This window comes from Fistularia commersonii, chromosome 28, assembly GCF_037954325.1.
Source record: "Fistularia commersonii isolate RoL2024-O1a breed Wild chromosome 28, RoL_Fcom_v1.0, whole genome shotgun sequence".
Lineage (NCBI taxonomy): Eukaryota > Metazoa > Chordata > Actinopteri > Syngnathiformes > Fistulariidae > Fistularia > Fistularia commersonii.
Window position 1 is genome coordinate 11,581,774 of NC_141311.1, and position 144,179 is coordinate 11,725,952.

The window sequence follows — 144,179 nt, forward strand, 5'->3', positions numbered from 1 at the left end:
GCTGAAATTAGTGTCTTCTGCGGGGTGGCCGAACTCTCTCTTAGGGAGAATAGGGTGAGAAGTTCAGTCATTCGGGAGGAGCTCAGAGTAGAGCAGCTCCTCCTCTGCATAGAGAGGAGTCAGGTGAGGTGACTCGGGCATCAGGATTCCTCCTGGACACCTCCCGGGGGAGGTATTCCAGTCGTGTCCATCTGGGAGACCACAGGGAAGACCCAGGACACGCTGGAGAGACTATGTCTCCAGGCTGGCCCGGGAACGCCTTTGGCCCCCCCCAGAGGAGCTGGACCATGTGGTGGGTGGAGGTCTGGGCCTCACTGCTCAAATGACCCGACTCTGGATAAGCGGGGGAAGATGGATGGATGGATGGATGGATGGATGGATGGATGGATGGATGGTTAGCACATGTTATCACACAGTAAGATGGTTCCATGTTTTATTCGCACCAGGGCTTTCTATGATGAGTTTGCATATTCTCAAAGTGCATTTGTTTTTTTTTCTTAAAAACAATGCAAAAACATGCTGTAGGGTAATCTGACTCCAAATTATATGAATATGAGAGCAAATTACATGTCTCTAAATATGTTCTTGTGATTAACTGGGATGCTTCTTGTCTAGTGTGCAGCATGAACAGCATAGATAGCAAATTACTGAACTTAATTTAAGCAGAATGTCTACACCCATTACCACATTTACAAAGACCCAAATAAAGAAATTCCTACAGTGAGCAGGAAATCGATGAAATAAGGAAAAGATAAAAGGATTCTTTGACAAGAATTTTAAAAGGTAAAATACGCAATAGCATTCAGGTCTTCCGTTTCTTTGTTTTGCATTGTTCGATTTGAACATATGTACTTTGCTGCACTTTCTTCTATGACGGATGTGTATCAATGTACACTGATGAACGCAGTAACGGGACAATTGGCTTTTAATGAAACTGCAATCCCGGGACTCGTCACACGAAGGACAAAGATCTACGGCCCCTCATTGGCCACAACCATATCGGTAAACCAATCGGAACCATTTGCGTCCAGTCCGTTACTTCCGGGTGGCTTGTAAGAAGCCATTCTTCCACATTTGAGTATTTTGTTTCTCATTCTTGATTGAAAGAAAACGGGCTTCGTTTTCCGTAAACCTCTATAAAATGAACAGAATATTCGGACGTAGCAAACCGAAAACGCCTCCTCCAAATTTGTCGGACTGTATCGGCAATGTGAGTCCTGTCAGCCTCGGTTGTTATTGTTTCCATTTTTTGTGTGAACTAACAATACCGTTAGCTGGTGAACTGTGACAATTATCTCTCATAAGAGAATTCAATGCAGCACGTCTCCCTTTTCCTTGTTACTTAACCAAATCGAAAGTAGCTTATTCATTAAACAAGCTTAAATTATATCAACATGAGTTAAACTCGCACAAAATGAAGAGTGTATTTTTTTTTTTAGCTTTGTTTACCTCTTTAACATGTTAGCTGTCGTTAACCATCTTTTTCTCCCTCAGGTGGACGCGAGGGCAGAGTCCATTGACAAAAAGATTAGCAGACTTGATAGTGAATTGATGAAGTACAAGGATCAGATGAAGAAGATGAGGGATGGGCCCTCAAAGGTGGGACACAGCTTAGCTTATCCACTAAAGTGCACCAAATAACGTGTAAAATACATTAATTTTATTCGATCCCTTTCAAATGCAGAACATGGTAAAACAGAAGGCAATGAGAGTCCTGAAACAGAAGAGAATGTGAGTAATTTAGTACAAATAAACCCATCTGAGCGTTACGACCCGCTTGTAAAACAGTTGTAATTGTACTGCTATATCGCTGTTATACTAAATGCATAATGCAGAGATCTGTTATGTATGCAACGGGTAATGCATTGTTTTTACACAGGTATGAAGGTCAAAGGGAGCAGCTTGCTCAGCAGTCCTTTAACATGGAACAGGCAAACTATACTATTCAAACATTAAAGGACACTAAGACAACTGTAAGGACCATCAGATACACTTGATGTTGTGTTATGTTGTTGTGATGTAATCAATACTAAAATGTTGTTTGAAAAAGCTACATTTTTGTTTTGATTCTTTGCAAGTTTATAGAGGATTTTATCGTCTGAAAGGAGTGTCTGAGGCTGCTGGAGTAGTATTTTTCATGTTATCACTTGTCTTGATTGCTTATTGCCTTGAATGTTTGAGGAAAACATGTTATCTATAATAATAACCTATAAAATGATTATGAGACAAAGAAAAGCGGATATTTATAATTGTTTCCTTTTGTGATCACATGATAAATTCTACATGAAAAAATATTAAAATGATACATTTGTGAAGTTGATCCATACAGCACTATAGGGCATTAAGAACAGTAATGTGTGTTGACGTCATGGTCAGACAAGTCTTCTATTAGCATATTTGTAATTATGATTGTAATGTCGCTTTTGTAAGACATGTTTCAAATAAATAATTGTTCTTTAAACTAATGTTAGACTCAGTCAGTTTATATCTTAGGGGAATCAGGAATATTTACTTTTCTTCTTCCTCAACTGTACAAGTAACATGTATTATCTTTCTTAGGTGGAGGCCATGAAGATTGGAGCAAAGGAAATGAAAAGGGCTTACAAGGATGTAAAGCTTGACCAGATTGATGTATGATACTCACAGCCCCTCACATATCTCTGTTATTTTTCAGTAAATTGACTTACCTGGCTTGGCTGACTCCAGGGTTGTGCCCTTGACAGGATGCTGTTTATTCTTAATTTTAATGTCTCTGTGTTCATCAGGTTTTTTGCAGTGTTGCTTCAGTGTCAAGAGCTCCCAAAGTTCTTTTCAGACATGCATTTGATAGCAGATGTAATTCAAATTGATCCCTTTTTTGCTCATTTTTATGAGCAATTTTATGAGTAATTTGATCTGGTTGAATCCAGCAGTAGTTAGTAGTTTCTAATCAAAGGGGAAATAAACTTTTAAAGCTTAAAAAGTACCCAAACCTTCATCCCACATTTCAACTGAAAGAACATATGTATTGGCCTTTGGTGATTTTGTTTATCCATGTTCAAGTGTTGCTTTCTCTACACTTGGAATTACAGCAACTTCAACTGTACCAAGTAATGTGTATGTAAGTGTAATGTACTGACAGTGATGTGTATATGATCTTACAGGATTTACAGGATCAACTGGAGGACATGATGGAAGATGCTAATGAGGTACAAGAGGCCCTGAGTCGCAGCTATGGCACCCCAGACATAGACGAGGAGGACCTTGAAGCAGGTCAGTTTATATTATCATTCGTCTTCTTAAAGGTCTCTACATAAAGGGAGACTTCAAATGCAATAATATTGCCAGTTTGCCAGGCTCCCATAGTTCTGTTTCTGGCCAGAGTCAGGTTTTTCGATTTTTGGAATCGTTTTCCTTGCAAACTTTGTTAGCACATCTTTTAAGGCTAATTTCCATTTTGCACTCTATTTAGAGACTCTTAAGTTGATACTTCGCCTTAAGTTCAGTTTCTTTGAGTTCTATGTTTGATGACCTTCTCCCCACTGAGATATTCTCCTATTACTTTATTAAAGATTGTTTATTTGTTTATAACAAACTAGCCATGGACAAGGGCTATATACGGTACATGAGGACAAGTCACATCTCCCTGGTATTTAGAGGTATTGAACAAGATGTGTGTGATGGTTGCATAACCTTGAATCGTGTTGACCCATAAATTTGAGGTGAAACTTTTATGATGATTTTACATATAAAATGGAGAAATTAGCATTCCCTACGATTATAAATAATTAAATTATAATCATATTATAAATAATTATAAATAAAACCATTGAAAGGTGAGATAGACGAAAACAGAAGACAGAAGATAAATAACAGCCATATGCCATATGTAACGTCACAATCTCAAAATAAGAAGTTATTGGGTGAATTAACAGCCAGACTGGATTGTCACTTTGTCTCTTCAGGCACTAGCAGGCATTCATTTCCACTGAAAACTTCCAGTGTTACAGCGGCTGTCTGATTGTGATTTCAGAGCTGGATGCCCTGGGTGATGAGCTGCTTCTAGATGATGACAGCTCTTACTTGGATGAGGCCTCAGCAGCGCCGTCTATTCCAGAGGGAATCCCCAGTGACAGCAAAACAAACAAGGTAACCATATGCAGAGTGGGCCTCCTTGATCAGTTTACAGACTCATTCATGGGGATCCATGCTCTTATTTACTGTATTAAATCTCATCCCTTTTAAAGTAAAAGTCTTGCTTGATAAGAAATTTTCTACAATTATTATTAAGAGAGCATTTTCAGAAATATTTATGTTACACCATGTGGGAATAAGAATAAATCCAATTTCTTTAAGGTCTGTACTATATACAGTAGAGTATGTGGAAACACCAAATTGTGAATGGAGTGAGTCGAAAAAAATGCTTGAGGACAACAGTGGGAAGATGATTTTTTATTTAGTTATTAAAGGATAATTGGATTTCAAAGATTAATTAGAATCACTTTAGAGAGAATCCAATTATCTGAATGCCAACCCTTATAAAACTTCTGTGAAGAAGAATCAACGCCAACTGCAACTGGGCTGGTTGATAAAGCCAACTACTATCAGGCAGTCATTATAATTTCTATATTATTGGTGTTATGCGTAATATTTACTTACCAAATAATTGGTAAATGTAACACTGCTGGCATGGTTATGCTAATAAATGTTTCTGTCTTTTGCTTGTAGGATGGAGTTTTAGTGGATGAGTTTGGTCTCCCTCAGATTCCTGCCTCCTAAACAATGAAAGGATTTCAACTACTGCTCTTCAAATGTAAACACTTTTCTATGTAGGTTGACATTGAAACGTACAAACCTGCTTGACCTGAGAACACTTTAAACATGGTGTTGGGTTTATACTAAGCGTACAAGCATGTGCCATGTAACATACTGAATCTTTTTGTAAACCTTTTTTGTCTCTCCCCTCCTGTCTTAGATGGTCAGTATTGTGAAACAATAGTGGAGTTAATTTATTCTCATTTGTTATTTGGTTTTTGTGTCTTTCGTTGTTTACCATGCCCATGTTCCCTGATCACAAATTCAGGGGACGATTCATTATTATTTATTTTAATTAGCAAATAAAACATTTTACTTTAATCTAGAATAAATGATTTATTAGCATGGCCACAAACTTGGTATTCATACATATATATCGAGGATTAGGTTTACTTCACACCTAATAGGGCAACCTGGACACATCATCACTGATGTAACCTGGGGTCATCGGGTATTTCGGGTCCTTAACATCAGATACCCTCACCCAGGCAAACCAGCCAACGGTGATCAGTCCCCAGCTTGCGTCTAGGTAGCTTGTGTGGCCCACGACTCTCCCCTCTTGGTTCACAGTCATCTTGATGCCTTAACAGCGGCATCTGTGATGTTTTTGATGGCTTCTTGATGTGTAGTCCCCTTATTCCCAACACTCTGAGAGCCCTACAGAGTAAATAGCCTGCAAATCCTCTGCATCCAACCTCAATGGGGTTGCATCAAGTCTTTGCGCCATCATTCACCTGCCACCTCCTCACACTTGGCCCTCTATCTCTCAAATGCCTCCTCTATCTGGTCTTTCTAGGGCCAAGTCAACTCTAGCAGTACCACCTGCCTTGTTGATTCTGATATGAGGACCATATCTGGGCCGAGGGTGGTTTCTGTGATTGTATCTGGAAACTTAAGCTGCCTGCCCAGTTCCATCTTCAGCTGCCAGTCACTACCTGTGGTCAGGAGTCCCCCTGCTTGGCTTGGGTGATGCTATTTCTTTTCTCCAGTTTTAACAAAGGTAGTGGCTTGCCTGGCTGGCTGTTGTCTCTTCCTTAGAGAGGTCCCTGAGCTGATGGTATCTGCTGTCACCTTCAGCACTTGGTCGTAGCACCACCGCTAGCGCCCCTCAAACAGGGCTTTTGGGCTAAAACTTAGGATGTGCTTCAGTGATCCTCTCCTCTGGTACAGAAGGCATGCTGTTGTCTCTGCCACACAACCACAAAAGGGGTTGGATGGGCAGGGGAGGGCATCATTGACTGACTGGATCAAAAACTTTATCTGGAGCAGCTCTGCCTTCAAAAGCTCAGGCCAAGAGATCTTCCGGTCCAGTGCCTGCTCCCATCTAGTCCACGCCCCCTTTTGCATCTCGACAATCCTGCTTAAGCGGGCCTCCTTCACTCCTGCTCGAACTTCTTCCTGGACAAGCTGATGACTTTCCTTCCCCTATGCCTTGCTGAACTGAGGTCTTAGGTTGCTCCCAAGACTTGCCCAGCCTGACACAACCACTCCCACCAGAACAGTGCACACAGCTGTGCTTCAGCTTGGTCAACCATCTCCTGGGCTCTCCACTCCTGACCAGTTGACACTTATTTCCCAGCTACAGAGAGTTTGGTGGCTCTTGAGTCCCCATACCTGTATTGCACAGGTAACTATGAACGCCTCTGACAGATTACTGGCACCCGTATTGCACGAGTAACTATGAACACCTCTGATAGATTGCTGAAGGGAAGTGACTATTTGTTCTTTTTCCCATACAAGGCTACCAGGGATGGATGGACTAACCACCGGCGCAGATAGCCACTTACTTTCTCTTGAGACCCTTAATGGTGGCGATTGGGACATTGTAGACCAACATTGGAAAGAGGAGGTGTGGCAGAAGGCCATGCTGGTACATCCAGGCTTTAAACTTACATGGTAGCCCTGACTTGTCCACTAGCCAGCTTCCCAGTTCTTTGTTAGATGCTTTGAGCGCCACTGTATCCCTCTGTGTGCCATCCAAGAGCTTTCCCAGACTCTTTAGTGCGTTCTCTTAGATTGCTCTAAGACCTTGAAGAACCCACCTGCAGCCTGGAACACAGCGTTGTGTTTGCAGATGATGACTGCCGGAAAAAAAGAAAAAGACTGAATAACATGCCATCGTAAGTTTGATTCGCATGAGGGGACATGAAGTTATAAATGGAGTGAAAGAGGATACGAAGTTAGTTGGTTTGTAGGTGTGAGAGAACATGATACAAAGGAGAGGTTATTTTGCCGTTATTACCAAAATAATATTTGGTTTCGAGATTTGAATTGTTGAAATGTAATGTCCAGATAATCACAAAGAAATTCACCAAGTTGTGCCATGAAAAGTCCGACTCTGGTGGGACTCGAACCCACAACCTTTGAATCGCCCCTCAAGTGCTTGACTAGAAGTCCAATGCGCTATCCATTGCGCCACAGAGCCAGTTGGATCGTCCGGGGGGCGCACACAATATTAACTGACATCCAGCGACATGGCGTCTACGGTAATGTTTCTCTTGTAAACAGAACATACATAAAATGTGAGAAGGGCAAAAGAAAAAAGAACTTCATCCTGGAAGGTTCTACGTAGTTGACTGATGCATATTCCAAATTGTTGGAGTGTTGTGCATTTTCTTCAACGCCAACAAGTGCTACTCGAAGTTTTAACCCTCAAATTCAGATTTCCACTACCAGTAGAGTGCAGCAACAAGCCGACACTACATATTGTCTCCGTGAAAGTACTTCCTGCGTGACCCGGAAGTTGTTCGCAATTAGCCAGAGCCGCTTTGTTATTTCCATTGTCATTACCTGGAAGCGACCTGGAAATACATAATGTCATCGCAAGCGATAACCGTGACAGTTGCAAACGGTAATATAATGACCTTTCAATAATCTATCCATTCTGGGGAGATAGTTAATGAAGCATTGCTGTGTTAGCTAGAGACGGCTACCTAACGTAGCCGTCGACAAGCATTTGTCAGTCTCCTATAATGTTGCTGTAAAGTTATTAATTTATTACGTGCATACAATTTTAAAATCGTATCGTGAGTATTTGATTGTGTTAATCGTGGCTCTAATTGTCTCTCTATTTTTTATAGTGTTATATTTTGTAAGATTGTATTTTAATTACACTGGAAAGGTACATGGGTGGAAGGCGAGATGTTTGATGATTTGAAATACACTTTAGGTCGTTCAAATTTAGTTTGTTTATTATAATCACTATTTTTTTCACGAAACACACTTTAATGAATAGTAAAGTGCCTAATTTTTTAGGTCTATGTGTGTGTCTTGGGTTTTTGGGGAGACACATGTAATGGACTGCAATTACATGAGCATATCAGAATTACTGTTCGACTTGAAAGTGTAGAATATTCCAAGGACACTAAAGGATTCATGATTCTAATAACAGTGTTTATTAGAACATTGCAAGTCTATACAAATGCATTTTATCACAAATTGTAATCCATATAGTATTTGATAAAAACTGGAATAACACATTCCCTCTTATTAAATGAAGCTAATAAAACACATAAGTTGTCACTGGAAGGACAAACCCTTTTAACAGTTTTAAAGTTGCATTCTTTTGCTGGGGGATTGATAGAGAATTCTAGATACATTCAAGATTCAAGATTAAAAGTGTTTGTTGTCACATGTACAGTGTAGAAACATGTTTCCCTGTACATTGAAATTCCTACTTTGCTGTCTGCAGTGCATTTTTATATGTGCTGTTAGGAAGTCTGTAAACATTATATAAATACGATAATAGATATGAATATGAACCATCATTCATGAACTGCATTCAAGAAAATGTGAGATTGACTTAAAGGGCCATGTTTGTCAAAATATTCATAGTAGTTTCAGCTGTAACACTTATCTCCAGGATCAAATAAACACAGCATCACAGTAACGGGCCAGGATGATGGCAAATCTCCGACTGTCAAAGACCTGGCTGATGCTCTCACTCAGGTTACTGGAGTCCCATCAGCCTCCCAGAAACTCATTTTTAAAGGTAGATTTGTTTTCCCTCCAGTCTTTTACAGTTTAGAATTGTTAACAGACTACATTGACTTAACTTTGATGCATCTTTTTTTGCATCTTAGGGAAATCATTGAAGGACATGGAGGAAAGTCTATCCAGCTGTGGGATAAAAGATGGCTGCAAACTCATGATGATTGGAAAACGGGTAAAACTGTACAATCTGCAATATTTTTTGTGTTTGTTATCAAATATTAAAACTAGGCTTCATACAGAACAGTCCTGAAGAAGAAGCCGAACTTAAAAAGCTGAAAGACATTGAAAAATCTGTGGAACTGACAGCGAAAAAACTGGAGAAGGTGGATGGGGAGCTGACTGGACTTAAAAATGTAGGCTATAATCCTAGTTCTTAAAAAGAGAAGGATTTTTCGATAAATGTTCATATAATACCCATTCGTCCGTTTTACTTTAGGGCTTTTTAGCCAAAGACCTCCAGGCTGATGCCCTGAGTAAACTGGATCACCGAGTGAAAGTGGCAGCTGAGCAGTTTATGAAGATCCTGGAGCAAATAGATGCTCTGGTAATGTATTTTTGTAAATGTTTTGCACAACATTTGCAATAGTTTTTTAACAACATGGTTTATCTAATTCTGTTTTAATAGACTGTCCCAGAAAATTTTAATGATTGCAGAATGAAGAAAAAAGGACTTGTGAAGACAGTGCAGGTTTGTTTTTTGTTTCTTGTGATTTGACCAACCGCTGCAAATAAAATACAACAGTGTTAAGTGTTTTCAATTTCTGTCTATAGGATTTCCTGGCTAAGTGTGACAAGATTGAGGCCTGCATATCAGACCACCTATCAAAGATTCAGACAAAAAACCTTGCCCTGGCAGACTGAGGATATCTCTTATACATCATTTACTACGCATTGCTCTGTGAGCAACTGCAGTTTACAGAAAGCTTCGTCTGTGGAGCAAATCCTTGTCTATTTATTATCAGAGTGGTGTTTATAAGATAACTATGTGAATAGAACGAGATAACAGTGACACTCGGTTAAAATGAAATGTGGGCATCAAGACTCATATGAGAACCTTTTCGTGATGGAATTACAGACACAGTGAATTGAATTTTAACATTTGCTAAGTAGAACAGCTACTCTCAGCATAAATAATGTACAAAATATATTTATCCTGTGTCAAAATCATCATGCTGCTACACAGAACCTGTTTTCCTCGTAAGGTTGCAACATCTGATTGTTTGAATGGACATGTGACAAACTGAATATTGTAATTATGAAACACACTTCTGCAAGTTTTACTCATAATCACCCAATGTAACAATTCAGAAATTTGCCTTTATTTAAACACAACAATAGAGGTCAGACGACCCTCTGGTTAGATAGGATTAAGATAAGAACTCTGTAGGCAAGTCACAGTCTTTTATGCCAGTCTCGGTATATAATTCTTTTACTGATGTCACATTTTGACATGATAATAAAGGATAGCATGTATCACATAACACTTGGTTACCATCATTACCTGACTGTTGAGTGGTGTGGCGTAGGGGGTTAGGGTGGTTGTCATGAGAAGTGAACATTCCTGATTCCGTTCCCAGTTCCTCCTATTCTGTTTAAGTGTTGTTGAGCAAGACACTGAGCCCCTAACTGCTCCTCTGGTGCAGTTTCGTAGCTGCCTTTTTCTCATGGTTCCTCCATGATGGGTTAAATGCAGTGGTCAAATTTCACTGATGTTGCGCTCTATGTATGAATGTATGTGACAATAAAGGCATTTCTTCTTCCTCTAGTGCTGTAGCACACCAGCTCTTAAAATAGGGGCCTCAAACATTAGCTGCCGTCCTCTCAGTTAAGTTCAAAGAGGCTACAATAATTATATAATCATAATTATAAGCACAATAGCTGTACTGTCCCAAACATCCACTTTCAAATTAAATCTGCATATCATTTACAATTTAAAGCTACATTTTTCTAAGGTAATTAGTAATCGATATAAAAAGGTTGATTAGTCAAAGAATACAAAGCCATTAGCTCCCTAGGGCACATGATAACATTTGAAATACACTTTTAATTTACATACCTAGAGAGCACATCAGTTACAAACTGAAAACTTCTCATGAATACTTTTAAAGGTAGCCCTATAAGTCATCAGAAAAGCAAAAGAACTAAAAATTAAATACGGGAAAATTGAAAAGGAATTACCTGAAAATGTAAAGAAAAATCAGTGAAGTATGAAGAAATGGCCCAGAAACCATGGGGTGGCGGGGGCGGATAATGGGGGGGCAGATAATTACCACAAAACCAAAACTGTTTTAATGTGAGGAAACCACCCATGGCAACATGGATTTTGCACTTCCGCATTGCAGCAAGAGGGTTCATGGTTCGTTTTGACAGGGGGCCTTTCTATGTGGAGTTTGCAGTTCTCTGTCTCTGCAGAGGTTTCCTGAGTTTCCTCTGTTACCCCCATGATACAAAAAACATGCGGTAGATGGATACCCAAAATACCTAGGTGTGTGAAGGAGAGTGAATGGTTATATGTCTATATTTGTGGCCCTGCTATCGACTGGAGACTGGTCTAAGGTGTATCCTACCTTTCGCCCAGTGACGGCTTGGATAGAGACCAGCCCTCATGTGCTATTTAACTTATTCATTTGAATATAAAACCAGGGATTTTGTGTCTTAATTGAATGCCCATTTTACTTTCTAACTGCAATGGGAGAAGGTTAATCTGTTTCTGAACCCCACATGAAGCTGTGATCTCTACTTTGGAAATACTATACATTACCAAAGTCATAAATAGTTTTAGGATATTAGGAGATACTTAAATAATTAACCAGAGCTCTTTTTAATTTAAAAATTGTAAACATATGAATACGAAATATTCTGGATTTTTTTTACAATGGATTTATTGAGCACATAATTCTTAAAAGTCGTCACAGTTAACAGAAAGAATATAAATCTGTAACATCGTGTGTAACAATCTTCAGTCTACAATAAGCCTTTATTGACTCCACGCAATGATCTTGTGATTGTCAGTGAAATATGAATACATATACTGGATTTGCATTGACTTCTTACCACGATTACGGATTTTCCTTTGTCTTGAGACAAAGCTTTGCTGACTTCTTTTTTGTTTATACTTTAATTTTTCATTATACACAAAAATTCACTTAAATTCAGAAACAGTCAGTCATACATTCCATATTACAGTTTATTTCCCAATAAATTCACCATGGTCTTCATACATCTACTAGTTTATACAGAACCTCAGTGATTTATCGCAGTTGTGCAAATGAGCTTTGAAAGTACAATTAAAGACTGATCCATAGACCAATGAGCAGCTTAAACAAATAACCGGGTGCTTCAGACCATATGGCATTACAAAACTGCGACAGTGAGGCCTCAATCACTAATCGTCCTTGTCCTTTGCACCGTGCTTTAGGATGCGTGTGAATGCTACATAGTTGAAGTTGCCTTTCTTGTCAATTGGAGCCTCACGGAAGAGTTCATCCACCTCCTCATCTGTAAACCTGTCACCCATTGTGGTGAGCAGCTCACGTAGGTACTCCTCCTGGATCACTCCTGAGGCAAGAAGAGAAGCAGCATGATGACAGGATTTCCTCTTTCTGATTTCTAGGTAATTTCTCAATATTTCAAAAGGTAATCAGTCCAAATTAGTTTTCTATTCTTAATTGTGTGGATGCCAATTTTCCCTCGGACACATTTCAAGGAATTCTTAAAAAAGGCCAGGTTAAAGAGTAATTTGTAGATTGGCAGAGGAAAAGATAATGGGAATAGGATAATTTTTTTTTTTTAATTAGAAGCTTCACATCTATCCAGTGAAGCAGTGAAACTCACCAGTCCCCTCCTCATCAAAGCAGGCGAATGCATTGCGGATTACATCTTCAGGATCTGTGCCGTTGAGCTTTTCCCCAAACATAGTCAAAAACATCGTGAAATTGATTGGCCCAGGGGCTTCATTCATCATCGCCTCCAGGTAATCATCGGTAGGGTTTTTACCTGGAGAGAGGAATATGTAAATACCAAGCTTTGTGCTGTTACTACTGCCACTGTCTTATGTAAATGTACCTAATGAAGCTAACATGTCATGAAGGTCTTCTTTGTCAATAAAACCATCCCTGTTCTGGTCAATCATGTTGAAGGCCTCCTTGAACTCCTGGATTTGAGACTGGTCAAACATGGCAAATACATTGGAGGTTGCGCGCTGTGGACGCTTCTTGGTGTTCTTTCCCTTGGCCCTTTTGCTTGACATCTTGGCAGCTAGGTGTTCCTTCCTCCTGTAAGACACGATGATTCAAATGTAATTACTCTTGTTTGTTCTGCAAAAGCAAGATAGAAAAACAAATATAAAGAAGTTTGACTGAAAGGAAAACATTTTTTTTCCCTCAAGTAGTCTCATTGACATTAACATCACAGTAAAAGCCCAGAGAAAAAGATCTTAACTTATGCTGAGTTTTATAGATAGTAGTAATGAGTATAGAAAGAACTGCACACAGCTGAAAATGCACACCAGTTTGTATGACCAAGACAAGAACATTAGTTTGTCTTACATAAAATTAAAAAAAACCACACCCTGGGCTAACTTTGAACTGATGTGCAGCGTTTATGTGTGCTGATCCTCCTTGCAAAGCTACAGCAAATGTTTCCATGAAATTCTTGCCTCAGTGTCTTCAGTTTTTCAGTGTGTTGAGAAACAATAATTCCAATCACTATAAAAATAAGATGAAATAAAATTTGAACTAGCTGAGGTATTGCCAGCTCCCTCTGGTAGAAAATATTTGCAATGACTAAGAAACAGGAAACCTGAAGAAAAATGGTTAATGCATGATTCATATATTTTTCTAATGAGTAATATAAGATAGATCAGGGCTTGATGTGAGGTTGGAGATTTGATTATGGTGAATTCATGAGGCATACTATAATACTAGTATTTCAGAATTAAGCAGGGGTATCACAGACAGAGCTGATAATTTGATTCAGCCTTTATATCCTCCTGATCACATTGGTATATGTAATTTGCTGTCAAAAACTCAGCCATCCCCTAAGGGTATTCAATGGATCTGACCGTTGTCTGAGCCTACCTTCCTTATGTAAAACATTGGTGGGATATAGGGAGAACTAAGGGCTGTATCTGACAATGGTCTGTTTATCACTTGTTTAAAGGCTTGACTGTAAGCAAACATATTCGCAGGTACAGAAAACATCAAACTGGTGACAGACAATGAAGAGCAAACAGGCCAGAAGCAGTAACTTGTGTACTTTTTCAGTATGTCCTGTAATGTGAATTCAGACTTCTTCTTCTCCTTCTTCTTCTTCTTTTCCACCTTTTGTCCATTCCCTTCAGGGGTCGCCACAGTAAATCAACCTTCTCCATCCAACCCTATTCTCTGTATCCTCCTCTCTCACACCAACTACCTTCATGACCTCTCTCACTACGTCCAGAAATCTTCTCTTTGGTCTTCCTCACGACCTCCTGCCTGGCTGCTCCAATTCCAGCATCCGTCTACTACTAGATTCACTATCCCTCCTCTGTACATGACCGAACCATCTCAGTCTGGTTTCTTAACCTTCTCTCCAAAACACCTAACATGTACTGTTCCTCTGATAGACTCATTCCTGCTCATCCATCCTCGTCACTCCCAAAGAGAACCTTAGCATCTTCATCTCTTTAATGAGAATTCAGACGAATGAGTGAAATTGGGTCTTGTCGGTCTCACATAGGCAGAAATGGTTTAGTTTAATAATTCAACACAAAACTAATTCTGTAAAGGCAGTGATATATATTACACCATTTACTGAAGACGAATCGAAACAAGGATCCGATGAACTATCGCTAGCCCTTCCTTGCATTGCCTCTACCTACCTTAGCATATTAGCATGGTGCTGACCCACATACCTAGTTTACCCGCTAACTCTTCCCAAGCCATGAGTTTACAAGACAGGCATTCAGGATCTTGTGGGTTATCCTAAGGTACCGATAATAACATGAGAAATGACCAACCTTGGAACTTCAGGTGTTACTTGAACACAGCCGCACAATCAAAGATATTAAATGCAACCTCAAGCTGATGTGGAACCATCGATGTTTTATTTCCTCTTTCCTGGACGAACCAATCAGAGCCGACAAGGACCGAGCCAAGTCTCTGGAATGATCTATGAGTGTGCTAAGTAGCTAATTTTTTTCCATAGAAACAATATCTATATATTTGAATATATATATGAATTGTGTTTTTCATTGTATTCATAATGTCAACTTCATATGTCAAGTTTAAGCGACTCAGCTCTCATTTTGCATTCTTTACTTAATGTACATGCATTTCAAGCACGGGCAAGACTCCGGTTTTAAGGACATATGTTGGCGGTTCCGTACTTTTACCAGCAGGTCGCAGCAAATACAAAGGAAGTTTAGATGGCGTTTTACGGCTGAAGGGTTCAATGGAGAGCGTTTTTCAATTCCCAAATGTTCTTTTTAGATACCGCTTTCGGGCGCATCACTGGAGTAATGCGCCCGAAAGCGGTATCTTAAAAGATATAGCATCTATGCAAGTAGAATCTAATTGTATTGTGATCACAATATGCACTGCATAACGAAACAGGGGGGTTCCAAAGATACGCATTGTCATGAGTGATGGCTGGTGATACGTGTAAATTACATTTATGTTCAATGACAACCTTCCACAAAGGTCGGGCTTCAGGAAACTATTATTGCGATCATGGAACTCTCAAAGAAAGCTCCCCCCTTTGTTCTACTGATAGTTTACATTCACCTTAAGGCCACAACCTACATTTCCAACACGTCTGCAAAGCCAGCAAGCAAGCCAGCAAGCAGAGGCTCCTCAACCATCCTCATGGTCTAAATTTAAAGTTGCCCCAGCCTTAAAAGGTCCTGACGGTGTCTTGCACATTCTGCCGAGTGGCAGCATTATTTTTGTTCCGTGGACTGCCATCTAGTCCACCGGCCCTCACCCTGCAGCTTTCCCTGGGACCCAAGACTTCCATTAGCTACTTTTGGAATAGTTTTTCCTCATATTCTTCACCTTTGGAGGATTATTATTTTTGGTGAGTGCTGTTTACATTTCATATACAAATATTTCATTCATTACAATTGCTAAATACAAAGGAATTTGCGTCTGTTTTTTGCATAGGGACCTACTTTTTAGTAGTGTGGTTGACTTGTTTGTATAACCGTGCTGCACCCTTCTACTATAACAACTTTGTTCGTCAGTTGTTTAAATATATCAATATCCTTGTAAATAGGATTGTTTGTGTCATCGGAGGGCAATGGTATTTTACATAGAGAGCTTATATTTTCTGCACATTTAAGTGATTTCAAACAAGTAGGGCCTTATGATTGAAATCTTTTTTTTTTATTTATTTTTTATAACGCGTATGTCTGCAAAGCTCTCTTACAGGGAGGGTTAACAGCTTCTGCGTGTGTGTGTGTGTGTGTGTGTGTGTGTGTGTGTGTGTGTGTGTGTGTGTGTGTGTGTGTGTGTGTGTGTGTGGCTGGGGGATGGCTGAAGATTTAGTATTAGGAAAAAAAAATCCGCACCCACTATATCATCTTGACATGTATGAAATGATGATGGACAATTTCTTTCATTTTTAAATTCAGAGTAATCAATCTTTCAAAATTATCCCTACCAGTTCTGATATCACACTTAAAGTTTATTGATACTGATGTTGTATTGCCTGAGCTTGATTTGAATAGGCTGTACAACCTGTTACACCCAGATGTCACAGGGACATCACTTTGTTGACAGAAAGATTATGATCATATCTATTATTAAGGAAATGTAAGTAACTTGAAATCCATATTAAAAAAAGAATCAAAATTCCATGCTTTGTGGGCCAGTGGATATTTAGACATGTAAGTTTTGGTCGGTGAACAAAATAACAAAAAAACACCATTGATTCTGAGTAAAATAATATAAAATCAACCAGATACATTGCATCCTTGATGGCCCATCTGGCCATCATTTTGACTTGAATATTGACATGTAAACCATCACTACTGGGCAATATGTAAGGTATGACTCATTGAGTCATTTGTGAAAGATATTGGCTGTTTAAAACAGCTGAGCAATATATTAAACTGCCACCAGTAATATTATCCAACAGTAACAACAGTATCCAGCAGTAACCGGTGTAATATACTGAGTAGTAAAAGTGTGCAAATTAATTGCAGTATACTTAGAAAAACTTCTCTCGTATCTAGAAATGGTATATAAGAAAAAAATCTTCATTAAGATGAACTTGATAGCTTTGAAGCCACAAAAACAAAATGAAGAGTATTGACATATTGCCACACCTGTCATCCATCCCCAATGCAGCATTGACGCGCTTGATTGACATACAGTACTGCCGATCCGAAATGTCGATCCGAATACCGTTCCAGCATGACTGACGGACATTTGGAATTGTGTTTGAGGCTTGGTTATCTTAGTTGACTGAGAGAAATGTTACATATTTTAGATATTAAGTATATTTGGTGTGTGTGTGTGTTTGTGTGTTTGTGTGTGTGCGTGTGTGTGCGCGCGCGTGTGTGTGTGTGTGTGTGTGTGTGTGTGTGTGCGCGCACACACATATAAACACAAGCACACATTTATGTGTACAAACAGACACACACACACAAATACATTTCTCACCCTGTCTTAACACTTAGAAGTACATGCTTCTAACAATATCCGGTAAGGTAATACGGTATCACAATAAATCCATTTATATAAACAATTTCTAGATCAGTAATCAATGTTCAATAATAACAACACTGATTTACAGAGTTGCTAAAGTAAAGGACAGTCTGGAATTGTAAGCTGGTGGAGTGGTCCTCAGGATGTCTGGATCATTACAAGTGTCCCTGAAGCAGCAGCATCATCAGAAGCAGCAGCATCATCAGGAGCAGCAACAGCAGCATCGCCATGAGAGCAGCCGTCACGTCAGAACCAAGTCATCGGTTAGCAAGCAGTCGTTCACGACTCACAAGACCACCAGCCATCGGTAAGAGGGTGGGAGTGTGGGAGTGTAACAGGATCTCTGTCTGAATTACTTATGAGAGGGATACTGTGTGAAAACAGTGATGGATGCCTTAATATATGACAGAAAAATATCTTTTTTGTGTGTGAATATGTACAAAAAATTTCAAGCAAGTGGGACAAAAGTGCAGAGTTTTAATTGAGATCCATTTCTTTTTCACACCTTCTCAAAGTTCTTCACTATGTTTTCGAAAAAAAAAAAAAATTAAGTCTGTTCAAGTACAGGTCTTTCAGATCTCAAAGTGCTGATTAATACCTTTCAAACATTTTCTTTTAAAAGTTTAAATTGTGTTAGGAAGCAGAATACAGTACAGTAACTCATATATATAAACATACACACATATATCTATATATATATCTTTATATATATAGATATAGATATCTATATATATAAAAATATATATGCCTCCCAATTGCCCCTCAGGGACAAATAAAGTTTTTCTGATACTGATTGAATCAGCACTTCAAGGAATTACATTTTCAAAGTAGTTCAATCCTCACCAAATCTTAATATTCTCTATAACTTTGGTCTAACTATAAGGTAAGTAATCTCTCTGCTGTTGTAATGCTTGGAACTATGAGCAATTCTATAACCTTGTCTTATACTCATGCTCTCTAGTTCAATAACTGTTGTATTCATTGTAACCTCTTAGAGGCCAAATAGCACAGCAATGAGGAACATTTTGTAGTATTGTAAGTCAAATGATTGACATTAACATAAAGACTATAGCAAACCAATGAGTTAAGCAACAAATCTTTGAATTAAAATGAAAATCTTTTTGAAAATGTTTTTGAACAAGTTTTTGTGCAACTATGTAACAAATATAACAAGCTCATAATCATAGATATATCCATTTTATTTTGCCCTTTTTGATCATGTTGACTCACAGATAAATAGATACATAAGCTGCTTTTGAAAAAGTGGGGAAAAATACAGGAATAGGCAAAATCCATGTTTCTGCCAATTATCACTGTTGATATGGCATATTTGAAATATCAGTATTTTCAGTAAGCCAATATTTTAACTGTCAGACTCCATTGATAACATTGTCATATTTGCCAACATTGATAAAACATTGAGTGTTAGAACCAAACACATTAACTGAAATATGCCAAAAAAGCATTTTATGTGTCTGAAATCAATAGCTCTCAGCCATTGTGGTTTTCAGTTTGTATATGTGTATAGAATATTGTTTTTTTAGAACAACAATATGTCGCCTGCACACGCGTCCTATGTCCTTCAAGTGTCAAGACTCAGTTATGGAACCCAGGCACCTTTCTAAATGGGGGAGGAGGAATTTCAGCTGTAGCGAATTGCTGCCAGATATATTCATGGACAGGCCTGCTATTTCCGTTGACAGGAGGGCAGACTTTGCTAGTAGGTCAATTTTAAAAGACATAGTCATGGGCCCAGATAAATGGTTGCTCCAGGGGTGTCACAGATGCACAAATCCTTGGTTCAGTACCTGCATTTCCGCATTGAAGCCTGTTATAGCAAATAACTTTTTTTTTTTTCAATTACGCCTACAATAAGAAAGCAATTATCCCACAATAAATATATTGAAAAATATAATGAATGAAGAAGTTAAAATTCTGAATTTTGGTGTTCTTTTAATCCTATAATTATGACTGTTTGTGACAAAATCAATTTTTATCATGCTTATGCATACATCATTGATTTTATTATCTTGTAATTGTGTCCTATCTCATGATCATGTCTTCTATTTTTTTATTCAATTTTTGTCTCTGAATATGTTTTTAATCTTAATATTTAGCCCAAGAATTTGTCTGCATGAGAATTGTTTTTGTTCTCATTTTTATCTTCTATTCATAATTTGAACTTTCTGATCCTTTTTTTACGACTTACAAATGATTGTCCAACCTTTAATTGTTTTATATTTTAACTGCCAGTATTGGACTTCAGTATAATTCAGTTTTGAAGTAGTGCAGTTTTTTTCTGTGTAAACAAATATTTGAAACAAACTTAATTTATTTCAGTGTAATGACTTGAAAGTTTTGTTTGGTCTGGAAAAGTTGCTCATTGTGGATCAGTGACTATTTTCAGGTTGATTTACTTCATGTGTGACAGACTTAAACTTAAAATGTTCTCAGGAAGTGTTAAGATGGTAAGAGTACCAGCTCTCAATGTCCTCAAGTCATAGCGAAGAAAATCAAGGCAAGACTGTTGTGAAACCAACCCTTGTGTATGGCTTTAAGATGGTGAATCTTGCCAACAGATAGGATGCAGTGCTGGTGGTCGCAGAGCTGAAGTTGTTAATATTTTCAAGATATTGCAAATCCTGTAACTGCTTTCTATTTCTTTTCAGTGTGATGACATCTGTGAAGACAGAGAAGGCGGAGGAGGTGGTTAAATTAAGCCCCTTACCCAAGAGAGCCAAACGCACCTACCTGGCAATGGACACTGATAAGGAAGTCATTGGATATGTCATTCCTGTGTTTAGAGCCAAGTGAGTGAGGAAGCAAAAGAATTATCTAATAATCTTCAATGAAAAGAAGAAATCAGTTTTCCAAATTTTTCAGTTTTCTGAATTAGTCTAATTAACCATTGCGCCAGTAATGCAAAACAACATAAAATTTTGTAAAAAAGCTGATACTATTTTTGTGAAAGGAATGTTTATTCTTATTTTAAATTGACAAGAGAATAACTGAAAGGGAATCTAACTGAAAATGAACAAAAAACACCAAGATAATTCCAAAGTGACCATAGAATTTTGCAACAATTAACCACTTGATTGTTCTAAAAGTACCAAGATAATCGCTAAAATCAATTTACAATCACATTAAATAAGCAATAAAGTGATTTGAAAATTATTACTCTAAATAAAAATATCTAAAATCTGTTCACATAAACATAATTTTAAAAATTGGGTAAGAGTTTGACATATGTTTGGAAATTAAATAAGAAGAAATGTAATGTAATTGCTAATTACATAAGCAAAATGGGAAAATTGGAGAGGCAAAGAATGACTCATAAGAAAGTAGAAGGGTATCAACTGACGGTTTACTTGAAAAAATCAAGTTGGGGTATTAAACACTGATGATATACATTTTGTCTCAGTCCTTTAACAGTTATTAAACTGCCTGGCCACGCTTACACTATGGAAATTTGATGTTTTGTAGTCATGATGTGGTTCGAGGTCTGATGGAGGCCCAGGAGGAAGAAGTGACTGAGGATTCAATTAACTATGTTGCCATGAGGAACCTGTTTGTGAGAGAGGCCAGGGAGGCCCTAAATGTTAGGGTAGAGAAGAAAACCAGGACAACACATATTCGTGAATCTGCTGAGCGCATGGAATTGAGCAAGACGGTAAGTCCTTTCCTGTTCCCCGAGATCTGCAGCACCTGTGTATTTGACCATTTTTCAATATGAGAATCTGATGCCACTGGTTTTCCACAGATGGAGGAGTGGTCTGAGTTTCGTAAGAAAATGAACCCTGACAGCCTGACACACCTTCCGGAGTTCATAGTCAAGCCCCGTGGGCAGACTGTTTGGGAGGGGAAAACCATCAAGTTGCACTGCACTGTGGCTGGGTGGCCTAAACCAAGGATTGCCTGGTAGTTGTTAAAGTACATCTCCTCTTTAGTACCAAGACAACAGTTGCTGACAACAGCTAGAGACAAGATAGTGTCCAAAGCTCTCATCATCGGCAGTAGATTATTCATTGTTCCACATGAACCCAAATTGATATGTGGTTACAGACTCACAAGACAATTGCAAACATTAACCAGCTGTCTATCTGTCTGTCTTCAAGGTACAAAAATAATGTGCTTATTGATGCCAAAGCCCACCCTGAAAAGTACATGACTGAGAGTAATTATAACATGCACTCCCTAGAGATCAAGAAGTAAGTGATCACTGACACTCACACTGTATGGACACAAAAATTAATTCAATCAGCTAAATACACATATTGCCTTAATTTCTATATTTTAGGATAACAATATCAGATGCCAGGAATTCATCATGTGGTAATGGTTATTTTTCAGCTGTGATTTCATCGACACTGCTCAGTATCGTGTCTCTGCCCTCAACATTAAGGGAGAAAGGTCATCAGTGGCTACTATTGTTGTCAAAAGTACGTAACTTTCCTAAGATACTTGATCACTTTTGCACTCTTGTTTTAGATTAGGCATTCAAGGGTTAGGTACCAAATGTAGAAGGTTAAGGGAAGAAATCATACCTAAAAAAGGACATTTTATGTGTGTGTTGTTTTCCTGGTTGAACAATATAGAAGAGTTTAATTGTTCCAACACAGTAACTGTCTATTTCACTTTGCAGGGTTCCAGGATGGTGAGGAAGGTGGTCCACTAGATCCAAAACCACGTAAGTCACGTCAAAGACTTCAATTTTAAGTTGACATACTGGTACTTGTCTGTTAAGACTTATGCACTGACATCGGCACTTGGTCTCCCTGACATCCAAGCCTTCCCTTTTTTCCAAATTTAAAGAAACTCTGAAGAAACTTAACTGGAAGTGTGGGGGGGCATTTAATTTTTTCTGTCTCTGAAGCATGAAAATAAATGAAATATTAAATGGCTTAAAAGGTCACACACAGAGACCTTTTCTCAAATCAGCAGTTCAGCAGCCTTCTATGCTGATTATAATATATGATTATAATGTAAAATTTATAACACAGGATAGCTAAAAATACCACTAATTTTTTGTTTTGTTTCCACAGATGGGTTCAGCCCTGAACATGGTGTTACCTTTGAAACCACCATCCTAGACAAATTTGAAGTGGCGTTTGGTCGTGAAGGCGAGACACTGAGTCTCGGCTGCACTGTTGTTGTTTATCCTACTGTGAAAAAATACCAGCCAGAAGTAGTATGGTACAGAGACTGTAAGGAGACTGATGTTTATAACAATATAATTTTACAAGGATTTCTACACGATAAATCTGCTATATTTGGCTAATAACAACATTGTTGCTATCAACCCACAGCGGTACCCTTGAAATCATCCAAATGGATACACACCCACTGGTCTGGGCAACGGGCCACACTTACCCTTGTCCACCTCAACAAAGAAGATGAGGGCATGTACACTCTGCGCATCAATACCAAATCTGGCTTTAACACCTACTCTGCCTATGTTTTTGTGCAAGGTAAATGGCCCTTTGTCTGTGAACAACTGAATATTACATTACATTACATTACATTTGGCAGACGCTTTTATCCAAAGCGACTTACAATAGAGTTTTATTCTTACTTACAATACCTTCTATTCAATGGTAAGAAAGTGTTTTTTTTATGACTTCCTTTTTTAGGTAAACATTTGCCAAAATGCTTCAAAATGAGGCACAAAAGTTGCCATTACTGAGTTAATGGTTTGGTTTATTGAGTAAACCAACATATTAATTATCTTCATTCACATGAAGCAGAGAGTTGATCAGACTTTCTAACTTTGTTAGATGAGTAACCACAAATTGAATTCTCTGCTTGAACTTGGAGTCTGCAGGTGCATGTTTTGTTACGAGAACTTTTTCAGTTGGATCTTTAAATGTTCACAGGAGATAAACTAATCTATCATATTTTAGCTGCCCAGTTTGTACTGTTCTGTGGAGCTGTAAGAATTTTCAGGAACCAGGAATATAATGGAGACCATCCTAATTTAGAAACAGTACTACTCACAAATGCATGTGTGTGCTGTTGCCAGATGCTGATTCCGAGGTCGAGGGGGTTCCTGTGGCACCCTTGGATGTGTGCTGTCATGATGCCAACAAAGACTATGTGGTTGTAACCTGGAAGCAGCCAGCTGTGGAGGGCAGCAGTCCCATTCTGGGCTACTATGTTGATAGGTAAGTCCTCTCATTTATACATGATTTGAATTTAAAATGAGACCTTTATACAAGTAAATATATACCCCTTCTTTATGTCTTTTTTTTTCAGTTGAATGGGTAAACAATGTTTAACCACGTATTAAGGTTCACAGCTTATCACACATGAATTTCATATTAAAAAATAAAGAAATATCAAAACATTATTGATTATATTATAACATTATATTCATTATTGAAGGTGGCTTGGCTACTGGATTATAATTCAATCACATTCTTTGACATCTGAAATTAGTCTGTTACAGGGCACCTATTGAGTAATCCAATTCTCATGACAATTCGCTATGTATTGTTTAGAAAAAAGTGCCAGTTAGGGCCTTTACCTTCTTATTTTGTATGAAGGTCACAATGCAGAGTCATGTGAAAGTGCAATGCTTTTCATTTTATGGTATTGATTTGTTGACTTAATGAACAAAAGTTCGCTTTGTTTTTGCTGTTTTGGTTTCTTGAGACAAACATAATGGATATGCTTTGTTGGTCAGGTGTGAGGTGGGAACCCACCACTGGGCCCAGTGTAACGACACTCCAGTCAAATACGCCCGCTTCCCTGTCACAGGGCTGGTGGAGGGCCGTTCTTATGTCTTCAGGGTGAGAGCCCTAAACAAAGCAGGTGTCAGCCGTCCCTCACGCATCTCTGAGGCAGTTGTTGCCATGGATCCCTTAGATAGAGCCCGTCTCCGTGGTAAGAAACACATCTATGCTCTGTTGGAAATCAGCAGCAAAGCTAATAACTAAAAATCTCTGTGAATTAATTTATTGTCATCCCTGCAGCAGGCCCCTCAGCCCCTTGGACTGGGGTGATCAAGTTCACAGAGGAGGATCACACTGGTATGACCACATAGCTAAATTAACTCATAGTCTGGACCCAATAATGTTAACCTCCTTTTGCATCTCTAGAAGGTGTGGTCCCTGGAGAACCCTCAGATGTTGTGGTTACTGAGGCAACAAAGAGCTATGTGGTTCTGGCCTGGAAGCCCCCAGTCCAAAGGGGCCATGAAGGAGTGATGTATTACATCGAGAAGGTGAGAAGTTCACTGAAATTTGAGTATATTGAATATTATATAATATAATATTATTGAATTGCACCATGCAGTAGATTGTATGCTCACCAATACTACATCCAGTTTTGCTTGAACCCACTGTTGTTTTTTAAGTCTTTATATTGACATTATTTTGTAAAATCAAAAAAAAAAGCTATGTTATTCGACTATACCTTTATGAAATGTAAAACCTATAATCCCCATCATTGCAGCTTCAGGGGGGCACAGGGCAGTGTCTGCCTGAGTTTATCGGGTCCTAAGCCTGAATAAATGCGGAGGGTTGTGTCAGGAAGGGCATACGTTGCAAAACTTGTGCCAAAACCAAATATGCAAAACAAAAATAAGAATCTCATAGTTGGGTTAACAATGACTGCCACTGGTGCAAATAACTAAAAGGATACCAGTGGAAATTGGACAAAAGTGGGTTGAAGAAGGACAGGAGGAAGGCATGTTGGGAAGCAGAGAGAGAAAATGAATGGCAAGAGTCTGGGACTGAGAGTTGGGCCTTTGAATATTGGGATGATGACAGGAAAAGTTAAAGTTGGTTTACATGATGCAGAGAAGGAAGGTGGATATACTATGTGTCCAGGAGACCAGGTGGCAAGGGAGTAAGACAGGAAGCTTAGGAGCAGGTTTTAAGCTGTACTGTAATGGTACTGACAAGAAGAGGAATGGAGTAGGAGTTATTTTGAAGGAGGAATTTGTGAGAAATGGTGTGGAGTCGAAAAGAATATCACAAGTTGAAAATTGTCTGAAATTGGAAATTGAAGGTGTGATGCTCAATGTCATTAGTGGCTATGCCCCACAGGTGAGATGTGATCTCAAGAGATGACACAGTGGTAACTGGTGCAGTCTTTAGTGGACTTGTTGGTGCAGGCAATAGAGGTGATGAAAAAGTGATGGGCAGGTTTGGTATCCAGGATGGGAATGCAGAGGGACAGATGGTGGTAGACTTTACAAAAAGGATTGAAATGGCTGTAGTGATACTTTTTTCCAGAAAAGATAGGAACATAGGGTACCTTATAAGAGTGGAGGTAGGAGTGTGCAGGTAGACTACATCTTGTATAGACAAGGCAATCTGAAGGTCAATGACTGCAAAGTAGTGGTAGGTGAGAGTGGAACCAGGCCGGGTAGGATGGTTGCTTGTAGGATGACTGGTGACAAGGAAGATCATAATGATAATATATACCTTATTAATTCCTCGTGGGGAACTTTGTTCTCTGCATTTAACTCATCATGGATGAACCTGTTTGCTGCCATTTGTCAGCACCAAGGGAGCAGTTAGGGGTTCAGTGTCTTGCTCAACAACACTTCGACACATGAGGAGGAACCTGGATTCAAACCAGTAATGCTTCCAAAGACAATTGCTCTACCTCCTGCATCATGCTGCCCCCTCAAGCAGAGAAAGGCAGAGCACACCACAAAGTGTTGGAAGCGGAGAAGGGAGGAGTGTTGTATGGTTCTCAGGGAAGAGTTGAGAAAGACCCTGGATGGTCAGGGAGAGCTTCCAGATGTCTTGTCAACTACAGCTGATGTGATCAGGGAGTCTGGTGGGAGAGTACTTGGTGTGTTGTCTGGAAAGAAAGTACATCAGGAGACTTGCTGATGGAATGAGGAAGTGCAGGAGTGCAGTGATGGAACTAAAGAGAACAGACAGAAGTACAGGGGGATATAGGGTAAGGAAAATATAGATGTAGCAAAGGCAAAACAAAGGGTGTGTGATGAATTGAATGCTCGGATGGACAGTAAGGAGGGAAAAAATTACTTCTACAGGTTGTCCCTTCTACAAGTTAAACTTAGATAGCCTTAGTTAGCCTTTTTGTTTCATTGTGGAATGTTAGATAATTTGTTCTTCTCATGTCTCCGTGGGTTTCCTGTGGGTACTCTGGTTTCCTAGGTTTATTGGAGATCCTAAATTGCCTAGGTGTGAGAGTGAGAGAGTGACTGGTTGTATGTCTCCATATTTGGCCCTGTGATTGACTGGCAGCCGGTGTACCAGGATAAGTGGGACAGATAGTGGATGGATGAATGTGAGATAATTCTTTAAAATTTGATAGTGCAGTACTACATCATCTAAAAACATGTCACCATAATAACACATGCTTTTCTTATACTACTTGTGAAAAATGATGCATCAGGCCCATTGACTTCTATCATATTTTGTTTGTCATTACATTTAACTGATTACAGTCATGTTACTTGCATTGCCATTACATTTGAACGTCTACCACAGTGTGTTTCGGGGATGGATTCCTGGCAGAGAGTGAACACTGGTATGCCAGTCAAATCTCCTCGTTTTGCCCTATTTGACCTGGCAGAGGGTAAATCCTACAGCTTCCGTGTGCGCTGCTGCAACTCGGCAGGCGTAGGTGAGGCCTCTGCAGCCACTGGAGAGATCACTGTTGGTGATAAGCTAGGTGAGCAAACAAGAGTTTGATGTTAGTGTACTCTACTGTAACTTTGTGGATTACTGGAACTGTATGTAGATGTTTTTTCTTCGACATTTAAATTTACTGCCAGCTGGTTTACCTCATATCTTCAATTGTTTTTCTGAACAGACTTACCCTCAGCCCCTGGCAATCCAGTCGCCTCAAGAAACACTGACACATCTGTTGTGGTTTTCTGGGCGGCCTCAAAGGATGTCAAACATCTGGCTGGGTACTATATTGAATATAGTGTGGCTGGAACAGATGTCTGGATTCCTTGCAACAACAAACCTGTCAAGCAGACCAGGTAGGCAGTCTCAAAGTTAACACGACAGTTAGCTGACATAATTGTTTGAAAACATATACTTCATTTTATGTAAAATAGATATGATATCGGTAGTAACAACAAACTACCCTTTGTATGACAAAATCAATATCAGTTGTTTCCATATTTGTATTATATTGGTTCTTTGTTGATGCTAAACTTTTTGCAAGGATATTTAGGCCTCTTCATCTTGAATGTGTTTAGGTTTGTGTGCCATGGCCTGGCTACTGGGACAAACTGTGTGTTCAAAGTGAAAGCAGTCAATGCTGCTGGATACAGCCAAAGCTCAGCCTGTTCTGATGCAGTGGTCGTGAAGGCTGCCATCTGTAAGTCTCAACATCTTTTTGCTTCAGTTTTTTTTGCCTGTTAGAGCTGCCCCCCCCTTGTTTTTCATCCATTTAGTTTTTATACACCCTCACAAAGAACACAAACTTTGGACCTAGCTTTCCTTTGCCCGGATGTAGATGACCGGGGCCCAACCTTAGAGCCAGGCCAAGGGGCAGGGTTCGATGATGAGCACCTGGTGGCCGGGCCTTCACCCATGGGGCTCAGCTGGGCACAGCCTGAAATATTGACATGGGTCCCTCTTCCCCTGGGCTCAACACCCACAGGAAGGGCCAAGGGGGTTGGGTGCAGTGTGAACTAGGTGGTTGGCAGTCCAATTGTCGACTGCAGAAGCTAGCTCTTGGGACATGGAATGTCACCTCTCTGGTGGGGAAGGAGCCCGAGCTGGGGGCTCGGCGTAAGGTTGAAAGATTCCTGTCAGATATAGTCAGACTCACCTTGATGCACAGCGTGGGAACCAGGCCTCTCGAGAGGGGCTGGACTCTTTTTTTACTCTGGAGTCACCCCTGGTGAGAGATGCCGGGCAGGTGTGTGCATATTGATTGCCGCCTGACTCGGCGTCTGTGCGTTGGGGTTCAACCTGGTGGACAAGAGGGTAGCTTCCCTCCGCCCTCAGGTGGGGGACGGGTTCTGACTGCTGTTTGTGGCTATTCACCCAACAATAGTTAAGTTTACACACCCTTGTTGGAGTCACTAGAGGGGCTGCTAGAGAGCGCTCCCACCGTGGGCTCCTTTGTTCTGTTGGCAGACTTCAACGCTTTTATGTGGGCAACAACAGTGCGACTTGGAAGGGCGTGATTGGGAGCAATGGCGCCCCCGACCTGAACCCAAGTGCTGTTTTGTTATTGGACTTCTGCGCTCATCACGCCTTGTTCATGACAAACACCATGTTCAGGCATAAAGGTGTTCGTATGTTCACTTGGCACCAACTCACCTAAGGCCACAGTTCTTTCAACAACCTTGTTGTCGTGTCGTAGGAGTGTCCTGGACACTCGGTTTAATAGAGGAGCGGAGCTGTCAACTTATCACCACCTGGTGGTGAGCTGACTACGATGTTGGGGGAAGATGCCCATCAGACCTGGCAGACCCAAATGTAACGTAAGGGGCTGCTGGGAATGTATGGCAGGATCCCCTGTCCGAAGGACTTTCAACTTCCACCTCCGGCAGAGCTACAACCACGTCCCGAGGGAGGCAGAGGACATTGAGTCCAAATGGGCCATGTTCCCTACCTCCATTGTCGAGGCAGCAGACCGGAGCTGTGGCCGTATGGCGGTCAGGGCAGGAACCCTCAAACCCGCTGGTGGACCCCAGCGGTGAGGGATGCTGTCAAACTGATGAAGGAGTCCAATTGGGCCTCTATGGCCTGTGGGGCTACAGAAGCAGCTAGCAGATACCACCAGGCCAAGCAGCATGTGGCTTCGGTGGTTTCCAAGGCAAAAACTCAAGCGTGGGAGGAGTTTGGGGAGACCATGGAAAACGACTTCTGGTGGGTGTCGAGGAGATTCTGGTGCACAATCCAGCAGCTCAGGAGGGGTAAGCAGTGCTCCATCATCACTCTGTACAGTGGGAGCGGGGCGTGCTGACCTCAACTCGAGACATTGTAGATCGGTGGCAGGAATACTTCCAAGACCTCCTAAACCCTGTCAAAATGCCTTCCAAGTAGGAAGCAGAGCTGGGGGGACTCTGGAGCGGACACGCCTATTTCCGAGGCTCAAGTTGCTGAAGCAGTCAAGAAGCTCTTTAGTAGCAGGGCCCCGGGGGTAGATGAAGTCCGCCCTCAAGGGTCTGGATGCTGTAGGGCTGTCCTGGCTGACACGCCTCTGCAGCATTGCGTGGATGTCGAGAACGGTGCCGCTAACCGGGGTGGTGATCCTCCTTTTCCAAAAGGGGGAATCGGAGGGTGTGTGACATCTACAGGGGGGTCACAACCCTCAGCTTCCCTGTTAAGGTCTATACAGCGGTTCTGGAGAAGAGGCTCCACCTGGTCATTGAACCTCATATCCAGGAGAGCAGTGTGGTTTTCGTCCTGGCTGTGGAACAGTAGACCAGCTCTATACCCTCGGTAGGGTCCTTAAGGGGGCAAGGGAGTTTGCTAAACCAGTCTATATGTGTTTTGTGAACCAGGAGAAGGCCTTTGACCGTGTCCCACAGGCAATCCTGTAGCGGGTGCTCCGGGAGTATGGGGTACCGAACCGTTATATGGGCTGTTTGGTCCCTGTGTGATTGATGTCAGACCTTGGTCCACATTGCTGGCTGTAAGTCTGACCCGCTTGTAAGTTTGGTGGCCGCAGGATCAAGTTTCTGCTTTTTGCACATGATGTGGTTTTGTTGGCTCTCCAGCTCTCACTGGAGCAGTTCGCAGCTGAGTGCAAAGTGACCGGGATGAGGACCAGCACCTCCAAATCTGAGACCATAGTGCTCAACCGGAAATGGGTGGAATGCCCACTCCAGGTCGGGGAAGAGGTCCTGCCCCAAGTGGAGGAGTTCAAGTATCTTGGGGTCTTGTTCACGAGTGAGGCAAGGATGGAGCAGGATATTGACAGGCGGATCGGTGCGGCGTCTACAGTAATGCAGGCTCGATCATGGTGAAGAGGGAGCTGAGCCAAAAGGTGAAACTCTCAATTTACTGGTTGATCTGTTACCCTACGGTAACGAGCTGTGAGTAGTGACCGAAAGAATGAGATTGCGGATACAAGCGGCTGAAATAAGTTTCTTCTGCAGGGTGGCCGGACTCTCCCTTAGAGATAGGATGAGAAGTTTGGTCACCCGAGAAGATCTCGGAGTAGAGCCGCTGCTCCTCCACATGGAGGGGAGTCAGATGAGGTGGCTTGGGCATCTGGTCAGGATGCCTCTTGGATGCCTCCCGGGGGAGGTATTCTGGGCAGGTCCATCAGGGAGGAGACCACGAGGAAGACCCAGGACAAGCTGGAGAGACTATGTCTCCAGGCTGGCCTGGGAACGCTTTTGCATCCCCCCCAGAGGAGCCGGAACATGGGGGAGAGGGAGGTCTGGCCCTCACTGCTCCGGCTGCTGCCCCTGCGACCTGACTCCAGATAAGCTGGGGAAGATAGATAGATGGCTGGTTAGTTTCAAACATTTAAACACCAAGGACTCATTCTTACAGTAAACAAACCTATATTATCTGAAGGTACTTGTTTAAATGTAACACAATTTTACTTTTGGCATAAAGGACTCTGCTCCTTGTCCCTGGGCTCATCCTTTTTTAAAAAAAAACCTTGTTGTTATTGAACTCAATATTATTTAATTCTATTTCAGTGTCAGTTTTTCTTTTATGGTCTGAAAAATATTGTCCAAATTCAAATTGCCTGTGAACCATTTATTTTACTACACAGTTAATATGCCTTGAAATTATTAAAGATTTATAAGCTGTTACAGCAAGATCAGTATACTGTATTAGTGTGCACACTATGTTGGCTGATACATATTGATATGAAATCCTAAAAAAACAGCTGGAGAACATTAACATCTGCTAAAATTAGCTCTTTTAGGATACTTAATACAAATGTTGAGGGGCTTGTTATGATAAAAAATAAAATAATTTTTTTTTACATTGTAATTTAAATTTGGCACAGTAGAATTATGCACTATCCTCATCCTTTTTCTTTAATGTTGGCTCAGTGCAAGAACTATATAGGCATGACTGAGGTAAGAAATATATATATTTGACAAAACAAATTCATCCATTTACATGATTAGTAAATGTAATTTTGATACTTCTGAAATTTTTGCCAGGAATATAAAGAATCTTAGCTAATACATTTGTCAGAATTTAAAAAATTCCTTATTGGCTAAAGTGACATCTACGATGAGTTTTCTTTTTCCTTTTGCTCTTACCTACGTCTTCATTTTATGTGTTGTTAATTGTAAACCCTTACATTGTTTTGCCTGAGTTATGTTTTGATGTTTAATAACTCTTCAGGCAATGCCTGCTGGTGCATGGCCAAACTGAGGGCTAAAACAATGTGTTCTGAAAGAGCATGTGCCTAATGAGAGTCTTGTCCAGCTGAGGAGATTTTCTTAGTCACAGTTATCCTGTGTCTGACCTTGACTGTAAGTACTTTATCCATTACAAGTAACCTTTAATTGTATTTAGCTTTTCAAAACATGTAAAAGGTGCAGCTGTAGCATTCATGATCTTTCGATTGACTCACTCAGATAACATCGCAGAAATGCGTCCCTATTTGATGTGCCAACTGATTAATGCTTCACTGTAATGAGATGATTCATGACCTTGTATTTTCAACTTTTCAAACTGTCCATAAATCACATCATGGTATTGATGGGAATAAAAATGAAGTTGGAGATATTTGAAGACGTTTGTTCTAATGGTGAAAAGACAGTCAGATTGATGAGTCTGAAGCTAGAAATTGAAGGTGTGATGCTCAATTTTGTTAGTGGTTAAGCCTCGCAGGTAGGATCTGAGTATCCTGAGTGGTGAGAGAGTGGTAACTGGTACAGACTTCAATTCAAGGACTCAAAGTATTTATTGTCATATGCGCAGTATGGAAATGTATCTTTCTGTGTACAGCTAAATTTCTACTTTGCTGTCTGCAGTGAGTGCCAGAAAATATCACAAAGTCTCAGTAACATAGAAGAGATATAACTAACTTAATGACTAACAGAGGTGATGAAGAAGTTATGGGCAGGAGTTTAGCCAGACAGCACATGATGGTGGTTTGTAGGATGACTTTAGTGGCAAGGAAGATGATGAGGACAAAGGCAAATTGTTGTGTGATTTTTCCGGAGGGGTTGAGATAGGCTCTGGATTGTCAGGAGGATAACTGGACATCTGCACATGTGATCAGGGATACAGATAGGAGAGTACTTGTGTCATCTGGAACAAAAGTAGACAAGAAGGCTTGGTCGTGTAATGAGAAAGTGCATGAATGTATACAGAGAAAGAGGTTAAATAAGAAGAAGTGGGACACTGCTTTCTTCAGTTCAATGAAGAAAGAGCAAGCTAGCAAAAGGTGAAGGTAGAGATGGCTTTAGCCGTGCAATGACTTGTATGTTAGGTTGGACAGTAAGGATGGAGAGACTGGTGTGTGCGGGCTAGGGATACAGAGAACTAGAGATGGGAAGGATGTGCAGCAGGGTAGTGATTAAGGATAGAGGGACATATACTCCAAGTACTGAAAGTGTAATGGGGAAGATGGAAAGAAAACTTTGAAGAGTTGGTGAATGAGGAAAAATGACAGAGAACGAAGTTGGTGAACCATGAATTTGCAAAGACTTGTGAAGATAAAGCGAGGGGGACATTGAAATGGATGACATATAGCATAGCAGAGGGTCATGATGATATGCCGTAATTTCAACAGGATCTTGTGAGGTGTACCATTGGTGTGACAGGTGGTGGTGGGACTGCATCAGGGAATCAGGTCCTTGTTTGCTATGGTGATGGACAGAATGAAACATGAGTTTTGAAATATGATCTGTGGTGAGAGCAGGTGGAGGAAAAACAAGAGAGGTGGATGTATACCTTGGAAAGGAGAAGAATAAAGGTTAGTCGCAGCAAGAGAGAGTACATGTGTGTGAATGAGAGGGAGAGGCCATGTACAGTTAATGGTTTGGATATGTACGGTGGAGGAATAGTGAATATTTGGGCAGAAGGATGCTGAGGTGAAACTGCCAGGCAGGAGGCATGAAGGAAGACAGAGGAGGAAATTTTTTAGAAGTCGTGAAAGAGGATGATTGGTGTGAGAGAAGAGGATGCAGAGAATAGGGTTAGATGGAGGCAGACGATTAGTTGTGAATCCATGAACGGAACAACTGAAAGGGGAAGAAGAAGAAACTGTCTAGCAACTGACATGCCCGCTTATCTATTACTTTTCTACTTACATTGCAGCCGTTCCCAACAAGCCAACAAGTGTGAGTCTGCTGGAAGCTGTCAAAGACTACATGATTCTGGGCTGGACTGAACCTGCTCATAATGGAGGAGCTGATATCAGGGGTTACTTTGTCGACTATAGGACCGTGAAGGGAGATGTTGTTGGCAAATGGCACGAAATGAACCACCAGGCACTGACTACAACTACCTATAAAGTATGTTCATTGAAAATTTCTTGACATCTTTCAGTGCATAGATTGTTCTGTTTGTCTGTCTGTATATAACTGCCATGCGGAATAAGAAAAAAAAATTGAGAGAGGATCACATATTTATCACATGCATAAGGACATGTTAAAATTACTGACCACAGTCCAATTATTCAGTGTATTTTTTCAACAGATTGTTTAATCTAAATAATTTGCATGTATGATTCAACCTTCGTATTAAAGATACTGATAGTGTCGTCTCTTTCCACTTTAGAATCCTTGATGAGATCAGATATGCCTTCTCATTATAGGATGCAGAAATCTTTATGCCTGCATAGATAAGATACATAAGATAATAAAACTTTACTAATCCCCATAGCAGAAATATGTTTGATTTTTGCTACATTCGTGATATTATGTTGATAATTGTATTGACATTTTATCTTGACTGCCAAAGAAGAATGTATGGGGCCAACAAATTGTTCAGAATGCAGTGGTGCGTATTCTGACCAGATCAAGTGAATATGAACGTACTACCACAGTGCCGGCCTCACTCCGCTTGATTATTTGGAAGAGGGCAGCCTTTAAGGTGTTGCTCCTCCCCTATGAAATATTCAATGCCATTCCACCATCGTACTTCTCTGACTAAACATACACTGCACTCTCAGATATCTAGACACTTGTGTGTCCTAAAGGGCCAAAAAAAAGACCGTTGGCGCAAGGGCATTCTGTTTCCTGTGATAGTGCTGGGAAACAGCTTGCTTCTTGGCATCAGGAAAGTCTGTTCTAGCGATGGCTTCAAAGCAAAGCTGGAGGCTCATTTTTATGCTATATTTTTGAGTCATGAGTTGATGTTGAGGTTTATTGGAATTTTAGGTTTAAAAGAATATTAGAATATGCAAACATGGAGTTTGCATATTCTTTGGTTTCCTCCCACAGTTCAAATACATGCAGGCGGTTTAGTGGAAATGTCTAGCCCTACCACATCCCTAACCATATGATGTGCAGATCAGACAGTAAATGAATGAACAAATGATTTGCTATTTCATTGTGTCATACTCATATAAATTTATTCTTGTTTGTATAGCACCTCAATGAGAAGCAGTTTATAAATGTATAAACTATTATTTTCATTAATTATCATCTTCTCTTTCCCTTTAGGCTGAGGACCTGAAAGAGAATGTTCACTACCAGTTCCAGGTACGGGCTATGAACATGGCAGGTGTGAGCAAAGCCTCACTGCCGAGTGCAGCTCTGGAGTGTAAGGAGTGGACCCTTACTGTGCCAGGTATGTGGGACAATATACTTAGAACAGCTATATTAAGTCTTTTTGGTGCATTACTACATTAAACTGTCCCAAACAAGTTAATCAAAGAAAAGGAAATAAAGCTAGAGATATTCAGCTATTTCCTGTGGTGAAGAAAGTATTCTGAGTGCTTACCTAAGTAATGATACTATACCGTAATTATAAGCATTTCATAAAGTGGAAATATCCTACGAAAGACGTAAGAAATTCCAACAGCCAAAAGTAGCCTTAGTATTGAAACAAAATCACAATAATACATTGATAGATATATATTGCTGGAGGTGACGAAGATTTGGAACTACCTGATCAAGACTAAGGCCTTACAAGCAGGAACATCAGATGAATATGAGGAATCCTAGTATTATCAATGGATAAAAAATAAAAAACAAACTCACAAATGAATAAAAATGTTATTAAATTATGTCATTATTGGCGCAGTGGTTAGCACTTCCTCCTGAAAGCACAAAGAATCCTTTCTCAATGCTCACAGGGGGGGTCTTTCAATGTAGTTCGCATGTTCTCACTGTGTCTGCGTAGGTTTTAGTCAAAAAAGATGCAGGAGGTTTATTGGAATACATTGATAAAAAACCCTAATTATTAACATTGTCTTGTTTTATACACTTTTTTTTTTAAAAAAGCGTTAGTCCAAAAGAGAAAAAAACAACAGATTTTAAGGCTCCTTTACTGTATTAGTGTAATTGTAATCATTTTACAACTCTAGTTCGGCAACTGTACTCTCACAATTTATTCAGGATGTACATTTTGTGCAACACCCAGATGTGCTACTGTTCATACCAGTGTGTAAAAATGCAAGTATATCAATGTTCAACATATGTATTTCTAAATCTGGGTTTGTTATTGACATGCTCATTGTACTGTATTTTCAATTCATAAAAATAAAATTCACTCATATTACATACATGTTGTAAATTTGTTTTAAGAACCATAACCACCTTCTAATTATTCAATGTGACTTGTAATTCTCTCAACCTCATTTTCAAAGGTGCTCCAGTTGGTCTCCATGTCTTGGAAGTCCGTGACTCCTCTGTGGTTGTCCTTTGGGAGCCTCCCCTCTTTGATGGCCGTACACCTATCAATGGCTACTACATGGATATCAAGGAGGCCTCAGCTGGAGAGGAAAGTTGGAGGGCTGTTCATGAGAGGGAAAACAAGAAAAAATATATGAAAGTGAGTATTTAAAAACTGGCAAGGTAAGATGCAGAGGCCAACCAATTGTGAACTCAAAGACAGTTATACACATAACCATACAAGGATAAATAAACAACATATTATGATCTGTGAATGTGACAGTTTTATGTCATAATCATTTCAAATGTTTATATCTGCACATCCATTTTATGAGTTTCTAACCTCCTCTTTCACTGGCTTATGTAGGTGACTGGGCTAAAAGCTAGTACATCCTACGTCTTCCGTGTGCGTGCACAAAATCTTGCTGGAGTTGGAGAACCCTCAGCAGCCTTAGGGCCAATACTGGCTGAAACTCATCCTGGTGAGTGGGACTGTTCATTTGCGCAATGTTCTCATTAAGGTTATGTACTCAAGGGTCAAATTAAAAAATCCTCTCTCTGTACCATGTCTTTTTTTCTGGATGCCTTAAACCTTATCAAGGACATAAGCTGTTTGTCCTCAATATTGCCTTTTTAATGTACTGGAAATTGATTTTAGAGCAACACACACACTTAGGTTAGACAATATGGCAGCACATGAGCACTTGAAATAAAATCCTGATTTTCAATATCAGGAACATATCTACAAAAGTTGTGGGAATGTCACATTTCTGATGAAACATTCAGTCAAAGTTCTTCCCGGCATCTGGTCTTAAATGTACAATTGTAATGTAATTTAATAAAATGTAATGTTTTGCTGATTTCAGGACACTGATTTCAGTAGAACAATATTACAAACACAATACATGATCAATACTACATATCGCCCAGTCTCAAAAGTCAATCTTTACTTTGCATCCCTCAGGCACCAAAGAAATTTACGTGGATGTTGATGACGATGGTGTGATCTCTATGATCTTTGAGTGTTCTGAGATGAGTGAGGAGTCTGAGTTTGTTTGGTCCAAGAATTATCAAACAATCACAGACACCTCTCGCCTGACTATTGTTAATGAAAAAGGACGGTAAGTGTTTTCAGCTCACTCAGTTTGTTATGCAGCACTTAGAGTGATGCTACAGTTTTAGGATCTAGGCAACAGTGCAAAGGCCATTCTTGCTATGTCTAAAAAAATCTATACCTAAAATCAATACATTCCTGTTATTATATCATTTCATCATCATGTGTTTTTACCTCTAGATCTAGAGCCATCTTTAACAATCCCAGCCTGGAGGATTTGGGCATTTTCTCCTGTGTGGTCACCAACACAGATGGTGTCTCTTCCAGTTACACTCTTACTGAGGAGGGTGAGTCAGCCCATAGGTCTCAGCATCGTGTGTACGCAGCAACAACCCCCCCTTCTTTTTCTTTGGGTGCTTTAGGTATAAGGAGGACAAGAAGGGCTGTATACGTCACTGTGTAATGTTTAAATTGCTACATCATGACCTTGGCTACAGTCTAAACTACACGTGTCCTCACCTCGAAGGATTCTTTCTTATTTTCTCTTGGTGCTGTTTTGTCTTTGAGCTGTTTCAGTGTTTTAAACTAAGAAAAACTGAGAAGCTTTATGATTTAATAATGTGTGTGTGTGGGGGGTGGGGGGGGTCATGCTAAGGGCAAGGTAGACATGTACCCATTTTGTTGCTGTTCTTTAACAGGTCTTATGCGTCTCCTGGACATTAGCCATGAACACAAGTTCCCAGGTGAATAGCCCACTGTATCACATATATTGTACTTTTAATTGCCCCTTTTACTTAAAAGGATGCTGGATTTTTACTTTATTTTATTTTCAATTGAATATGAAAGTAAAAACAACTGATTTGTCCTGAATACTGTATTTCCAAGTCATTACAATTTTTGGTATCGTGTCTCTGCAGTTATTCCCTTTAAGAATGAAATGGCCATGGAGTTGCTTGAGAAGGGCCGTGTACGATTCTGGACCCAGGTCGAGAAATTCTCATCGGCTTGCCAAGTGGAACATGTCTTTAACAATGTCATTATTACTCAGGGAGAGGTAAGAGTTTGAGTGTGTCTCTTTTCTTGTCCAGACTATTTATGTCCAATTTCATTTTTCACAAACTATTGCAGGGCTTGTAAATAACAATAGGAATGTCTACTTTTATTTTGCCTCCAGAAATACACAATGAACTTTGACAAGTCCACTGGTATAATTGAAATGTTCATGGACTCTCTGGAGTTGACAGATGAGGGAACTTTCACCTTCAACCTGGTGGATGGCAAAGCTAAGGGCACGACCAGTCTCGTGCTCATTGGAGATGGTAGGATGTCACATCTTTGTTTTACTTCCATGACTGTAATGCATTTACAATTTTTGAATGAATGGTAAGTAGAAATACATATGCTCATGTTAGAAAGGCACATGTGAAATGTTAAGTGCCTCGGTATATTTAAGGTATTGAGAAAGCACTATTAAACACTTATTAAGTTTAAAAAGTGAAATGTCATTATACACAATCTCCCAACCAAGGGAAAAATAAATTAAGGAAAATATTTTGGATGTATCCTTTGATATGATTCTGGAAGCAGGGTCCTGCTTGCTTCATGGCATTAGCTGTAGTTAAAGTGTGTGTCGATTGAAAGAAAGCAAAGGAAAACCCTTCATTATGGTCTAACCGATTGGTTTTGTGGTGCTTTTCAATGACAGAATTGTCTTTAATAAGCTTGAATTGGCTTAAACAGAAGATGTGAAACCCCTGTTAAACTGTATCTCCTGTCATGTAGAATTTAGGGCACTTCAAAAGAAATCTGAATTTGAGAGAGCAGAATGGGTCAGGAAACAAGGTAAGCAATCTTTCTTCTCTGCATTTGATTTTGTTTATAATTTTGTGCTTTTGTAACTCTTCTATTGGCTGCCTGCAGGTCCTCACTTTGTTGAGTACCTGAACTTCACAGTTACTTCAGCATGTGATGTCCTGTTGAAATGCAAGGTAAGAAAAAACAAACGAGAAAAAGCTGCGCTTAGATGAATATATTTGCGATGTTGGCATCATAAAATATTCTCCTCATTTGTCTCTACAGATAGGAAATATCCAACCGCAAACTGAGATCACCTGGTATAAAGACAGTATCGAGATCACAGAACACGATGAGGCAGCCAAGAAAATTGAGCACAAGGACGGCGTGTTGACCTTTAATATTGGAAAGGTCAGACCCTCAGAGAGAAGCCATTCATTGTCCGGAGTCGGATGCTTATGAGTATAGTACTGCTGCAAACCTATTGATGCCCCAAATGCAGCTATGCTTCCATTGTAGAGTTAAAGGTTGATGTTAGTCTGCTTACCATCCCTCTCTAACACACAGAATCATAAATGATGAACCACTTCTGAATAAATAGTCAAGTTCCAGCCTCCTGCTGACATGCTGACAGCGTGAACACGTCAGAATGCTGCCATGCTTTTGATCCCTATATATTTTTAGTCTTCCCATTTAAGAACCAAAATTTTATGTAACCAGTTTTGATACTTTGATTTCATGTCTTTTAAACACAAAATGGTTTGTGATCTGTGTGATTCATTTACCCAGTCCATTCCTAATGACATGTTCAGTTTAACCTCTCTGGTAACCTGGATTTTAAAATCTATCCTGTCCGAGGAGATTTCATTTGGCCAGTCTGGGTGCCAGTGAAGTTAGATTGAGGATTCATAGAACAATACAATGAAACCATGTAAACATTACTAATAAAGAGAGGGGTGGTGTCACTGCATGCAGGAGAGGGCGTCTGTTCTCCGCCACTGCTATTAATTGCTCTAACAGTAACTGGCTTATCTGTCTAATTTACAGTGGGTTATTAAGCAAGAGAAACAGACAGAAAAAGAAGTGAAAAAGCCATCTACTGAGGATGTTTCACCGCCACCAAGACCCAAAGTCAGGACATAAACTTTGCCGCATATATTGATGCCTAAAATTTGTCCATATGTTCCTGTGCTACTTATCATGTTTTCCATGTAACGCCTGCAGCATCCTAGGCTGTTCAGTTGTCTGGCTGTATACTGTCTTTTATCTGTTTCAAGTATGACAATGTGTTCCCATCTGTTTGCGATAGATACAATTACATTATATTTATAACCATAGGAATGTTTCTTTCACCAAATCCTAGATCTCCAAACATGATATGGGCATTTATGACGTTTTCCTGAAGGACGAGCGAGGCACAGATAAGAGCAGATTTGATTTGACGGATGCAGGTAAATTCTTTCATGAATTCTGTGTGTTTACTGTTTGAAAACACTGTTCCACAATAAATAGAATAAGGATTTTTCCCTTTTCCCAGGCTACCAAATAGTACTGAATGAGTTGTTCAGAGTTATTGGTGAGTCATCAAAGTGCACACAAGTAGGGAACGGAACATCACATGATGAAAGAACACAATTTTAAACAGGAGAATATATCCAATGAATATTTGCTAACTTAATATTTTATTAATTGTTGCATTTCACTGAATTTCATGGATCCATAGTGCCAAAATAACAGGAAGCCTCACCCTCACTTTTTAGCAAACTCCTCCTCTGAAATCCAAGTCAGCAGTACTGAACATGGAATCATCCTCTGCTCCACGGTTACATATTACAATGAGGAACAACGTGTTGGTTGGCTTCACAAGTAAGTAAAATCAATCAGCCTTATTTATGTTGGTATACATAACACTTTTGAAGAATTCAGTTAGATTCATACATCACCTATTGATGGATGATAAATTACACTTGCAAATAAGTGAGATAAATTTATCATTACTGCACCATTTTCAAATTCAAGGCATGTAAGAATTACTACATTGGTTTGCCGACATCTTGAACTTTCAGCTGTCTTTGAGGAAAATGCAAGGTATGAATAAAAACAATTGAGAATGAAGACAATGCAGATGATTACAAAACTAAAGGCTAGTTTTATTTGATGAATTTCTTACTGAAAACATCAAGCTCTTTTGTGGCTTTAATAATGACATGGAACTGCAAAGTTTGGGTGTAAGAAAAGTAACAGTGACAACGACGAAACCTGAAGCTATTATTTAGTAGCCAATTTTTGGTTACAAACACAATCTTTATTTTCCCCCACTCTTCAATAGAGATGCCAAGATTGCTAGCTCAGATAGAGTTAAGTGTGAAGTCAAAGGAGAGCAGCTGTTGCTCAAGATCAATGAACCCACTGAGAAGGACAAGGGCAAATACACCATGGACATCTTTGATGGCAAGGATGGTGTGAAGAGGGTATTTGATCTTACTGGCAAGGGTAAGTCAGTCTTTTTCAGTTCAAATGAGTATATTGGGGGGTACCTCTTAGTAAACTTACACTCAGAAATGTATTAATATTAATATCAGAATCAATCATCAGTCAAAATTCTTTATTGATACCCAAGGGGAAAACTGCTTATGTAATATGTTGTAATGTTGTAGTAATGTTGAATGACTCTTGTACAGCATGGGAAGAGGCGTTTGAAGAATTCCAGAGGCTGAAGTAAGTAGTTGCTTTTCTTGGCCTTTGTGTTGTGTAACGCTGTTTTTCACAACAGAAACATCCTGAGGATACAGTAGCAGTCATCCAACCTTAAAAAAGACTTGATGGGTTTTACAAATATTTTTAGAAGAACTCAGAATACACTTCCTGTCATTGTATAACTTTTTAAATTGTTGTTCTAATAGCTCTCAAAGTTGTTTCTGACAATGTCTATCTCTTTCCTTCCACAGGGCGGCAGCAATCGCTGAGAGAAGTAAGTGTTTTTTTTATTCTTTGGACCCCTAAGCGATTGTGCTTGAACTCCATGAAAATATACATTTATACAATTATACAGTCTAATAATATTTTCAGTTTATTTGGAAAGCGATCAAAAAGCACATCAATGCACAAACAATGCACAAAAAAGCACTAACAATGTGGTATCCTCAGTGGGGTAACCTGATAGTAATGATCCAAATAGACATGACAGAATATGCTTATGTAGGACAACACGTAACCCATCATGTCTTATATTAAGTGAGACAACACAGGTTTTTACAGGTGAAATATAGAATAAACCTTAGAAGTGAGATCATATATAATTTACTAAAATATACATAAGTTAAAAATATGGCTATTGTAATTGTGGCTTCAATTGATGCAAATCACTGTTGATTCATTTAGTTAAGGCAGGTTGTTCCCAATGTTTTTAATGCTGTTGGTCATTCCCAACAATGACTCAAGTGATATCAATATATGGAGTTTTATATTATACATTAAGATACTATAAATCAGATTCAAACCTCACTGTTTTGACCATAAAATACCATTGAAGGGTTTTTTTTTCTAGTTTTTGGTAACAATCTGGTTTTTCTTTGGAAATATTTAGTAATTTATTGCCAATTTGAGAATTGCCTTAATCTCACATGATAATTGTCTTCATTGGGTATTTAAAAAACACAATTAAAGAATTGTTGAAATGCTCATCCAACTCCATAGTAAATACCTTGAATATAATTCACACATAACTAAAACCCAGCCATCCAACTCTCAGTATATCAATTTTACTCACAATTGTGCTCATGTTCAAATTAATAAATAAAACAATTTCAGTTTTTATTGACAGACTTGTTGAAGGCTTCTCAATGAATCCAAAACAAGCATATTAGTTGAATTGTTCAGTAAAACCACAGGCATTCTGATAGAACGTCTCAGAATTTCTTTTAGAATTTCATGTTCAAGCCATTGACTGTAACTTACTAATCTAATGGGTCAGATGGAGGTTACAGTTGTTATGTTGTGTGCTTTTACTCATTTGCATCTTGGCTCATGCTTCTATCTCTTGTTTAGATCGGGCTCGTGTTATTGGAGGTCTTCCAGATGTGGTTGCAATACAAGAGGGCAAGGTAAACAAAATTTGTCTAGACATTAGACATTGTGTTCGGTTTTTCATCTCACCTTCCTCTTCTTTTTCTATGGTTTTATTGTTGTTTATTACGGTGTTCTTCAATGTAGTCCCTGAATTTGACTGGCAATGTCTGGGGTGAGCCTGTGCCTGAGGTGAGCTGGGTGAAGAATGAGAAGGAACTTGTACCTGATGATCACTACCAACTCAAGTTTGAGCATGGAAAGTTTGCCAGCATCACCATTGCTGCCGTCACCACTGCTGACTCTGGCAAATATGCCCTGCTGGTCAAGAACAAGTATGGCAAAGAGGCTGGTGAGTTCACCGTCAGTGTCTACAATCCAGAAGATGAAGAGAGCAAGGATGAGAAGAAAGACTAAAGGATACAGTGCAATGAAAATCAAGAACCATTTCTCCAAAGCAGAGTTCCCAGGCAGATGCCTGTGCACCAAAGCTGTTAAAATAAAGGGTAAACACAGCTGTTAACGTGTGTGTCTTTCATATGCTGTGCTTGCATGCTTTGGTCATTGTTTCAAAACGGTGATCAAAGAGGTGATGAAATGTGAAAAACTGTGTGCATGTTCTTAGATATGTTCTGTCCCTTCTGCACTTAAGAATGTATATTCATGAGAGCTGGTTGTCCTGTCATCTATCCTTGTCAGAACGAGAAAATGAAAAATGCAATGTTTTCTTATAGTAGGACATCTGGTTGACATTTGACCTATTAAACCAAGTCTGAAGGCTTCATTTTGTGTACAATTAAAAAAATAAATGAATAACTGATGTAATTTACTCTTTACACATTTCCTTTGTGTTGTAAAACACTGGAGACCTTAATTTAGAAAATCGCCCCATTGTGCTTAGTCGGGCTATTTGGATTTCTTCATAGAAACGATAGGTGTATCAATGATTACTATTTTGAAAACAATTGCATTACAAAGGAGAGGGACATTAGGACAAACAAGATAAAGTGCAGAGTTAGTGACTACTCAGATGGGTCAGTGCTGGTTTGTAGAAAATAACTGAATTCACCTGAGTTCAGGCATGCTGATGCTAATGAAGAGGTACTCGCAGAAGTAGACATTTGAATATCATACACTGGCAGCAAAAACATGTTGAAAGAGGAGGAATGTTGTTTTTCAGGTCCAATACAAACGAAAGCCTACTGATAAAGTGCCCCGTGGGCTTAGTTTTTTTCATTTAGTCAGGAACTACTAGTACATGAGCCTTTTTTCCTTCTTCAAAGCACTATTGGTAATAAAGCTGCATTGCTTTGGTGAGATTTCAATTCGTTTCATATCTCTGTTGATAATATTGGCATACCTGTCTGCTTTTATAATCTATGCAATTTATACAGATAAGGCACAGAAACTCCTCACATTGCTGTCAATATACTTGAGAATGATTGTCTGACACCAAAACAAGAGCATCTTTGTAATCGACAACTTAAACATGAAAAAACCATTACACGGGTGTTTTTCCATTGCGAGTGTCAAAGGATATGTAAACAGAATGAGCTATGACAGGTCAGACAGAGGGAAAATGACAGGCTTCAGCAATGACGCTGTTGCTGTTCCTCTTTTATACCCGCTATAAACAGGAGAAAACCAGTAGCTGTCAATAAAGACAACCATGTGATAAGCTACTCGTTGTTAGATCCAAATGCATAGATTTGCCTGCAGAGAAGTAGCTCAACCCAGACATCGATAAGTAAGTGTGTCGCCACTCTGCGGTTCACTGTCCCATCAACTGTTTCAGCCGCACCAGTCAGCAAGCCAGCAACCAAGGTGGTCCAGCCACTGACACGTAAGGAGGCTTTTGAAAGACTTTAATTGACAAAGATATGGGGACTCGCGAATAATAGACACCGTTATTCCTTGGCAGCACCCCGCTGAAGTCAACAAAGGGTACGTAGTTAGCGACCCCTTTTCACTCTTTGACCAGAAACATATCTGTTTGAATAAACAGCTAACGTTAGCTAGCATGTTGGCTAGCTGGCATCATTTAGCCACAAATGGTTCATTGAAGACAAGCATAGCGACCTGAAGGGAAGTTCCTCGATGGACTCAAGACTTTTACAACGTACCCGTGAATAATAGCAACATAGTAACTCTCGCAAGTATCTGTGTCACGGGTTGCAATTAACGGTAATCATAACGCTGTCGCAGATGCTAGCTGGGTATAAGCCAAGTGGCAAACGGTAGGGCTCCATTCATTTTTTCCCCTGACCAACTGTCTGTGTTTTTGACTTGAGAACATAAATTAACTAGCTCCAAAAAACAGAATTGCCACGTTTTCTTATTCCTTTTTTTTGTATAATTTTCACTTACATTTCACTTTTCCCATCTTTGTTCGCGTAATTTCAGTGGGGTTTTGAGATATTAATAGAGTGCTTAACAAGCGTCATGTTAGTCTCAGTCTCAGTTTCTGATTTAGCATTTTTAGGCACAAAAGCTCAGACACACGGAAAATGTATGCCATGTGAGTAGGGCATTTTGTTATTCAGTTCAGACGAACTGTGGAGAAAATTAAAAAAGTTTTGAGGCTTTTTTTGAGAAACTCAAGTATGTTTTACCTTCTTGAAAGTTAGGTTGTTGTCTCCATTTCAGGTATAAATATCAACAGTTTTAGACTATTTAAAGCCATGGCTAAACTACAAAAGCATAAGCAGTTTCCCTTGAAAGTCTCATTTTACATCTACACACACACACACACACACACACACACACACACACACACACACACTATGTTACAGTCATTTAGCAGACGCTTTTATCCAAAGCGACTTACAAAAATTGCTATTCAATAACCGAAGATTCAAAGTACCAGTAGTCGTTATGCAGAAGTCACCACTCTTCCAAATAGCCATTTCAAAACCATATACATACATATATACATTCATTTTTTAGGCTTTTTTTTGGGGTGGGGGGGCTAAGTGCGATTAGTGGGGTAATGCTTAGTGAAGAGGTACGTTTTCAGTGCACACACACACACACATACACACACTAGCCAAATCGTTTAGTCACTGAATCCAAATAGGACAGAAGATATTTTTGCCTTGGGTCATTTGAAATGTTTTGTAATTTTAATTAAAAGAATAATGCCATCGAAGGCAAGGGATTTGTAGATCTAAGCAACTACTGCCAGTTATTAAATGATTTGTGAGGATACATGTAATGCATTTGACATTGTTGTCATCAATTTTAACAGAATATATATTTCAAGCTGTCTCAAGGAAGGATTACTTAATGTAAATCTCAAGTTAGAATTTAAGATTTTTTTCTGGGGTGAAAAATTGCTTTAGGGGTTTTGTCCTTTTTGTCCACTTAAAATTTTCAACATAAAATATACATGATGTCAAAACTTTCAGGGTACTAGAAAAAAAATGAGTGAATAAGTTGTTGTTTTTCATCCAGTATTCAAGATATGTAAATGTGGACCATTTTTGATTAGTCATGCACAATAACAAGTAGACGCAGCAAGGATTTTATCATACATGTGACTGTGCAAGAATGTCACTCTGCTGCAATACCGCCACCCTGCTTGTACTCTTATCAAGAAGGAACTTACAGAGCTCTTCACATGGATTAGCTGTCCCTCTCCTTATCAGACTCAAAGCTAGTGGAGGAGATGGCCCTATTGGCTGAATTCTTCGTGTCCTTTCATAATAACTAGAAGAATATACGTGGACGGTGTGCAAGGAATTGCCTAAAAGTAAAAATGACAGTTTATGGCAATGTTGTGCAAGTGTGACTGCCTCCAGATAATGGTGTGCTACTACTTTAACCACAAGGAGGGTACTTCAAGGTAATAAGTAAGGTGTGTTGTATGTTGAATTTAGCATGGTAGGCAATCCCTATTATCTTAATTTGATGGATAGAAATTCTGGGCGTGGTGGAGCTTGATAATTAGGAAACGCTAGTACTCCGCTAACCACGATGAAGAGACGAAGATCCTCAGGGTACATGGATGGTTTGGGAAGCAGCACAGATGACACCAACCATAACAGTAAGCAGGATAACCCTTCATCACTGACGTCCTCTTGGTCATTGGTGAGTCAGTGTAGTGTTGATTGTCTTATTCAAAAGACAACTGAGGTCTGATGCAAAAGCTACATCTATAATGGTCATTTTATTTTATTGGCCTGTTTTCAAATCACAGAGAAACCGATTTGTGCTATTACATTCTACATCTGTACTTACAAAGAAGAAAAAATAAGCTGCCAGGTTGGTTGATTGGTTGGTTGGTCTTTTAGTGTATTTTGGAAACTTAACAGGTTATTCATGTAACTAATGGTCCTTGGAGGATGGGGCTAGCACCATCCCCACCGTAATGTTGCCACAAGAATTTCATTGTGAAATATTGCCTCAGTTTTCTAAGATCACTAGGTCAGCAATCATAGAATGAATTATGGGGAAATGTTGTGGAGACAATTAATATATCGAGGATGAATTATGATTTTCTTTTCCCCTGCTCTTATCTAAAACATCTTGATGTTTTACTATAAGCCCAGTAGCTCGTATATACGTTTGTCATTTTTCAGTTAAGAACAACCTCACAGTGTCACCAAGCCTTTATAGGGGCATTAACATGACCACCCACCATCTTTATGATAGTTATCATTTGTGACTGACATTTTCATCATCCTCTACGGAATTTACAATTAAATGTATACCCCAATCAAGTTTTAATGTTCAAGATGGTGTACCTTTGACTTTAATAAAGAATAATGAGATAATTTCTCAAGGTTTTTATAATTATATGATCATATTGTAGTACAAGGATGTTATACTGGGTCACTGTGAAAAACCTAATTTGTTGATTTTCAGGCAAATTTTTCATGTCATGTCAGCATTTACTATTTTTATTTATTTCTCTATTTTTACCCAGTGATTTATTTTCTGGTAAGATTATCTTGTCCTGCTATCGTCATATGATTCATGAGGGGAGATTAAGCATATTAAAAAAATGGAAATATAATTAATTCCAACTGTGTATCAAGCAAAAGCTTTAGCCAAAAACAATTCTGTAGTTTTCCGTCCCCGTATGAAATTTTGTTGTGAAATTCCTGGAAAAATTCCTGGAACAGCATGGCGCAGGAGGTAGAGCAATCGTCTTTGGAACTGAATATTCCTGTTTGGAATTCCGGCTCCTCCTAATGTGTTGAAGTGTTGCTGAGCAAGACACTGAACCCCTAACTGCTCCCCAGGCACTGGTGGACGGCAGCCTACTGCTCATCCATGATGGGTTAATTGCAGAGAATGAATTTCCCCACAGGGATCAATAAAGGATAAATTATAATTATTATTAGATTATAAAATGACTTTGTTGTGACCTTTTCCTTCTATCCTTTGAATAGTCAAACAGACTCTTTTTTTTACCATTTGCATATGGTTCTATGAAGGCCAGCTCCTCTTAATAGCCCACATTAATTGAATTACCCATTCAGCAGAAAGCTGTTATGAAAAATGTACCATTGAATAGTTTATGCATGCAATAGGGAAATGAGAGAAACCCTATATATATATATATATATATATATATATATATAAACCCTATACTCTGAACAAAACATCAGTGTGAGAGAGTGCAACCTAGGAAAGACTAACACAGTAAAGGCAATATGTTTACAAGCTGCACTGAACATGAACCAGACCTGTTGAAACCATATTGCTTAGTAAGAGGACTCAGGGTCGCCATAATCTTTGTACTACTGTATATGATTAGCCTCAACTTATTTTTAATTTTCTCACCGACTTAAAAGTATGGAAACATTCTGCTTTAAAAAAGAAAAAAAAGAAAGTAAAGTGACAGAGAAATTGAAAAAATATCAATCAATAAAAATTACTTTTGGTTTTGTAGCATTGTGCAAGCAAGTTATCTGCTACTTTTGCAGAATGGTATGGGGGTATTCTATGGATGTCTTCTGATTTTTTTCAGTCAGATGTTGTTTCAGTAAGAGACTGGTCAATAGCATTGTCCCTTTTGTAGTCAATCTTCAGGTCAGGAGATAACAGACTACAGGAGGCAATGGAGGACTAGATAGAAGAAAACAAACGACAAATGAGACAACAAACGGGACTGAATGCTGATATTTAAAAAAAGAAAAAGCAAGGTATAACTAGTATATGATAATGAAAAATAACTAAAAGAAGTGGAAAGACCTGCTAAACCGGTATGAGACATCATTTTCTTTTCCCCTAGAGCCTCTGTAAACAGTTGACCCTCATTTTCTCTTCTCTTTAACTTAGCTAGTACTGTGTTCTTATCCATTCTTCAGGTGGACACCATGAACTACGTGGGTCAGCTGGCAGGTCAGGTGCTGGTTACCGTCAAAGAACTTTATAAGGGCATTAATCAAGCCACATTGTCTGGATGCATTGATGTTGTGGTTGTGCGCCAGAGAGATGGCACCTACCAGTGCTCACCTTTCCATGTACGTTTTGGGAAACTGGGTGTGTTGCGGTCCAAAGAAAAAGTGGTGAGTCATCCATTTCTACACTATCACATCTATTTGTTTTTCTGACCCTGCATCAGTACCTGACCCTTTGATATGCATGCACATTTTTTGCCAGTTTAAATGCATGTATCAGTTATTGTGAGTCTTAGTAGTTGTAGTAGTAGAAGAAGCACTAGTTACATTCTTTACAGTGAGGGCAAGTCCACTCAGTTTAGTTGCTGTCTTACTAATAACATTTTCTGGAACACTTCGTGGAAACATTGTTAATATAGGTATGTCTTTGTCTTTCCTGCTTTGGCAAGTCAAAATGTGCTTTGTGTAAAGGAGCTATAGCATAGCATGTTCAGTGAATTATGTGTATTTACATGACTAAAACCATTTTCCTAATTCATGATGATGATTCTGTAGTTTAAAACATGAACATTTTATCCTTTAGGGATACTAATAGTCCCAGTTGTTTTGAATAAATTATCAAAATCAAATTACAGATACCTTAAATTTGCTCCTTACAGCATATAGTTTAGTATTACATTTATTAAATTCCATTCATACAAATTCATTAGAATCTGTTGTTTTTAAAGTTCGAGGAATTTAAGATGTTTTTGATATATTTATGTCCTCAGGTGAATGGATGATAACAAAGCTTTTCCATTTAGCTGCCACATACCGCGGAATTTCCGGACGATAAGCCGCGACTTTCTTTCACTTAAACAACGGTGCAGCTAATATTTGGATTTGGGGGGGGCTAATAAGCTTCACGCTAAAACATTTATCCTCATCACATTGGACTGATGAAATGACCGAGTCTGTTCAACTCCGACACCGAAGAAGACGACTATTTCGGTTTTAGTGCGCAGGAGGAAGCCCAACATAGCGATTGACTAGCTGGTGCAGCTTATATTGAGGTGCGCTCAATAGTCTAGAAATTACGGTAATTGTTTTCATAAGTCACGGCATTTGGTACATGACTTGGCTGTCATCCCTGCCCATCATGTTGATATCGGTTTCATTTGATGGACTGTACTTGGGTAGAAAACGAGCATCCCAGTTAAACAACAGATATTAGAAGAAACTTGAAATGCTTAGTTATGACAAAGTATTAATATCTCATTACCAGACTTGAAGAAAAAGAAAACAGATCCCAGCAACCCGTGCAGTTAATTGTAAAACCACGTTCTTAAACAAAGTAAATTAATTGGTATATCTTGCGCTATTTATGCCAAGTCATAAATGATGACATAGGTGTAATAAAGATTTGAGAGTATATCAACTTTGAGCTTGTAAAGCAGTCTTAAGTTATTCTGCGACTTTTTTTTTTTTTTTTGGAAATGAATGGAATATTGTAAGTATATTGTAATTTTTAATATGTTAAAACTTTGGTAGGTTCACTTCAACTGATGTTTATGTGGCGCCATTAAATGTTATATGTTAATTAAGTGGATCATTTATACCTCAATGAACATAAGTAACCGAATTACCATCTTGTTTACCTGTTTCACTATCTTTTGATGTTATACCCAGTCTCAGTAGAGCACATTTTGAATCCTTCATCAAAGGCGCTAGTTGGTGCTGAACATCCCAGCATACCTCAGACATGAGTTGTTAGTATATAAAATTTTACGGAAATAACATCCAATTGATTATTGCTCAGAAACACTGTGGATATAGTAAGGACTTGACGCCAATTTTGTGCACCCCTTTTTTGTAACACCCAATCTACATTAACTCTGAAAGATTGGTTATATTTGAATGAATACAAAGCAATTGTTTGATTTTAGGACTATTTTAGTCCAATCACTGGCCTTTAAAGCTCTGGCCTTGGTATTTGGTCACTTTCTTTTGGTCAGTGAACCTAGTGCTGTTGCCTTTGGATATTTGCTCTGTTCAGCAGCGGTTCAAAATTTGGCTTTTGCTTGCAAATGTAAATGACTGAAGGCCAGTGTTCAAGTTTTATAATAGAACATTTCAGATCCTGCACAGTGGGAGAGTAACTATAGTAACTGCATGATAAATGCTCTTGTTTTTAAACAGTATTCAAAGTTTAGGTTTGTTTATCACATTTTATAAGCAGATTAAACAATAAACATTTATTTGTAGAAAATAGCTGTTCATACTGGCGCACTTTAGCAGATCTCTGTTCACCCATACCACATCGTCTGATACAGCAGATCACAAATATTCTCTATTTTTTAGTTGTGTGTGTGTGTGTGTGTGTGTGTGTGTGTGTGTGTGTGTGTGTGTGTGTGTGTGTGTGTGTGTGTGTGTGTGTGTGTGTGTGTGTGTGTGTGTGTGTGTGTGTGTGTGTGTGTGTGTGTGTGTGTAATATATTTTATGTGAATGTTTGGCTATTTTCGTTTGTCACATCTTATGAATCTTTTGTGACATATTTACATGGTTGTGGATGTGTTTATTTGCGTAGGGCTAGGGCTGTGGGTTATTTTAACATTGTATAATTTTCATTGTTAATTATCCTGTTCTTACAGCAATATCCTCTGAACTCCATCTTAGAGTACTCTTCACTTGTATGTTGACCTTTGTCGGGGTTTATTTTCAAGGGATTCACACTTTCTCACCCACCTACCCATAGTGCTGATGTCCTTAGAGGGAAGAATGAATGAGTGGTTCCTATGGCAACAGTAGGACAACTGGAATGTGTGGGAGGGTGCGGATACATGAAGAAGGCACCCTCAAAAAGGGCTGTTGTTTAATATTTATGCATTTACCCATATATTACCATCACAATATTAGGTTATATCACTAAATATATTATGTTGCTAAAAAAGCAGATCTTTGTTTTTTTTTGTTAAATACTTCCTCCCAGGGGAGGAAATTATAGTCGACTAATTGTCGATTCCATTAACAATTAAAAGTTGGTGAGTGTGATCCCATTCACACGCAACTACAAGCAACTACTACTATTTGACTCAAAACGTCAAAATGAAGTCTCCTTTCCTCTCCTCCTTTCGGCTTTTCCCTTCAGGTATCCCCACAGCAAATCCACCTTCTCCATCGAATCTTATTCTCTGTATCCTCCTCCCTCACACCCACTAACTTCATATCCATGTCTTCCCTTTGGTCTTCCTCGAGACCTCTTGCCTGGCAGCTCCAATTCCAGCATCCATCTATCAATATATTCATTATCCCTCCCGTTTACATGACCAAACCATCTCAGTCTGGCTTCTCTAACCATCTCCCGAAACATTTAATGTGCTGTTCCGCTGATGGACTCATTCCTGATCCTATCCATCTTCGTCACTCCCAAAGAGAACCTCAGCGTCTTCATCTCTGTGACCTCTCGCTCTGCCTCTTGTCTTTTGCCAAAGTCACTGTTTGTAGGCCATACAGCATCGCTGGTCTCACCACTGTCTTTTACTCCTTTCCATTAATTCTGGCTGATTCTATCGCGTAGTACCCCTGACACTTTTCTCCACCCATTCCAAGCTGCTTGAACCCATTTTTTTGTTGCTCTGGACTGTTGACCCCAGTGGTTGAAATCCTACATCCTCTTGATCTCAGCTGCCTGGAGCCTCACCGTTCCACCTGTGTTCCTCTTAGTCAAACACATATATTCTGTCTTGCTGCGACTAAACCTTCATTCCATTCCTTTCCAGAGCATACCTCCCCCTCATTTTCCTCAACGTGTTCCCTGCTCTCACTACAGATGACAGTCATCTGCAAACATCATGGTCCATGGAGTTTCCCTTCTGACGTCATCTGTCAGCCTGTCCATCACAACTGCAAACAAGAAGGGGGTCAGAGCTGATCCCTGATGAAGTCCCACCTCCACCTTGAACTTCTCTGTTACACCCACAGAACACCTCACCACTATCTCACAGCTAGCACACATGTCCTGCACCAGTCTAATATTTCTCTGCCACTCCAGACTTCCTCATATAATACCAGAGTTCCTCTCTTGACATCCTTTCATATGCTTTTTGTAGGTCTACAAAAAGGTCTTTCATTTCCTCATTCATCAGCTCCTCAAAGTACTCTTTCCATCTTCTTATCACTCCTCCAGCATCTTTCAATACATTTCCATCTCTATCCTTAATCACCCAGAGCTGCTGTACACCCTATCTGACTCTGTCCCTCTGTTTCGCCAATCTGTATAGATCATTCTCTCCTTCGTTACTGTCCAACCAAGAATACAGGTCATTGTACGGCCATCGTTTTCCCTCTGTTATCCTTATCTTTACCTTATGCTGTATCTCGCTGCACTCTTGTCTGTTCTATTCAATCTCCCCAGTATCCCACTTCTTCTTTGTGAACCGCTTTCTCTGTATATATTCCTGCACTTCCTCATTTCACCACCAAGTCTCCTTATCTACTTACCTTCCAATCAACACAACAAGCAGTCTCCTACCTTTCTCCCTGATCACATTAGCTGTAGTCGTCAATTCATCTGGAAGCTCTCCCTGACCACCCAGATTCCTTCTCAACCCCTCCCTGAACACCATACAACATTCCTCACTTTTCAGCTTTCACCAATTTGTCCCCTGCTCTGCCTGTGTCCTCTTGATCTTCCTTGTTACCAGTCATCCTACAAACCACCACCCTTTGCTGTCTGGCTACACTCACCTACCACTACTTTGCTGTCACTGATCTCTTTCGGATTACCTCGTCTATACAAGATGCAGTCTACCTGCGTGTTCCGACCTCTGCTATTATTAGTTACCCAATATTCCGGTCTTTTCTGGAAAAAAAATGTTCCCTCCAGCCATCTCCATCCATTTTTGCAAAGTCTACCACCCTCTGTCCCTCTGTGTTCCTATCCTGGATACCAAACTTGCCCATCAGTGCTTCATCACATATCTTGTCTGCACCAACATGTCTATTGAAATCTGCACTAATTACCACTCTCTCATCTCTGGGGATATTCTGGATGGCTTCATCTGACTCACTACGAAACTACTTCTTCCCCTCTAGCTCACATCCCACCTGCGGGGCATAGCCACTAACATCACTGAGCATCACACCTTCAATTTCCAGTTTCAGACTAATGAGTCTATCTGAAATTCTTTTCACCTCCAGAACTTTCGTAGTACAAAAGTCACCTTTTCTAAGATAACTTACTGCCATAAAAGTAAATCCACCATTATGTCACTTTCTGGTTTATCTAGAACCACAAAATGCTGTTGTAATAAAGGCCAAATGTAGAAATCATGTTGCATATCCTATTACATGTACAACAGAATTTGCTTTCAGAGCTTCACTGCCATCAAAATAATACATTCATAGTATGCGGATAAATGTATTTCTGCTTTCATACCCCACCCCAACTTCAATATCCTTTTTGTAAATAAAGATAACATTAACAAAGGGAACCTATAGATAACAATAGAATTTCCATTTACAACTACCATAAATTCCGGACTATTGAGCGCACCCCAATGTAAGCCGCACCGGCTAGCTTATTGTTATCTTGGGCTTCTTCCTGCGCACTAAAACTGTCAAAGTAGTCTTCTTTGGTGTCGGAGTTGAACGGCCTCAGAATTTTCTCGTCATTTCATTGGTCCGATGTGACGAGGATAAATGTTTCAGTGGCATGAAGCTCGTAACCCCCCCCCCCCAAAAAAAAGAAACCCAACATAAATTAGCCGCATCGTTGTTTAAGCTGTAGTGTTTGAAGCGTGTCAAAAAAGTCAGGAGTTATTGTCCGAAATTTACGGTAATTATGTGTTTGGGATTCCTGTGGGTTTAAAGTTCAGTTAGTTATCTATGCTGGCATGCCCTGTTCTACTTGCAGGTTCAAAATAATTAAAGCTTAACAATTACTACCCATTTTAGAGCCTTAGGAGAAAGATGGATCTAAAGCAGCTGCCAATATTCCGAATCACCAGCTTGTTGTTAGAATAAAGGATGTACTAAAATAATGAAAAAACAGGAAAGTTAAATTTAAATTTACTGATGCTGGTTAGATATGAAAATTATTTTTGAGTCCTCTTTGTGTTATCCTTCTATCAAGGACCCATCCATGTTTACTTGGACTTAGTTGCCTTTATTTTTTGCAGATTGACATTGAAGTAAATGGAGAACCTGTGGAACTGCAAATGAAACTTGGAGACAATGGCGAGGCTTTTTTTGTCCAAGAGTCAGAACAGCAGAATGTAAGTGTCCACCATTAAATTAATGACCTGCATAAATAGCAAAATATAATGAATATGAAATTGTTTTGCTTAATTGATGTATTTTTTTATTTCTATTTTTTTATGGCTATAGGAACCTTAAAGATTGATAACTGCATTTACTTACACAGTATATTCCTTGAGTGTGCGTGTGTGGGCGGGCGTGCGTGTGAGCGAGTGTGTGTACTGTGCATACAAAGCAAAGAATTTCATGGTTTGCACCTTGCCAAAGTCTTTTTGTGGCAACTGGACTTGAATTTGTTTCCTTGAATTTCTTCTCTTAAGGAGTTGTCAAAGTCTTATTCTTGCAGTAACAGGACTTGATTTTCTTCCTTTGAAGACATTTCAGTTGCGTCTTCAAGGAAAGAATAGTTCAGCTGCTACTAGAAGAAGATTTTGAAAAGGATTAACCATGACCTGGTTGACTGTGAACCTCCACAGACATCTTCATGGTTTGTCACTTTTCTGGATGCTACCTGACTTTTCAGGAATTTGTCCCTGCCCACCTGGCTACATCACCGATCCCCACGGAGAGTCACCTGTTCTGGATTACAGAAGTAGGGCACAGGACACCAAAAGACTTACAGGATGAGCGCATAGACCAAGAAGATCCACCAGAGCCTCCTACTCCAAGCACAATGGCTACAAAAAAGAAGAAGAAACGAAGGAAGAAGCACAAAGGCGACCCCCGAAGAGAAGAGCTAACCCCACCCATGTCAGTAACTACTGCTAATCCTATTGCTGCTAATGCATCTGTTGCTACGACTGCTGCTATTCTGGGTCCTGGACAAAATGAGGAGATCTTTGAGATGGACCTGAGCTCTGATGAGGAAGCTGCTTTACATGTCTCAAGGTAGGTTTAGAGTAGATATTTGGCTCAGTCAAATCTAATCAAATTGCCTGTAATCATCCCCTTCATTTCACGCTTGATTTAGATCCCCATCAGTGTCAACAATACGAGACATAGACCCAAAACTACCTGCAGCAAGGCACAACCTTGATGGTTATGCAATGTCTGATGGGGACTGGCCTGCAGATGATAGGTATGTATTGATCTGAAGGTCAGTTCCCTTTTGATTATTATATGAATCCTTAAATAGTTAATGTTATTAATTGTTTACACCCTTTTCATCTGTCACTTTAGCCGTGGTTTATCTCAGGCCTTCTCCCCAAAAAGTGACTCTGAACTGGTGGTAAGGCCTTCAGAGAGTTTGCTCAGAGCGGAGTCCCACATGCAGTGGACCTGGGGAGAATTTCCAGAAACAACAAGGGTAAGGTCTTTTTGCTCTAAGTATTCACAAAGACAGTGTTGTCAGTGCTAATTTGACTCTGTAATTTCTTTTATATCCATCAACCAGGTTTCCAAAAAAGATAAATCAGAACTACTGAAAACCGTGACTATCACCCCTTCAGAGAGCACCCATTTCCGTGTCATCCTCAGTTCTGAGGCCATGGAGAATGAGAGCGAGGTTGAAAAAGAAAGAGCATCCTTAGTGTGCACCATTGTAAAACCACAGCCCCGCAGCCCTATCACCACTGTAGCATCTGTCACTCCCCTCCCAACTGCCAGTACATCTATCATTGAGAGCCCTGAAACCCCCACAGAACCTATGGAAGTCCTTCCATACAATATTGTCACCTCTACCCCTTCTAGCAACCAACAGAGTGATTCACCATCTAAGAAAAAAGGTACACGCACTGTCTGTTTCCCTTTACTTCTTATTGTTGAAGCATGATTGAATACTGATTCTTCTGTTGACTGTAGGTGTCCCAAAGAGGAGTCAGCATCAGGGTCCTGAGGATATCTATCTAGATGACCTGAATGTACTTGAACCTGATGTTGCTGCTCGATATTTTCCCAAGAGGTTAGATAATGAAAGAGGCACTCAATTGCGTGGTCTGTTCTTATTATCAATACTAAATGAAAGAATTGAGAATGACATCACCTCTCTTAAAAATAACATTTAAAGCCATAAAGTGGATATCTTGATGTATTTTAAGTCTTTGGTTATGACGTACTTTTCTTGTCCAAGTGATGCTGAAGCAGTCAATAAACACTGGATGGATACCGAGATACACTCTGGTTCACAGTCTCCCCAGTCTGTGGGCAGCGCAGCAGCTGACAGTGGGACAGAATGTCTTTCTGATGCTGCAAGTGACCTTCCTGATGTCACACTCTCACTATGTGGAGGTCTCACAGAAAATGCTGAAATTTCCAAAGGTACACTTAAAGGGGATTTGGACAATGTAGCATTAAGAGCACTTAAACCTTTTAAGCAAGATAGAGTTCATGTCTTTAAATACATAAGTCCTGCTTAGCTATCAAACTAAAAATTGTATGTAATGTATATAATTTTTAGTATGTAGGAAGTTGTCCAAAAGATATGCAATAATTGTTGATTGAGGCTCTTTATGTATGTTGTGCTATAATTTACATTGTAGATGTCATTGTACTGCAGCTTTCCTCTTTTGCTGTGGCTCTTTACAGAAATAATTCAGTAGTTTAGTTAAAAAAAGCTTCCTCAACTGCTTTGCCTTTTGCCAGGAGAAAGTCTAAATTTCTGTCAATTTGAATGCTAAGAATTATTGCAATAATAATTATAAGCAAAAAGATACAGGTATTTCCAATTAACTTTTGCACTACTGTCCTTCAAAATCCTCTGTACTCCTTTCCAGAAAGATTTATGGAGCATATCATCACATACCACGAATTTGCAGAAAGTCCAGCAATAATTGATAACCCCAATCTGGTGGTAAAGATAGGAAATAGGTAACTAAGCATTTTTAATGTTTACTCAGTGGTATGAAAATGTATTGTGATCGTAATGTTGTTCTGACATGGTTCTGGACATTTATTTATGCACAGATATTACAACTGGACTCTAGCTGCACCTTTGATTCTAAGTTTACAAGCATTTCAGAAAAATCTACCAAAGGTAATTTTACTTTTTTCATTTTTATTGGAGCAACTTCAATACTGCACATTGGCGTTAATAGTAAATTGATAAAGATAATAAATTGAAAGTTCCTAAACTAATAGCTCTACTTTTTCTTTTGTGTATTGTAGGCTACAGAGGAGGCCTGGGTGAAGGAGAAAATGCCAAAGAAGTCAGGTCGTTGGTGGTTTTGGCGAAAAAGGGCAGATAGTACAATCAAGCAGGTTTGGAAATGTGTTTGTTAAAACCTAATAAACATGTTGACGAAGATGTTGCTTTGGGTTATAGTTGTTGAAACAAATTTGACTGATGGCATAACTTTTTGTTTAATGTCTTCTAAATTCATCCAGTCAGAGACTAAGCTTGAAGCAAAGGAGGAGGCTCAGTTGGAGAGGGAAGGATCCTCTGTATCGCAGGAGAAGTTAATCTTATTGTAAGTAATGTTAGTTAATGTACCCATTCATTCGAGGTTCCAATCCATTTTTTGATGGATTTCATCTGTACTTTTTCTATAGTGTCTAATATGTCTCCACAGATTAGTGAAGACATATTTTTTTCAAAAGTTAACAAAATACTGTTAATAATCTTAATTATCAGAATATTTTTGGATATTTTCATTGTGAACTGGATAATCAGCTAAAAGCTGTAACCTTTTCACAGTCCCAAGTCAGTTTATCTGAACATGATTTAATTAAACTAATATTTGACCAAAGTTTTATAGCCTGACTAGATTGATGAAACACACAAAATTAATATGTTTAATTAAAGCTTAGAGCCAGAGATTACTAATCATTGGAAGACATGTCAGGACAAAACAACATTGATGACATAAAGACATTTGCTATGACGAGGGGGAATATTTGGCACCCAAAACCTAAAAAAGTCTAGTATTCTTTAATTCTAAGTTGGACCTTCACAACTGCTCTATTTTAATGAAATTGTTTTCTGAAGAACTAAAACAGGAGAGTCATCCAGTGATGAGGAGGCAAAGGAAGTTAGCGCTGCATCTTCCCAGGAGAGAATGCAGCCAATCGATGGTCAGCAACATCCTAGCCCACACACCTACCGGAAATCACTACGCCTCTCCTCTGATCAAATAGTGAGTTCCTTTATTCCACATTTTCCTTCCTTTAATCTTGTCTACCGTTTCCTATGAAGTGAAAAAAATCTGCTGTCTGTCTTTTTAAGTTAAAAAAGAAAAAAAAATCCACAATTTCATTTGTATTTGGAACTTGTCAGAGGGATCTTTTTTAACTCTCACTAATGTTGCCCTGATACAGCTCCCTCTGCTGGTGACTCATTTTTCCATCATATTATGTTGTTTGCTCCAAATATGTTTACATTTATATTGTACTCTGCCAAAAAAAAATCATGCCTTGGGACCAAGAAGGTAATAGACCCAGCCTTGTCCTCTACTGTTTTCCTTCTGTACAGGCTAGTCTTAAACTGAAGGAAGGACCCAATGATGTGATTTTTAGCATCACAACTCAATACCAGGGCACATGCCGCTGTGAAGGCACCATTTACCTGTGGAACTGGGATGATAAAGTCATTATCTCTGACATTGATGGCACCATCACCAAGTAAGCTCAGTAAATCACTCTGTGTTATAACACCAGCTAGTTGTTCAATGATATTGAACTACAATGGGGCTTCACATAACATTTCTGGCAGCAATCAGAATCTATGAGCCATGGGAACATTTTGACATGTAGCACATACCAATGAAACTATCTTAGATTGTTTAGGGTTCTTTGGTTGTCCATGACTATGTGGGATGTTTTTCTGCTTCATAATAATTAAGTGTCAGCAAATCACCCACTGTAAATTAAGATTGATATGTGTATTAGGAGTTGTAAGGTAATCTGTTTCTCCTTTATGGTTTTTCTCAAAGCATCCTTTGCTCAAAACAAGTCAGTTGATATTTATAGTGATTTAACCAACTCAAATACTTCTGTCCCAAAATGTAAGGGGGGCATAATCTTTAGAAACCTGTTTTATTCAGGTGATGAAAGCCCCATTAAAATGATAATACATCTTATTTTTCATACAATTTTTTGAATTAGAAATATTTTTTTACTGTTCCCAATTGCTACCTTAAATCCAATGAACGTGAATAGAACAAATGCTTTTACCAGATGTTGAATTAAGGAAGACTTCAACAGTACACTCAGTGTACTGGATATAGGTAAAAAGCTCACAGTCAGTTTTACATCTGTTGTTTTCTAAGATGTATATTCAAAGTCTTGATGCTCCATGTTGTCTGACCATTCCAGTAATATTCATTGTCTATCTGAGATGGGTGACTAAATAGCAAAAGATTGAATGCATTGATGCGGGTAATTCATTTTGGAGATCATTTTTGGCTGGTATTTTGTGTTATTTTTCAGTTCATGTTAATTTGCATGGACATTTTGAAGTACATCTGGATGTTATGCAGGTTCGTGTTGGTATCGCTCCAACTCTTTTGACAATTAATTTTAGCTTCCTCCCAGAAACATACTTGTTGAAGCTAAAACAATACCAACATCAAACGAATCTGACTGACCGGAGTTTATTATTTCTTTGACTCTTTTGGACTATCTGTGACATATGGCCCTTCAATTAACAGTGTGAAGAGTACATTTACCCATTGGTCTTTAAGCACAAACAGCAATTACTAAGGGGTGAGATGATATATTTTCTGTAGTAATGAAGAGGCCATAGTGACTAGTGTGTTACCGCTGGCATAGTCTGTTGTATGAATACAGTTTGGTTTCCTTTTCCCTTTACCCCGTCTGGTAAGTAGCATGTTACTCTCAGTGACACTGATAATTGAAAGTATTTGTTTAATGTTTCAGGTCAGATGTCTTTGGGCAGATCCTGCCACAGCTGGGGAAAGACTGGACCCATCAGGGCATTGCCAAGCTCTATCACTCTGTAGCTGAGTAAGTGTGGCAGATGTCTGTGGAGCTTCTCAGTCATCAAAGTCATGGTGAATTCTTGTTGAAATCTTCTTGTCATGGCAAGAGTCTTCATGTGAAGAAATTCAAGTCTAGTTGCCACGATAAGAACATTTCGACAAGAAGTGTGGAACAACAGTGATAAATATCTGAAGCTCATTTAAAGGTCTGTCATCAGTCAGAACTGCCTGACCGTGTTTTATACACTCTGAAACGATAAAAAAAAAAGCTGATCTGATCAGTTACCATTGCTCTACCCTCTGCCAGGAATGGGTACAAGTTCCTGTATTGCTCAGCGCGGGCTATTGGAATGGCAGACATGACAAGAGGTTACTTGCAGTGGGTTAATGATGGCGGCATCATCCTGCCTCGGGGGCCACTCATGTTGTCTCCCAGCAGCCTTTTCTCTGCATTCCACAGGTACATGTAGTTTATTCTATTATTAGCTTCCAGTTTCACTCTCTTAAAATCAAATATCAAAGTCATCACACACATTGAAACCACTGTACAATGGTATATAAGTACAAATCTTATTAAAACACCCCAAAGCATCCTTGGAAATAGAATTAGATTTGGTTTTACAGAATAGATTTCTCAAAGTTCCTCAGTGACTTATAATTCTACTCACTCCTCTAATCTTGATTCATTATAATATTTCTGAATTAAAATCTAAATCTCATGACTTTGTAACTTGGATAGATGATAGTGTAATACTCAATGTTGTTTATTTTTTAGGGACTAGAATTTTAGATGCCTGCTGGCATTTGTTGCATTTTTTATGTGCTCACATGGGTCAGACTGCAGATTTTGATATCTACCTCCATTTTATCCTATATACACTATTAGCAGCATTTTTTTTTTTTATCTCAGTTAAATGTGTTCATATATGAGTAGCAGCTACACCTTATTCGTGTAGCATAGATGTCAATTTTTTCCTAGTAGATGGACATGGTGAAATGACAACCTGTTGAATTTGAGTGGGCTGATATTTTGGCTAAGGTTTGTCACCATTTTGTCATACCGGTAATTCAAATTAACTTATAGATATCAAGTTGGAAAAAACATGTTCTTTTAGATCGAAGTCTAATACTTAGATGTTGTTTCTAATGAATACCAATACCAATACCAATCGTAAGTGTTGAACTGCCACATCAGTTTACCAAGTTCAAATATGCAAACGCACTAAAAACATTTGCAATTCTACATATAAATGAAGCATAGCCCAAGGCTTTTCATGCTCTGGTGACTTTAGGCACAACTGCACACACTTTCTTTCTGTTACTTGACAAGTTTAATACTGCTCTGATATATACTGCTCCAAAAAATAAAGGGAACACTAAAACAACACATCCTAAATCTGAATGAATGACATATTCTTACGAAATACTTTGTTCTTTCCATAGTTGAATGTGCTGATAAAATCCCGCAAAAATGATCACTGGAAAATCAAATTTATTAACCCATGGAGGTCTGGATTTGGAGTCACACTCAAAATTAAAGTAGGAAACAGAACAGGCCGATCCAACTTTGATGTAATGTTCTAGCTGTCCAAATGACAGTTTGATTTCACAGAAGGGTGATTGACTTGGAGTTATATTGTGTTGTTTAAGTGTTCCCTTTATTTTTTTTGAACAGTTTATTTTCAGTTTCATTGTACTGGAAGGCATTGATCTTTTTCTATTTACTTTTGTGTGACATTCAAAACACGCATCATAATATTTCCATGTATGCCATATGGATAAGACTATTTATAGAATTGTGTAAGATCTTAATCTTATTAAGAGTAAGTTTAACTTGTAACACATATCTGTTCACTTCAGGGAGGTCATTGAGAAGAAACCAGAGATCTTCAAGATTGAATGCCTTGCAGACATCAAGAACCTCTTTCAGCATAACAAACAGCCATTCTATGCTGCCTTTGGGAATAGAGCTAATGTGAGTTAATGGATGTTCGAAGATGTCAGTCTAACAGACTTTAAAGCAGCCACTTATACTTGTCTAGAGGGCTGTGTTTGCCAGAAGTCAATATAGTCTTGATGTAGTGTAAGATCAGCATTACACTTGGGCCATCAATTAGCAGACACAAACATGAAATCATTACTGAGCTAAACCTGAGGTGAGCTCACTTGTGTACTCTCCCATCTGACTGTCTGTGGAAGAGAGCACAAGCTGGGAACAGCATCCGTTCCTCAGCTGCATAAACACCAAAACCCAAATGAGGCACTGTTACGCCCATCAAACCAATCTGCCTGAGATGCTTGCAAAAAAAACAACCAATAATAAAGCATACACAGACAATCAGTTGGGGTTTAATTTTCTATCCAAGACCTTTTTTGTCTTCAACTTCAATGACCATCACTTAGCATACAACATAAAGAACATATTTTTGGTTAATGTTGTCAGATTGTATTAAAAGATGGCAAGAATACAGTATCTGTTGTGTCAGATGCTGTGTTCTTGCCATCTTTTCACCACCAAATAAAAGAAAATACTATGTGATTTAACTGACGATGCTACAAACATGTACATTTTGTGTATTAACACTGATTTTTCAAACTCTATACAGGATGTGTTTGCCTATAAAGAGGTTGGAGTTCCAGAATGCAGGATCTTTACAGTCAATCCAAAGGGAGAGCTGATTCAAGAGCAGACAAAGGGCAACAAGTCCTCGTATGTACCTGTTCCAGAGTTCTCAGAGTTGTGAAACAAAATTATCGTGTTGTTAGATGCTTACCAGAAATACATTTTTAATGAGAAAACATTTAAAAAACATTTTAGTATTTCTATGTTAATTGTTGCATTATTTACCCATGATTATAGGATAAAAATGAAGCCTTCTCTTAAATTTGAGAAATCCAAATTTTACTACATCTCAATATGGATGTTATGAGAACTATCAATTTGATATAAAAACTTTTGGAATTTCTCTCCATCGTCTCTCATGTAGTCAATCTCACTGTCAACAAGACACTTTCCTCTTGATTAATATCACACAAAAAAGAAACTGACCCACATTTCAGTATCTAAAAGTAAATAACCATGGTGTAATGACTGTTTTCCATCCCCCTCTCTTCCATAGTTATGGCAGACTCAGTGAGCTGGTAGAGCACGTATTCCCCCTTTTGAGTAAAGAGCAGAATGAGGCCTTCATTCTGCCGGAGTACAGCTCTTTCTGTTTCTGGAGACAACCCATTCTGGACATCAACCCTGATGAACTGCTATAGTTCACATCAGATATGGATGCACAGGTATACATGTGCTTGTGCACACAGATAAATATGGCACTTGAACGCATCCTAAGGAGGCAAATTATCTTAAACTGAATCATCCCAGATAATGCCACAAAGTAATGGACCCATAGATGCACACACTGCTTTACAACTGTTAAAGGGAATTATGCTGAAATGCAGAAGAACCTGTTAGAAATATGTTATCCTTCCAAAAATCAGTCCTGGTAGGTAGTCACTCAAGTTTTACCCATTGGTGACAAATATCATTAGGTCCTAAATTACAATATTCCCATTCCCTTTCTTCTGTGAAAGCACCCTTTCCAGCAGTGTCCATTAAACCTAACACCGTATTGGGATAAACAGTAGAATTATTTAGTTCTCCTCTGATTTGTAGCAAAGAGATTTGGTTTTACTTTTTGCCATCATGAGTGTAACTGAAGATCCACGTGTGGAAATACCCCTTATTACTAGAGGATGAATTGTTTGTCAGAATTCACTAGGATCATGACTTAAAACTAACAAGCGACAATACATATGAACCACACATATTAGTTTCCAGGGTCCTGGAAAGTTGTGTTAAGGTAACACCTGTCTCCGTACCCCCTGTAGCTCATTATTTCACTGCTGGTTCAGAGTTCAGAGGCCCACTTTTTCTCCATGGATACTGTTGTACTGAATGAGCCATGCCTGGTCTTTAATATTCAAAAGCATGTCTGGAATATGTTTTGCCAACAAGAATGTGAGCCTGCACACTTGGGTTTGACTCCGAAAAATATAAAAAAAATAGCAGCTTCATTATCTTTTGTTTTGTTAGCCAGCTAAGGGGGATCTATTAGGCTCAATACTGGTAAGATAACTGTTAAACTTGTGGCATTTCCCTTATATGCCACTTATTAGAAGTTTGCCTGAAATATAGCACCCTGTTCCTATGAACAATATCTCTCAACTTTTTCCCAAGATTCTGAACAACATTTTGAAACGTAGTCCCAAGGGTAGTTATTCTGAACAGAGTTAGTGAGGTTTTAGACAAAACAAAATATAGACTTCGGTGACATGTTAACATAAGCTCAACACACAAGCGAGGAAAAATTGGATATTACTCAAGATCTCATTTCCAGTAGTATGAATCTGAGGTTTTGCTCACAACTAATAACTGTTCTGCACTTTACTTTATTACTTGATACTTAGACCATGATGAAGTAAATTTCCACTATCAGAACATTAATATCCCCACATACAGAAAAGTATAATGGATCCCTTAAAAAAGTATTTTCAATTTAACTGTCAACAACTTAAGTAATTATTTATGATCATTGATATATTTAATTTACTGCTTTTTATCAAGATGCCTTTGCTTGTCTGAAAAAGTAATGCTATTACCAGTTATATCGTTATTTTTTTGAAGGTCACAGAATAACATGCACTAAAAAGTAATTGTTAAGCCTTGTATGGTTTTGTTTTAAGTCTGACTCTATTCTGTAATTAGCAGTGAATCTTCTCAACATATAAGGCACATACACATTACTCAGTTAACGTCAGACTCTGCAGCTTTGGTGTTAAAAGTAGATGTACTGTATCATTGTTGAGAAAATGCTTGGGTATGAAATGTGGAAAAATGATGTAAAACAGCAGTTCTCTTCAGAGAACTTATGGAATGATTATGTGCGTGTATCAATTGCTGCTTTGTGCTGACAGGGTCTTTCACCCCTTGCTCATGTTCAGTGGCTTTGCCAAGATTTATCCAACGCACTTTGCCATGCACTTCATGAAAGGTCTTGGTTTCAGGAGGCCATTATATGCAATTGGTGCAGCATGATGATTTTTTTACTTGCCTCTAGATCTGTGTGAGAGTTTGACATCAAGACAAATCTGCTAATTTATAGGTTAAATTGGTGCCTGAAAGGCAGAATGAGATGATTTAAAAAGAAACATTAATTTGGGTGACTGAACGAAGAAACGCATCTCCAATCCTTATTGTGTGCACATGCATGCATGTGAGAAGAGACCAACCTCTGGAGATCAGAGTAAAAACATCAAGTTTTGTTTGGTGGTCAAATTACATGTCTAAATTCGGGATTTTTTATAGATTGATTCTCTGTTAAGTGCATAATTTTAGGAGTGAGTTTTTGAAAGGTGTACCGGCCACATGAGCCATACCTCATGAATCATACCTCCAACAAAGTATGATAGTAAAATGATAAACCCTCACGATAGTGAGGACTGAACGCCAGAAAAGAGGAAGAGTGACATTTTGTTGAAGGAATCATTTAATGATGAAGCACAATTTATGATGACAGCTACAAGCAGTTTGTCAGTATTAATAGTCTTTATTTAAATAGATTGTTTCCTCATTTATGCATAGCTTAAAGGTTGTTTTTTGTGTTTGTTTTTTATAAATGATGAAGATGTCTGTTTGCTCTGATTTGTTGGCGTGTTATCTTTGAAGTCTGGTGAAGTCTGTTAAATATCTTAAAGTAAAAGTAATTCCATTCTTTCTATGAAAGTAAAGCAACTTGTGTGGAAAGCTCACACTTCATCCTTTATCATCCTGCAACTTGGTGGTTTCTAATATTTGTTCTCTCACAATTACTGTTGGAAATGATTGACTGTATGCTGGTCACTTTCCTCTCTGTGATGCCTTTTTGTTTTATAATGTCTTATAAATAGAATTAAATTTTGTGGGATGATTGTTTCTTTGTGTTCAGAGGTAATGCTTGCTCTGTGATTGTGTCTGACAAACAGAAAACCCTTCAGTGTATATTGTGTTGTATAGAAATGTGATTTAAAGTATGTTTAATGAAAAAAATCAACAAAGCTAACACAGTGGTAAATTTGTATTAAATAAAGTTTCTAACTGGATATACATTAGTGTGTGTGTTTGTCTTGCAAAATTCCAACAGCACAAATATTAACAACTCAGATATTCACTGATTTAGCCTTGACTTTGACCATAAAACCTAATTTCACTCCCTTTTCTCAGAAAAAAGACCATCTTAAAATGGCTTAAACTAAACAGACATTTTTCTCTCATTGAGTGCATGCAGATATTTTTATATCAACCTTTTCAACCCTGCATCTGTACTTCTCTTTCATTTCTGCTTCTAAAAAAGCTATGTTCTCTGAATTTATGCACACTTAACTGTGACAAGTTGATATAGGGGTCACCATTTGAACTGGTTAACCTGCAAACTGATTAAGAGCAATGGAGTTTGTAGCTTGTAAGAATGCATTGGAAGCACAACTGATTCAGGGGAACTGGTTTCTCTAACAAAACATTTCCCATCCTTTATTCTATTAAAGAGGAATTGCTCAGCCACTGCCATGACTGCTGTTACCCCTATGTCTTGTACCAATATGAGAAACAAGTTTGCAATGTATTAGAAGACTTTAGAAAATTGAGCTTCATTACAAAGGAAATTTACAACCCTTAAGTCATTAAAATCTGTTTTTACAATATGGAATAACAAACATTTAAAGGAATAGTATTGTTGGTTATTTTTATTTCATGTTTTGCAATTGTTGTGACCCATGTCACAATGCATATGCATGTGATATAGAGGATATATAACCTTTTTGTATGAGACAAAAGTATTCAAATAAAAAAAACTACTTTTTTTTCTTATTCTGAGATAAAGTCTAAACTGGTTCTCCATTTCAGCACTTCAGACATTCATGAACATGGTTCCAAAATGGAATATTTGCTAAGTCTTAGGAGTCAGAAAAGTTAACATTTGTTTCATCCAAACCCATTTTACGTCATTATGCAAAAGAGATTTTTTGTCCCCTCTAATTGTTCTTGTCTTTTTCATTAAATTATGGCAAGCCTAAAATATTAAAAGCTTGTGTTGCTTGGGCTCATACTTTTCTACATAAAACTCTACATACTTGTTTATTAATCACTACGCGCTCCTTTATAGATTACTCCATTGCAAGCTCACCCTTGAGGGCATTTTTTTCAAGGTTCATTGACACAAAACTTATCAACTACAGGTAAGGCAAGTGTCTCATTGCATTTTGTCTCTGGGATTTTTTTGGTAAAATAGAATTCAAGATTGAATTAATTAATAGAATCACACATTCACTATAGTTAGAAAAACATATGTTGATTATCAAATATATAAGGAAACATCTTGCTTCTTGTACCGAGCCGTCTTTGGAAAATGGCTTGTACATCACACAATGACTTTATCTTACTGAGTATTTTTACACTGCAAGGTAAATTAGCAGTGTCCCACGCAGTTGTTTGGAATAGGGTTTCCTACACATTTCTTCCAAGTTCATGTGGCAGGAAAAACATTTGTCCTCATTGTAAGTGGCCAGATGAGCTGGTACTATCTCTTGGTCTGTGGTGCATAAAGGAAGATGGCGCTGAAGGTTGAGAGGATCTCCCTCGCTTCAGTGGTGGCAAGCTGGCCTCCAGTCCTCACCAGTCCCACACGGTCTCCCTTTCTCAGGGGCAGAATCAGACTGAAGGACACTGTGCTTCCGCAGTCACACCTTCCACCACCTGAGTGTCTGTATGGAGCAGCTGCAGGCCCGGTTGCGCTCTGTAGCTTCTGGACACTGCGGTTGGACACAGACAGGACGGCCTCTATACGATCACCCTGCTTGGCAGTCAGGAGACCTGAAACCAGGTATCGTCCATCCAGCGGTACTGTAAAAGTCCCTGGGATGAGAAACAATTTGGATAAGATCACCTCCTCAACCAATCACAAATAAATAATATTGCACTTTGTATTGCACATAAACTTTGGAATTGGGAGCTGCCAGGCAGGAGGTCACAAGGAAGACTAAAGAGAAGATTTATAGTGAAGTGAGAGTGGATGTGAAGGTAGTTGTTGTGAGAGAGGAGGATACAGGGAATAGCGTTAGATGGAGAAGGTTGATTCTTTGTGGTGACCCCTGAAGGGAGTAGCCCAAAGGAGAAGAAGAAGATTGGCACATAAACTTATGCCATCACAAATTGATTCAAATATTATAAATTCTACATATTTTGGAGATGTTCTGCTCCATAATTAAATGTGAAATTATCAAAGCTAAGTACAAGTATGACAGAATCTTACCTGATACCAAAATATACTAATACTAGAGAAAATGTCTTACATTTACTGTAGTGTCTTATGTTCAACACTGATGTAATTTGACTTAACTAATTCATAAGAAAGATAGAAGTACCTGTTTGGGGACTGTAGTGTCCACCATCATTGACAAGAACCCTATTGAAGCGGATAGTTCCAAAGTCTCCTGACATGGACTGTTGTGTGAGGCCAGCAGAGAAGGAGAAAGGGTCTGCCAACGCGCTGTTGTCTACTGAAACTTGAGCCAAAACATTGTGTAATTCATGAATTTTTCATAAGATAAAATCATCATCAAAGACTAGCTTTCTTAACACTTTAATACAAACTGAAGTTTGTTTCAATTGTGCAGCGGATAACATATTTTCACACAATCTCAAACATCTTTATCAGTGTCTGTAAAATTTTTGATACACGGTATATCCTTAAATAATTACAACATTCTCTTATTGGCTTTACTTTCCAATTGAGCATACAAGTCATTGTGCGCCCTTTGTTTTGCCTTTGCTTCTGTTACTTCTATCTTTACCTTAGGCTGTATCTCCCTATACTCGTGTCTGTTCTCTTCAGTCCCCTCAGTGTTCCACTTCTTTCTTTGATAACCGCTTTCTCTGAATATACTCCTGCACTTCGTCATTTCCCCAAGTCTCCTTATCTGCTTTCCTTCAAGACGACACACCAAGTAATCTCCTACCTGTCTCCCCGATCACAATAGCTATAGTTGTCCAGTCATCTGGGAGCTCTCCCTGACCAGCCAGAGTCTTTCTCAACTCCTCCCTGAAAACCATACAATATTCCTCCTTTTTCAGCTTCTAGCACTTTTTCCTCTGCTATGCTGTTTAGCTACACTCTCACCTACCACTACTTTGCAGTCACTGATCTACTCTGACACCTTGTTTATACAGGATGTAGTCTACCTGCATGCTCCTACCGCTGCTCTTATGTTACTCTGTGCTCCTGTCTTATCTGGAAAAAAGTATGTCACTACAACCATTTCCATCCTTTTTGCAAAGTCTACCACCATCTGTCCCTCTGCATTCCTGTCCTGGATACCAAACCTGCCCATCACTTCTTCAACACCTATATTGCTCGCACCATGTCCATTTAGGTCTGCACCAATCACCACTCTCTCATCTCAAGGTATATTCTGCATCACTTCATCATTTCAGAACTAAGCAAGGATAGGATATACTTTATAATCCTTCCACTATGGTATGGATTGATTCTGCAGTTTTGTAAGTTTTGAACTGTCTTTTCATTTTTATTTACTTGCTTTTACTGTTCTGTCATATTATTTTTTCACCTTATTTTATTCAAATTATTTCTTATTGCTTTGTCATATTTTTTCTTCTATAAAGTACTTTGATGTGTATTAGTTTATATGTATACTGGATTTATACATAATGCAAATATCGTCATATAGTCAATTTTCTAAAAAAAAATCAATTTGCACTACCCTTTTTCATCATTCCCACGTGCAGCATTTGCCATGCAACTCAGGGTAAAACCCACACCTCCTTTAACGAAACAAATCCAGTTCCCGCTCCCTCAAACTCCCAGGCTACAAATAATTCACAGCATCTCTACTTTGTACACTGATGTAACAAAATAGCAAAGTCTTTAGATTAGTGCAAACTGATCCCATACCTTGGTGGGGCTCTGACTGTGACTTGAAAGATGCTTGCTGCAAAGGAGGATAGCCTGGAAAAGAAATAGATGACATTTGTTTTATTTTTCATTTGAAGGGAAGGTTTCAATAATTAGTGTTTTCTTTCCCCATCTGGGTGCCATTAAACAGTTATACATAGATTTACAAGACCGAAATAGGCTCAGAAATGTGTTTGCAAAGAGGCACTTTGAATCAGCGTCAGCCGGACTGAACTTTTTAGAAAAATGGAATCCATAGCTACCACAGATACTTGTGCTGTTTGACCTTTTAATAAAACCACTGAAAGTGATATAAGACTAATTGCAGGCGGTCATAGCCAGTTTAGAACCATGCTCTTGACAGAAGAGACAATTTAAACTATAAATGCCAAAGCTAGACAATACGTGTGTTTTGTTTCTCTATTTGTCCTCTGAAGTCACAGCAAGACTAGCATGGGCTGTTCCTCCAAGCTGCCAAAACATCCCCATGTGAAATCCAAAACAAAGTCTCTGTTTTTCTGTTTGTCCTCTCCTGTAATCAATTTTCATGCTGTCCAATTATAGTAATCCAGCACTGAACTGGCTAAATTGGTTGGCATACAATATGAGTTGTGTGTATGAGAAAAAGTGAAGAGCACAAAGATCTAACCAACCGCAAAGTGGGAATCTTGAAAGCACGTCATAACATTATATCCTCATGACAGTGATTACCAACTCCCATACAACACTTAACTAAAAGTTAATAGCAACAGAGACAAACCAACAGAAGGTATTTTTTGCTGTTTATACTCATAATAAAGATTCTATGAAGGAAACTCCAACCAAACTAACCCCGGATAGTTTCCTCAGCCCAGACGACCTCATATGTACAATATGATTTTGTGTTCTCTACATCTTAGAAATTGTTCAGCTTCATTTTGTCTTGCTTTCTAAATACCGCAGGATTTAAGGGCTCGATCATTATGGATCATAAACTTAATGGAAGTGGTACAACCAATCATTCCACAGCCATGGTCAGAGTACAAACCAATACCCTTAGTTTGATTCTAACAGTGTAGGTCTATTTTTTTAATAGTAAACCAACGTATGATGCTTATTATGTGGTAACCTTGTGATCATTGTTGGGACCAAATCACATTTGGCAGCCCCAGCAGAACACGTGTCAGTCTGTCAGGCTTTGGCTGCCCACACTCCTTGGTAAAGTTCAAATAAATCGTTTCTTCACTTGTTTTTTTTAGGTAGTATGATGGGGAAATATGCAGACATTTTAGATTTCTTAGATTTCTTTTTATACTTAATCAGGCCCCTTTTAGAACAAAAGGTGAAAAGACATATGAATATCAAACATGTACTTTGATGAGTTAAACTGGTTGTCTCGCTTCATCATCACTGCTACCTCTCACCTGGTGCTCCAGCGAACCCTTGGACGGGTATCCTTGAGGAGTCTTCAGAACCTCTCCGCACAGTCACCCTGCGAGTGTATCCTGGAGGTCCTGCTTCACCGGTCTCCACCACGGGCCTTATGGGAACAAGGGGGAGGGTGTGGTGTCCTGGCTGCTGTGGGTTGGCCTGCTTGCCTGGCTGACTAATCTTGATCGTGTGCGTGCTGGGTTGAGCTGGCTGGCTGGGGTTGTAAGGCTGTCCGTGTCTGGAAGCTGGTGGTTGGATGATGAGAGGGATATGGATTTGTTTTATTCTAGTTCTAGTCTGGGTTGAATCTGGCAAGGGAGAAGGCCCATCAGGTCTTGGGGTCATTCCTTGGAGAGCAAGTGAAATGAAAGACAAGGTATTATACATTAATTTATCTGCTGACCAACCATAAGACCAGAATAGCAAACATGTGAAATTCTCTGCTTTAAATTATAAAAATGCATACTCTCGTTTGGATTCAAAGCCCGTCCCCTCCTTCTCTTGTTCCTGTTTTCATCTTAAAACATTGTGATCTTTCAGAGGCAAAAAGCTATGCAGCTGGTTGGTTTGAGCTTTAAGCGAGGAGACAAACAGGTGGCTGTTTGCCTCATCTCCAATGGGCACAGACATCACTGCCATAACAAAAACAATTATGGTACCTGGTTCATGTTATCCACATCCACTACACCCATCCAGGTATTAAATATATTTGTTTAGGTCCACTGGAGGATTTAAATAACATCTTGGTGCTTCAGATACTCTAGGTGCTATGTCTCTATGTCTATCTGCTGTGGAATTTTCAGTTTGAGGTTTAACTGTGTAATGATTTACTGCGAGACACTTAGAGCATAAATTACTCCTGACTGCAAATGTTAACGATGATGGTTACATGGAAAAGCCCATAAACAAAACAAAGTGATTTTAGTTGAAACAATCCTCAGACATATCTATCTATCTATCTATCTATCTATCTATCTATCTATCTATCTATCTATCTATCTATCTATCTATCTATCTATCTATCTATCTATCTATCTATCTATCTATCTATCTGTAAAAATACATGAGTTAATAAATACCCACGTGCAAACATATGTTCATGAATTATAGCCTTTTTTACAACACTAGCCTTCCATTTGAAACCAATTTACAAGAAAAGTGTCAAAAATATTATTTGTACTAATTCTGACTATTGTGTTTTGGCACCAACTTGAACAATTACATTGTGCATCCATTCAGTGAACCAAAATGTATTAACAATGTGTCATAGAAGCACATTGTATGCAAATAAGCTCTAAGTTCTAATCAAATTTGTAAGCATTCAAAAGCACACACAAATAAATAACACCAGCAGTGTTCTATCTTGTCAAATGAAACTGTCAACTAAGTTCCTGTCTTTCACACCAGCCGATACCAGGAGCTACTTAAATAGCAAACTATAAACAATGAAGACAAATGAAAGCTAGCAATCATGTTTTACTTCGATAATCAGAAATCTCCTCCTCATTTCCTCCCCAAATCTCCTTCAGGATGGCGCTTGCCTGAGTGCATATTTCCCATGAGCTCTCAGCCTGTATCTCACTGAGGGGTAACCACAATGTTGAAAAATAAGTTATACACACACACACACACACACACACACACACACACACACACACACACACACACACACACACACACACACACACACAAACTGTTAGTGGAACTAAGAGCATCACTGAGACCAGATGTTACAAGACTGAGACACTGCATTAGCACATATGTTTTAGTCACTGTTATTTCCAGACTGGGGTCGCAGTGCATGAATGTTCAGAAAGTGTTTGGAGACGTCATGGAATATTGCATCAGAGAATCTGATCCAGAAAATGATCTAAAGGGAAACAATTAAACTTTAATACAAACTCTTAAAGACATGTCTCTCTCTCCTGTTCTTTCATGCACATGGACACAATTTCATTCTCCACCCATTTAGCCGCTGCAAATAATGGACCTCGGGAACCCCCATTGTAGATCTGGCTCTTTTTTTCCCCAGAAAACTTCTAGATAGTTCCCAGGTCTAGATAGAAGATAGAAATGGCTAACTTAGAAACTTGTTGCAAGCCCAAGTTAATCCTAGTTCTCACTAAATGTAAGCATTGTGAATGGCAGCCCTGACTACAGTTTTCTACTCTTTCCCATCTGACACCCTTTGACTTCAATAGACCTTAGATGCTTTTCTTCAGTTCAGCCTGTTAGGCCTGTCTATGAAGTCCAACTTTTCTTCTCACTATAAAGTCAGAATGATCAATTGCAATGCACTGATCAATGACATCAACGTACTGATTGTACGCCAACCCTTGTGCCATTGCTTCTCTAATTTGGAAAGACTTTGCTGCAGGAAAGGGGAGAGTAGTGGGAGGAAGAGGTGTCCTGTGGGGTACTTTGAAGGATAAATAATAAGTGTTTGATGGAAGGAAGGATAAAATGATCAGAGATGGACTGGGATCATTTCCAAAAAAGGGAGAGAGTTAAATTAAGAAATGCTTGAGAGCATACATTTTAAACATGTGTACAGGAAGATTGATTAGTCATCAGTTGAATGAACAGAAGCAGCTTCTATAATTTCCTTTTCTGTAAATGTCTTTTACAGCCTGTTGAAGCAAAGTCAATTGCCAGTATTTAAAGTTTTATGTAAAACTTTTAAAAGATGTATCATGAGTGCCTCCATCATCTAATAGGAGTAGCTGCCTTTTAGATTTAACAGAACAGTCAAATAGAATTAGCTCCAAACGTCTGTTGCCTCACCACAGCTCCCAATCAGAAGGAAAAGTCAGAAAAACACACACCCACTGGAGTGGGGAGTCATTGCTGCAGCAGCTGTTGTGGGCAAATTCGTGCCAACATTGTTCTGAGGTCACAGAATTCCATTCAGCAGTCAAATAGAGTAGAGTCACAGCTCTTAAACTTGATCATTATTTTTACAACACCTTGTTTGTCCAAGCTTCCTCTGGATCTTCATGACCATGCAGATAACACAGAAAAGAAAGATAAATACAGAAAGAAAACCTTTCACTTGGCTCACACCCATCACCACTACCACAAGTGCCACCACACCCAGAATGGGAATTTTCTTTAAAATGTATTTGGTTTTCACAGTGTTCATCAAAAAAACTAGATGCTTATGCCGTCTCAAACACAAAGCCCCAATCTCTAGATTTTTCACAATCTCACTAAAGTATAAAAAGAAGTGTTTGATTCAAGGCGGACCAAGATGCAGCATGTGCCAAATTTAGAGACAACAAGTGATACCAGGCAAAGAAATGAAATCGCAATCACGTTGATGCTTTCCAACTCTAACCACTACAATTAATTCAGCCAGGTTCTTTTTCACTTCCGGTCTTTAACATAGAATGTTTTGCATGATATATTAAGAAAATGAGGCGCCAGTGATGGGGCCCCAGTTATGACATCACAACTGAGGGTGATAAATACATATGGTCCTGGGTGTGGAGCAGTGCTTCTCCACTCTCAATCAAGACTGGCTCCAACAGTGAGTCAGGGCCCTTAATGAGGACCAGACTCCACTCATCAGGCTGAGGTCACTCTACGGGAATCTCTGGAGCTTGAGATTTGAACATGTGTGTGGGAAGAGGGAGGTGTACTGTGTAGAATCCTGTTTTTTTTTTGTGTGTGTGTGTACTAACTGACTCGGAACTGAGACTGAGGTCTGTTACTCTATGGTGTCAATAACAATTCAATATCAATTTGCCAGAAACCACTCAGCTTGTCATAAAGGGAGTAAGAAAGACAAAGGCCTAAATAGTGCAAATAAATCATTCCAGTAGCTCAAGGGGGAAGATACTGGTATACAAATAATCTCGGCATAAAAAATATTACATCTATTAAAGCAGGGAAACTCTTAAGACAACATGAATTCAGAGCACATTTCTGTTATGGGCCTCTGCCTATTGGTGCCCGGACATATTGAATGACACACTCAAGGCGAGCACGAGGGGCCCAGTGAACTCATGTCCACACACAGGGATTTCCCTGTGTGTGGACATGAGTTCTGTGGCCATTCATGGGATCTCATTGTCCCTTCAGAAAGCTTCCATGTAAACCAACCAAGCAGAACACATCATATTGTGGATTATTTTCAGGAAAGGTTTTTTGTTTACTCAGATGTTCATCGCATTTGAGAAACTCATGCTGGAATACAGGGAGGAACTTGAATGAGGGAATGTGTATTTGGTCAAACCTCTGTTGGTTGGTGTTGGCGAGTATGAATGTGTGTTCATAAAGTGTGTGTAACTGTAAAAATATGTTTTTGTTTTGGACAATACTTAGTACTATCTGCTCCAAACTGTCTACTGGAAATTATCAAAAATAAAAGCCAGAAATGATAAAAAATATTAGACTTCAAATGCAGTAGCAAATAAATTGACAACACAAACCTAATGATTGAAATGAAATATTTTCAAATTACAATATATTCTGCTTTTGTTTGTGAAGCCATATATCAAATGCTTAGTGTTTTTTTTCTTATGATTTGTTAAAGAAATGCTCTTAAGAGTCTATAACAAGCGTTTAATTGAACATTTCATTTTATTCAGGGCATTCTTGCTTTCATTCATTTAGGAAAACTAGAGAATATAATATTGGAATGCGGCCTCAGGGGGGCCCAGGCCAGTCTTTCCCCGAGCCAGTCTCAAGCCCAGATAAATGCAGAGAGTTGCCTTAGGAAGGGCATCCGGCGTAAAACTTCTGCCAGAACCAAACATGCAAATTCAGCATAAGGATCTCATACTGGATCGGTCGAGGCCCAGGTTAACAATGACCGCCATTGGAAATTGGGCTACTGTGGGTTGAAGAGGGAGAGGAGGAAGGCATGTTCGGATTATTCAACAGGATCTCAGGGAGTGAGAAGTGTGATGGTGCCCATTTATAAGAATAAGGGGGATATGCAATAATTATAGAGGGATAAAGTTAATGAGCCATACAATGGAGTTATTGGAAAGAGTAGTGGAAACTAGACTGAGAGAAGAAGTCAGCATTTGTGAACAACAGTATGGCTTCATGCCTAGAAAGAGTACTACAGGTCCAGCAATTGCTTTGAGAATGCTAACAGGGAAGTACAGAGAAGGTCAGAGGGAGGCTACCAAGAGAGGACCTCTGGTATTGTATGAGAAAGTCTGGATTGGCAGAGAAGTATGTTAGACTGGTGCAAGACATGTATGCTATGAGACAGTGGTGAGGTGTGCAACAGGTGTAACAGAGAAGTTCAAGGTGGAGGTGTGACTTCATCAGGGATCATCTCTTAACCCCTTATTGTTTGCAGTGGTGATGGACAAACTGACAGATGAGGTTAAACAGAAATCTCTATGGACCATGATTTGCAGATGAAATTGTGATCTGTAATGAGAGCAGACAACAGGTAGAGGAAAATCTAGAGAGGTGGAGGTATGCTCTGGAAAGGAAAGGAATGAAAGGAATTTCAAGTACTTAGGGTCAACAATCCAGCAACGGAGAGTGTGAAAAAGAGGAAAAGAAATGGTCCAAGCTGCTTGGAATGGATGGAGAAAAGTGTCCAGGGTACTATGCGATAGAAGACTATCAGCCAGAATGAAAGGAAAGGTGTACAGGATAGTGGTGAGACTTGCGACATTCAATGGCCTAGAAACAGTGACAATGACGAAAAGACAAGAGGCAGAGCTGGAGGTCGCAGAGATGAAGATGTTGAGGTTCTCTTTGGGAGTGAAGAGGATGAATAGGATATATCTGTTGACGGATGCTGGAATTGGAGCTGCCAGGCAGGAGGTCTCGAGGAAGACCAAAAAGAAGATTTATGGATGTAGTGAGAGAGGATATGAAGGTAGTTGGCGTGAGAGAGGAGGATACAGAGAATAGGGTTAGATGGAGAAGGTTGATTCTTTGTGGTGACCCCTGAAGGGAAAATATTGGGTATATATATAATATTGGGTTCTGTAACCTTACTTAAAATGTGAGTTCCACTCAAGGATTGCATTGTGTTCCAATTTTGAAACTAATTTGGTGTTGTATTCTGAACTTAATCTATCAGTGGGGTTGAGCTTTGTATCGTGTATTTTCTGAGCAGAGGTTAAGTGCTTGGTCCATCTCTGGTTCTGCAGTAACATTGCTATTATAAAGTCTAAAATTCAATAGCAAGGTTGCTGATTCTTTTCAGAAGAGGAATCTCACTACCCAAAATAAATCTACACATTTTTTGTAACCAAACAGACAGTCACTGAACATTAAATTGTGTATAATGTGCTCAAAAGATTGCCTTGCCTTTTATGCTAATACAGCTGCTACTCCTGCCACCATGATCTGAGATTCATCTGATGGCTCTTTGTCTAAATTACAAAAGGGGACATTATACAAAGTCCATATTCATGACCTCTAATCAATCCAGTTGGTTTTAGGGAGGCCCGTGATAATTCCTGTAATTCAATTTTCAAGACATTAACATTGCAAACAATGGTGTCATTAAATTGCAATCAACTCACCTGGTTCCTTCGCAGTCAAATCATTCAAGACATGTTTAGCCATCATAGACAGCTGTGTCTGGAGCTTTTGCAAGGAATTATGAAGTTTGATGATGTCATTGCCATGATTTCCAGACGTTATGTTTATCCTGTTGACAGAATCTCGTAGACTGCCAACTTGTTGCTCCAGTTCATCTCTCAGTCCTTCAGTGTTCACAGAAACCCCGTTTAACCTGCCACACACCCTTTCAAGCTGGCTCACACGTCCATCCACATCAGAAATGCCTTTAGAAACATCTTGAGTGTTGTATTTGCATAGAATAAGCTCAGCAGAAACCTGATCACTGAGGAGATCAAGTCTTTTCTTAAGTTCCTCAATTTGTTGATGGGTGTTGTCAGCCTGACTCTTTGGTTCTGCAATAACTGAACCCTGTGTTGAGTTTATTTTGAGGATATCCTGGTTATCTCTAGTCGTAGAGTCACTTAACCCAGTAACAGCGTCAGCCAAAGCGAGGACATTATCTTGGAGGGCAATCAGTCCCCTCTGGAAATCATCCATAACCTTGGAACTCCTGTCGTTTTCAGTGCCCTGCTTTTCAACACCATCTCCAAGCTGCCTTAGCTTGTCTGTGTTAGTTCTAACATCAGTGAGTAAACCATCCAAGTCGTTTCTATATTGATTCAGGTCTCTCCGCAAATTTTCTACACCCTTAAATAGAGCTGGTGAACTCTCTTTACTTGTATCTGAGCCAGAGCATCCTGTGGAGCACAACTCTCCTACAACATTGACTTTATCCTCTAAACCCTGGAGGAGGAACTTGTTGTTGTTGACTTCTGTCTGGATGGTATCCATGGAGTCACTGAACATCCCAGGGAAGGAGTTGTTGCTCATTTCTACCAGCATGTTCGTAAACTGGTCCTCAACATTGTTCAGCCGCTCGCCCAGAAGCAGCCGTAGTGCTGCCACTTCCTCTGTGATTAAGCGAGTCAGTTTATCCTCTACATAGAAACAGTGAGTTTCTGCATTTTGTTCTGTTACATTCATGCGTGCTTCCAACTCTTCAATTAATTGGTCAAAGTCTTTTTCTTCCTGAGGCGCAGACAAATGGGCAAGCTCATTGTCAATGCGAACGTTCAGGATTCGGTGAGCATCAGCGATACGATCGATTTCACGCCATAAATCTTTGTGGTCACTGTCTTCCTTTTTGACTGGTTCTGTCTGTCTCTGGGTCCGTACGGGTCCGTCTGCAGCAGCCATGTCAAGTCGTAGTGTTCGAATCTCCTTCCTTAGATCAGCCTCCTTCTTGTCTATAATTTGGGTTAGGGTTGCAACACTTTGTTTACGGTTTTCTTCACAGGTCTTCTGGAATATCTGGATATTGTCGTTGCATGAACCCTGTACCTTGGCCAACTGTTCGTTCATATTTTGCTCCATCTCCTTCTTCATCTTCTCGAACTTTATATCGATATAGTTTTGTAAAACATCAGGTTCTGTCATTGCTGGAGTCTGAGATTGTGAGGCATCCATCAGGACACGAATCTGCCCTTCATGACTTGTTATCGCTCCTTTTAGGTCTTCCAAAGTTTCTTCCTTCCCTTTGAGTACATTATTGATATCATCCAATCGAACCAGGATGTTTTCTATGGCTTTGTCTCCGGCACTACCACCTCTGGACGCCTGATGACCATCCAGCACTGCAGGGCTATCTTCAGTGCCCGTGGCCACACCAGTGTCAGGCGGGCGTATATTGTTGAGAAGTGTCACTAGCATCTGTTTTGTGTCTTCTTGCAGGTCAGTGCGGAGGTTGGTGGTGAATCCTGACAAAGCGGATTGGAGATCCAGAACTGTCTGAGATAAACGCTGGATTTCACCTTCAAGAAGAAGAACCTTATTGGTCTCGTCTTGCCTTGTCTCATGGTGCCCTGTCTCTCTCCGCTCTGGCCCTGGAGGAAAGATGGTGGGGCTGTTTAATATTGTGTATTAATGATACAGAAATTGAACTGAGTGCACATGGACAGTGATGAAAATTGGTATCCTACTCTGTGTGTGTCTGGCTGTATGTCCAGGATTTGATGTGTGGTAAGGCTGGGTTCCTTGCACTATTTGTCGATCTTGTGCCGGTTTTGAATCTTTACAGTCGAGACCCTGGTAACCTGGACAGCATCTCCATTCTAGCTCTGTGACTTTCCTGAAGGAAATCTTGTATGTAGGCCGAAGCCGGGTTTGGTATCTGTAAAACAAGACAGCCGGCGATGTATTTCACAAACATTTAAGACACATTTGAGGCTAGCCTACCTCGGTTTCAAGATTAAATCCAGACCAAAGAATTATCACTGCCATTCCTTTCTCTCGTGAAAATATGTTTGGCTCGTCCGTACTAGATTCCTCCATTTAAAAGAGAAGCAACCGCTCCAAAATTACATTTTTTTCTTTCATTTGTAATTGATGACTCTTGCAATCACTCCCATGTATGTGTTCCTGGAAACTTTTGAGCTTCCCTTGTCTTCTCTTCCATATAACACAACAATTTCCACTTTTTACCGCCTTCTTGCACACACAATATTCGAAAAAAACAGATGACATAATTTCCCGGAGGGCTCTCATGTCATACTGAACATCTGGAAAGGGTATGACGAAAGTTATCATTTTTTCTGAATGTGACACTGATAACACTGTTATCAGCACAAATTAAGAAAAATTGTGCCAAAATATGTATCTAAAAAGTGATCCAGTACTGATGTGACATAATACAAAGCCTCATAATATTTTTAACGTGCAACAAATAAGTAGAGCATTTCTCTTCTTGTATTTGTATGCGTAATAACTAGCCTTAGTCAAATCTGTAGTTTAACATTTAATTACTTTAAGTATTACTTTCAATATTTTGTTTTTCCAATTATTTGTTGCATTTGACTGTTTTAATTTGTAATGTAACACTAGGTTGTATGAAACGCATTATGTCAAATAAAATGTATTAAATTATAGACTTATTTAAAACATGCTGCTCTTTTTGATTCATGCAGTTACCGGTACTTAAAATTTCTTGAGAGCTGTAAATTCTGGATGGTTTCTTCTAACCTTTTCCACATTGTCTTTTGCCAATTTAAATTCTGAACCAAAATATAAAATGGAAAAAAAAGAAATGGGAAAAAAACAACAAATTCCACTACATCATAAATGACAACTGTTATTCATTAATTACAAGCAGAAATACTCCCCACTTACAACATTTAGTGCACACCCTGGGTGGAAACACACTGAATGGGTATCATGACTTTAAATATAGCATTATAGCAATTGATTTAATAACTTGGACATATTGTAATAAATTTACAGACGGAAGAAAATGCGTCATGAAAATCCTTTGCTGTGAGATATAAAATTAGGCGGATCCCTGCTCAAAATATGACTGAAGAAAAGCACATATTTCTCATTTCTAAAGGGAGATAAACACTATCTACAGTCTATCTACAGTCAATCAAAACAGAAGGGAGAGTAGCTCCTGAATACTACTGTACTTGATTGATACACATATATATAAAGACAGGGTTCTATGACAATTACAAGTGTATTATGTAATATGGTGGGACCCTCAGTGTATCCATGGCCTTATAATAAGCCATCTGGAAGTGCATAACAATAATTTTGACAATATAACCAAAAGCTCAAATATGACTATTGATAATTACAATTAAACAAAATTGGGAAACAAGACTCGCAAACCATGTATAAGCAAAGCGTTGATGCATATAACCTCCAGAAACACAATAGGGTTTAAAAAATATTAAATTAAGCAACTGATATCCCAGGCATATGAATAAGTTGCTCCTATTTAATTGACTTGATAACACTGGCTATTTTTGAATCTATTACAGACCATGGTCACATTCGCAATTTTGGAAAATTCAACATTGATCATCACATAGTTGGAGAGGGAAAGTTTGAATGGAAGATTTTGGGATGAAGTCATCAGTGGTGTCTCATGTTATGAGGGGACACGAGGTAAAGGTTAAATATGTGAAAAGGTTATCAATGGTTAATTATGGCATGAAAACTCATGTTAAATGTGGGAGGTCATTTTGGGGTGACCGAGCATTACTTTTATAAGGAACATTCCAGCAAAATCTCATTAGCTTTAGGCAAATTTCCTAGTCTAATCAGCTCAATCTGATGGCTCATTAACTTGCTATAAAACTTATGCTTTTTTTTGCCAATGCAGTTTTCTGGCAACTGTGAATGTTTTTTGCCTCCAGCTCCTTTTTAGAGCACATTTTGCTTCACTTCAGTCTGTCATACAGAACACCCAAATCTCCCCCCAGCCCTGGATCTGCTCACCATCCGCATTCCCACTCTTTAGATACTTACATCACTTGTTGCTGACAGTTGGGTTGGTAAGACGGGCATGGGGCCACAAAAGGCTGCTGAAAGCTCTCCACACCTCCCTGGACGGCACAGCTCACGTTTTTGTGCACCACATAAGCGCACCAGTTCCTGAGGACAGAGGTAAACATATGATTAACTTAGGTAGATTCAGACAATACAATGGCAAGTAGATTGATGTTTTTGGTTTTTGGTTTTGTTCGACAAGCCTTCAACACAGCGTGTTTTTTCAGTCGCGCTCATTTTGGCCTGTCGGTATGCTCATCTGGCTTATCTTGCCACATGTTAGTCAACACTGGCAAAAGAAAACCTAAGATGGCCCACAACTTGCTGAGATCTTGGCAAGAATAAAACTGTGAAGTACTTGATGCAGGAAAAATCTCCCCTGCCTGCAAATGACACATAATATCAACTGTATTTTGAACTGATAATTCTGATTATGAATTTTTAAAATCTGTCTAAATGACTTTGGCTGTACACTCTTGGGTGATGTAACATAATTTGCACTGTAAGTTCCTTGCATGTTTCCTGCAGGAACGATTTAATTCGTGGGAGAAAAAAAAAACATTTTACTGATTGCAGTGTTGCATTCAGGGAGGCAAAACATCAAATAACTCATGGCCAGCCATATCATTATTTTGAGCTCTGGTTAAGGGATGCAAAAACATCAGATATCAACAAAGACCTGTGTATATACTTTGACAAGTGACATCATTTATTTTAGATGTCTTTTTTTCTATCTTAAGGCGTATGTCAGCTGCACAATGGAGAGCAATGGAGAGCAGGGTTTATCTTTTTCCTCGACTGTTGGAGAGATAAGATATCATTTTGTCACCTGGCATACTCCAAATTTAGTCAGTACTTGCTGATAGTAAGCCTCTGCGAATGCTGTCAATCCAAATGAGCCTGTAAGGCGAAACAGTGGAAACCTCTTCACATTTTACTGGCAGATGCGTAACCTCTTCTAAACTCAAGCGCGCAAACTTGGATAAACTATCAAGAGGAATAGAGACGGATTTCCTCGAGTTACTTACCTATTTCTGTGTCTGTGCACAACTCCGGTGTATGCAGACTCGTGGAACAAGTCATGAGATAAGGGAGACCCGCAAGTGAATTGAAAGTTCATCGTCATCCAAAACAACAACAACGTGAGAACCGGCCACCACCAGTCCATGTTTTCACGCATAGGATCCACGCTAAACAAAAACCTTAAAAAGAAATAAATATTCCAAACAATGAAAAGAGGAAGCTTACAAAAAAAAAAAAAAAAACCCACTCAGGTCACTTTGTCCAGTGAACGCTTCAGCAGCGGCATTACTCAAGTTTGGGGAAGTCCACATTCACTCCCTTGGAATGACGTCCAGGGGCCCACACCCTCCTCCCTAAAAAGTCAGCCAAAAAGAAAAAAAAAGCTACTCAGTGTTAAGTTACAGCTGAAAGATCGGGCCATTGATTGCAGGTACTGATGTTTTTTAAGCTCTAAAAAGGATACTTGGAGATGAAGCTGATCAGTTCTTTGACAAACTTCACACCTCACTGATGAGCTTATAACGGCGTAATATGTGTAAAATAGAGCGTGGATTGCCGTGGTAACAGTGTTGGTGGCAAATAAAAATATATATATGCATTTATAAATATACACATCCGTATATGTATATGTATATGTGCTTGCTGCGTTTTTTGTTTGATCATGTGCGTGTGTGTGCGCGCAGGCGGGCGAGGCGGGAGAGGGTTTTTGCGCAGTTTCCTCTGGCCGCCCGCCGCGCTGCGGTGCGGGATCACTGCGTGGCTCGTCCCCCCGGGCAAACGTGTGTTTTAAAAACGATTAAGGGGCGGATACAGAGGGAAGAGGGGGTGAGTCAGATTGCGTGCAATCGTGGGGGATAAGTAGGGTTTCTGCAGTAACTAGGTTTGAACTAACCGATTAATATTCGTGGGTGACGCTGTGAAGGATCACTGCAGCCCCCCCACAACCTGGATATGTACATTTGCGTGGAATAAATTGCGTGATTTTTTTTTTTTTTTTTTGCACAAATATGTTCCCAGACCAGATATAGCCTTTCCAAAAATAAAACCGCACTGTTTCATCACGGGGTCGGACTAGTGAGATTATGCAGCAATCGGTTATATAAGTGAATGAGGGTCTGCAAGGACTTGACGGTCAACTAGGGTTAAAACAGACTTCCTCCTAATGGATTTCTTGTCTTTCTTTTTAATTTCTATTAAAAAAAGGCACCACCATAAAGCCTTGTCATTTTAAGTTGTTATGATCTGAACTAAAAGTCACATTACTGCACCTACGGAGGTTCAGCCTCCAGAAGAGGGCAGTACAGCAGCAGTAAAGAAAGAGTGAATGAAGGGGAAACGGTTTCATTAACAATGGAAATCTCTTAAAGGATGTGTTGGGGTGAGAAAAGAACATTCATTTCTTGGACAATATGTTTTTACTTGCCATTTAAATGTCAAGAATCTGACCAACACACACTTGGCATGTTCACAAAAATCATCTTGTCTCTCTTTAAATGATTCACCTCATTTCATTTAGATATATTTTATGTGTGTTATATCACGCTCTTACTTGATTTGTTATCCCATTCACCACCACCACCACACACACACACAAGAGGCTGTCCTCTGATTGAAAAGGCAGCGTTGCGCCTGACTGGGTATTGTCAAACATCATCAACCCACACCACACACCTTGGTACACTGCGTGAGCCAAAAACAGCAATTAACTCTGTATATTCCCTGACATTCATGCCGAATGGGATGTAAAATGAGTCTATCTATGGAAAATAACGGGGCACATTTCTAGTCTGAAAATGACGCCAAGCTTCCAAAGGACATTTTCTTTTTTTCACCTTGCCCAGATCGATTTCTTTTCTTTTTTTCTTTCTTTTTCTTTCTTTTTTTTTTTTTTTTTACTTTGGAGAAGTTTGGTGCACTGATTGGAATTGCAATAGCCTGCATTGAATCAGGGGAGTATCCAAGGTAGTTTTCAATGCATTTGTCATTGAGACATGTATTTTGCAAGGCCGGCCCTCACACGGATGAATCCTTTAAATTGCATATGTTCCCCCTGAAAATGTGACCTTGAATTGTTATGTTATCTTGTGCTGATCAACCCGGGGCTGGGGATGGTGAGGAGGGGGCGACACAAGACAGTTTATTCTTCTAAAGGACTAGTTTGGGGAGTGCACTACACTGCCAAGTATATGCTAAGGAAATCGCTGTTTCATTAAAATTCCCTGCTGTATGTGACTTGTTGAGGTATCGTTACCCGTCGCAAACCTACGAACCAAACCAGCCAGCGGCTTTTTGTTTCTTTAAGAAATTGATAAGTGCTGCAGAGTATATTTCACTTTAAGCAAAGAGTTACGACACCAGTGTTATAAAATGATTAATCAGATATAGATAATTCTGCTTCTTATTGATACTGCTGCATTTATTCTTAGCAGCTCAGTGGGAGCTGCAAGTTCTTTGAACACAGCTCACAGTGGTGCTTTTCAAAGTGAGTTGAAGGGCATACGAAGAGTTTCAGCGGTAGTATTGTTACTTAGATTTCATCTGTTGCTATTTGGCGCTGATATAATGTTTTGATCATCCATTTATCTCTTCACCGTGAGACTTTTTAAAGGGGTTATGAATTCTAAAATCTTTTCATCACAGTTGTTGCACCCAGTCGAATTTCCTTGAGATTTATGAAATGATTTATGAAATTCCCAACCCCTATTTTTGGCTTGTGAATTTCATTATGAACACACGCGCACACACACACACCGCACAGATTTTGTCGAATTTCACAGCAGCTGATGAGCCCCTGTCTCACTGCATGCAGCTCTGTAAGGTTTTTGATTATATGTTAGGTATAAGAGAAGCAGAAACAAGGATCCCTCAGTGAATGATCTAAACCAGATTGCCTTCCATCATTATTTTAAAATGTATTCCCCCCCTCTGCCTTTTTCCTTATTTCTTTTTTTAGTTCCACATTAAACAGGGTTGTGCAACTTTGTAGTAGGAAATAACTTGCTTATTAGTCAACCTTTATCCTGAGGCTGGCACTTCTGTACATGAGCTTTTAATCAGGTCATTTACCTTTTTGTGCAATTGATTGGCAATATGGTCACAAGGTCTTTAACATCCGCTTTGTCGGTTTCTTTGTCTTTGCTTTAATGAAGAAAAACTAAGTTCCTCAAAAGATTTATTGCAACATCACCTAATATCTCATAATATAAGGTTAAGATGGTCAAGCATATATCATGTTAAAAAAGGTAAATAGACTTCGACAAGAGATGCATATAATTGCCACCACACACACACACACACACACACACACACACAAACACACACACACACACACACACACACATACCACGCCCCAAAGGTGCTCACAGATGCACTTGCCAATGCTGACACGCAGGGTAGATTAGAAAAGCTGATTTATTGGTTGTAAAATGTTAATATAGCTGTAAGACGTGCTCATGAATTGTTAATTAAGACTGTGACAGACTCGTCACCTAAAATGTTAATGAGGTGAGATTGTGCGTCGAGGGCCAAGAGGTGTCTGTGAGCTGGTGAGCAAATACAACAGACGAGCTACATCCACAAGACCCTTACTTGCTATAAAAAGAAATGCTGGGGGCACCTGAGGTGGGTTGTTCTCCTCTACCCCAATTAAATTAATGAATGGTGGTAGTGTGTGAGGTAACCATTGTGGTAGTGAAAGGGAATGATGCATATAATAGATGTTTTTATTTTACTTTAGTCAAAACCAGCACTAGCGGAATCATTTGCATGTATAAAACTGTACAAGAGAATACAGGTTACAGAAATTGACTCACTATTTCTTGTGTTACAAATGCTAAGATGTTACAAAGCAAACATACACATTGAATGCATAATAGACATTACAACTTCCAAATAGTGAATAATTATGAGACTTACAACCAAGTTGCCACAATTCTATCATTCTGTTAATTGTAAAACACTGACTTAGGTTCTTTTGACGGGCCAGATTTTTCTGCTGATTTGTAGCTTAAATAAGAAATAATGGAATGGTTTTTGTAGCTCTTAAGCCAGAATAACGATTGATGACATTTATAATGCTTTATTTTGGGTTCACAAACAGTTCATTTTTCAATCACCAAATTTAACTGTGAATGATACTTGTTATGATTATCCAGTAAAGCAATGCATCCAGAAATAGTCAGATAGACTTTTTGCTGTTTTAACAAGGGGAAATGAGAAAAATGTTTAATGAGAATGCATTAACCAGTATTGCTAAAAGAGTTTATTAGAATGTTATCACCTATTAGAGAATGGAACCTGGAACAAAAGGTAAATTCAAGGATTTCTTAACTCCGACAGACAGCATTGTGAGATCCACAAAGACACTCAGACAAAGTTCTCTGGCACTGCTAACATTAGCAGATTAGTGACATTCAATGATTGACTGATGATTGAATGATTAAAATAAAAGAAACAAGAAAGGGACTAGATTACTATTTATCAGACATTTCATTGCCTATTGATCTCAGAACCATTTTTTTTAACCACTGAATGTGCTAAATCCTGAAAAGAATTGAATAATGACAAGTCGTGTGCGATTCATCTTCATGTCTGCTTTTTCCATAGCTTGTGTTGAAATGCTCTCTCTAGAAAAGCCACAGGTGTTCATTACCAGCATAATATGGCGCAGTGACTCCGTGGTCAACTGTGCGACCTCAGTACCGCAAGACCAACCTGATATAAAATCCTGGCAATCTCTTGTTTCTTTGAATAGATGTTGCATGTTGGTTTCTTCTGATTATACGGGGCCATGTTTAGAGTTAATACTCATCATGGTGTCATTGAAAATCCCCACAAATGACACAGGAACAGCGTATAAAAGTGCTGTAACAGAGGCTACTGGAAATGGGAATCAATAATTAAGCTGGATAAACCTTGGATGACTGAGAATTCACAAAGACAGTACTACCAGATCTCACTGTATTCTATAAAATAGAACTAAAGCACTTCCTTTTTTTGATTGTGGCTCTGCAATTCAAGTGTCCAAGTAAGCTGGTGTAAGATGATGTGACAACAAAACACTGTGCACAATACCAGGACAATTAATCCCTTCAGCCATCATCTTTGGTGACAAATCTTTGCAGCGGGGATATAAACTGAATGCAGTCTTTTTAATTGTTAATTTGATAAACCAGATTGCCAGGGTGTCCTCAGTTAAAAACATCGAACTGTCAAAGGATAAATGATGCTATAACTAGTTGTGTTAGATCTCATTTTTACAATTTCATCCAACATCAAGAAAGTGGAGCACATTACACTGGCCCATAAATCACCATACTGACTTTGTGTCAAATGATAGATGTTAAAATAATTTTACTGGCTCATAAAGCACTAAATGGTCTCTGGCCTAAATACATCTTTGATTTACTTATATGTGATAAAGCACCTGCTCCTTCGCTTCCTCAGGAAGGGATTGCCCTTAGTGTTGTTCAGATCAGAACGAAAACTCTCAACTCATTTAAAACGAGGCTTCAAGCTAAATGTTTTAATGTTTTGGAACTCTTAATACCAGAAACATCATCCAGGTTATGCTTTGGCCTTGTTAATCCTTCAATTGAAGCTGAGAGACGCCTTCAGTTGAAGAATCTTCTTGGATGAGAAGTGGAACAAAAGTTGCTTACTGTTAAACAATAACACTTAAGTAACTGAGGTACCTTTCATTTATCCATCATTAAAAAAGTAAAATGCGAACGTTAGTCAATGCAGTGTCTTCTGCTAGAACATACAGTACATTGTACATTGAACATTGGAAGATAAAGGAAAATCCTATCTATCTATCTATCTATCTATCTATCTATCTATCTATCTATCTATCTATCTATCTATCTATCTATCTATCCATCTATCTATCTATCTATCTATCTATCTATCTATCTATCTATCTATCTATCTATCTATCTATCTATCTATCTATCTATCTATCTATCTATCTATCTATCTATCTATCTATCTATCTATCTATCTATCTATCTATCTATCTATCTATCTCACAAGAAATGCTCGTTAAACGATCTTTGTTTGCTTAAAAACATAATGTATCAATGAACACTAAGGTTAAAGTCCCATAATGACAGCTTTGTGTTTACACTTAACATTCAGCTGGGAAAAAAAATTTGACGATCTCGAGTCAAATCAGTTGAATTATGGCAGCTTGCTGCTTCACATCACACAGACATCTAAAGTGTAAATGTTCACCCAGCTTCAAGCATTGGTTACATTAGGCTTGTACCATGTACTGATGGTCATCTGCTGCTTATTAAGGCTAGACATCCCTTGATAATAAGAGCTTTCTTCTCTGGGGCTTACATAGTTGATTTTATAACATACAGAGTGACGCAAGAAGGATTTTACTGGCTGCCTCTTACCAGGAAGACTTCAAAGTGTTGATTGACCCTGCTTGGACTTTGTGGGAGTATTTTATTTTATCCTGTCGTTGGAGGCTCGGTCACTGACAAGGTCTTAAGAAGCTGCTGAAGAACAACGACAGAAAGGTATACACCGATTTCTTGAATTGCGGCAGAACACCCTATGATGCATGGTGAGCAAAAAATGTACGAAAAAATGTCAAAGCCAGTTGTCAGAAAGGATAAATCGGAGCAGTGATGGCTTCGTATAGTGTAGTTATATATAACTGAAAAGTGATCATTTCAACGGTCACTACAAGTTTGGGAAGCAAAATGGAAAAAAATGTCAAATGAATTCTAAATAGTGCGACTTGATTACTGGTTGTATGTCTGTATGTGGCTTTGTGATCAAACAGCTTCGAGTCCAGGCTGTGTCCCATCTCCTGATGTCAGCTGGGGGAGGCGCCATCATCCTTGAAATCTGGTCTGCCATAAAAAGAGAATGAAAGAAATTTCCATGTCGGTGTTCTTTGCGTTTCCACAGATTATTCAGTCTTTTATGACCCCATTCCAACTTTTTCTTCATGTGAAAAATGTAAAGGAGCCTATAGTGTATTTCAAAATCATAAGAACTTTTTTTATGGAAACAGCTACATTCTTACAACAAACATTCTGTGTATCTTACACATCAAATGATCACTTTCTGTCTTGTATGCTTTTTGAATTTGCATTTAACCCATTATGGATGAACCATGAGCAGAAGGCAGCTGAGGAACAGCGCCGGGGATTCAGTGTTTTCCTGAACAATACTTCAACCGTCGGGAATCGGACCAGGAATGTTTGATTCCAAGGAATCAACCAAGCAAACATGTTTCCTCCACAATGAAGATTTACGGTAATTGTTTTTTCATTCAGCTATCAACATATAATGCATAAACCACCAAGGCTGTTAATTCACTTTGATGGTAACCATTGTTGTTGCCTGGTGAATGAGCGGTCCCCTTGTGAGACAATTTGTGTTATTAATTGAGAAGGAAGCGTTACAAATAGTTCTACATCTATAAATGAGAGGCCACAACGTTGAAAGCCTCAGCTTGAAGATGCTTTATGTAAAATTATCAGGTTCCATGTTTGAGTGGGTTGTCATTCTGTTCCTGCTCTTCTCTTTACATAGATGCTCACTTCAGGCTGACTACTTCTGGTGCTAAGTCAGCATTGGAACCATCAGTCATCAATCATCTATTCTTCTCATTGCACATTTATGTCTACTAGCAAGGTATAAACACGGAACCTGTTTCGGTAGATGGGAAATTGAAGGTGACTTAGGGCTAAGTCCAAAATCTAAAAAAATATTTTAAAGCTAATTCAGTAATATAAAAATTGACAGGCTACTTTTGGGTTTTGGGTCAATCTCGAATATATCGCAAACTGAATTCTTTCACTGTGAAATTTACCATTATGATTATGATTATTATTGTTAAGAGTGGAACGGTGGCACAGTGGTTAGCCTTTCGGCCTCACAGCACAAAGGACCCTGGTTTGAAGATGCACATTATTATCATCAGGGCTGGTGTAGTTCTAGTAACGCAAACATTAAAAGTTAAATACTGAATTACTACTAAAATAGCCATACTGCCACCACGGGATCACTATCAGCTGATGTTGAGATCACTATTGCCTTCTGCTGCTATGATTACCCACCATTACTGTGATGCTGACGATGAACTATGCATGTAATTGTTGATTTAATGTTCATGCATAATATATATTTTTCTGTGCAAAACCTTTTCTAGAGTGGCCTTTTTAAATCAGAATTTAATGTAATTAATAATAGTAATATTATTATCAGTAATAATAATAATAATAATAATAATAACAGTGATGGTTATTAAAATTATTATAATGGATTTTCATTTTTATCATTTGGCAGATTCACACACACGCACACACACACACACACGCACACATGCACAAACATACAGTATCTTATGGTGTATTGCACAGCAGTGTCTGGCTGCATGAAATGGCAAAACTGCTGCAGTAGTTGCAGACCGAGTTGGATATGCAAGTTGAGCAAAGACAGGATTGGATTTACTGCAGCTTAATTTTAGTAGAGAGTGAAGAATTCAAATATGCCTGCACTGGCCCTGGATGATCCTGAGGATTGAATGTGACTGTCAGTTCCACCAAATTGTGGGACCAGAGTGTCACTGAAGATTTCTCCATCTCATACAAGCTCATGTAGGTCAGAGGACATTCAGAAGTATAACGAATGGGCTCAAAGAGTTCAAGTGCTTATAGATCAATTAAAAAAAAAATTACACTTAAACTTTTTATACTTGGTCCTGTGGAAATGGACAGATTAGTAAGAAATTTCAGTTTCATGTCTTATTTTTGCACTAAAGTAACTTGTTAGCCCGCATGTCTCACTCAATGTCTTATAATGCAGATACATTTGTATTATTGTGTCCATGTTACTATATTTTCTAATTAAATAGTCCTCCAGTTGTGCAACAGAACAAATATACATTTATGTTTAAAAAAATACAATTTTTATGTTTGTGAACATACAGTTATTGAGTGAAAAAATAGAAACATATCATTGAACAACATGAAAAAAATTCAGCCATCATCACACGCAAATTGCATGTAAACTGATTTGCTGTGAGGCAGGTTAACTGGAGTAATCCTATAGAAGCTGAATTTTTGTATCACAAATGTTGGATTATGGTGTTTTTTTTTTAAATGTGGACCCAAGCTTCGAGATGAATACATTTCATCAGCTATTCATCATGAGATGTAACCCATAATGGGAAAAGAAACAACAAAATAATCATCAATCTAACCAAAAGGTCTTACAGTCATAGAGACATGAAGCCATGTATGAAGATTTTGTGTGTTATATGTTAACTGAAAGCATTAAATGTCAGTGAATTGAAGGAACATCTAAATAATTGGTTGACTGAAAAATAAGATAAATTGAAAATAAATTGTATTCAAAGACACAACAGCAGCTGTGAGTAACAAATGGGTGGTTTGACTGAATTCCCTCTTTCGTAATGACACCTTTGACTCCAAACCCTCAGCGGTGTTCAATGCTCGGTCCTCCACATGGATTTAAGAGGGCTCATTTATTCACACACAGTCATTCGATGAGAAAACAGCTGATCGTCACTGACAGACACGTTTTCTTTTCATTTTTTAATTCTATATTGAAATAGCACAAAGAACTCCATTAATCAACCTTAACCTTCAATCTTCCGTCTCTTTTATTTTCTCTTTTCAGTTTGTGTCTCGACACTCGTCAAAATTTGTCAAAGGGCCTTCTTACCTCCCTTTCAGTCAGAACTGTATCAAGGACTGTGATGAATATATTGTAGGTTTGACTTTTCTTTCCTTTTGTTGCTGAGAGGCGACAAAGACTCTCTTGCCTGCGTTATATGTAAAAGAGTGAAAAAAGAAGTCACACAAAGTGGAGTTTGTGAAAAAATGGCGTCCAAAAATCCAACAAACATTCTAAAGTGAAGTTTCACTTCTCCATGAATAATACTTGGGTTTGAATTGTTCATCACTCACCTTTTTTCTCATACAGTGGGGCAAAATAGTATTCAGTCAGCCATCAGTTGTGCAAGTTCTCGTACTTAAAGACATGGGAGGCCAGTAATTTTCATCATAGGTGCACTTCAACTATAAGAGACAGAATGGGGGGACAGAATCCAGGAAATCACATTGTTGGATTTTTAATGAATGAATTGGTAAATTCCTCAGTAAAATAAGTATTTGTTAACCTCCAAACAAGCAAGATTTCTGGCTCTCATTGAAGAGGCGGCTCAGTCCTCCACACGTAACCTGTATCAATGGCACCCGTTTGAACTGGTTATCAGAATAAAAGACGCCTGTCCACAACCTCAAACAGTCACACTACAAACTTCAATACGACCAAGTCCAAAGAGCTTTCAAAGGCCACCAGAAACAAAATTGTAGACCTGCACCAGGCTGGGAAGACTGAATCTGCAATAGGTAGAAATAAAACAGCGGTGGGAGCAATTACTAGAAAATGGAAGACATACAAGACCACTGATTATCTCTCTCGATCTGGGGCTCCACGAAGATCTCACCCCGTGGGGTCAAAATTATCACAAGAACGGTGAGCAAAAATCCCAGAAGCTCACAGGGGGGGACCTAGTGAATGACCTGCAGAGAACTGGGACCAAAGTAACAAAGGCTGCCATCAGGAACACACTGCACCGCCAGGGAGTCAAATCTTGCAGTGCCAGACGTGTCCCCCTGCTTAAGCCTGCACACGTCCAGGCCCATCTGAAGTTTGCTAGAGAGCATTTTGATGATCTAGAAGAGGATCGGGAGAATTTCCTATGGTCAGATGAAAACAAAACTTTTTGGTACAAACTTAACTTGTCATGTTTGGAGGAGAAAGAATGCTGAGTTGCATCCAAATGACACCATACGCACTGTGAAGCATGGGGGTGGAAACATCATGCTTTGGGGCTGTTTTTCTGCAAAGGGACCAGGACGACTGATCCGTGTGAGTGAAAGAATGAACGGGGCCATGTATCGTGAGAGTTTGAGTGAAAACCTCCTTCCATCACCAAGGGCAGTGAAGATGAATCATGGCTGGGTCTTTCAGCATGACAATGATCCCAAACCAATCGCCAAGTCAACGAAGGGGTGGCTTCTTAAGAAGCATTTCAAGGTCCTGGAGTGGCCTGGCCAGTCTCCAGATCTCAGTATTACTGAGATCCTTTGAGGGAGTTGAAAGTCCATGTTGCCAAAGCGACAGCCCCAAAACATCATTCCTCTAGAGAAGATCTGAATGGAGGAATGGGCCGAAATACCAGCAACAGCGTGTGAATACCTTGTGAAGACTGACAGAAAACATTTGACCTTTGTCATTGCCAACAAAGGGTATATAATAAAGTATTGAGATGAACTTTTGTTTTTGACCAAGTACATCTTTTACACCATAATTTATTATTTTGACAATAAAAGTTGACTAGATAATTTACAAATAAATTCTTTAAAACTAAGAGTATGTGATTTTCTGGTCCCCCCCCATTCTGCCTCTCATAGTTGAAGTGTACCTATGCTGAAAATTACAGGCCTCTCTCATCTTTAAGTGGGAGGATTTGCTTGATTGGTGGCTGACAAAATACATTTTTTGTGCATTAATCATAAATTTAGTCATTAAATGATCATAGCTACAATTTAATCTTCATTTTCACGATGACATCAGTTGAGTAGCTAGTGATCAGATATTGATGTGTTAAGAGTGAACAGGAGCCAAGGCTGGCAGTGTGACATCAGAAGTTATGCAATGGGTTAATTGACCCGCATTGTATCCTTATGTGCTTTGCAGTACAATATCTCCATAGTGTTTGTGTTCTTCCTCCCACATGTAGCACATCCCCATCTGCTGAGATTCACCAGTCAACAAGCATCAGACAGACATCCACATCTCTCCTTTCCAGCATGACTACTGTCCACAAACAGCCACGCCTAAATTGAGGGCAAGGGGAGGAAAAAGAATTGCAGGTCACCAACGATCCATATAGGTGTGAACTGTAATTATTTATGTGCTGAATTCATATCTTAGAATCACAGAATAATTTCTGTCTGAATTGATAAAAAGGGACTACAGTTTATTTTGAATAATGTTCACTGTGAAACAAAGTATGTGACCAATACAAATGAGGCATTGAGACAGATATTGCACTCTGAGTTTAGATCCCTTAAGTGAAATATATGGCTCATGCGGACTGGCGATAGGAAAAAAAGGAAGGGTGGCACAGAAATGGACAGAGTGAAGAAAAGCATGTGACTAAATTAGTCACAGAAGAGCATCTGAACCAATAACTCCATTCTCGGGTTCTGAGTGAAAAAGTGAAGCGGGGGGCGGGGGAGAGGAGCAAACTTGTGGAGAAGGAAAAAAAAAAGCAGTATAAGGGTATTAGTGATGGTAGTGACAGGCAAAAGTTGAAGGCAGAAGGAAGAGAAGGAAAGATAAGAAAAACAACTGCTTGGAAGGCGGATGGGGAGTCTGTTAGATAAGATAAAAGATACTGGTTTCCCCATAAAAGTAGAAAAGGACATTGCAACCAGTGGTTGACATCACACTTGTTTTGTCTACTTGCGGATATAGCGAATACGCCATGGGTGAGAGCCCTTGTATTCAGAGTCATTTGTGACTGTTCAAGATAGGTTCCACTGAAAAAGGAAAGAAGGACAAAGTTAAACTTAAATTATTCCAGACATGCCTAAACAGACCAAGCAAGTTGACGTGGTCATTAAATAGTAGCGTTTTCGATTCAGCCCATTACCTATATTCAAATTAAGTCCTCAGAATAGTTGGTCTTTCAATTCAATTCCATGCATTATTATGTTATATTTTTCTTTTGGATAGTAAAGGGAGCGCAAGCATTACTGTTCTGAAATGACACCTTGTCTTAATGCCAAGATATCAGAAGATAGGTGGTCCTCCATGTTGTCCATAGCTGATAATATTGCTGAGAAGAATTGATGGATTGTAACATTGCACTTTTGTGGAGCACCACGAACAATAAAGATGGAGAAAAATGTAAATATATTTGGATCATATTGTGACTTCTCTGTTGTGATGGGCAGCGAAGATTTATGTAAGCAATGAAATTTTCGAACTTTGCATCTCCCGATAGACACAGTTGCTGTTATAATGTTCTGTAATTTAATTGTACTGTTTTTATCCTTTGATATTTTCTTTTATTGAATATGTCACTTCTTGTAAGTTCCTGCTGAGGCCATTCACAGGCTGCAGTATCTTGAGGAGTTGCGCCTGAGCCAGAACTTTGGCTGCCACTAACTCCTTGGAGTGAAGGAGCTGTTGGCAGTCGAGGCTCATCCGTAACACTGGAGACAGTGATTAGAGAGAGGGAATCAATAATACATGGCAAGGGATGGTTAATGTACCACAGGGACTAACAGACAGACACTGACGTCTCTGATACCCAGCCTCCCATCTCATATCCGCTGGTTTCAATACACAAAGGCAGACAGAGCAAGCAGATTGAGTATGAAAAGCAACAGGGGAAATAAAAGCTGTGGAAGAAAAGTGTTTGGGACAAAATAGTTGTAGGGTAAATAGAGCCTGAACATACAGGTACCATAAAAGTCAAGCACACAGGAAAGAGCAAAGTACAAGGGAAAGAGGAGGCACCTAAATTCATCTTTTATGATTTGATCAATTATTTCCTGTATTCCCCAAATAACAGGATCAGGAAGGAATTTGTGTTATCGACCTGCGAGGAAGAAAATCAAACAATTGTGGACAAAGAAAACAAGCTTATTACACAATCCCACGTACGAATGAGCCCTTCATCCTCATACCTACATGACGTTTCAAAAATCAATACGGGGCTGTGAAACAGGACAAAATTAAATAAGTGTGCAAGATATCCGGGAAATAAGATTGGCAGGCAGACAGAAGCATGCCACTAGTCTCAGGGGACGGATGCTCGCCAAGCGGTCTCTCATCTAGAGAGATTGGGGTTAATGTGTCCTCTCCATTAGCACACCAGCAACTCACCAGCTGTCTTCGGCTGTGGAGGAAATAGATGGACGATGACCCCTCCATCACACACACACACACACACATACACACACGCTCTCCCAAATTAAGGATGAACAAGTGAAGTATGAAAGAATGAGGTTTTAATTATTAAAGAATGAGGATTTAATTAGTCTGTGTTTGGTACAACTGCACAATTCCTCTTTAACATGCCACCCACCTTCATACGAATACATCTTTCCCAGTTCCCTTTTGCTCTCTCTTCATTACAGCTTAACCTCTCCACATCAATTTCTGGACAGCTCATCATTAGAGTTTACATTTCTCCTCCGAAAAGATATTTGTCTGTTTGTCTAGCGTTTGTCTAAATAGGATCTCATTAACAAATCATCAATTCAGATGTAGACTCATTACTCTGAGACGCCACATGTTCCTTTTTATTGCCTGACTTTGTATTCACAGCTTGAACCTCAAGCAGACCAGGCACCATATTCTCCTACCATTCAACAAGGCTTTTCTGTGACCTTCTGCGTCTCGTGATAGAGTCCAAGAAAAGCACTGATATATCAAGCAAACACACTAATGTATTACTAATACTGTGTACATAAGGACATGATGCTTTCATTGTATTATTAAAGCAGGAATTGGAATCTACTTGCCTTAGAAGCAATGCATAGTGAGGTACTCACAAAAGTGTTTCCATGGAGACACAGGTAAAAGAACCTGAAACGCTTTCACTCTTAACCTTAACCCAGATGCCACTAGGAGACGCAAAAAGCCAATTTTTAAGAGAGCGAGTGCGTCAAGACGACATTTTTATTATGTCTTCAAAGAAATTATTTCTCTTCAAACGTTCAATGCCACAAAGTGACGAGGGAGTCACACATGTTGCTGCAAACTTACAAAATTATCACATTTTACCGAACATATCCACTCGTCATCTATAATCAAGTTACGTATGATACATGAAATTCACATGGTATTCTTTTGATAAAGGTAATCTGAATTGAATAATTTATTATATCATCACTCCAAGAATAAGAGCCAGTCCTCACATTCAACATGGCCAGTTATTTTTATTTGATGCGTGAAAATTTGTTTTCCAGTATCATGTAATTAACAAAAAAAAAAAAAAGCTAAAAAAATGTTAGTAAAAAATTACCACTATAATCCTGATTCAGCTCTGGAATTCCACTGTGGAATGTTATATTTACTAATAATTTCAACTATTCATTTATCCAAAGTTTTATCAATTTGAAAAAAATGGAATGCACTTATTTGAAAGGAACTTTATTGGATAAGCTGATATTTTGTTGTTTAGTAAATCTTTATGAAAAAACAAAAAAGCAAACAAATAAAAAAGTCAAAACAACCAGTGATGATAAAGACTTGTGATCTCCTTATTAAGAAACTTCAATCACTTTATCTTTTTTGTCATGATTGTATTTATATATTTTTTCTCATTATCTAATAAGTAGCTCAAAAGTATCTTTTAATTTATCTTGCTTTTGTGAGGCAAGATTTTTTTAAGGCATGTTAGGCTTGCTGCCATATTCCTACTAAACTGACTGATAATTAGTTGTAGGACTGCACTTTAATATTTTATATTTTTCCAGAATAGTGCTTCTGCTTCCTCTAATAATGGCCACCGGTGAGAAAAGCACCTCTGCAAATGTGATTTAAAAATGAACATGGCTCCTGAGTAACACCATAGGATGCATCTAAGATAGCCACAAACAGCTGTCTGGCACCTTGTCAAATACTTATTCACCATTAAATCACCATGAACTCATTCTGCTGGGTTCCATGATTCATCATGAACAAGATGAAGGAGATTTCACTGCAAGAGGACATTTGTCTGTGTCGACGAGACTCCTCCCTTGCAGCCTCTGCTGGACCTGTGAAGACACTTTCATTTGACCTGCAGTTAACATTCCTTTAATGAGGCACCATCAAAAAAGAATCCCTAAAGATAGAAACGGATCTAAATTTGAAGTCTCCTACAAAGATATGCAAAACAAATGGACAAAACAAAAGGAAAAAAGCATCCTGGACTGTTGGATCATTAAATATTCTCAAAGTCATAGGTGGCCTTTGTCCATGCAATGATGCTTCTGAGAAGTTTGACCAGTGTACACTGGGAGGAAATAGTGCTCATGGCTATAGATAGAAGAAACCTATCAATCTAACATTCAATATTGAAGATGTGTTTGAAATAGATTTGTTCCTCGGGCCATTTTGGGGAAATTTGAATAAATTAGATACCGTACTTTATATAATTGGTCCAGAAAGTATCCATCTTGCAGCTTTACTCAATTAATCTACGGTAGAGTAGATCGTTTATTTGACACAAGCACCTCACTGCTTTGATTTAAATGGACTTTTGTTCAGTATTAGTTCTCTTAAAAAGCAACAGTAGAATATAATTTCATTATTCCTTCAAGTGCACAACCACACTTCTTTTTGATCATTACTTTTATCAGTAACCATTCTCATAATTTTTTTTTTTTTTACATTTCAATGAAAAAAAGCATATATGATATACATACTATTCTAGAAGAAGAGCCGATGTCTTTAAACAGATGGAGGACACAATTGTGGTAATAGATAAGTAATACATGTGCAAAAGTGCAAAAAGTTGATGATAATCAGAGGGGAGGTCACTGGAATGGAAAAATACAAAATAAAATACAAAGCTTATTTGACCAAATATGTATGTCCATGATATGAACTGATAACATGGGCTTATGACTGAGTATGAAAAAAGCTGCTCAAAATATATTAGAGGAGAAAGTCAAAATGAAAATTACTTTCTTAATGGTCTCTCTTGATGGACACAAACACTTCTGAAATCAAATATATTGTTGGCTTTTCTGCATTGCAGATTCTGTCAATGTCTTTCATTGTCAATATTGGTTAACTTCAGCTAATACTACACGTGAAGTCACTAAATTGTCATGTTTTATTCTCATCTAACCATCTCATCTTTATTCTCGTCAGCTAATTTTGCAGATTAAAATGTCAATATTTGCTGGATTTCAAGGTCTCTTACTTTAAAATCTTGTGTATAGGTTTGGGTTTTAGATAAAAGCAAACATATATTTATTCAACACAAGCAAATTTATTGTGCTTTGTCAGACTGGGGATGAATGTGCAATTATGAATCAAAATCCCTTTTGCCTTTTCCAGGTATGCCATGCCATGCCTGCTGGCTTCAAGCCCATACACAGATGTATTCACTTTCATTATGGAACACAAATATTGGACTGGTCTGCACACAGACAGCATTTTGACAGTTCTAAGCAACACGTAGTTGTACTAGTGTATAATCATCAAAGGGGAACATCATTCTTTTTTACTGCTGCAAAGAAAACAATACTCACCAAGCCTGTTAAATGAGGAAAAAAAAAACATGTAACAGTAATTTATGTCTAATTTCCGTCCGTGGGTGGAACCAGATGAAAACATTACATGCTCTACTGTCATCTGAAGGTTTCATTTTCTCCAGAGCCTCAGATGAAATCTGCCTTATGTTGCTCTTCTCCTCCCCCACACCCGGTGTAATGAGAGACTATTTCCCCAGAGTGTGGAAGCAGATCCAAGCGGTACTTTTAGAAACTTTATTAAACCAACCTTACCAATAATTTTTTGTGTTTGCCTTTCTTCTGATGACTGACAATGCATTCACTAAATGTTAATGTAAAATCCTGTAGTATCATTGATTGGTGATTAATTTTCAGGTTGCAAGAAATACTTCAATTTCTTCCACACCAGGATTGCTTTAGCTTTTGGGCAGTGGAGATGTGGAGGGGGAACCAGATATTGCACCAGCAACAATACCGCGTACTCTGTGGGATTGGATTTTAATACAAAAGTCTGGCAAAAATCCAGCTGGCAAGACACCAGCTGGGGCAAAATATTTTATTGAATTGCCTGGTTAGAATGTGATCAAACAATTGGGTGGGGGATTGTGTTCCTCAACTGGCATTTATCTATTTATCTTTCCAAAGTGGGGGCGGGGTGTAGCTGGAATAAAAATCAATCAGGCTCAGGAATGAAAACAATTTGGCCGCTAAAAGATGTCTTGTCCCTTGATGTTGCCAAGAACCTGAACATTCTGCCTGATGAGATTCCCCAAGATTCTCTCTTAGATTAACTCATAAGCAGCGAGGATACACAAGGAGAAAACACAGATGATACTAAAAACTAGCCCCATTTAGCCATCAAGGGCAACATTATATTTAGTGGGTAGTTCCAGGTTTGCAGGCTCACACCTGGCCTCAATTCTGCCAGCACAATTTTTCAGTTTACCAGTAGGGAATTGGTTTACCAATAAGTACCTATATGATACATAACAATGTATAGATCAAGTTACTGATTTAATAATAGTAAAAACATTTTTTGGATCATTGTATTAATAATCCCGTTCAGCTCTGGCAATTCCATTCCTGAAAAAAGTCAAATAAAATACAAAGCTATACAAATATTTCATGCAGACAGTGAAACTTTAAATTTGATAATCTTATTTTTCTCACCTTCTCCATAAGCCTCTGGTTGAATAGTTCTAACACTGATGACTGTTAAAGTCACTCTAAAAAAAAGAGTGGGATAATAGTGGGAGGTAAATCTTGTACATGAAGATTTCAAGCAGACAGTGCGATTTCAAAACTTCAGGAAAAGGTCTTCTGAATTTTGAACGATGTCCTGTCTCCCATAAATTATAACTTAGCAAAATGACTTGGTTTAAGGTAAATTGCTATACTTTTCAGGACTAAGTCCAACTCATGATATACCTTGTGGAAATGATTGATGGCGACTTTAAGTGCTGCAACTAGTGCAGTATTCAGCGAAAATGGTACCTGTATCAAATAGTTTGTAATTTGAGCATTAGACCTGTGGCTCAGACACACACAGGCACGCACAAACACGCGTGCAGTAACGCATGCAAACACACACTGTCATACTTTCATGTGTACAGCTGTGCTAGTCAACACAGCAAACTAAAAATAACAGCTTACCTTCACTGTCAGGCAGTCATTATCTTTTGCTCTGGTGTGTGTATTATGTTTCCAAATATTTGCTGTGCTGCAATACAAACCTGTCCTGCAGTCTTAAGGTAAAATCTCACTGTTTCTCTTGTGCAGGTAGTCCAAATCTTCCGTGCACTATGCTGTGCCACATGGGGACGCTCAGACCGACACTGACACCGCGCCCAAGATTCGAACAAGGCTGCAGTTACATGCAACATTCTCAAATCTATCATGTGGTGTTGAAATAAAATGTAAAAATACAGAGACATGTTTCTTTAGATGTACTTAGCATCTGTTTTGTGTTTCATCCACTAAGTGTTGGTCCAATTGCTGGAATCTTGGTCCTAAACAGTCATTCCTACACTTTGACAATAAATGTGTACCATGCACCTCATTACAAATTATAGAGAACATACTGAACTACAGTATATTATTACATTTAATTACATTAAATGGCTTTGTTATGAAAACTTTATGAAATGTGGCATTATTTGTGTTGTTTAATGGAAATTGTAGGCTGTCCCCTATATTGTAACTCTATCCAAAAGAGAAAGAACCACAAAATAAACTATGTATTCAGGAACTTGAAAATATGCATAAATGGAATCAAAAATAAGTACATTTATTGTAATCAGATATGTGTGTAAATTATAAAATTTTGTTCAACCCTGATGACATTTAGCCCTGTTGGATCTAACAAAGGAAAGCAATACACACACTTATTTTTTATGAACAACAGTTTCATAAACAAACTTGATTCACACCTTTACTGGATGTACAGCACAATCTAGTGTTACCAAGGTAACTGTGGAAGACATCAAGAAGGGTAAACCAGACAGGGTACTTTAAGACCTTGAATTAATTACACAACTAACTCAGTTTTAGACATATACTTTCAACGAATGCTCAAATTTCAAGTGAGGAGGAGTGAATTGTTCTTTATATGAAATTGAAATTCTCAACAAGTATGCCTCCACCAAAATGAATATGTGAAATAATGCCCAAGAGCAATAGCGATGCATCCCCTAAGGGGAATGGAGGGAATGAAATACACGGAAGTAATTATTTCCTCCAAGCTCCTGGCCTGACCCTGATCCTCCGCGTCTATGACTGACCTCTTCTACCCAGAACCTCCTGTGTGTATGTGTAGGCATACATATGTCAGTGCTGGTCTAAATATTGATAGCCAGCAACAAATCATTACTGTGAGAATAACTGACAACAGTTCGAATTTTAATGTAGTAAAGTAATGTTTAATAGTAGATTGCCCGATAGTGCGTCAGTAATAATCTCATATTGTCCTCGGTGAAACAAAATGAGTCACGTTTAATGCTAGCAGCTCACAAACTGGTTAAAACCACCGCATATCCAACTCAGACTTCTCTGTAATTTAATCTAAACATGTCTTGAAGTCTCAAAAGGTGAGTGACATAAGGGTGAGGAATGATGATGGGCTTCTCATGACATGGCAGTACTGCGAATATTTCCGCTGGCGCGGGGTTGAAGGGTCATCCATCTCTCCGTGGAGACAGAAAGACAAATAGGCTGACACTCTCCTGTGAGTGGCTGTCATACGTCTATCTTATCACTATTGAGCCCCCTGGGGAATGACACCCCATCTGCCTGGGCCACATTGCCAGCATTTTCACTTGCAGGAGCAGACACATGACAAAAGATTAGAGCTTACGCCCAATGTGGTTGGAGTCCCAATGAAAAATATCCCTGGTGAGGATATGAGTTTTTAAAGGTGTGAGGACATCACATGGCAAGGATTTTTTTCCTGATCCTGCTCCACAAAATTTGGAAATTTTAATTTGGGTCACTGAGCCTCTTCTCAATATATTTGGGGTGCAGATAGGAGCATTCCACCAATACCAGTGTGTAATACTGAGCAGAGCAATTTAAAGAATGTAATTGACATGAAGAGGACATACATTTACATATGTTAAGTTTTCCAGATTTGTATCTTCTATAACAGGAGTTTGGATATGTGTTCCAGAGGGTCTTACCTGGATTTAGCAATACATAAATCAACACCAAAAGAGGAAATAAAACCTCTCGCTAAATTATAAACTAGGCTTTGCTATTTGTTTATACAGCACATTTAACATTTAACAGCTCATGCAGCTTATACAGCTTAAGATGCTTGACGCACCTAACAGCAAAAGTGTGGAAGTAATTACAGTCCACGTGGATGCTCCTGGTAATTTTTGACCAAGATGGAAATTCAGCGAATTCTACCCAGTACTGAGCATATGGCACAAAATTCTGAGCAGTTTTGGAAGTAGCTGATGATATCTATCTTTAATGGTCCAAAGATTTGTACGACTAGAGCAGTTGCTGGTCTTTATACTGAAGACAAATAAATGTAACCTTGGCATTTTAAATGGCATAAAACGTATGTTTCATGGAAGCGATCACATCAATGGAACATATAGGAAAGGGTAAAAAAGCGAATTGTCTCATTTGGTGGGAAATATTATAATCTTATATAATCTGAACATTCATTAAGGTATAAAATATATATGCTAAAATTGAATGCAATATGTTTAAGGGTAGCTTTTAGAGATGGACGGACTAAAATTCTTAAAAATCAAAGTCTCTTTCATTTCTGAATATTGAAATTTTTCGATAAATAAAATAAAGAAAATCCATATTTCTACTCCTTAATTCCCATGAAATTGATTCTGTTCACAGAGTTCATTGAAGGCTTCAAGGTTCGAAAAAATTTGTGTGCAGGATATTAGAATGTATTATCTTGAAAATGTGTTATTTTTCAAATCAAACTTGTTCGCATAGCTATTTCTAACACTGGGAATTCGAACAGCCTTCATGTGTCAAATTCGTCTGAAAAAGGGCTCGAATATCAAACTGTAGAAATAAAGGCGAAATCGGATTGACTGCAGGGCAACCATACAGAGCTTTTATGCCATCACCACAGTGTCTTTTTTTGATATTTGCTCAAAAAAATCTGCCATGGGAAATTATATTACATTCCAGACCCTCTGCTATAGTTAAATGTTTTTAGATGATTGGACTGATCAATCCCTCTGTCATGATCTTTATCAAATTCATGTCATAAATCAATATTTTAATTAGTGGCTGTGAAATATTACTTTGGACGACAGTTACTTTTGGAGGATGTTCATTCTACAGGTATTCAAGCAAAATAATCAACACTTCATTCAGTGAACTGGATGTTGATATTCAGACTTGCCAAATATATTATATGATATTTAATGGTTTAGTTTGATGAACATGAAATAAATTGTCTATACTTAAACATTTTCCTGTGTTTTATATTTGTCTGTGTGGGAGAGGTGTTATTTGGTGGATGTGGCACTGATGAAATCAGTTAATAAATGCAAACTCCCCCAAAATTTGACCTTGGAGAAAATGGCAGGTACAAGGTCGCTAACAATCTATCTGCTGCAAGGACTGATTTAAACAGTGGAGCCTTCAATTGATATATCCTGCTGTAGCGATCTGTTTTATTGCTGCTTGACTGCTCCGTGTAATCACGAGGTGCAAAGAAATCTCATTATCCTGGGTCATGATCTACTGTGCTGCATTGCAACTATGGTCGGATGTTGTATTAAAACATTGAATCTTGCATTAATTGGGGTTGACTTGTTGGGCTGCTGATTTGGGATGGATAACTAGTTTTCACTTTTCCCTTTGGTTGCTGGCTGACATTGTGGATTTTGTGCAATGTGACTGCGGGGTGAAAGGATTATAATTTGCGGCCCATGGGTCAAATGAGATTAGATCTTCTGTGTTGTGCTTTGAAAATCTGGTACGTGCAACCATAATGCCCAGCGAGGCTTGCTTTAATAGAGCACTAGCTGTGATTTAGGTATCATTTATTCTTCAACAAGGTTTATTGAACTGTGAAAGGCCAATAACATTCATCAAGTTAATCATGATTTAAAGGGATGAGCAAAATACTAAAATTACTGTACAATGGGCTCCTTGTGTTTGTGCCTGCGTGTACGTACGAATGTGGGTGCTTTTACGTATTTTGTGTGTTTATGTCTACAGCAAAGCCTAAGGAGCAGACATGGTCGCCCCTTGAGATTAGAGTGCAATAAAGGAGGATGAATGTGTCCGGAAAGCTCGAGAATGTGCTCCAGACACCGCCTTACTGGAAATCAATTCGCTCAGCCCGCCCCCTGCATACTGGGTTTAAGTGGTAGTGATGGCTGGAGAGAAAAAGCCAAGCAAAGGAATGGAAAAAAATAGAAGAAAAGGGTAGGGGTGAGAGCCAGGAGAAGGGGGGGGGGTCTGGCTGGCAGATTGAAGGCACTGTAGTCAACAGGACTAGTGGGTTACCTCACAGCTTTTGGGTCTGAGAGGTCAGTGTGAGCTGGAGGGACGGGGGGGCATAAATGCTTGTGCTAGTTTGTTTTTCAAACACTCAGAGACTCATCGAGCGGCAAAGCTCAAAATGCCAATGTCTCTGCTAGACTACTTGAATGGAGCCAAAGAAAAGCAAGAGTGAAAGGCACAGGATTCCATACAATGGGGATATGTAATCTTCTTGTAAAAGGAAATTGGTGAAATAATTCCATTATTGAAGTAATGGCTGAAGTGAAATCAAGCGAATAAAAAGAAAACAAATCCGATCTGGAGAGAATAGGATAAACCTGATAAAAAAGAAAAAAAAAAACAACAACTTATTTCCATCACAACAATAATGATCATTGTTCTTTGTTGTGAATGTGTCAGAGGTGTCAAATGTGCCTCTTTAGCACACTCTTACACACTGATCATGGCAACTGTTCCACTGTGAAGAGTAAAGTTCTCACGCCAAACACAAAATGATAGAACACCAAGGCGTTGTGGGTGCTCACACAAAAGAAGAAATCTGCTGTGGAGGTGTTGAATACACACAATGTACAAAGATGCTTTGGTAATTCGACAGCATCTTATTCCTTAGACTATTTTTCAAGTTTTAATGACTCGTACGGATCAAAGTACAGAATTCTAATAGTGGCATTAGTACAAAGACTTATAAGTAACTTGGAGCTTCAAGCTGGGAGAGACAATTTACAGTATAGTTGCACATACATGCGCAAGGACATCTGCCGTTTCTCTGAGTGTTTTTTAATGTTATGCACCGTTTGGCTGGTGTTATTGTAAATATTTAAAGCATATCATCACAGACTAGTTATTGATTTGTTCATGAACAAAGAATCAACACTTTACTAATGTTCCTGAGGTCTATATGTTCCTCAGAAACCCTCAAACTGTCCAATGTGCATATTCTTATCTGCTGAGAAATACCGCAACTCAAATGTAAGGAAACGTGACTCCAAAAGGAGTAAAGTGTAATGGCAAGAAATATCTTTTTATCTGCAACTAGTGATCCAAATGTTTAATCACCAACCGATGGTGTCTGATACTCTCCCCATATTTGAAATGTTTGTTTTTGACTTGTAATATTTGGCGTAACATAATATACAACCAAATCCAGGTAAATCGCTGCTTTTAAAATGTGCTTCAAGAGGAGGCTTAAAACAAATCACAAAGTAAACTTCCTGATGTCCTGCAATTTATGGCAGCACTTTGGGGATCTGAATGCAGTTGTGACTTGTTCTAATCTTCAGAAAGATTTTGGACATATTCTAATTATCTGCCTACTCATCTGCCAGTACCATTAAATCCAAATGATAGTAAGGAATAGGTCTACCAAGATCCAATAATGTAGAACAATAAGCACACCTGTTTTCAAAATAATAGACAAGGATTTGTGTTTTCTACAAGTTCAACAGTAGTATTGTCCATGCAGTAAGTTCTTTTATAGGATCTATACAAATCAACTCTGTGTTTTAATGACTCTGTCCGCCAAATACAGCAAGCTGCAGCTGAGCATATAGGATGTTGTTTTGCTGCCTTTGAAATTAAATTCCGTGAATGAGCTCCCCGGTGATATTATAGTCTCTCGAGGATGATGAAATGTCAATCTTGAAATTATGAAAAATCACTGCAATTAAATAAATTACCACACAGTAATATGTACTGTACATAAAAACTAAAGGAAATCTAGATACTATGAACATTTGGACTGTGTTGCTTATTGTAATACTTTCTTTACTAAACATGTATTTTGAAACAGTGTGGATTTTGTGTTGGGTTGGGCTCATCCTTTGTGGGTTGACTTCCCGAATTTTTTCTTGTTTTTACTGTAATGTTGGCAACATTGTTCAAAACATCATCTAAGCTGCTCCGCCTTATTAGACCATTTCATACATGCATAACTTAGTTTGAGATTATCAAGTAAAATACTGTAAATGAAAAATTAAATTCATGAAAGCGGGAGAACATCCATCCAAGACGGTCAAAGGTAAAGATTTTAAAGATGCAAAAAATGATGTTAAAAATGAAACGATCTAAGATTCTCTCATGCAGCATACTGGGGTTGATTCATATGCGGAGCTCTTGCTTGTCATTTGTCCAGGGCCACTGAGAGCTACTGAGACAGAAATGATCCATGCCTCCATCTGAATAAAGGACCACATGTTGTCAAGTCAATTCTCTGCTATTGAAATGGTGGACAAAGACTTCGCTATAATGCAAGAAAGCTTGACCTTCAACAAATCACAACTCATTCAGGATTCTGCGAGGAGCTTTGTCTGTGTGTCTGCACCTACGTTTCTCAGCCTGAAAGCACAGGGATTTTTTTTCTTTTCTTTTTTTTTAGATAACCAAGGTCTCCGTCTCTCAATCGTAAATTTAAATTCTCTGCTATGTCCTGATGATGCAAGTTTTACAATTCCATCAGAATTATGCTTCTTCATTGCTGATCTTACAGTAACCTTAAAATATTTAGCACCTCAAACAAGTATCCAATATTTGAGTTAAAATATTTGTGTTCAGAATTGCCGCAGTATGAAGATATAGGAGTTTTTCTTGTGGACATATAATCTGATACCCTGGTTGTTATTTAACTTTCTGCATTAGGTCTTGCATTTACTACAGAGGGCAAAGAAGGCACTAAAATGAAATTAAGATGGAAAAATAGTCTGATTGATAAACAGAATAAATTCAGACAAGATTTGCCTCTATTTATATTTTCACACCATCCTAAGTAAATCCCTTGCGCTCATCTGCCTTCAGCTGGTTTGAATGCATATTGACAAAGATAAAAGAAAATAATCTTGGTAGAGATTTGTTGACCCCCAACTCTTATGACAACACTTTCCAACTTTCCCATATGATTGTGAAGTCATCAAAAGTAGTTGGAAGTTCAATGTTGCTATAGAGCACTTCAGCATGACCTTTATTGGAGCAGTGGATCGAATCAGAATGAGTTGGATTCTAATGAACCCACTGCAGAAGACACAGCCACCCTAAGATAAAAATAAAGAACCAAAATAAAGAAGGCAGTGTTCTTTGTGGTCACGGGTGTGCAGTGTATGTTCTAAGATCTGGCTCTCCCATAGACTGAGTTAAGTCATCCTAGGTGAAGACTTGCTCCTAAAATTGCCTTGGGCAGAACTGATACATCAAACACTAATGCTCAAAAAGAGAGAGGCTTGGGAATCATCTCTCTCCTTCCTGCCGCAATCCACTGTATCAAAGATGGTTGTCATGACTACCCGATTACAAGCGGCTGGCGAAGATCATGGTCAGCGGCTGAATATGGCTCTAATATTCATCAGATTTTAATTATCGAGTTTAGTCTGATATTCTTTTTTTCTGGCAAAAATATGTAAAGGCCAAATGAATCCTTGCAGCATTCTTTCCTGGCATAAATGCCAAAGCTCTTAAGCTTTGACAATGCTCTAAATTGCACGCAGGTGTGAATGGGAGAATTGTGAATCTCTACATAAAGCTCTGGGAGTGACGAGGAACCATCCAGAATGAACCTCTCCTCTTGCTATTGATACCTGGGATATGCTCCATCCCCATCTTGACTGAATGCTGAAAGGCTGTATAGACAATTAATGAGTGAATGCAATGCATTTCCATATGTATCTGTGAAGCAACAAGACAACTGAAACTAGACAACTACCTATTTGTACATAATCTGCCCATAATAATTATCCACCATACTTCCACTAGGTGTAAAAAAAATAAAATTGCATTTATTCTTTAATACTGCATTTTTCTGTAAACATTGCACATTCTGTGCACTTCTGCTTTTCGCTCTTCTGATTAGCTGCTAACTGCATTTGTAGCCTTACATGTGTAATGACAATAAAGCAGAATCTCATCTAATCTGATCTAAAAAGTGGCCTCTTGACACTCCACCGTGGTGGAGAAAGGAAGCCAGAAATGAGTTCGTTTTTGTGCTGCTGTGGCAAGGCTTAAAGCCCGACAGCCTGCTCAAAGTCCGACAGCCTTATTACTTCAAAGTGCAATAAGATGCTACATTTTCAGAAAATTATTATTGCACAGAAAGACAAGTTTTTTCTCCAGCTAACACTATCTTGAAGTAATTGAACAGATGAGTATAAGCTTCACTGAATGACATGGCGTTTAGTTACACATTGTCTTAATGATCATAATCTAAGGCACCAAGAAAACAGCATGATAGGCATTTTTGAAGTTATGAGGCATATTCCAGTAAATGACCGGTGGATGTGGGTACATTCAAGTTTAAAGTTGAGGGTTCAAAAATCCTACAAATGAAATTTAAGAAAGTAATGACAAAATAATGACAAAGATTTCAAATAATTGATTTTAGCAATTTGATTTTTGCAAAAATAGGCAGGGGTTGGGGTCAAATGAGTGGGGGCTATAAGCCTGTCTTCTCTATTATTTTTTCAGATAATATTCGACATCCCCTTTCTCTAAAAGTATAGAGCTTTTCATTTTTTCTGTTTATGGCTGCAAAACGGACCTGTAACTAATAGGGAGGCTTTTTGACTGCCATGTGATTGCCACTATCCCACTATGTTGGTCCACTTTTCAGGATGCACAAATTTTCAGGATGCACAATGAACTCTGAAGACCTCCCCAAGCAAACGTATTCTCACACATACACAACACCAACAGAAAGAACAAGCAAACAACAAAAGTGAGTGCCATTGTGTCAGCCAAGTAAAACTAAGTAGGATATAACAAATCTGAATGACAAAAATCAAAACCTGAAAATGATACCTAAAAAGAAAGGTCAAACTGACAAGTCTAGGATAACACTAATACAGGAAGGAAGGAAAACGTAATACAAAGCCAATGTTAAGGGTCTGAACAGAGAATGACTTATCTTGTAGAGATTGTAAAGCCCTTTGAGGCAAAATCTGTTTTGTGATTTAAGGTCATATGGATAAAATCAAATTTAAAGGTGGTGAACATTGAACAAAGACGTGGGAGCAAACAACAGAATGCGGGACAATGAAAGAAAATGAGAAAAATACATCAACCACAGTTCACACAAGATATTATGATCCCTAGGCAATCAATATTATAACCTTCCTCAAATATATCCTGTTCACTAACTTATGAATTGATATTTCTCTAGTGACTGATCTGAGATTGAAAGTTCAGATTTTTTTTTTTACCAAAAAAGGAAAATGCATTTTTGTCTAATCTAATTTAGATCCAACCTTTTTTCTATGGCTATTTGACAAAGCAAATCCTAATCAATTTACCCAAGACAAGCAACCTCGCCTGTACTGTCACTTTGCAAAGTGTGAAGGAAATTTTACTCCCCTCTTTTTCCATGGTTGTCTACTTTCTAAAGAAACCACAAAGAATTGAATTATGAGCCTAATTAGAGTCGCAAAGTTCTGACTATTGCTTGTCTTTGAAAAACTAAGAGACTTTGGCATCCTTGGGGAAATGTATTTATTCAATTATATACTTTCAAAGCATTTATCCACACATTTTTTCAGGATATACCAACAAAGTTTTTTTTATACTAGAAAACGAACTTGAAACATGATGAAGTATTCCTTTGAGCAAGTTACTTATTAATGCAAGCAAAAGGTGACAAGGGTATCCAATTAAAAGTGGGGAATGATATGACATGGCTGGATGGAAAATAAACAAAAGGAAGCCTCATCTCTTGGTTTGCCAGCCCCGTGCGGAAACGTGCACTATCATTTCTCTATATCCTGATGTCAAACATCAGGATTCACAATTAGTCAAATCCAACTTTCTACCTATCCTCACTTCAGTGCACTTCATTGGACAAATTTCCCTCATTTTGACTGTTAAAACAAAAAATTGATGAAAGTATGTGGATAGTATAAATATATCACTAAATATCAGGGATGTTGCTGGGAGAAGGAACAATTCCTGAAAAAAAAAAAGTGTTTCATTACTGTGTTCGTTTGTGTGTTTGTGTGTGCGTGTGTGTGTGCGCGCGTGTGTGTGTGTGTGTGTGTGCATGTGACATTATGCTCCCCACTGACTGTGTGGGTGATGGATGGCAGTTGCTTGTACCGCCTGTTATCTCATGCTGCTGAACAATGACAGACACGGACACGGACACGGACACGGACACGGACACGGACACGGACACGGACACGGACACGGACACGGACACGGACACGGACACGGACACGGACACGGACAGACACACCCAAGAACACAAACACTGTATACAGACCAGGCAAACTGTTGCAGTAGAGAGCTTGACAGGGACGTTGCTAGGATGACAGTGTTCACTGATGGAACATGCTAAAGCGTTGTCACTTTCTTGCTCTGCACAGAAGCCTCCTCAAAACATTTAGATTTTTCACTATTCGATAAACAATGACAGTGTGGTGTAAGAAGGAAGGATTGTGGTGACGAAGGTGAGTTCTAACTTTATTCATCAAACACCAATAAGAACTGTGAACTACCGGGATCCATAATATATCCCCAGCTTAACCATGTCCCCAAGCCCGCCATGTCCAGCACAAAACTCTTAGTGCCTTTAGAGGTAGAAGTAGAGGTAGACCACCAGGTCAACATGAATGTGGTCGAAGTGCCTGGCCGTAATCGGAAACGGCTTGAGGGCTGCCCGAACATGCTGGTGTCAGGGCACTGGCATGCCACATATGCGGCTGCCTCCTCCTTGATGATGCTACTCCATGGCCACTAACCACCTGAAGCTCAACCTAGACAAGACTGAGCTGCTCTTTCTCCCGGGGAAAGGTTGTCCTTACAGAGACCTGGCCATCACCATCGTCAACACAGTGGTAAGGCCAACCACAACTGCGAGAAACCTGGGTGTGGTCCTAGACGACCAACTATCATTCTCAGGGAAGGTTGCAGCAGTTGCACGTTCCTGCAGATTCCTCCTCTACAACATCAGGAAGATTTGCAGATGCCTCATGGAGGATACAGCGAAGGTACTCATCCAGGCTCTAGTCATCTCTTGTCTGGACTACTGTAACTCCCTTCTTGCCGGTGGCCCAGCGGTGACCATCAGGCCTCTGGAGCTTCTTCAGAAAGCGGCAGCCCGTCTGGTGTTCAACTGTCCAAAATTCTCCCATACAAGTCCCCTTCTTATGACCCTACACTGGCTCCCGGTAGCCGCCCGCATCAAGTTTAAATCCCTGGTGCTCGCCTACCAGGCAGCGAATGGGACAGCCCTGTCATATCTTCAGGATTTGGTCAAGCCACAGTCCCTACCCGTCCCCTCCAATCTGCCAACTCTCGGCGACTGTTCACCACATCACTCGGAGCCCCTGGTTACCGATCGAACCGGTCTTGGCTCTTCTTGGTCTTGGCTCCTCAGTGATGAGCTCCCGAAAAATGAGCTCCGGAAAAAGGTCAGAACAGCGGGGTTGCTGCCCATCTTTCGCTGTGAGCTGAAAACATACCTCTTCACCAAGCACTACCCAACTAATCACACTAAGCCCCCAACCCCCACTGAAAAAAAAAAACAAGAAATGAATGTATGTATGAATATGGTTTTGAGATGGCTATTTGGTAGAATGGTCACTTCTGACTTCCGACTACTGGTACTTCGGATCTTTGGTAACTGAATTGCACTTTTTGTAAGTCGCTTTGGATAAAAGCGTCTGCCAAATGACTGTAATGTAATGTAAATGTAAAGTCCATGGTGGTCCCATCACACAAACTGAACAGTCTGTCTCTGCGGCAGATAGACTATACCTCCGGAGCAGAAGCTGTTTTAGGGCGATGTATTTACCGTGTCATGTTGGGTTGCGCAACAGCCGCAAAACTTGCCTTGTGGACCACTGGTCCAGCATAGTGACAATGAGGAAGTACCTGGCATTGTCCAAGACGATGTGGCTCGACATGCTGAAACCAGGAAGCCAGGTTGTACTCCCAGAACTCCGGGAGCTGAAGTGTGGTCGCACACTCAGTCCAAGTCAGACATGTCCAGAACAGGGTCACCAATGTGGTGTGAGAAGGAAGCAATGCGGAGACGAAGGCTAGTTCTAACTTTATTCATCAAACACCAACAACAGCTGACTGTTCCAGGATCGATAATATATCCCCGGCTTAACCATGTCCTCCCAGCCCCTAGTCCCGTGGGGTGAGAGGCCACGCCCCTTAGTGTCCGCCACACAAGCATGAAAAATAATCACAACAGGATGGATTTCCTCTCTTTGCAACAGGTTTATGACGTACAAGTTTAAAATTTAAACCATCTTCAGAATGGGAAATGGATGTTTGAGGCTTATGCTGAGACTGTCATTAATAAGCCTTAAAAGGAAATTGTAGATTTTATCAGTCACTTACTTCGAAATCAACTCATTCACAAGGTTTTACAAAAACATCTACATGGTTTAGAGGGTCTGGTGTCAGTCAAGTTAACATGGGATTGAACGTGTCGCCCTCTGTATGGAGGAAACCTATAGCTGCAGTCAGGCAATTCAGGGAGTTTACTTTTCAACATTAGACCAAGTTCTCTCTTGTTTTCCAAAGCACTGATGCATCATTTTAAAATCGTATTTCATGCCTCAATCTAACAGCCCTCGTAAACCACTCACCGTTATTTTAAATAAAGATGCTCTCTGGGAGGTAAACTATTTCAAGAATGTGAGTTATTTATAACTGGAATGTTTGGAATGTTAAATTTAGAGGGAATTGATGTATCATGATGGTAGGTGCTTAAAGAGACACTGCTGGCTTTCCTTGGTGAATACATTGTGTTTCAGTGCACTGGTAAATTGGTTGAATCAATGTAAGTAAATGTGCCCAAAACATGGTGACACAATTACCACAGATGATAGAATAAATTATGTGTGCATGTGTATTAATATGGTTGAAATACAACAAGCGGTATAGATAATGTTAATGATTGTTAATGAATTCAGTGAATGATTGTCTGTGTTATTTCTGTTTGTAACTGATTGTGTTCCGGTATGACTTTGTTTTGTAGGTTTAGCATTTTTGGGGAGGTGTACCTTACATGTACCAAAGCCATAAGTGGCTTTTGATAGGATGTCTGAAAATAGAAGCTGACCTTAAAAACATGATGGATGAGTGAGTTGAGAGCAGAATACTAAAGCTACCAGCACCATGGACAGGCCACTCTTGGCTTATAGCTTAAGGTCACAGCGTAGTGACAGACATTGGAATGTGGAGAAAAAACATGGCAGTTCATCTGAATGTGGCCTGAACCTCAAATCCTTCTTCATAACCCTGTCTCAGTCTCCCTCTGTTTTTTTGCAGCAAGACATGTCACGATGAATTAGTTGAACTTGCTTGCCAGTAATTGGTTTCTGGAGAGAGGTATTTAGGCTGACATTAGGAAAAGGGTACCTTCCTTCTCTTGTTAATTGAGTCAATGGTTAGAGTCAAACAACATGGCAGACATGTTCCTCCATATAGAAAAATGCCATAGAAGAAAACCCATAGTAAAAATGTATATTTATTTCTTCATTTTGTCAGGTCTTTTGAACCTGTCCAGCCTGCCACTGTGATCTTGTGAAGAATTGGATATATCATTACAAAGAATGATAACAGGATAATGGGTAGAATGGAAGCAACTCCTCCTCCTGTTGCAAGTTGCTATGTCATTGCTATGTCATTTTGCAGCGTATGCAACAGCTTTCAGCTGCTTAAACTTTCATCCGGGCAATGCATTTTTGATGTAGTGATGTTGTTTGCTGAGAAAAGAAAAGGGGATACTCTAACACATATGTTTTGAAAACTGTGCTCATTATGAATTCAATAAGACAGGCAAAATAACAGATGTAAGTTCACTAATTTTAATGATATTACTGTTATCACTAAAATTCTCATGCTGTATTCCAGCATAAGCTTTCCGTTGTTTCTCAAGAGCTCAGCACATATACAGTCAAGATATGAATACATACAATTTATCTATATTCACTCCACAACACAAAGACAAATCATCCAAGAATTATTGCTAAACACTTTTGACCAAAAGAGCCTCCTCTGGCCTCTAGGCTTCCTGCCATTCTATTCTATTCTATTCTATTCTATTCTATTCTATTCTATTCTATTCTATTCTATTCTATTCTATTCTATTCTACAGCTTTTTAAAAATCATTATTTAAATTTTACGTATTTTTTGTGGTCAGGAACACTACAGAATTCCAAACTTTGTCACTGAGGAAGTTTTGGAGAAAGCACACAGGGTTGGGTTTGTAAATGATTGATAGGTAGAATTTGTGTTCATGGTTCTTCATCTTTAGTTAATTACAATCCAGCTCTCTCACTTTTCTACCAACACTTCATTCACTGCTCGGTCAATTTTAAGGCACCATCGCCCTCATAATCTGGGAAATACTAAAACTACAATCACCATTGAGCTCATCAGCATAAAATAGAAATCAACCACATTCATCATAACACTATCTCATTTCCTGTCTGTTAAGGGCTGGAAAGTGGTTGAATCAAACACCCCTGTGCCAGGAGAGAGAACTTGGCAGCAGACCTAGACATGCTGCCGTAATGGTGTATAATAAACAGATAAAGATGATGGAAGAGATGAAGCTGACAAATGAATGACCAATGGATAGATAACTCATCAGAGTCAGAGGTTGACTAGTGAGGGACTTGCTTTTCAGGAGTTACAGGCTCTCATTTTTATATGGGTGGGCTAGTGTATTGTGAATCACAATGACAAGTAGAAATGTAGACCATGGACTCTGGCAATGTCAGGATTACCTGAGTGAAACATGCAGCGCATCATGAAAGAAACATTTCTGATGGAAAGTAAAATCCCTCCACATCAGGGGATCACTGCAGCCTGTTTCAGGAAAAGAGGTGTGGATTATGGATGTGCTCTGGAGCAAGCCATTGAACGACAACGGAATTTCTCAACAGTGCGAAAACATCCTTTCATACTGTGGCCATGACCTATGGTCGCATTTTTATTTTGCCACTCTATTATCTTCGAGAAAGGTATTTTCCTGACTGGATATTACCTTTACATCGGAAATAATCATTGACCAGCTACATATAGTTTGTCGGATATTTCACTCTCTCCATTGTAAGTAGGGTTTGAAAGAGATTGCATTATTATCAAATTGTGGTCCATATAAGGCCAAACTATTTACTCTAGTGATTCTGAGCTTAGGGGCTGCAGCTTGATCAAGTGTGCAGCATGGTCAAGTGTGGGTTAAAGGCACATTTACTGCTCTATCTTTGATGGGCCTATTTTGTTTTGAGAGGCATAATGCTGTTATCTCTTTTCATTCTCTATGAAGATAACAATGCTGATGCGATGGCAAGCGTCAAACTAAAACGCATTTTGTTTTGATGGATTGTTCTTCTGCCAGTATAAACATGAACAGCATGGTTTAAAAATCACAATGCTTTCTGAGTTGGCTTTGCAACATATTAAATCATTGCTCACCACAAAATCAGATTGAAATGTCATAGTTTCCAAAAATATGAGCAGCTTTTACGTCAAGCATGGCCATACGTCAATGACTTCTAACATTTATTCCTCATATACTTAACTTTAGAACTGAAAAGTTTGGAGCATCAGTTTACCAGTTAAAGATATTTTTTCTGCTTTTTCTGCTTCACTATGACATGAAATGCAATATAAGACAATAATGCCATGACTTGAGAAATGACAGCATTGCTTTTTCAGTTGGCTCATCAATTTGGTCTTCACTGGAATATCTTAAGATATATGTTGTACTGTTTTTGGATTCCTATCCTATCATAACCACTAGCCCCTGAAAATATTCATACTGAGATCATGTATATCTTCATCATGTGCTTCTTATTTATCTATTCATTTATTTTACTTTGCTTGGACCCCATTCATATGTTTGTAGGGCTGCTTGGTCCATAGTCTGTAATAACATTATTTAGAACTAAATAAGAAGTAACTGTTAAATGACATGGGCATTTCTTGTTTAGATAAAATTCACCCATGCAGACTACATAATCTTGTTGCTACATAATCTTGTTTTGGGATGAGTAGCATTTTCGAAGGCAATTTATAAGGATACTTGTGTTTTCATTACTAGGGTTGATTTTTAATCACAGACATCCAACCGGCAAACCCTATTAACATAGACACAAATACCCACAAAATGGCCCCAAAGTCCACCAGCTGAATATTTTCCTGTACAGTTATAACAGAAACAAATGATTATACAAATTCATTTATAAATATAAACCACCATCAGACTCATAAGCAGCATATAGTGGCTTAGCCTGTCAAGAAATGGCTGAGGCCTGGACACACAGGCCACAACTTTTAACTCAAGGGCGGATGAGACGTCAGGAAAAGAATTAAAAATGAAAGATGATCAAACTTTTGTCTGGAATTAATTGGGTGGGTGGCAATAGTTAATCTAATTGGACCATAAGTTCTCTTCTAATTATGCTTTACCATTAGCCTTTTCAATGTTTCTCCAATCCCCCAAATTTGCACTTCTAAATGTACCATTCAAATTCTATTCAAACGCTTTGAATTCTTGGCCTTCGGACCCAGATGCACCACTCAGCAGGTAGACAGGAAATTACAGCAGATAGGATTTAATGAGGATCCATGAAAAAACAAATAGAAACTGTCAGTACAGACAAGGTTGAACTTAAACTATTCAGCTTTACTCATGCAAGGAGCTGATTAGCAAGACACATAAAGTGGTTGGACTTAAAGCAAGGACTGCATTTCAATAATCCTTTTGACAAGCCTTGGTCACTTGCCTTAGACAACCCTCTTGGGGGTTTTACCCCTGCCTTCTTAAATGCGCTTCCAATACTCTAATAAGTGTGGTGAAATCCTGAAATAAGCCCCCAGAGGCCAGAGTGAATGAGCCAACATCGATGTTCACATCAGGGACATATCATCTGGAAAATGCATCGTCATTCTCTTTTCCCCACAATTTCTTAGTGGTTCACAATCCTCCTTATTCAAAAGGCCAATGAGAATGTGGAACATCATAACAATAAAAAACCCTAACCAGCTTTCCTCACCAGCAATTTCAATGTTTTTTGGTTGGACCTGCCAATCCTGACCTTTTGCTCAGTGTGTCTGAAAGTACAAAATATAATTCACTATGACATGCAGACTCTTGGACAAATGCAAAACAATATTTTTTGGCCTTATATATTCTTCCTGCGTGTATGCCATATAAGATCATCTGCATTTATGTTTATTTAATTGATGCATGCAGTCTCAGGAATGGCTTGTAGAATCACATGTCTTGCAACATGAGAATGCTGCAAGGATGCTGTAAGTGCTTTCACGGAAAGGTGTTGATTAGATAATTGGACCCTGAATGCTCTGCTGACAAAACACACATTGCCTTTCATTTTGGAATCTGAAGTCAGATGGAATTGCATATCAGAAAAAGATTCACCAGTACTCAAGGTATAATATCCGTGGTTAGAGCAAATTCATTTCAACTGCTCCTTTGCTCTTAGAGGTCACTTGTTCTTACTGCAAGCCAAGAGCAGGTGAACAAGAACCAACTAAATAATTCTGCTGCTGAATGCGTAGGAAGAAAAATCAGAGAGAACTCCAGTGTTTAAAGATATACAGCAAGATTAGTTTTTATGACTGGATTGGAGCACTCACTCTAATAAAGGTGGCTCAAGTGTGCTAATTAGGAAACTTGTACAGGAGTAGTTGGTGACCTATGAATCTTTTGGCTGTAGCTGTAGTCATTATTCTTAAAGGTGTCAGTTTTCGCTCATTTTGTGTCTGTTTTGTTCACCCTGTTTTCTGTGTTTCTTTTCTTGTAATTAGAAATTTATTTCCAATTTTATGGCCGTTTTGTGTCCTCTGTGCCATAAATTTCTTCATAGAAAACCTTTGGTGACTTTCCCAAATACCACAGTATTCAGGACTGACAGAAATTAATCCTCTGATTTTACATATATAACAATCCTCTGAAATTGCACATTCTGGATGAATTGCTCACAAATTTCACTGTTTCTATGGTAATCAATGTCAGGTTGATAGAGTTAGAGCCAAAAAATAAAGAACAGAAGAACAGAGAACATTGTTTAAAAATATTCATGGCCATAATATGATAGCAATTTTGGCTCAACTGCCTGAACTATCAAAACTAAAAGCCAACCAAAGTGACCAAAGCTACCCTTATGTGGTGGTAGTAGTTATAGTTCTAAAATAACTATCATAAAAGCTTTAATAAGTTAAAGAGTGCTTCTTAATTAGGAGTTAGCATGTAGTGCACATTTCAATGATATGTTCCTTGAATCTTCTTCTTCTTCCTTTGGCTTTTCCTTTCCAGGGTCACAACAGCGAGTCTACCTTCTCCATCTAACCCTATTTTCCGCCTCTCTCACCTCAACTACCTTCATATCCTCTCTCACTAAGTCCAACTGATGGACTCATTTCTGATGTTCCTTTCATTTATACTTTTTTGTACATCAATTACATACATGAGAAAAAAACATTCTCACTGAATGACCAATGACTTGGATCTGAGACTGGAGATTTCCCGCATATCTGCCTATATGTCTTTATCATTACTTTATGAGATCGATAAAACCCAAAGGAGAATGCGGCCCTTTTGTCTTAAGGGGATTATCAACCATTTAAATATATTTGAAACGCCTGCAGTTATCATTCTCTTCTCTCCTCCTTCCACAGCTTTTGAGAAGCTAAATTCATGGTGTTGAGACAACACTGGAAATCAAATCTGATAGGCATTTGCCAGAATTGATTTGTGTGTGTGTCTGTCAGTATGTGAATGTGTAGCGTGTGGGTGGTTGCTGTGGCACTTGGATTGGTGTGTGCGCGCATGTCTTTTAAGCTAATGTGCGTCAGGGTGGTTGTGTTAAACGAAGTGGGAACCGTTTTAATATTGACGGCCATTCTGTAGCAAGCCCAAATTGCTGCCAGCCCATTTATGAAGCAAGTAGCAAACATACAGACATTGTGTGATCATAAACATAAATAATAAACATGTTTTTTGCAGAGGCAGTGTTGAGAGAGAGACACACACACACAGAGCAAGAGAGTCTGTCACACACATGATTTGTATATGGGGAAGGACCAATCTCTAAAGATGGAGCTGTTATGGAGATAAAATTGCTTTGCTTCCACATTAAGCGGTGTGATGCTTTAACAAGAGACCTATCGCATAATTGCTCTCAATAAAGAGCAACCTTAAATATTATCAGGGCTGAGAATAAAAAAATACTGTTTTGACGTAAATGTATTGGGCCAACTACCCAAGTAGATCAAATACTGAGGCAGGAATGTTAATAAAACACATTAGCATGTATTTGTTTATGTAATAATATCTCAACATTTTCTGGAGGCAATATCATACGATCTACAGAATATCTTTTAATAATCATGTGAAAGCTGTTTTTCAGGATTTTCAGCTGCAACTATAATAGGCTAAAGGTTTATATCCATAGCTTTCCTCATTAGAGAAATCTCCAGGCTACCACGCATTACTTATTATTGTTTTGTTGTGAAAGACCGTTAACTTCAAAGCCCTTTGAGAAAGCCATTAAAACACCATTTCCTTTACCAAAATTCCTCCCAAAGTAATTTTCAACGAGTTTGTCCTCATCTACTGGATGTTTTTCATATCTATCTATCTATCTATCTATCTATCTATCTATCTATCTATCTATCTATCTATCTATCTATCTATCTATCTATCTATCTATCTATCTATCTATCTATCTATCTATCTATCTATCTATCTATCTATCTATCTATCTATCTATCTATCTATCTATCTATCCAGATGATGAAATGAAAGACCTTATGCTGTACACTCATTTGCCCTCTCTCTGTCTCTCTCCTTTTCTCTGTCACTCTCTATCACAAACACCTCATATCAGGGTCTGTGTGTGTGTGTGTGTATGTGTGTGTGTGTGTGTGTGTGTCATGTGTGTTACAAAATATGTACACTGCTTTTTTTTCACCAATTCACATCAAGAGAAATACCCACTTTATAGGTATTGCTTGAGATTAGAATCGGCAAGAAACAGAAAATGATCATGCGCCATTTGTATATTCTTTAATACCTTTAATATTAAGTACTCTTCAGCTTTTCAACATTTTGCACTGATGACTTAACTGCTTTAAGAAATGGATTGGATGATCCAGTTAGTTCTCGAATTTATTTTCTGGGGTTGAATCATATCTGTAGATTTACACAATGGCATTGTCTTGCAGTCATTTTGTTGTTCAGCATGTTGCCACTAGAGCTCACTCTAAAGCAGAACAATACCCTCAGTGTCATTTACATCTTTGCAGTCTCCAAGACGCCAGTATATCCTGTATCCTTTACATATGCACTAAGGTATGGAGATAATTAATTAATGATAAATCATTTTGACTAAATGATTCTTCCCTACATTTAGATCTAATGAATATCACCTCTGCCACTTACATACATTTTGTAGGTCTTTATTACTCCTTAGAGTCAGACGAGTGGCTACCTGATCTTTCTCATATGGATTTGGCTTAAAAGACGTTTCTGTTTTATTTGTTATCTTTGTAAATCCGTTCCAATGACCCAGAGTCACGGCTTTGCAAATGACTACAGAGCATCTTGAAGTTTTTCCGATACAGTTCAAGCCTAGACGATCTTGCTTTCTCACTCTGGTCATGCTGATGATGCAGCTCAGAAGCAATGAATTAAACATTGTAACACATTATTGATGCTCCCAATTAGGGGATGGGGAAGCAAATGATTCTATGTACGTCATGGATCAACACGTTTTTCGTGAAGCCATTTTTTGAAATCATATTTGCCAAAAATTTGAGGAGCCAGTCACACTGAGAAATCTATGGACCCAATAACTAATCTCTGAATAGAGAATCTTGCAACAGACAAGATTTTGGTCCATGCCTATTTGTTTTCTGTTTTATAATGAAGTCAAGTGCTGCAGCCTTGACTTGATGCACACTAAGCGGCCATCTGCACAGCAAGAGAGGCTGCATGTAATGACTGTGGACTATACACCTGGTTTCTCCAAGTATCTGCAATCACATGGCATCTGAAGCAGTACAATGCTTAATCTTTCACTTCTAAGTGGATTTTTGCATCTCTTCAAATTATACATACAAAAGAATAATCATAAATGAGAGTCCTAGCCTTGGTATCAGCTTGCCACACCCAAGTTGGGATTTGGCAACCTGCTTTGGGCGCACACATGGCTGTCCAGTTGCATAATATCATGCTTCTTTTCATGCATGGTGTGGGGTATATGAAAAACAATTCTTTATTATCCAACAGCATGATGGATGAGGAGCCTGAAGGATTTGATGTGAATGGTATTACAATGACATGGCTAAGAAGTCCAATATGAGCAACATTGTCAGGAAATGTTTGACTCCTATTGGACAAATAAGTCTATTTAATATATAAATGCTGCATGTTGATATCAAGCAGATACTCAGAAATGGTTTGAACAGTCTTACAATGTTTAATTTTGAGAGGTATCACAGGTTTCCCACAAAAAGATTACATTGAAAATGGAACGTAGCTTTCTCTTTGTGTCTATGGAATTGATGAGTGCATGACTTTCTGCCAAGACACCTGAGCAAAATTAAATTTGTTCTACCTTGGCATTAAAAATTGTACATTTCACTGATTACAAAATGAAAATTAAAATATTAAAACTGTTAAAGATGGTTTAAACATTTTGAGCAATGGTGACACATAGCATAGGCTTTCAGCTTCTGTAAAAAAAATGACAAGTCATAAATAAAACTAATTTTGTATATTTTTTTTTTGCATTTGGTGAATTGTAAAAATACAATAAAGCATCATCATACAAGTTCAAGACTCAAGATTCAAGAGTTTTTCTGATCATTATGCACAAGCATAATGAAATGTTGTTGAATCTCATGGCTAGAGGGATGCATTAAAAGAGGCACAAAATTTTGAACAGACATAGTATACATACAGTACAATACTTGATCTTGAACCTGTTTCTAGCCTGACTGGGACTTTGAGAATGGTGTAAAAAACTACATACTAAACTAAAAATTATCCATATATATTATTTATTCCTGAAGACAGGCGGCGATGGATTCCTAGCATTCTTACTTTGAGAATTAAGGGAGGAACTCTACAAAATGCCGCTATATGGCAGGAAGATATTCCCCAAAGTGCATTTCCGTTTTGTGAAGAAAGACCGTGCATTGTGTATTCAATAGACCCGCACATATTCTCGTTTTGAATTTGTAGATGCATGTGTGAGGGGAATTCAGGAATAGTCTTTAAAGATGAGGTGGGGACACACTCGGATAAAGAAAAAAAGACAGGCAAGCCGAAGCTTTTCTCTGCCAGAAAGAGCCACTCTTTCATGAAAGTAATATGACAAGTGTTCACTTTTGCTGTCACAGGAGCAGTGAAAATGATCCCTTGCTACTAGGCTTTGACAAGTTCAGACAGAATAGGACAGGTAAATGACAGGACAGTGGATGGAGAATGAGTTGGAACCAGTTTATAGAGTTAGACACCACCCAGGGGAGAGTGTGGGTAGTGAGTGGTGGGAAAGAAAGACAGAAGGATATAGAGACCTAGAAAAAGAGTAATAATGAAGAATGAGAGTGAGTGGGTGGGAGCTGTCATACCAGAAAGAAAGTGATCAAGTAGGTGTAAGTCTCTAAGGGGAGACAGGAAGTGGGAGAAAGGGACACGGTTGGTAAGTAAAATGCAGGAGGCGACCGTTTTAATAACGTCAACTTACCACAGGTCATTTGTAATGAGATCTCCCCAAACATAAAGCTGCTGGATAGACTTGTGTGCGACACATTATTTAAGTCTCCTTGAGGAACAAATGAAAATGCCAAGGCTTTGACAGACATTCCAAGCAGCGTGTGGCTCTACCTGCCTCTTTAGAGCACAATCTGATAGTCACCCAGGGGGACAAAAAAGAAATCAATACCAAACAATGTTGAAGGAACTTTATTAGGTCTTATTAGTTTTGGTTAATGATCTTCACACTTCCACATGGAAGTGTGAAGAGTGTGAAGTCAAATCGTGGATATTTTCCCCAATCAACCTTTCCATTATTTGATATCAGTGCTTTAAACTCATTATTAGCCGTTGCAAATACAGCCATCAATGTGTTTGTCACTCCCCAGTGAGACAGTCCAAGCTTGATAAAGATCTTTCCAATCTAATCTCTGAGTAAAGTGACATGGAATTATATCCAGAGACAATAATATCTGAGAATCTTCTAATGGCTCTATCAATAAAATAAGACATAAATATTGTTACAGAGACAGAATGCTAACTATGGAAATGGATGGCAGCTGGATTTACTTGTTTATGTGGACTTTTTGCCATTATGTGCTCAATAAAAACCCCATGATTGCTATCCATATAATTCCACACATGTACATATGCTCAACCGTGGATTATGCAATCCATCCTTGTCCTTCCAATCCGTCTTTCTAAGGAATCTGGGAAGATGTGTGCCAGACCTCCTGTGAACTGGGCCTGAGTATTAAGTTCTCTCTAAATATAACTTGAGTCCTTTATTATTGGTATAATGTTGGCTTTAAGGAATTTAAAAAAAGACGTGGATAGATGTAACTGCTGAATTTTTCTGAAAATTACCTTTGTGTAGAAGGAGTGTGATTTAAACCCTCTGTCTTGTCACTACTCGCCAGATGTGCGGCTCCTCTGCTGATTTGTAGCTGATGTGCCCATTATGCTTTGAATCCAGTCTTTCACAATATACTAAGAACTTCTATCAGAGAGGAAAAAATGGTATAGTGAGAAGTCAGCAGTTAGCACTACTAAGGCAAAATACTCCAAATTGTCTCAGTTCCTGCATAGTATATTTTTACAACACTGGAATTCATGAGTAATGTATGATAGTTTTATGGGAGTTTAAGAACATTTGGTACAATATAACAATTTTTTTGTCATTACTCATACAATGACATGGCCCAGGTAAAACAAAATGAATGCATTTGTAACACAATACTTTAGTCATGAAAAGTCGTTGTGATTACTATTTCAAATTCATGACAAGTTCTTGATGTGTTGTTTAACTCACACATGACAGTAAATAAAATAACAATCAAATCACATTCACAGGTGGTTGGGATTCATCTGTCTTCATTTTTTCATTATGTGGCCTCATCAAACAAGCCCACAGTTATCATATGGATCCACTTTCTGAGTCTACTTCAAAAGCTTTTATAGAATGATGACTGTTTCAAATAACTTACATTAATTTGGATAAGAGCAGACCAGGGGATAGACCAAAACAATATAATTTCCTTTTTTCTTTTACTCTATTTCTGATATGTACTGCCGTCTTCCACTCATCGTTGAGTGTTTTGATTAGGAAAACAGCAGTACAGCCTCTTCTCTTGACAGAAGGTGATATATGCTCGAAGCATCTGAAGCATTCTGATCTCTCTACCCTTGCCATCAAAAAGATTGCAATCCCACCTATTCATTCAGAAAATTATGATTCAAGTACTCAAAACAGTGCAATGTTTTTTGGATTTTGATTGTTCTTCTTTGCCAAATTATTATTATTATTATTATTATTATTATTATTATTGTTATCATGAGTAAACTCCTATCCACTTATGTGTGTCATACCATATACCCTGATATAGTTTAGCCAGTCTATATTTAACCAGTACTTGCTTTTAACTATGTAGAGATAATAAACAGTTATCATGCTGCTAAATAGTGGTAAAATGCTCCAAACCGGAATGTCCAATTGTATTAGTCAAACAAAAAATCCATGAGCAACTATAAATGAAACAGGCTCTCTTAAAATGTAATTCAATGTATATGTACAGCATGTTTGTATGTATTCACAATGGGGAAAACAAGTATTTGATACACTGCTGATTTTTGAGCTTTTCCCACTTACAAAGCACGTTGAGGTCTGTCATTTTTATAGGTACTCTTTGACTGAGAGCGACAGAATCTAAAACAAAAATCCAGAAAAACACATAGCATGATTTTTAGGTAATGAACTTGTATTTTATAGAATGACATACGTATTTGAGACATAAAAAATAGATAGCTTAATATTTGGTACAGAAACCTTTCTTGGCAATTACAGAGATCAGACATTTCCTGTAGTTCTTGACCAGGTTTGCACACACTGCAGCAGGGATTTTGGCCCACTCCTCCATACAGATCTTCTCCAGATCCTCCAGGTTTCGGGGCTGTCGCTGGGCAATATGGACTTTCAGCTTCCTCCAAAGATTTTCCATGGGGTTCCGGTCTGGAGACTGGCTAGGACCCATGAGGTGAGCTCTTGCATGGGCCCCAGACCGAGGGACATTAACCATCATCTTGAACTTCTGCTATTTTCTAATAATTATGCCAACAGTTGTTGCCTTCTCACCAAGCTGCTTGCCCATTGTCCTGTAGCCCAACCCAGCTTTGTGAAGGTCTACAATTTTACCCCTGATGTCCTTTACATTTATACAGTCTTTTATACAGGTAAGGAGTTCAAACTGCTGGAGAGGAGTGAACAGGAGGGATTTCTAAGGAGGAACTAATAGGTTGGTAGGGGATCAAATATTTATGTCATGCAATAAAATGCAAATGAATTACTTAAAAATCATGCAGTGTGTTTTTCTGGATTTTTGTTTTAGATTCCGTCTCTCACAGTTGAAGAGAACCCAAGATAAAAATGATAGACCTCTACATGCTTTGCAACTGGGAAACGTTGAAAAATAAGCAGTGTATCCAATACTTGTTCTTTTCTGCTGTATGTATTTTGTATAGTATTACAGAAGCTTAAAAATTTTTCATCTTGCACCCTGCCAGTGCGGTAGTGAACTCTATCACTGACACTGAATTATGATTTTGTTTACTTGAGTGGGTTTCACCGTACATTATTTTTTGTACTTTCCCAGTTCGTCCCTCGACAGAATGCTGTGGGTCCAGAGTGCCATGTTTTTACAAGCTGAATGTTGGCCTCATCCTCATGTCCAACTCATTGAAATTATCAATGTTTTTAATTAACAGCTTAAAATACTTTATCCCATTTTCTGGATTGCAGATAATGATCTGCTTATTGCTTGCATGATGGAGCAAAATCAGGAGAGAGGGGATATTCAAGGAACTGTGGAGGACGAAACAGACGCGAGAAACACGGTACTCTTCTGTTACTTGCATTAGAATGCGGTACTCTCTTCAAATTACATCATGATCGCACTAAGGTAGGAATGCACCGGCATCCTATATTTAACTGGCATTTGGCCAAACTAGATGCTGCATCTTTAAAAGTAAAATATGAAGGGAATCATTTACCCTGGAGCTGGTTTTGTCTCAGCATATTTTGTACCTCCAGAGCTCCCTGCAAGACACTGTAGCTCGAAACAGCTTTAGCTCTGGTATGGTCTTTCCAGAGATCGCCACCTGATGAAAGTGACTCACTGTAGCATGAGGGAGCTGTCTGGGATATTTATTTAGTAAAAAGTCAATGCTGAAGCAAAGCATGAAACATACACTCAGTAATAAAAATACAGTTTTTGGTCAAACTTTATCAAAAAAATACAACAAAAATATTCTTAAACTAGGCAAAAGTATATGAATAATACTTATGTGTGAGGGACTAGCCACACCTGCCATTTAAGAAATGTGCTGCAATGTAAACTGGCTGGCAATTAAAGTTCCAACCTAAGCTCATCTTTGCAATGTTAACATTTTCTTGTTCTATACAGTAATAGCAAACTCTCAAAGATTCTTTCAATCTACTTTCTTTTCGATGATAACACTGGAGGTCATCTTTGTTGCAGACAGTAATGATATTGTTCCCTCCCTCCAACACTTATTGTCATTTCCACTGTGTTTGGATGCCACCATGTTTACCATAAAGAGCTGGCTGATGTTGTTCAGATATGTTTCTTTTTCTGGCATCACCAGTTGAATGAGGGTGAAAAGTGTTGTTATTGTGTTCCATTAACATAATTACAATCATCCAAAGCTACGGCACAGAGCTGACCAAGTCAACATTAATCTAAATCAATAACAAAACCTCTAGTTTTGTGTTTTCTCCTACACTTACAACTACGACACCACTCCGCCTCCCACCTAGAAAACATAGACTCCTAAATCAGGATGCTCTTTAAGAACTACACCTCCACATTCCACACGGTCATACCGTATAAACTACCAAACAAAATGTCCACCCTTGGCCTGCTCCCCACTCTCTGTGACTGGATTCTGGAGATCCTGACTGACAACCCCCCTGTCTGTCAGGATAGGTAACAGGAACTCAGCCAGCATCATCATGAACATGGGCACTCCTCAGGGATGTGTCCTCAGCCCCGTCCTCTACACCCTGTTCAATGACAACTGTGTCGCCTCCCACGAGGAGAAGATCATCCTGAAGTTCACACACGACACCGCAGTGATAGGACGCATCACCGACGGAGATGAAACGGCCTACAGGATGGAGGCGGCCATTCTGGTGAAGTGGTGTGAGGACAACAAGACCAAGGAGATGATAGCGGACATAAGGAAGGAGATCTCAAAGGCCGCTGTTCCTCCAAGGTCTTGAGGTTGAGAGGGTGAGCAGCTTCCAATACCTGGGTGTCCACATAAGCGAGGACCTCGTCTGATCCCTCAACATCACGCAGACGGTCAGATGGGCTCAACAGCGGCTGTACTTCCTGAGGTGACTGAGGAGGTCTGGCATGTCGCCCAAGATACTCAGCAACTTCTACAGCTGCATTGTTGAGAGAGTCCTGACCAGCTGCATCACTGTGTGCTAAGGCAGCAACACCGCTTAGGATCTTAGACGCCTGCAGCGAGTGGAAAAGACTGCAGAGCGGATCACCAGAACCCCACTGGCTTCTCTGCAGAGCTTCTACCACCGCAAAGTCCCCAGGAGAGCTGTCTCCATCGCCAAGGATCACGCCCACCCCCAACATGGACCGTTCACACTCCTACCCTCTCCGTCAGACTCTTAAACAGTTGACACTCATTTTTCTTGTTATGTTAAGTCTACTGCCCACTTAAACTGCACTCGTCCTTGCACCTGCACTTTGTGAGTTGCACACCAAGCTGCACTCAAATGTCTTATCGCACCGCCACGGCTCTATTGCACTGTTCATATTCATATCTATAGTCGTATTTATAATAATGTTTACACTCTTCCTATCAGCACACATCCAAATGCATTGGGGACAGAAACGTTGGAATTTTTCTGTACTTTTCTACACTGTGCTTATGACAATAAATGCTTTGAATCTTGGCTCTTATATGTAGGTAACTGGCAGCCACGGACAAATCAAACAAAACAAATCTAGAATTGTGTTTGTGCTGTAAATTCAAACTATTAAATTTCAAACACTGGTAGATTAATAGTTGATTAATTAGTCAATTCACTTTAACAACTAATCGGCCAAAATTTACCATCAAATTGTTTACATTTAGCCTTGGTTTTTTGAAGTTGACAAAAAATGATTTGTTTGGTTTTGCCTCTTTGTTGCTCTCACTCTTAGTTGGTGCAATCTTGCCTAAACAATAACACATACAACCTGCAACAATACAAACAATAGAACCTACAAAATAAAGAATCAATAGATATTTTCATCCAGAATATTTAACTACAATTATTTTCATGTCATTCAGGTGTTTGAAGGCCATGGGTCGCATAAACACTTTGTCCCATAAAACATGGACGCACGCACACAGGCACTTACACACACATTTCTGTTCATTATGAGTAAAAATAATTATGAAATCATTTTGTGCCCATCTGAAATTGACAAAAAAGAAAGAGGCTACCATGAATAATATCCTGTCATTTCCCTGATTATGAAAAGTAAATACACAGGATTTGAAATCCTCTCCTCTGCCAACAAGGACCGTCTTCATGAGGTTTAAACAAGACGCACCAGGCCTGTTTTGTTTATTGTCTACAATAAATAAGCTTACCAGGTAATTTAATCCATTTAGGTTGGCTGATGCCGTCTTGTTTTTTGGAAAAATGCCTCCGGAAATGCTCAATGAACAGTCACGCATTCCCAGGGGATTTTTTATTTTTTCCGTAACTATTAGCCTGTTCCCATATCAGATCTTCCATGCTTGAGATAACTGATTTTGGTTGCCTGGAATTAATAAAATTGATAAAACGTACATTTAATGTGAAGGAGAGCTGTTGGATCTGCGGAATGATGTGCAACCTGGGCCAACGCATTTGACTAGTCTCAAAATTAAAAGAAAAGATAATGAGAAGCTAATAACTTGCATACTTGTTTACAATGTGATTATTCGTCCACAGAAAACAAATATTTCAAGGTGTATTATCTTCAATTAGAAATATGTACACCTAGAAAATATGCATGAGTATCTCACAACAAATTACTGTAGATTAATGAAACATGGCTTTTTTGCATCCCAAACTGTATATGTGAATATGTTTAAAAAACATTAAAAGTCTCACAAAATTTAGGTGACGTATGTATGTGTTGAAGTGGTTGAGTTGCCTCAAAATGTTGAGCCCTTGCTGTTGGCTTGGGCAACAGAGGTGGAACAGTCTGTGGAAACTAGTTTTTGTATTTTAAGTCTTGGTGCAGATGCTGTGATGTTATACGAGGGGTGTCTGATGTCATTCTCCTGTGCTTTTTGCTCATCTTGGGCAATATTGGATTGTCCAGGGACCGATGCAAGCTATGGTGTAGAGACACAGGAAGGCTGTTGTTTTCGTGCATTGACAATGTGGCAGGTGTCATTAAGTGCTGTGTTGACCAGTTTGGTCTGGTGAAATTGGCTTCAGCTTGAGCAGGCATACTCTGCAGTGGGGAGGCACATTGCGGCGGCAGTTGCACAGACTGTAAATGGGTAAGCATCCCACTTTGTATAAGCCAGTTTTGTTGTTTTTTGTGTTCTACAGGCGGAGCTTGTAAGAAAGTGTCCTATCAAATGTAACTTCAGGACATAGAGGGTGGAGATGGTTCTGGAGTTTGTCGTCATCTCATGTAACACTCAGTTCAATAGCATAATTTGCTGAGCATAATTGCTTTTTTGGCGGGGGTTAGTCTTAAGGTGGTTGTTGTTGAAGTACAGTCATGGCCAAAAGTTTTGAGAATTACACTTTCACAAAGTTTGTTCCTTCAGGGTTTTTAGGTGTTTGCCAGATGTGTCTATGGTTGTGTTGTTCTCAAAACTTGTGGCCATGACTGTATGTTCGCATCTCTTGCTGGGCTTGCAGAACTTTGAGACACTGTCCTAGCCATTTAATTGAGTTTGACTATTCCTTTTAAATCTTGTTTTTTGGTTTATGTTTAAGGATCAAAGTATTTTCATCATTATAGCTCCTCCCTTCCAGCAGTTTCGTTCATAGCAGCTCATCATATTTTCTGTGTTTGTCTATGTGTATGTGTATGAAACATGTAAAACCAGCTTTAGACTTATGAAAGGTCATTAATAGCATTTGTGGAAGTCGTTACCGAGATAGAAAGGTGTTTGAGCTGTAAGCCCTGACAATTTGTCTGTTCCATCAGAGGTTATTTGGATTATTGACTCCAACAATATAAAGTACATGGGGCTTTAACATGAAAACGTTGATAGGTTGCAAATGTGTCTCTCAAAAAGGAATTGCAATATTTCTCTGTAAAAATAAAAGGAAAAATAAAGACTGTGAAAGACAATATTATATTATATAGACATGGGTCATTGCATTTCATGTAACTTTAATTTGCATTGTAGCATTGTGTTTTAAGATGCTGTTTATAATATCATGAAAATTACTTTTTAAATGCTCTCAAAACAGAGTCAACTCAATGCTTAATATAATAGAATGTGTCCTTCATTGTCAATGAGGTAATGCTATTCAAACAGTCACATACTGAAAATTCATTTGACGGACTCACTCAAAACAAGACAAAAACAAGATGATGCTATTCAGCATAGCTCTATAAAATGTTTCAAACTGTCCTTGGCTATGATTTTTAATCAACCCATAGCAAATGAAAGGCATGTCCTTGATGTTGCTTGACAACCAGAGCTGTCTTATAATTGAATTGCTACTCTTTTCATTGGACAGATTCACAGTGTTTCTATCTCTGTTGACCAAAACTGCTTATATGTGAATGCTTAGCTCCTGTAGTATATGATACGGCTGATTCAATACATTTTAGTTTGAATATCAATCCTCTCTTCTTGGAATTTAACAGATTAAATGCATCAGAGGGACAGCACAGAGGTTGGATTGTGAATAAGATAAGATAAGATAAGATAAGATAAGATAAGATAAGATAAGATAAGATAAGATAAGATAAGATAAGATAAGATAAACTTTATTGATCCCCATAGGGGAAATGCTTTTGTCACAGCAGCAAAACAATGTCAATAAATATGAATATAAATACAAATAGAGACAATTAGAAGTCAAAGAGAACAACAACAATAACAACATCAAGGATAAGAATGTTAGAAAATATTGTATAAAATATATATTATAATATATATTAATATATCATAACGAATACATTGGTAGAAGGATTCTGAGTTTGCAACTGCCAGGCAGGAGGCCAAGAGGAAGACCAAAAAGAAGATTTATGGATGTAGTGAGAGGACTTGAAGTCAGTGGGTGTGAGAGAATAGGATTGGCCTACAGAGACTAGGGTTATTTGTAGGAGGTTGATTCGCTGTGGCGACCCCTGAAGGAAATGCCAAAAGAAAGGGAATAAAAAAGGAAGATGAGAGTCTGCCAGTTCTGTGATCATGATTCAAGATTTTTTGATTGTCACTGTGCAGACATGGTAAAATTTTGCAGTGAGAGCTCCAAGCTTGGAGTATGTGCAGGATGATGTGTATTGTTCCCCCCCGGTCCGTGTGACAGGTGGAGTATACTGTCCACTATAATAATGAGGAGATCATGGCAAACAAGATGAAAATAGCTCAGGTGTAAATGTTGCTTTGACACATTGTACAGGAAAATTCTTTAGACTCTCTCTGTCGCTCAATATTTCATTCAGTGGTGCAGCTAACAAATTTGTGTTCTTAATACCCCTGCAGGAATAATCTCTGCATTTAACCCATTATGGAAGAACCATGAGCAGTTGACTGCCATGGGACCAGTAAGAGGTCCAATGTCTTAGTCAGCAACACTTTGACAGGCTTGGAAGAGCGTGGGAATGGAACCAGGTATATTCAGTTTCAAGGATGACCAATCTAACCCCCTGAAGCACGATGCACCAAATACCAAATGGTTGCAATAACAAGGCCGATACAATGTGCATTTGGAAGAAGAAGCTTGTATATCTTCGGCCTATACTGTATTATTTCATCTTTAAAAAAAAAAATTAAAGTAAAATACAAAATACTGACACTTTTGAATTCCAAGGGACACAAAATAAATGTTATAATCCATTGATTTGAGTATTGGATTTCTCAGGGAGCATTTTGCCAGTTTTATACTTGTTCAAACAGACTGGCAAATTTATCTATAGAACACAGGTCAATCTATTGCAAACACAGGTCATCTTTCAAAACAACATGACGAACTTCAGAAGTCACCTTGATTCAAGGCTTTGTCAGTTTTCAAAGATATATGAGAAACAACTATACCGCCTTGACAGACTGTAGAGTGTTGCGATTATCAGCAATCTGACCTCCCCAAATAAACGTCTTTCTATTTTAAGCTTTATCCCACTCACAATGTTGACAATAAAGTTAAGCTGCAGCTATGACACATCGCATCACTCACGTCGGCTGTGACACCAACACACTGCTTCGTCATTCAGCAGTGTATCCAAGAGAATGGCCCAGAATAAATTAACCTGAAGAATCTAAGGAAATTAAGGCACAGTGGCACTGTGATTAGCGCGTTGGCCTCAAATGACCCCGGTTTGATTCCGATAGTCCAAAACTGTGCAGCAGATTAATTGGAAAAATTGGCCAGATGCGTGAATGACTGTGAATTGTTGTCTGTCTCTATATGTGGCCTTGCGACTGACTTGCGACCAGTCCAGGGTGTACTCAGTTGGGATGGGCTCGATCATCCCCTGGGATAAGCAGCAGACAATGGATGGATGGATGATTTCATGAAATTTCAATCAATTTAACTGTCTCTGATTGTCTTGCATTTTGGTATGCATTTGTAGATTGTGCTTCAATTACTACACATTTTGTTTGGATCTGTATAGATTCATTTTATTGTTGATGTCTGTCTCTGAATGAAAAGGGTGTTTTTTTGGGGGGGGGTGAAAAAGAATATTCAGCAAGCAGCTTTCGGGAGAATTCTCACCCAGCCTATTTGAAAGTTCTAAACACACCAGGAATCTACATGGCATCAAATGGATTTGTTTCCATGGTGTTCGATTGCCCCATGTGGATATGTTTCCATGTTATTTAGTTTCCTATTGTGAGACGCCCTGTATGGGTCTGAACTAGTGTCTTTTAAATTGTGTTCACTATCCTCAGTTGTATTGCAGAGTTTCTCAAGCAGTCAAGCATGAATCGTGGTAGCAAAAGGGGATATACATGACAGTTTAGTTGGCAGGTGGGCAAGTACACTTGGACCGGCAAGCTTATCTTCTTAGCTTAAAAAGTATTGAGGGTTCAACATTGATTCATATTGGGTTATTTAAACTGTCTGATGAAAATAAATGTTACCAATCTAATATTCAGTTATGAAATAAAGGTAATTGTGCTGTATTTATCATGGTTTATCCATCGAAACCTTTTTGGAATTAGTCTCTAATCCCTTACAATCAATATGGATCTAAAAAGTGTTTTCAGGAATGTGACAGATGTCAGCCTTTTGCATATACAGTGACAAAAAAAATCCTCCAGGTATAACCTTTGTATATGCATTTGATGTAACATTGAATTGTCTTAACAAACTGTTAGGGAAAGGTGCCTTGCTTTTGTTTTTTTCAAGATAGGGGACCTCACACAGCTATTGATTTCCTTTTGCCAAAAAATAAATAAATAAATAAATCAAATAAGGTGTTGGGTTCAGGAAATACAAATGGAAGCAGTGGGCTTTTTTACTTTATGTCTGGATTTCATGAGAGGCACCGCACGATTTCAGATATTTATTCTTCAATTACTAAATATCTCATTTGTCATGTCTTTTTTGTCGATATTTAAGCTTAACAGTATTTTCCTTTTTATTTGCATTTCTACTCTCATGTTCATCTACATGTTTATTGCCTTATTTCCTGGAGATCCCCACTTCCTGAACAGTAAGATCTGTCATTTTGAAAGCATGTACTGTTATTTTCAATTCATACTGTGTGACGCTCTCAGTCAAAACCCAGCCCTTGTGGTAAAATATCCACTTTTTGAATTTTTATCCTTTCTCTGCTTATTTTAACAACTTTGATATCAGTGGGATTAGTTTTAGTCCGCACACACTTACTGTCAGAGCTTCATCAAAGAGGTGCTGTGTCTTCTTGCAAAATCTGCCATCAGATTTCTTCAATTTTTGGTAATTTCTGTCAAATGACTGCTGCCTTGTTCAGTGGGGTTTAGCCTCACCTGTTAGTGTCTCATGTTCAGATGTATTTAGACTTGCATTTTGATTGTACACCATTGCACTGGCATGGTAGTGCAGTGGTAAGCGCTTCCACCTTGCAATAGGTAGGTCTTTTGTTTGGGCCTTTATGTGTGTAGTTTATACATGCTCCTCCAGGATCTACTGTTTTCGCTCATAGGCTGAAGTCCCCCCATTAGCACGAGTCCAAAATAGTCGGTATGGAAAGTGAATGCATGAATGAATGTACCTCATTGCCCCTGAGACTTTCAATATTTTTTTTATTTTTTTTATTTTCAGGGTACTATTTGTTAGACTATTTATTAACCAGTTTTCTGAACTGCACTGAGGGTCGCTGGGGTGCTGGAGTCCATTCCAACTGTTGTTGTGCAAGAGGCAGGGTTCACCCTGGCCTAGTCAGCAGTCGATCACAGGTCCACATACTGTATACACAAACAACTATTCGCTCTCCCATTCACATGTGGTGTTAGTATACACTTTTTGGCCAAATGTACTCGCTCACCTTCCTTGACTCTCATATGAACTTAAGTGACATCGCATTTGTAATCCATAGGCCTCAATATGATGCAACTATAATGTCCACAAAGTTCAGGAGTGTATTTAGGGGAATCTTTGACCATTCTTCCAGAGGCGCACTGTGAGGCTACACACTGATGTTGGATGAGAAGGCCTGGCTCTCAGTCTCCACTCTAATTCATCCCAAAGGGACTGTACAGGCCAGTCAAGTTCATCCATGTCTTTATGGACTTTGCTTTGTGAACTGGTGAACAGTCATGTTGGAAAAGGAAGGGGTTCAGCTGCAAACAGTTCTCACAAAGTTGGGAGCATGGAATCGTCCGAAATGTCTTGGTATGCTGAAGCCTTCAGAGTTCCTTTCACTGGAACTAAGGGGCCAAGCCCAGCGCCTGAAAAGCAACCCCACACCATACTCCCCTCTCCACCAAACTTCACAATTGGCACAATGCAGTCAGACAAGTACCATTCCCCTGGCAATCGCCAAACCCAGACTCTTCCATCAGATAGCCAGATGGAGAGGCGCGATTCTTCACTCCGGAGAGCGCATCTCCACTGCTCGAGAGTCCAGTTGTGGCGTGCTCTGCACCACTGCATATGATGCTTTGTATTGCAATTGTTGATGTGTGGCTTGGATGCAGCTGCTCGGTTGAGGAAACCCAGTCTATGAACATCTCTGTGCACTGTTCTTGAGCTAATCTGAAGGCAACATGAAGTTTGGAGGTCAGTAGCGTTTGACTATGCAGAAAGTTGGCGTCCTCTCCGCACTATGCGCCTCAACATCCGCTGACCCTGCTCCTTCACATTACATGGCCTACCACTTTGTGGCTGAGTTGCTGTCGTTCCCAAACACTTCCATGTTCTTATAATACAGCTGACAGTTGACTGTAAAATATTTAGGAGCTAGGAAATTTCACAACTGGATTTTTTGCACAGGGGGCATCCTATCACAGTTCCACGCTGGAATTCACTGAGCTCCTAACAGCTCTTTCTTTCTTTCACAAATCTTTTTAAAAACAGTTTCCATGCCTAGGTGCACTTGTGGCCATAGTAGTGCATAATCCAAAAGTACTGAATATTGCGTTACAAAGTAATTTTATCAAAAAAGTAATGGGGAAGCAGTTTAAGCATAAATGATAAAAACATGTAAGACCCCTGATGGTATTCCTGAAGAACAATGTGAATGTATCCTAAAATTGTCAGTCTACAGGTGACATTCTATAGGAGTTTTATACTGAAGCAAATTAAATCACAACAGATATCTGAGATCAAAAGCTCCATAACTGGAGAGGCAGCCTGAAACAGAGGAGGAAGGTGAAACCTCAAGCAGGAAATCAATGTTTCCAAATTGAGTTCAAAGTAACAGTATGAGTGCAAGAAGAAAAGTACAAGGCCACCAAAGGGGTGTTCAGACGTGTGGTTATGATTTCAAAAAGAGTGTTGTACAATCCGAATATTAAAAGATGTAGGCTATTTCTCAAATCTGAAAAAAAAAGTTGATAATTAACTGAAAAATAAATTGTTATAGAACATCTTTGGCATCTGAGGAAAAGGTCTTAGTAGTTTAGAAGTCTGTGTGTGTGTGCAAGCGTATGTGTGTGTGGTTTAATGTCTCTTCTCATGCCACGCTTTGCTTCTTTGTTTGTGTCGGATCACTGAACCCTCTGATTGTCTGCCTGCTGATCTTCTGTCTTTCTTACAAAACCAGCGCTTCCGCTTCTCCCTCATCACAAGTTGTTGGAAATCCATATGTTTCATGTCAGGACAGTTCCAAGCATCTGCACCGTTTGTTGAAATGCACTTATCCATCTCTGGGTCTGCTTTGCTCAAAAATCGGATGTGAATTAATCGATCACAAAGATGCAAAGTGTACACAAAATTTCAAAATCATCTCTGAGATCTAAGATATGAAAATTAGAAGCATGACGTTATACTCAAAATCCATGCCGTTGTTTTCAAATGTTTGAGTTTGCGTGTGTTTCTGCATGCTTGGTATGATTTGATTACATAAATCAAGTAACACCTTCCATCTTCAACCCCAGTCTAGATCAAATTTTACACCAACCTAGTTACATTAAAAAGAAACCTCTGTGTCCCTGGTTATTTCTGTCTAATGTTTTATTAATGCATGATTTGTTTTTTTCCTTGTCAGCTTCCTCTACTATTCCTGAATACACAATCCTGGCCTTTACGACACACAACATAAACAAAACAACTCATATAGGGAACAGATGAGGGACGGTAGTAACCACATTTTTCACTTATGTTTTTTTATCTGTACAAAGAAAACCAAATCAAATATGTATGATCTATTCTAACAATGTAAAGTGTTGAGTCTCAAGTGAAAAGTAATATCTTGATCACATGCTAGTGTGTTAATTCAGGAGATGAGAGTGAACAAACCTCCTCCTGCGAATCTCCTGAGACATGCTGAAGATCATGGTGTCGATGGGGGAGGTGAACAGTTGTGTAACAGATCAGTGCTATTTAAAGAGCAGCCAATTTTGTTTGTGGACCATGGATTTTTTTTTTAGGCTTTCTGGGGTTGATTCAGAGAAACAGTAGACTTACCTACAGTTTTCTTTCTTTTTATCAAATACATCCATAAAACTCCATCCATAAAAAACAGAGATGAGTTCAATTGAATATATCTCGCAAATATCAGTCAGTAAATGAGTGTGGGAAAATAAAATCCCCCAAATGAATACAGATGAAATTTATTCAAAGAGTGCGAATACATTGTCTAAGACAAGAAAACAGAGAACTATAAAATGTTGTGAAAAAAAAATTAAGCCAATTAGGAAATGGGTTTTCAGCTGTATCAAGGTACTTTTTAAACTTATTGATTGGTTTTAAATTGTTCCATTTGATACAGAGCAATAAAACCAAGTGATGTTTCCTCAAAAGGTTTGGTCTAGCACTTAAACGACATAAATTGCATTATGCCAGAGAACTGGGCATGAGCAAGATATAGCTCAAGTGCATTAAAGTCAAGTATAGAAGCAACTACTATTGGAAAACCACTGATGAAAAATTAATCTTTGGTCTTTGTGTGATCAAATTCCAACTCAAAGGATATGCAATAATAAAATGTAAGCCTTTGCATCAACACATCAAGTGTTGGCATTCTCAAAACCCGCAAGTGAATTTTGCCACGGGCTTGCCTGTCAGCAGGTGATGAGCTGTAGGCAGATTTTGTCATTCACAATGGCTGTCGTCTTCAATAAAGTATTTCCCTTGACCCAAATTTGTTGTCGTTATGTTCTAAACTTGAATCATTCCAAGTGCAGTTTGGCTTATTTTGTATAAAACTGGCTTATTTTGTCAGATTTTGACCCAAACCACATTTTATTTGAAGACACCTAGGGATATATTCTGCTGCCTTGTTTTAACAAAAGACTTCTGAATTACAATAAACTCAGCCAGCTTGTGACAGCGGAGTGGCAGAAATAGCTAATTAGTCCAACTGATATGGTAGCCCTGTGGTAGGCTCAACTGCGAAGGATCTACAAGAGAGACACTTTTGCCAGCATTTTACACCTACACTGCTGGACTGATAATGGGAACTGCAATATGTCAAATCTGTCCCAGGGATCCTCCGTGCGAAAATTAATCAATTCCAACGACTGACTTTTATGCTGTTTATAAAGTACATTTGCTTTCTTACTTTTCTTATCCTCATAAGCTGGATTTTGTTTCTATATTTTCATAAGAAGCTAGTCCCTGTCACTATTGATCAATATTGATATGACCATATAAACATACATACATAAGTATACACACACACATACATATATGTATATATATACATACATATATACACATGCAAAAAAAAATATTTATACACACACAGGTGGTGGTTAGATGCTGCATTACTGTACACCGGATTTTGCTGTGCTAGAGAGATTTCATGAAACAAATGAAATGAAACAAATGAAAACTCAAACTTTCGCATGATTTTCGAATCATTAAAAGGTATTTGTTGGTTCTCACAGCTACATACACCCCAGAGGAAGAATTATATATACTATTAAGGTCGGTTTGTCCAAGGTCATTTCCAATTAAATTTTAGTTTACTACAGTGATAGTAACTATCCTCTTCGGCGCAATGTTACTGCTCGTTGCAATACTGTGAAGTATACAAACAGAGAAACCATACCTAATAATAATAAGAAGATGAGTGTGATTTCCAATTGTCATTGGTGTTTCCAGATTGGTGTTGTGTTCTTTAAAAGTGCAGCAAAAAAAAAAAAAAAAATTGGCTTGAATCTCAGGGTTAAATGGAAATCTGATGCTTGTATTTTAAGATGTCTATGAAACATTCATGGTGAATTCTTGTCAAAATCTTCTTGTCTGGGCAGCGGAACTTGAATTTCGTCACTTGAAGATGTTTCACCCCTCGTCTGAGAGGCTTCTTCAGTTCTTCGAACAGTTCTTCAGTTCTGACTGAAGAAGCTTGGATTTCACCCCTCTGATGAGGGCTGAAACGTTTTCAAGTGAAAAAATTCAAGTCCAGTTACCAAGACAAGAAGATTTCAAAGAGTATACAGTATATGGATATTTTTAGATGCCACAAAGGGGTCAGGGGCATCGTGAGCCGGATGGAGGGTGGAGTAAGGGACCTTGACAGTCTGATCCTCAGCTACAGAAGCTGGCTAGTAGCCCAAGGTCTCTACTTTTTGCAGATGATGCGGTTCTGTTGTCCTCATCAGAATGTGATCTCTAACTCTCATTTGAGTGGTTCGCAGCCAAATGTGAACCTGGGTTTAGAATCAGCACCTCCGAATCCAAGACAATGGTTCTCAGCTAGAAATAGGCAGAGTGCCCACTCCGGGGCGAAGACAAGGTCCTGCCCCAAGAGGAGGAGTTCCTAGGTATCCTATGGTCTGTTCACGAGAAAGGGAAGGATGGAATGGGAGATCGACAGGTGGATCGGTGTGGCGGCGGTGGTGATGCAGGCCCTGCGCTGGTTTGTCGCGGCTAAGGAGGAGCTGAGCAAAAAGACAAAGCTCTCAATTTAC

General features: G+C 38.9%; 6 protein-coding genes, 1 non-coding gene and 1 pseudogene across 19 annotated transcripts; 5 read left to right on the forward strand and 3 right to left on the reverse strand.

Annotated features, from left to right (window-relative positions):
* Positions 1–1,045: 1,045 nt before the first annotated feature.
* On the forward strand, positions 1,046–5,115 carry chmp5a (charged multivesicular body protein 5a). Its single transcript, XM_086175753.1, has 8 exons — positions 1,046–1,210; positions 1,495–1,599; positions 1,685–1,731; positions 1,880–1,973; positions 2,560–2,631; positions 3,144–3,252; positions 4,013–4,128; positions 4,708–5,115. The coding sequence occupies exons 1-8, from the start codon at positions 1,142–1,144 to the stop codon at positions 4,756–4,758; spliced, it is 663 nt and encodes a 220-aa protein (XP_086031879.1). The 5' UTR covers positions 1,046–1,141; the 3' UTR covers positions 4,759–5,115.
* Positions 5,116–7,127: 2,012 nt separating this feature from the next.
* Positions 7,128–7,219, reverse strand: trnar-ucu (transfer RNA arginine (anticodon UCU)). Its single transcript is given in 2 exon segments — positions 7,128–7,163; positions 7,183–7,219. It is a non-coding gene; the product is annotated as a tRNA-Arg (tRNA).
* A 289-nt stretch (positions 7,220–7,508) lies between these two features.
* Positions 7,509–10,532, forward strand: bag1 (BCL2 associated athanogene 1). Its single transcript, XM_086175945.1, has 7 exons — positions 7,509–7,645; positions 8,657–8,785; positions 8,877–8,959; positions 9,027–9,140; positions 9,224–9,331; positions 9,413–9,475; positions 9,559–10,532. The coding sequence occupies exons 1-7, from the start codon at positions 7,609–7,611 to the stop codon at positions 9,646–9,648; spliced, it is 624 nt and encodes a 207-aa protein (XP_086032071.1). The 5' UTR covers positions 7,509–7,608; the 3' UTR covers positions 9,649–10,532.
* A 1,110-nt stretch (positions 10,533–11,642) lies between these two features.
* Positions 11,643–14,905, reverse strand: myl12.2 (myosin, light chain 12, genome duplicate 2). Of its 2 annotated transcripts, XM_086175948.1 has the most exons (4): positions 14,786–14,905; positions 12,853–13,061; positions 12,622–12,783; positions 11,644–12,345 (listed from the first exon to the last, which is right to left on the reverse strand). In XM_086175948.1, exons 2-4 carry the CDS (start codon positions 13,034–13,036, stop codon positions 12,173–12,175), a joined length of 519 nt encoding a protein of 172 aa, XP_086032074.1. In that variant the 5' UTR covers positions 13,037–13,061; positions 14,786–14,905; the 3' UTR covers positions 11,644–12,172. The 2 variants fall into 2 exon arrangements, with proteins under 2 accessions (XP_086032075.1, XP_086032074.1); XM_086175949.1 differs by lacking the exon at positions 14,786–14,905 and having other exon boundaries at positions 11,643–12,345; positions 12,853–13,057.
* A 798-nt stretch (positions 14,906–15,703) lies between these two features.
* Positions 15,704–43,628, forward strand: myom1a (myomesin 1a (skelemin)). 6 transcript variants are annotated; one of them, XM_086176532.1, is made up of 38 exons: positions 15,704–15,843; positions 17,566–17,784; positions 20,147–20,287; positions 20,961–21,147; positions 21,238–21,395; positions 21,593–21,685; positions 21,828–21,916; positions 22,120–22,164; positions 22,520–22,681; positions 22,784–22,945; positions 23,497–23,638; positions 24,160–24,359; positions 24,449–24,505; positions 24,575–24,699; positions 26,951–27,134; positions 27,276–27,450; positions 27,673–27,794; positions 33,680–33,876; positions 35,029–35,155; positions 36,177–36,361; positions 36,569–36,683; positions 37,166–37,322; positions 37,496–37,602; positions 37,954–37,998; positions 38,173–38,309; positions 38,430–38,574; positions 39,038–39,097; positions 39,176–39,243; positions 39,335–39,460; positions 40,097–40,180; positions 40,413–40,500; positions 40,587–40,625; positions 40,810–40,915; positions 41,379–41,542; positions 41,731–41,767; positions 41,998–42,020; positions 43,097–43,152; positions 43,262–43,628. In XM_086176532.1, the coding sequence occupies exons 2-38, from the start codon at positions 17,621–17,623 to the stop codon at positions 43,529–43,531; spliced, it is 4,542 nt and encodes a 1,513-aa protein (XP_086032658.1). In that variant the 5' UTR covers positions 15,704–15,843; positions 17,566–17,620; the 3' UTR covers positions 43,532–43,628. The 6 variants fall into 6 exon arrangements, with proteins under 6 accessions (XP_086032658.1, XP_086032660.1, XP_086032659.1 ...); XM_086176534.1 differs by having other exon boundaries at positions 24,578–24,699; XM_086176533.1 differs by having other exon boundaries at positions 24,452–24,505.
* A 1,094-nt stretch (positions 43,629–44,722) lies between these two features.
* lpin2 (lipin 2) lies at positions 44,723–67,800 on the forward strand. 6 transcript variants are annotated; one of them, XM_086175492.1, is made up of 22 exons: positions 44,723–44,957; positions 45,036–45,058; positions 49,143–49,326; positions 49,432–49,632; positions 55,623–55,718; positions 56,225–56,589; positions 56,672–56,779; positions 56,881–57,007; positions 57,095–57,425; positions 57,502–57,601; positions 57,770–57,957; positions 58,413–58,506; positions 58,603–58,672; positions 58,804–58,896; positions 59,023–59,105; positions 59,624–59,771; positions 60,107–60,255; positions 61,513–61,599; positions 61,882–62,034; positions 63,435–63,549; positions 64,181–64,284; positions 64,694–67,800. In XM_086175492.1, exons 4-22 carry the CDS (start codon positions 49,441–49,443, stop codon positions 64,836–64,838), a joined length of 2,748 nt encoding a protein of 915 aa, XP_086031618.1. In that variant the 5' UTR covers positions 44,723–44,957; positions 45,036–45,058; positions 49,143–49,326; positions 49,432–49,440; the 3' UTR covers positions 64,839–67,800. The 6 variants fall into 6 exon arrangements, with proteins under 6 accessions (XP_086031618.1, XP_086031614.1, XP_086031616.1 ...); XM_086175488.1 differs by having other exon boundaries at positions 49,143–49,266; XM_086175489.1 differs by lacking the exons at positions 44,723–44,957; positions 45,036–45,058 and adding an exon at positions 47,080–47,159 and having other exon boundaries at positions 49,143–49,266.
* A 489-nt stretch (positions 67,801–68,289) lies between these two features.
* emilin2a (elastin microfibril interfacer 2a) lies at positions 68,290–85,235 on the reverse strand. Of its 2 annotated transcripts, none has more exons than XM_086175486.1 (8): positions 84,877–85,235; positions 83,828–83,953; positions 81,502–81,692; positions 79,483–81,405; positions 72,970–73,221; positions 71,567–71,620; positions 70,020–70,160; positions 68,290–69,510 (listed from the first exon to the last, which is right to left on the reverse strand). In XM_086175486.1, the coding sequence occupies exons 1-8, from the start codon at positions 85,026–85,028 to the stop codon at positions 69,176–69,178; spliced, it is 3,174 nt and encodes a 1,057-aa protein (XP_086031612.1). In that variant the 5' UTR covers positions 85,029–85,235; the 3' UTR covers positions 68,290–69,175. The 2 variants fall into 2 exon arrangements, with proteins under 2 accessions (XP_086031612.1, XP_086031611.1); XM_086175485.1 differs by having other exon boundaries at positions 72,970–73,323; positions 84,877–85,233.
* Positions 85,236–114,869: 29,634 nt separating this feature from the next.
* On the forward strand, positions 114,870–115,522 carry LOC147217618 (uncharacterized; annotated as a pseudogene).
* The last annotated feature ends 28,657 nt before the right edge of the window (positions 115,523–144,179 follow it).

Excerpts from the sequence above, each read along its gene's own strand:
- chmp5a (XM_086175753.1), top strand. The coding sequence starts at position 1,142 with ATGAACAGAATATTCGGACGTAGCAAACCGAAAACGCCTCCTCCAAAT. Across the intron at positions 1,600-1,684 it reads TGAGGGATGGGCCCTCAAAG|AACATGGTAAAACAGAAGGC; the intron begins GTGGGACACAGC and ends TTTCAAATGCAG. Across the intron at positions 4,129-4,707 it reads GTGACAGCAAAACAAACAAG|GATGGAGTTTTAGTGGATGA; the intron begins GTAACCATATGC and ends TTTTGCTTGTAG.
- bag1 (XM_086175945.1), top strand. The coding sequence starts at position 7,609 with ATGTCATCGCAAGCGATAACCGTGACAGTTGCAAACG. Across the intron at positions 8,786-8,876 it reads CCAGAAACTCATTTTTAAAG|GGAAATCATTGAAGGACATG; the intron begins GTAGATTTGTTT and ends TTTGCATCTTAG. Across the intron at positions 9,141-9,223 it reads AGCTGACTGGACTTAAAAAT|GGCTTTTTAGCCAAAGACCT; the intron begins GTAGGCTATAAT and ends GTTTTACTTTAG.
- myl12.2 (XM_086175949.1), bottom strand. The coding sequence starts at position 13,036 with ATGTCAAGCAAAAGGGCCAAGGGAAAGAACACCAAGAAGCGTCCACAG. Across the intron at positions 12,784-12,852 it reads TGACATGTTAGCTTCATTAG|GTAAAAACCCTACCGATGAT; the intron begins GTACATTTACAT and ends TCCTCTCTCCAG. Across the intron at positions 12,346-12,621 it reads CTTTGATGAGGAGGGGACTG|GAGTGATCCAGGAGGAGTAC; the intron begins GTGAGTTTCACT and ends TTCTTGCCTCAG.
- myom1a (XM_086176532.1), top strand. The coding sequence starts at position 17,621 with ATGTCTGGATCATTACAAGTGTCCCTGAAGCAGCAGCATCATCAGAAG. Across the intron at positions 24,700-26,950 it reads TGATGTATTACATCGAGAAG|TGTGTTTCGGGGATGGATTC; the intron begins GTGAGAAGTTCA and ends CGTCTACCACAG. Across the intron at positions 39,461-40,096 it reads TGACCTTTAATATTGGAAAG|TGGGTTATTAAGCAAGAGAA; the intron begins GTCAGACCCTCA and ends TCTAATTTACAG.
- lpin2 (XM_086175487.1), top strand. The coding sequence starts at position 47,090 with ATGAAGAGACGAAGATCCTCAGGGTACATGGATGGTTTGGGAAGCAGC. Across the intron at positions 62,035-63,434 it reads CTTTTCTCTGCATTCCACAG|GGAGGTCATTGAGAAGAAAC; the intron begins GTACATGTAGTT and ends TGTTCACTTCAG. Across the intron at positions 64,285-64,693 it reads ACAAAGGGCAACAAGTCCTC|TTATGGCAGACTCAGTGAGC; the intron begins GTATGTACCTGT and ends TCTCTTCCATAG.
- emilin2a (XM_086175485.1), bottom strand. The coding sequence starts at position 85,028 with ATGCGTGAAAACATGGACTGGTGGTGGCCGGTTCTCACGTTGTTGTTG. Across the intron at positions 73,324-79,482 it reads TTTGACTGCGAAGGAACCAG|GAATGACCCCAAGACCTGAT; the intron begins GTGAGTTGATTG and ends TTGCTCTCCAAG. Across the intron at positions 70,161-71,566 it reads ACAGTCAGAGCCCCACCAAG|TTTCAGTAGACAACAGCGCG; the intron begins GTATGGGATCAG and ends TTTTGGCTCAAG.